The sequence below is a fragment of the Ochotona curzoniae genome, unplaced genomic scaffold (genome assembly GCF_017591425.1).
Source record: "Ochotona curzoniae isolate NIBS_2020 unplaced genomic scaffold, NIBS_Ocur_1.0 scaffold_3171, whole genome shotgun sequence".
NCBI classification, from domain to species: domain Eukaryota; kingdom Metazoa; phylum Chordata; class Mammalia; order Lagomorpha; family Ochotonidae; genus Ochotona; species Ochotona curzoniae.
In genome coordinates this window covers 4,198,034-4,308,753 of record NW_024467104.1, presented here as the reverse complement: position 1 = coordinate 4,308,753, position 110,720 = coordinate 4,198,034, and the positions used below count along the sequence as shown (strand labels likewise).

At 54.5% G+C, this 110,720-nt stretch overlaps 7 protein-coding genes across 9 annotated transcripts; 3 read left to right on the top strand and 4 right to left on the bottom strand.

The window, feature by feature from the left end:
- The first annotated feature begins 17,023 nt into the window (after window positions 1-17,023).
- SLC15A3 (solute carrier family 15 member 3) lies at window positions 17,024-28,561 on the top strand. The gene is made up of 8 exons (XM_041003971.1): window positions 17,024-18,014; window positions 21,600-21,889; window positions 23,698-23,845; window positions 24,608-24,718; window positions 25,355-25,523; window positions 26,596-26,754; window positions 27,732-27,887; window positions 28,261-28,561. The coding sequence occupies exons 1-8, from the start codon at window positions 17,472-17,474 to the stop codon at window positions 28,413-28,415; spliced, it is 1,731 nt and encodes a 576-aa protein (XP_040859905.1). The 5' UTR covers window positions 17,024-17,471; the 3' UTR covers window positions 28,416-28,561.
- Window positions 28,562-28,665: 104 nt separating this feature from the next.
- TMEM132A (transmembrane protein 132A) lies at window positions 28,666-39,485 on the bottom strand. Of its 2 annotated transcripts, none has more exons than XM_041003970.1 (11): window positions 39,386-39,485; window positions 36,808-37,022; window positions 36,390-36,608; window positions 35,479-35,810; window positions 34,357-34,506; window positions 33,190-33,388; window positions 32,935-33,078; window positions 31,402-31,604; window positions 30,756-31,035; window positions 30,176-30,367; window positions 28,666-29,756 (listed from the first exon to the last, which is right to left on the bottom strand). In XM_041003970.1, the coding sequence occupies exons 1-11, from the start codon at window positions 39,483-39,485 to the stop codon at window positions 28,698-28,700; spliced, it is 3,093 nt and encodes a 1,030-aa protein (XP_040859904.1). In that variant the 3' UTR covers window positions 28,666-28,697. The 2 variants fall into 2 exon arrangements, with proteins under 2 accessions (XP_040859904.1, XP_040859903.1); XM_041003969.1 differs by having other exon boundaries at window positions 33,190-33,385.
- A 1,115-nt stretch (window positions 39,486-40,600) lies between these two features.
- TMEM109 (transmembrane protein 109) lies at window positions 40,601-52,565 on the bottom strand. The gene is made up of 4 exons (XM_041004057.1): window positions 52,486-52,565; window positions 43,418-43,661; window positions 42,215-42,317; window positions 40,601-41,991 (listed from the first exon to the last, which is right to left on the bottom strand). The coding sequence occupies exons 2-4, from the start codon at window positions 43,652-43,654 to the stop codon at window positions 41,600-41,602; spliced, it is 732 nt and encodes a 243-aa protein (XP_040859991.1). The 5' UTR covers window positions 43,655-43,661; window positions 52,486-52,565; the 3' UTR covers window positions 40,601-41,599.
- Window positions 52,566-60,460: 7,895 nt separating this feature from the next.
- Window positions 60,461-68,883, top strand: PRPF19 (pre-mRNA processing factor 19). Of its 2 annotated transcripts, none has more exons than XM_041004170.1 (16): window positions 60,461-60,616; window positions 62,072-62,221; window positions 62,331-62,411; window positions 62,927-63,130; window positions 63,210-63,283; window positions 63,396-63,458; window positions 65,005-65,046; window positions 65,151-65,225; window positions 65,420-65,495; window positions 65,623-65,732; window positions 66,709-66,864; window positions 66,969-67,038; window positions 67,251-67,336; window positions 67,589-67,759; window positions 67,868-67,973; window positions 68,388-68,883. In XM_041004170.1, exons 1-16 carry the CDS (start codon window positions 60,598-60,600, stop codon window positions 68,483-68,485), a joined length of 1,581 nt encoding a protein of 526 aa, XP_040860104.1. In that variant the 5' UTR covers window positions 60,461-60,597; the 3' UTR covers window positions 68,486-68,883. The 2 variants fall into 2 exon arrangements, with proteins under 2 accessions (XP_040860104.1, XP_040860105.1); XM_041004171.1 differs by having other exon boundaries at window positions 60,462-60,616; window positions 62,331-62,407; window positions 62,989-63,130.
- Window positions 68,884-78,896: 10,013 nt separating this feature from the next.
- On the bottom strand, window positions 78,897-85,434 carry ZP1 (zona pellucida glycoprotein 1). The gene is made up of 12 exons (XM_041004160.1): window positions 85,254-85,434; window positions 84,042-84,163; window positions 83,560-83,854; window positions 83,315-83,458; window positions 82,722-82,909; window positions 82,537-82,634; window positions 80,982-81,109; window positions 80,710-80,899; window positions 80,479-80,623; window positions 79,449-79,530; window positions 79,278-79,367; window positions 78,897-79,024 (listed from the first exon to the last, which is right to left on the bottom strand). Exons 1-12 carry the CDS (start codon window positions 85,432-85,434, stop codon window positions 78,897-78,899), a joined length of 1,791 nt encoding a protein of 596 aa, XP_040860094.1.
- An 8,801-nt stretch (window positions 85,435-94,235) lies between these two features.
- PTGDR2 (prostaglandin D2 receptor 2) lies at window positions 94,236-97,923 on the top strand. The gene is made up of 2 exons (XM_041004049.1): window positions 94,236-94,331; window positions 96,049-97,923. The coding sequence occupies exon 2, from the start codon at window positions 96,062-96,064 to the stop codon at window positions 97,241-97,243; it is 1,182 nt and encodes a 393-aa protein (XP_040859983.1). The 5' UTR covers window positions 94,236-94,331; window positions 96,049-96,061; the 3' UTR covers window positions 97,244-97,923.
- A 1,345-nt stretch (window positions 97,924-99,268) lies between these two features.
- On the bottom strand, window positions 99,269-105,246 carry CCDC86 (coiled-coil domain containing 86). Its single transcript, XM_041004050.1, has 4 exons — window positions 104,503-105,246; window positions 100,668-100,797; window positions 99,549-99,623; window positions 99,269-99,388 (listed from the first exon to the last, which is right to left on the bottom strand). The coding sequence occupies exons 1-4, from the start codon at window positions 105,192-105,194 to the stop codon at window positions 99,269-99,271; spliced, it is 1,017 nt and encodes a 338-aa protein (XP_040859984.1). The 5' UTR covers window positions 105,195-105,246.
- Between the last annotated feature and the right edge of the window lie 5,474 nt (window positions 105,247-110,720).

The window sequence follows — 110,720 nt, the reverse complement described above, 5'->3', positions numbered from 1 at the left end:
ACTGGTCCACAGGTGGGTCTGCAAGTGGGATTCGTAGCATCTGTGTAGAAACAACAATCAACAAATGAACGACCATATATAAAATGTTAAGGAAAAGTACCTGTTTCCCTAGGCATGTGGCAGCCAGAAATGATGAAAACTCAACGCATGCCTGAAAGAATTGCCACAGAAAAAGTTCAAATATGAGCTCACATGCTAACTTTTTTTTATTACATTGCATTATGAGACAGGTTTTAGGCGCTGGGATCCCCCCTCACATGCTAACGTTAAAGTCACAAAATTCAAGTCACAAGGGACTTTAAATACAGTGGCACAAAGCAATAGGTAACACAGTCAAATGTTTAAAAAAACCTTTAGATTCAGAATAAATGTGTATACAATATAAAACAAGGACGATTCATATGCTTAAAGAAATAAAATGGGTTCATCAAAAATGAACAAAAATATTTGAAAAAGTCAAGGAATACTTAAATAAAAACAATCTTTTGATACTAGAATTTCAGTGAGCAGATTATACAATAGATAAACATGGCTGAAGGGAGAATTAGTGTCTTGGAATCAGGCTTGGACATGGCTGGGCTGAAACATCCAACAGCAAGAACCAGTTTGGGTTGGAGGCCAGTCAGGAAAAGCCACTGTTCCTGCTGGAACAGGAGGTGAACTAAGTAGGGCTGGCTCAACTGGGCACCTCCTCTGGCAGGACACTGACCCGGCGGCTAAGCGCAAGAAACATGATAGAAAACAGCCCAGAACAGGCCATGGTAAGTTTTCCACTGGCATACAATTGGCAGACTGGGCTGAATCAGTTCACTTCATCCATTGGCAAATCCAAGCACCAGAACAGAGTGTGGGTCGAGCCAAGTTCAGTCACAACAAAAAACCACTGCATAATATGGAATGACAAGGTGGGCTTGCTTATACCGGATGTGACCACAGCACCCGACCAGCATGCATGAGAACCAGGAAGGGAGGGGGCAGAGCCAGCAAGGGGAATAATGGTGGGGTCCCCTTGCTGGACGGCTAATCCCACTGGAGAGCATGGGCTGAGATGGGGGCAGACCAGACTAAGCAGGGCTAAACACCTGTGTGCCTCATATGGACTAGATCAGGGGAAAGCCAGGCTGGGCTGATTATTCCTACTGGTGCAAGCGTAAATTAGAGTGGGTAAGGGTTGTTTGGGCTTAGCTGCAGCATCAGCTGGCAGAAGCTGGCACTGGGGGCTAATTCTGTCAAGTCAAACCACAGAACCACCTGGCAAATGCATAATCCGGGAGTGAGAGAGACCTGGGAGGGAAATAGTGGGCTCTTCCCTCTTGGGTTACCACTCCCACGGAGGGCACAAAAACTAGGACGGGGCTGGGGTGGCTAGACAGAGAGGCATTCAACAACATCCATGAGGGCTGGATAGTTGAGCTGGTTAGATGGAACTAAACTTCAATACCCATTGACATGTATGAGAGCCAAATGGGATGTGTGGGACGGACTGGACTAGTCTGCTACACACACTGGCAAACCATGGTAGGGGGCTGGCCTGGTACGGGTTATTGTGGGTGGCTCCAACCAGGCTGCAGCTCCCCCTGGTTTATGTGAGGGCCGAGTATGTGCTGGGCAGAACCAGGCTTGACTGCAACACCTGTTGATTCCAGTGGAAGTCGAGACTGAAAACAGAACAAACTCAGCAATTGCAACCACCAGCTGATCAGGGCAATGGACTGTGCTGGGCCCTGTGCTTGCTAGAACACACAAGAATCTGGTCTGGGAATACCTCAAAGTTTCTTTGGGGATCTCCCCAATCAAAATGCCAGACTCAGAACCTTAACCAAGAAAAGACAGAAGACAGAACAAGTCAATCAACCACCTCAGATATGTTGGCCGCGAAATACTGGGCAAATGGAGACTCTATGATGGACTGTGTCAATCAGTGGATTCTTCAATGACCTCATTGTGCTTGGAGTGGCCAGACTGGCAGAGATTCATAACTGAAGAATTACCAAAACCACTTGAGCAAGAATCTCAGAGCATGCCCCACGTCCGGGACTTGGATGGGTGGGAAACTGGGAGGGGCTTCTCCCTAAATATCTCCCTAAATATCTCCCTTTACCTCAGATATATGAAGGAAACAATATGAAAATAATAGTCTTACCCACTTTCCTATAGCTCTTGAACCTTTTTACTCTAATTAACTATGTAAAGATTGTCAAAAAAAATACAATAAAAATGAAAAAAAAAAGAAACAGGCTTGGAAAAGTCACCCAGAGTTCAGCACACACACACAAAGAGACAGAAAGAATGAAGATATGAAGATACATATGGCCCGACACAATAGCCTAGTGGCTGAAATCCTCGCCTTGAACACGCCAGGGTCCCATATGGGCACCAGTTCTATCCCAGCAGCTCCACTTCCCATCCAGCTCCCTGCTTGTGGTCTGGGAAAGCAGTAGAGGACAGCTCAAAGACTTGGGACCTTGCACCCGCATGGGAGATACTGATGAAGCTTCAGGCTCCTGGCTTCGGATCGACGCAGATTTGGCCATTGCAGCTGCTTGGGGAGTGAATCAAAGAATGAAAGATCTTCCTCTCTGTCTCTCCTCCTCTCTGTATATCTGACTTTGCAATAAAAACAAACTTTTTTTTTTAAGGGGAGGGAGACATAGAGGATTGAACAAGAACTTGAATGTGTCAAATCAGGATCCTATATGGAAATGGAAATTTTCCAAAGTTCATGAATGGTGCAGTCCTCAGATTCTGGGCATTCTTCTAAGCCATAAAATAAGAAAAACTCTTGACCAACTATTTATGATAGCAGAACTGCTCATCAGGAAAGAGAAGGCTAGCATCCCAACATCAACAACTACAGCCAGAAGTGACTATCCGGTAACAAGGTGCTTTGGGGTGTCTTCCGGTCTCCCAGAACCCCTGCCGACACCCCCCCCACCCCGATCCAGGAGTCAGCCCCTTGGCCGAAGACATCAAGATCACAGGCAAGGACTTGAGGCTGCTCCTCCTGCCAGGCGCTTCTCCAACCAGGAACCGTGGGGAGCGCCAGGTGCTCTTCCACTGTTGAGGCAGGTAGTGACCGTGAAAGGGGATAATGGCTCTGTGTGCAAATGCTGCCAATGTGTGTCCAAGGCCCTCAGGTCGGGAGTCTCAGCATGGCCTAACCACAAGCAGAAGACAGATGCCTGGAAAGGTCTGAGCTGGCTCCCGTCTCTCCTCTGTCCTTCTCCCATGGAATGGATAGCCCCTAAATCCTGGCGACATCTGCCCCGAGATCCTAGATCATGACTCCCTATTAACAAAAATTCACTGAAAGAGTGCCAAATAAAGATGTGCTGTGAAAAAATAACCATCAACATTGAAAGGCTCTCAAGGATAAGATTGGGGCCCAGCACTGTGGCCTAGTGGCCTAGTGGCTAAATCCTCACCTTGCACTCTGTGATCCTGTATGGTGGCTGGTTAGTGTCCCAACTACTCCATATCCCATCCAGCTCCCTGCTTGTGGCCTGGAAAAGCAGTTGAGAATGGCCCAATACCTTGGGACGCTGCACCCACATGGGAGACCCAGCAGAAGCTCCTGGCTCCTGGCTTCAGATTGGCTCATATCTAGCTGTTGCAGCTACTTGGGGTGTGAACTAGCCTACCAGCCTACAGAAGATCTTTATCTCTCTCCCCTTCTTTTTGTAAATCTGTCTTTCCAATAAAAATAAATAAATAAATCTTAAAAAAAAAAAGAAGACAGGATGAGGGCCCAGTATGGTAGCCTAGTGGCTAAAGTCCTTGCCTTGCACACACTGGGATCCCATATGGGTACCGTTTCTAATCCTGACAGCCCTGCTTCCCATCCAACTCCCTGCCTGTAACCTGGGAAAGCAGTCGAGCATGGCCCAAAGCCTTGGGACCCTGTTCCCACATGGGAAACCCGGAAGAGGCTCCTGGCTCCTGGCTTCGGATTGGCTCAGCTCCAACCATTGCAGCTGCTTGGGGAGTGACTCATCACAAGTAAGATCTTCCTCTCTGTCTCTTCTCTCTGTATGTCTGACTTTCCAATAAAAAACAAATAAATCTTTTAAAGGAAAAAAAAAAAGACAGGATAAGATTGAAACGATACCACCATACCGTGAGGGGTAACCCAAAGTTCATGTGCTGGGAGCTTAATCTCCAAATTCGCCATGTTAATGCGAACACTGTCTTTGCGAGGCCATGAGGGTGGCCGGGAAGAAGAGGGCAGCCTGGTGTTGCGGCACAGTAGGTGAAGCTGTCACATACTATGCCAGCTCTCCATATTGGAGTGCCAGTTTGAGTCCTGGCTACTTCACTTGGATTCAACTCGTTGCTAACATGCCTGGAAAGCAACAGAAAGCGGTCCAAGTCCTGGGGTCTTTGCTACATGTGTGGGAGACCTGGGTGGAGATTCAGGCTCCTGGCTTCCGGGCGGTCCGTCACTGCCCAGTGCTGACATTCGGGGAGTGAACCACCAGATGGGACGATGGGTGTGTGTGTGTGTGTGTGTGTGTGTGTGTGTATGTGAGAGAGAGAGAGATTCTGGCTTTCAGATAAGTAAAGAAGGAGGAAAGTGGGACACTGAAAGCGGAAGGAAGAGGAAGGCGCTGAGCCTGCAGATCCCCGCGCTCCTCAGCCCTCAGCACGTGGTACCTCCAGCAGGCGCTAACACAGCAAGAAGGAGAGCTTCCCCCAGCACTGGGAGCCTGACACTGGACCTTCCAGCCCCAGGAACGTGAGAAATAAATGGCTTTACTAAGTAATACTCTCTACTGGCTTCTGTTGTAGCAATAAAAGCAAACTAAGGCTTCACTAGACTTAAAAAAAAAAAAAAAAAAGAGGACATTACAACATAGGGGCTCTCATTAGGGAAAAAGTTTAAAGGATGTGCTTCAAATATAAGGAAAATAATCCCAGAAAGAAAATCTAAGACTCAGATAGCAAACATACAATTTAGAAAGAATTAGCTGGGGGCCAGTGCTGTGGGGCAGTGGGTTGAGCTACTGCTTGTGATACCAGAATCCCGCAGTTGGAGTCCCAGCTGCTCTATTCCAGGGTGGACAGGGAAGGAGGGCCAGGCCGTCTTGAGCCCCTGTCATCCATGTGGGAGAACTGGATGGCGCACCAGACTCCTGGCTTTTGTTTAAGCCCCATCCCTTTCTGCTCTTTTCACTCTTTCAAATTAAATAAATAAATGTTTTTTAAAGTGTTAATCGTATAAAAACTAAAATGATGTCTGACTTATGAGCTTATTTTTAAAAACTAGATAAAGAGCAGAAAATAAAAGTAAATGCATTGAGAAATGATCAAGATTAGGAGAAGGAAAATCCTTATAAACTTAAACGTGTGTGCAGAGACCAGCATGGCAGCACATCAGGCCAGTCCTCTGCCTGCACGCGCTGGCATCCTGTCTGGGCACTGGTTTGTGTTCTGACTGCCGTACTTCTGATCCTGGGAATGCAGCAGAGGATGGCCCAAGGCCTTGGGCTCCTGCACCCTTAAGGGAGACCCAGAAGAATGTCCTGGATTCCAGCTTTGGACTGCCCACTTCTAGTCGTAGTGGCCGTTTAGGAAGTAAACCAGTGGATGAAAGATTTCTCTCGGCCACTCCTCTCTGTGTGTAATTCTGACTTTCAAGTAAAATAAATAAAATATTCAAAAAAAAAAAAAAAGGAGGGGCAGCACTGTGGCCTAGCAGCTAAAGTCTTCTCCTTGAACGCTCTGGGATCCCATACAGACACCAGTTCTAATCCCGGCATCCCCACTTCCCATCCAGCTCCCTAATTGTGGCCTGGGAAAGCAGCTGAGCACAGCCAAAAGCCTTGGGACTCTGCACCCACGTGGGACTCCTGACTCCTGGCTTCAGATCGGCACAGCATCAGCCATTGTGGTCACTTGGGAAGTGAATAATTGGATGAAAGATATTTCTGTCTCTCCTCCTCTCTCTCTATATATATATGTGTGTGTGTGTGTGTGTGTGTGTGTGTGTGTATATATATATATATCTGACTTTGCAAAGAAAATAAATAAATCTTAAAAAAAAAAGAGAGAGTACATGGCCAGCTATTAGAGAAACAAAACTGTGGCATGGGGAGGCTGGGGGGATTCTGCTGCAAATCCAAAAGAAGGCAGGAAAGGAAGAGAAAGAAATGAAGCAGGAAGAACAGGACAGCAAGAGTGTGGACAGGTTTCACCAGAACTGGTGGCTGCGGGAGGCAGGAGGGGCTCCTGGTAGGGGGCAGGGGAGAGCAGGGCAGCATGACACCTTCCTGGGACTGAACTCCCCTCATTGCCTTTTGCCACAGCTCACACAGGGACAGGAGCTGGGAGTTGCAGTCAGCCGAATGGCCAAATCAGTGAGCTCATGTTTATTTATAATTCTCGGAACCAGGACCTTACGAACTCAATTTGCAAAGGACACCAAGTGGCTCTGCGTCCATGGAGAGCACAGGCATTTTTCTTCCAGACCTTCTGTCTCCTGACCTTGACCCAGCCCTGAATGGGATCAGGAGCATCACTGAGGGAAGCCCAACTCTGTGACCAGTGGAAAGACACCCCCTCCCCCAGCAGCATCCCCATCCCCACCATGTGGCTGAGAGGAGCGTTTCATGCTTCCATCCAGTCAGCACTTCCTGTGGTGGCATTCCCCTCCTCTATCCTCAATCCTGCTAAGTCTCAGCTCTCCCCCCCCCACCCCACCCCCAGGCACAGCCTTGCAGACAAGGACCCTGAAGACAGAGGGGTAGCTTGCTCCCAATCCCACAGCTAAGAAGCAGCCCAGTGAGGCTCTGAACCGGGATCTGCCTTATCTAAGACTCTGAGCCTGCAGCTGTATACAACCCAACCCTTGTGGAAGGATGGGAATGGTTGTCTAAGCTCAGCGTTTGGGCTAAGACGCGGCTCCCCTGTAGGGAAAGGCTCTGGTGCCATGGGACTCTAAACTGGCCCTGCCCCTGGGTCCAGTCCAGTCCACTCCTCAGTTTCTTGAATTCACAACCTCCAAAAGAACGACAGCCGACCTTCATCTTTCCCAAGGCCCAGAATCTATCTACCATGGCTTAAATAGTCAATACTTAAAAGTGGCTGCCCTGCCTTAATCACTCAGTCATCTGTTCTAGGTACAAGAGACACTACCTTGACCCAACAGATCAATATCTCTGTTCTTACAGAGTTTGGCTTGTAATGCGAGGGTCATGTGGTAAGCATTCAACATAAATCAAGACTAAATCGCATGGAGAGGTGGAGAGCAGAGGGAGGGGGTATGAGCAGTCATGCAAAGGAATTGCCACTATAAAGAGGAGAGTCTAGCCTGGCCTCTCCACTACACTGAGTGCTTGCTTGCAGACAGGCTTTCTGGGAGTGGGACAATGGGGAGAGTGACGGACAGCAAGCACGATGCAAGCAAATGCAGCCCATGAAAGGATGCAGGGTGGAGCTGGCGGCACTGTGGGGAACAGATACCCAATTTAGACTAACGAAGTGGCTTCTGGGAAGGTCTACTACATTCCTGCCACCCATTGTACCTGCGCTGCGATGACCGACAGAGAGACGCTGGCTCATAGCCACAGGAAGAGGTATCCCGTTCAAGGAGTTGGTGTAGGCGTGCCTTGTAGTGCACACAACACAGAAACAGGTGCTCACTCTGTGCCTGCACACACACACACACACACACACACACACACACACCAGCCCTCCATATGCCTCTAGCCTGGGTGTCCCTGCCTGATTTCCTAGTCTTGCTCCTTCTGGGCCACTTCTCCAGAGTCCCTTGTACCTATACCTCAAGCCACTCATTCTACATAGGGCAGAAGCCCAAACATACTCTCATCTATTTATCCGTTGCAAGGATTTCCTTTCATCATTGGCCTTGGAAGTTGCCTAGAGAGGCTGTAATGCAACTTCTGTCCATTTATGGCACCAACTTACTGTGCTGCCCGTGGGTGAGCTAAACTCAAGGTCCTTTCCTCTGTTGAAAGGAGCTTCCTAGAGGTCATGGGCATGATCTGAAAGATAAATACATTTGCAGTAGCAGTGGTTGCTGGCTGCCCATGTAACCCACTTGTGCCTTCCAGTCCCGTTTGGACCTGAAGCTTCAGGATGTTGTCCATTGAACTGTTGCTGCCCGCCCCCACCCCAGATCTCTCACAGCCTGATGTGTAAGGTGCCAGCTGGTTTACAGTGAGCCGTAGGATTCTCTAGACCTAGGTAACTCATTCCCCAGGCACAGTCTATCAGAGCCCACTACACTCTGGCTGATGGTTTTCCCACGAACAGAGATACCCTACAGCAACATCCTTGTGTTAGTACTGTTCACCAGAGGCTTGTGTTGCAAATATCTTTCCTTGGAGACATCCAGAGAGGCTCTGGGCCACACAAGCTGTCTTTATCCATATGGGTGTTGCTGGCAGGCTGGATTTGTGGGTCTGCTGGCCAGAATGGTGTAGCAGCTTGTACCACTGCCTGCACCTGCTGCAGAACCTTCCATTTCTGGCTTTGGGCCCCACTCAGAGCTGGCAACTTTGCAAGGCATATGGTAAGTGGGTCAGAATCCCAAGATTGGTATCTGCTCTGAAACCCGAAGAGGCCCATCATCATGCTCTGTGGCTCACATTCATGGCAGTGCAAGGCGTACAACCTTGTTCTGTACCCGAGAGACAACGGTCCCAGGACCCCCTAGACCTTGGAACGCCAAAGATCATCCCCAATTTGGCAGCCACTGGACTCTTTGGGAGGTTTATCTCCACCTTCTAGAATTCAATGGGTGGCAGTTCTCAAACCTTTTGATCACAAGACTGCTTTATACCCTTCAAGTTATCATCAAGGACTCCAAAGAGCTTTTGTTGAAATGGATTCTGTCTACCAATGCTTGCCAGGCTAAAAATTAAAACTGAAAAATTAAAAATATTTAATTCATTGGAAAGAGCGAAATAAACATATGTCAACACAAATACTTCTTTTAATGGAAAAATTACTATATATTTCAAACCCCATGAAAACCATGAAGAATGGTGGCTTTGTTTTCAATCTTTGCCACTCTCTGGAATGTCTAGCTTTAGAGAGGACAGTTGAATCTTCATAACTGCCTCTTCATTCAATCTGTTAAGATTTGTTGTTTTGGTTGGAGAATATAGAAAAATCTGGTCTCCCATATGCACTTGGAAAAAGGAGCATTGTAATTGCCTTTCGAAGATAATTATAGATTCTCTTCTCTCATACGACAGAAAAACTTGACAAGTAAGAGCTTCTAAAGGTTAGTTACAATATGGAATCTGCAGTCATATAAATGACCTTTAATACCACAGTTAAATTGAAATACACTGGTTTGGTTTGCACTTGGAATGGACGCCCTCCCTGTGCGTGATTTTGTAATAACACACCTCAGTGATTTGGGGGCAAGCTGGTTCACAGAGGTAGGCAGACCTTTCCGATGCTAACACACTTCACTCCCAGAACCCAGACATCACAGGCACTGCCATCATCTCTGAGCCCATCAGGGGACTTCCAGCATCAGGAGCATATCAAGACCCTGGTGACCAAGACAAATTTCATAAAATCCTGATTTTTTTACTTAAAAGCTCCTGTTTCACCATTGACAATGAATACCGCTAGTGGCTTCCCTTGAAGCGACAGCTCACATCCTTCATTTTTTTAGTATATGTGCTGCCGAAGCAAACACACATCCTTCATTTTTTAAAATTTATTTATTATTGGAAAGGCAGATTTACAGAGAGGAGAGACAGCTAGTTCACTCCTCAAGTGGCCTCAACGAACGGAGCTGAGCCAATACAAAGCCAGGAGCCAGGATCCTCTTCTGGGTCTCCCACACTGGTGCAGGGTCCAGAGGCTTTGGGCCAACCTCAACTGCTTTCCCAGGCCACAAGCAGGGAGCTGAATGGGAAGTGGAGCATCCAGGACACAAACCAGCGCCCACATGGGATCCTGGCCTGTGTAAGGCAAAGATGTAGCTGCTATGCCATCACACTGGGCCCACATCCTCATTTACAAAAATTAGGTCTGGGTAGCCACAGTTTCAAGTAAAAATGGTGTTTCCTGAAAATAAAGCACAACGCAGTGAGTTCAGCCAGCAAATCAAAGGCAAGCAGGACAAGCTCTTGCCTTTTTCTCCCTTTGTCATATTTAGAAAGATGTGCAGAGGGATTGTGATTTAGTCATTGTGGAGCCAACCCAGCAGGAGCGTCCCCTAGATTTTCCTCCTAGTGCCCAAGGGTTACCAGCACAGCAGAGGTCACTGCTCCCAGTCATAGTAGGCATCTGCCATCTTGCCCTTCACTGCTTTCACATGGGGCACACCACATTGGTAAAAATGACAAATTTGCCAGGACGAGATCATGAGATTTCTGGAAGGGATTCAGGAAGCCTAGGCACCTCACTTGGAGAACCGCAGTTTCTTCTGCAGGAAGAACCACAGTGTTGACAGCCAAAACCCAGCATCTCGACACGTCTGTTCCCTGAGCATTGCCTGAGATGTGACATCTCTCAAGGGCACTCCGGTGTCTCTCCCATCGCTGGTGTGGGACTCCAAGGCCCTTCTCCCTCCTGGTTAGCTTCCACTAGTTAACAGCTGTCCGCAGTGAAGCCACAGTCACTGGGCATGTATTCCTTCCATGTGAGTGGGCTAGGCGACTCAAGAAATCCTCACAAACTCGGTGACTTCACCGGCAGATACGTGTTCTCATAGCGCTGCAGGCCAGAGGTCTGGAGTTAGTGTGTCGAAGGCCCACCCGCCCTGCAGTCTCCAGGGCACCTCCACCTTTAACCTCTGCTGCGTCTGGTGGTGGCAGGAGGCCTGGGCACTCCTTGGCTGGTGACTGGGATATCCCCAAAGTACTTTCTCTTCTGCATACATTTGTGTGACATCCCACTGCCTGTTTTCTACCAGAAAAAGGGTGCTGTCAGAGTCCCCCTTGATGAGTCAGGATTAAGCTCCTCCCCTCAAGATGCTTGATTTAAAAATGCTTTTGTTGCTATTTTGCCAAAAACAGTCAGAAGGCTTCTCAGGAGTCTTCTGCTCAGCAGGACCTGAAACCACCAAAGGGTGAAGGGACAGTGCTCTTCTGCAGCAGAGACACTGCAGACAGACCGGTGGTGAAGGGTGTCCATTTATTTGAGAGAAGTCACAAGCTTATGTAGGGTAGGAGAAGGGGGCAGGCAGAAAGGCGGTCCTGACGGTACTTTCACCCCCAAAACAACGCTGTGACTGGCTAATAGGTGTGTCTATCTCTTTGGATCCTCCAATGAAGTTAAAGGTCAGGAAGCACAGGAAGCCACGTCTTAGGACAAACTTGTTACCTGCTGGAAAGCAGGATGAATGTTAACATTTGACTTCTTAGAGCTATTTACCAAGGAAGCCCCAGCACAGCTTATTAAAAAAACAGAGAAGAGAGACTAGGGTGCAGCCCGTGGCTCTTGCTGCATGCCCAGTGAACAGGCCATGTTGGGGTCTCAGCCTAGACTCCTGTCAGAGGCTCCCCTGGCGACACAGTGTGCTGTGTGTGCCTGCGGCTTCACACATGGGTTGGGTGGGCAAGGATCCAGGGCGATCTCCTACAAGGGCCCAGGGATTAGGACAGGGACATACATAGGGGAAAGGGGCAGTTCACCATTCACCAGACACTTACTTACACCAGCAGGCCTTAGTCACGCATGATTTTGCCCCCAGGAACATCTGGAAACATCTGGGGACGTTTTCAGTTGTCATAGCCCAGGGAAAGAGGGTGTAGGTGACACCTGGTGAGTAGAGACCATGAACACTATCAGGTATCCCAGAAGCTGAAGGACAGCCCCTCACTCCAACAAAACTGATCCACTCCCAAGTACCAAGAGCATCAGGCTAACAGCCCCAGTTTATAACAACAGATAATGATGTGGCCATGGACGCTACCTAAAACGTATCCACTGTCACCCTCATCTCTTATTCCAACTTCCATTTCATGATAGCCTGATGAGATGTGACATGAAATAAGGAAGTACTTTAAACTGTTCTTGGAAATATGGAATTAAAAGATAAGTTTATTTTTGCCCCCCCCCAAAAAATTTGGTATTCGTGCTTAGTTTTTTCATGATATGTATGATTTTAAATTCTCTATACCAAAATAAACTTAGTGTTTTTTTTTTAAATATGTCTCTATTTAGGAACCAGAAAGACACAAGGAGAGAAGCAGGCTGAATTTACATCTGCCAGATTCTTCTCTGAATGTCTACAATGGCCAGCACTGTGCTGTGCCAAGTCTGGGGTTAGGAATTCAATCCAGGTCTCCCATGCAGAGCCAGAATTACGGGAGCCATCACCACTGCAGGCCAGGGTTTGGGTTAGCAGGAAGCTGGAATTAGTAATTCAGCTTGAATCCTGGAGCCTTGATTTGGGTACCTGGGTTCCTAATTGGTGGCTTAAGCATGAAGGTAAACATCAGCCTCTGAACCCAGCGTGGTAGCCTAGCAGCTAAAGTCCTCTCCTTGCTCGTGCTGGGATCCCATTTGGGCACCAATTCTAATTCCAGCTGCTCCACTTCCCATCCAGTTCCCTGCTTATGGCATGGGAAAACAGTCAAGGACAGCCCAAAGCCGTGGGACCCTGCACCCACATGGGAGACCCGGATGAACCTCCTTGCTCCTGGCTTCGGATAGGCTCAGCTCCAGTCGTTGCAGCTGCTTGGGTGGTGAATCATCAGAGGAAAGATCTTCTTCTCTGTCTCTCCTCTTCTCTGTATATCTGACTTTACAATAAAAACAAATCTTAAAAAAAAAAAATTAGTCCCCAAACTTGGCATTTAGTCCAATCTTCCTTGAATTTCCCAAAGTCCCCTGGTATATTCTGTTCTTTTCTAGTCTTCATTGATGTGCCTGTTTCGACCACCAGGGAGAGGGTAGAGATTTTTGCCTGCTTCCTTCACCGTTGTGTTCTCAGTATCCTGAATAGCATTCAGCACACAGCAAATTATCTCTAGCTATCGAATTGCTTTATTCACTCAGCAAGGCGCGGGCATGCCTTCAACTGTCACTCCGCTAGGCTAGTGCTAGGCTATCTCATTCCGATCTTTACAAAACCACCTCTGAGCTCGGATTTCTGACACTAAAAAGGTTAAGGAACTTGCTGAAAGCATACAGCTGCTAAGAGATCGCCTCAGGTGGCCAAGCCCAGAGTGGGTTCCCTTGAAGAGAGGGTGTTCGCTCTGTGCCAGGCCTGCTGCCCGCACACCAGCACAGAATGAGGAAAACGCAATCGTTCTTCAGAGGATCTCTAGTCTTACAGAGAAGCAGGAAGGTATGCAGGCTATTTCAACATCCGGCTGTGGCAGAGAAAATCAGGGCAGACTTCTCAGAAGAGGTGACACATCTATCTATCAAGTCCTGCGAGACCAATACTAATGAGACTTGGAGTATTCTAAGCCCGACGGGTGGCATGAGACAAGCTCCAGAGGAGAAGCTGGAGGCTACCTTGAGGGCAGAGTGGGAGTGGAGACAGGTGGCGAGAGCAGCAGCAGGTGACCTGTGGGCTGTGGCCCACGAGGAGGTGATCCTGAAGGACCCTGAGAGCTGGACAGAGGAGTGGGGACTGCACTCCCGACAGTTACAGGGATGCTGATTTGTGCCCCTTCCTCCCCTCCACTTCTGGGTCACCGTAGCACTGAAATTCCCTCTTTGTTACAGGGTGCAAGCGAGATCACACCAGACATGTTTAAGGTTTATTAAGGAGTCTTTTATTAACCAAGCTTGGTGACAACAGAACATACTAAAAATAGCAAATCACAAGTCCATACGGCAATCCAGCCAATCATAATCCAACCAAACATTATCCAAAAGGGGAACAAATGGTCATTACCCTTAAGTTTATGCGTTAAGGGCCCGGCGCGGTGGCGCAAGTGGTTCAGGTCCTCGCCTAGCACGCCCGGGATCCCATATGGGCACCGATTCTAATCCCGGCAGCCCCGCTTCCCTTCCAGCTCCCTGCCTGTGGCCCGGGAAAGCTGTCGAGGACAGCCCAAAGCTTTGGGACCCTGCACCCGCGTGGGAGACCCAGAAGAGGCTCCTGGCTTCGGATCGGTATAGCATCGGCCGTTGTGCTCACTTGGGGAGTGAATCATCAGACAGAAGATCTTCCTCTCTGTCTCTCCTCTCTGTATATCCGCCTTTCCAATAAAAAATAATAAAAATAAATCTTTAAAAAAAAAGTTTATCCGTTAAATTGTCTTTGTCCTAGCTTCCTCAACAATATAAGTTATCCTAAGAGACATGCAACGAATGACCTGGACACATTTACAAAGCTGCAGACACTCACCTTTCCCTGGCTTCTCCGCCCACATTCCATCACTGCTAGGCCTCACCTCTCCTGGAACTCCTGACAGTACACAAACCAGAAACAACTTGCTATATCCATTGTCCCAGCTAAGCAGTACACAGGGACCATGATTGCTCTGACCAGCAGAGCTAGTAACGTGGACGGGGAGAGGATCTGGGGATGAAGCACCCACAGGAGACAGTGATGGTAGAAGTCTCTGCCAAGTCATGCTTTATTACTCCTTCACCTCTCCTTGTATACTCTTCTCCCACGTCCTCATTTAGCCAGGATATTGGATACAGATGAGTCCAATTAGTCTAGGTGTTTTTAGCCACAAGCCCGGTTCCTGTTCCTGCCCAGCCCAACCAGCACTAATCAACTCCTTAGCCCAGTGTCAATGGGTGCTGGCTATCACTGGCTGCACCCCATAACACTCTTCAGCTCCTTGCACTGGTACTTGGTGTGGTCACACATGTGACAGTCATTTCTGTCTGCAGAACACTGCCACCCATGCCTGCAAGAAACAAATCACTCCCACCCTCTCCCCCCCACCCGCCCCAAGCTCGGCATGTCCTCAGGGCACTCCCCTGGGAGCCCACCTGGTCCCTGGCCCCTGCCTACCTGGCAGACAGAAACTGGGCAGAAAGGAAGCGTTGTGTGAGTTCGTTCTTTGCTGCTGCTTTCTCCTTGCCCCTGATCACCAAGGACAGGTCAGCTCTGTCATCCGGATGACCTGTCACTTGTATGTCATCACCACAGTCACCAGGCTGACAATCCAAGCCCCGGCCTGTCTCATCCAGAGCCACTGTCCCAGCCGTCAGGACCGAGGTGCAAGCTGTGGCTTGAGTCCCAGCTCCCACATTTCTTCTTAAAAAAAAAAAAAAAGAAGAAGAAGAAGAAAATTATTTTTGTTGGAAAGGCAGATACACAGAGAGAAGGAAAGATGAGAGAAAGATCTTCCATCCGCTGGTTCACTCCCCGGTACATAACAGACAGACTGAGCCGATCTGAAGCCAGGAGCTAGGAGCTTCTTCCAGGTCTCCCCATGTGGATGCAGATTCCAAGACTTTAGGCTGTCCTCGACTGCTTTCCCAGGCCACAAGCAGGGAGCTGGATGGGAAGCGGAGCAGCCAGGACATGAACCAGCGCTCATAAGGGATCCCGGTGTGTGCAAGGCGTCTTTAGCCATTGGGCCGTTGCACCAGGCCCCAGCTCCTGCACTTCTGATTCGGCTCCCTGCTATCACATCCTGAGAGGCAGCAAGTGAAGGTGCAGCTGGTCGGACCCCTGTCATTCACGTGGGAGACCTGGACTTCTGGTCCTTCTGGCTGGCTTCAGCCTGGCCCAGCCCTGTATGTCATGGGCCTTTGGAGACTAAACTAGTAGATGGGCTGACTCACTCTCTTTCTTTCTCTCTGCCTTTCAAGTAAAAGAAAACAAATCTTTTTTATGTTTTTTTTTTAAAGTCTTAGTGGTATTTACAGCTTTTGCAAGCCCTAGTGTATTCGCAGTTTTTATTCTTTTCTATCTGTCTTGCCTCAGGACACTCTCCCCATGCACTTAATAAAACTTAGCATCCATGGCTAATTAGCATTCCACTGGGATTAAGTTAGAGCAGTGTTCCACTGGACAGGCTAAGGGGTCTGTTCCCCAGAGGGCTGGGGGGATAAGCCAGGAAATGAAAGAGTGGGTGGGGTGTGCCCTGCTCGCCCTCACACAGGACAGTAGGAAAGACACTGACAACTGGGCAGCTAAGCAGGCTCATGGTGGGTGGGGGATGTGATGGGGGAAGGTCCCTGCAAAGAGGGGACATTTCAGCTGAAACCTAAATACAGGCAGGCAGCAACCATGTGGAGATCCGGGCAAGGGGGGGTGAGGGCAGGAAGGGTGGTTCTAGTAGAAGACCCAGCCGGAAGCAGCTCAGTGGCCAGCAGGGTCTCCGGGCTGTGATGAGGTCAGAGGAGGGTGGGGCCAGACACCACTGGGCTTATGGGCCAGGGTGGGGCCGACTTTGATTCTCAACCCATGGGAGGATTCCGAGTGCAGCCCTGCTGGCATCCCACTGTGATTTAGTCTGAGGTCCATGTCCCATGCAATCTCAACTGATTTGTGGGTTCTCTCCTGTGCCACGGTCTTCCCAAAGGTGCCCTCACTTCCTTCCTCAACACAGTCCTTGCACAATCTCAGTTGAGTTGTAAACATTCACCACGTCACTCAGGGGACTGGGACAGCCTGGCTCAGTCACCTACAATCAGCTGCCCTCACCCATGCCACTACCCTACCTGCCACTGGGTCTCAGTCTACACATCTGCCAAGGGGGCAGGTGCCACCGCCCGGCACATCTGGCCTTTCCATGCCGACAGTCTGGCGCTGTGGGTTCTGAGTGGGAGAGGATGCAGCCAAGGAGGGATCCTGGAAAGAAATGAAAGTGAAAGGAAATCGTCCGGCAGGCCCCTGGGAGGCTGGCCCCTCGGAGGCTCCCCCCCCCCACCCCGGGAGGCTGGCCCCTGGGAGGCTGGCCCCTCGGAGGCTGGCAGGGGGAGGAGGCAGCCCTGTGACCCGGGCTTTCACTTCTCCTAACCAAACACCATGTGACCCAGTGAGGGGGGCCGGGGAAAAGGGAAGCCTTGGGGAGCTCAGAGTTTCACAAGAAGCAGAGAGAGGGAGAGACTGAGAAGCAGAGGGGAGTAACAGAGAGAGAGAGGCTGGCAGGGTGGAGACAGCAGGGCCGGTGGGGTCTGGTGGCGCCTGGGTGTCACAGGGGGAGGTCAACAGTTAAGAAGGGGGGGGGGTGTTCGGAGGGAGGCAGTGGCAGAGAGGTGAAAAGAGGGAGGGTGGGCAACAGGGAAGGAGGAGGGGGGCGAAGGACAAAGGGTCTAGGACCTTGGCTCAGGAAGGGGGAGGGGGAGGTGAGAAGCAGATAGAGCAGACCCAGAAAGGAAGACTTAGACGTGAGCGGAGCGGTGAGTTGGGAACTCAGGATGAGGAGGGTCCTAGAGGCTTGGTCGTGACAGGGAGAGAGCAAGCCAGGAGCAAGCCTTAGAAGAGAAAAGAAGGAACAGGGCGCAAGGGCCAGAAAAGAGGGGCAGCCAGTTTGGGGGAGGGGCAGAGGCCTGGGCCTGGACGTTGTGGGTAGAGCAGAGTTTCAAGGGGGGCGAACACCAGGCCGCCCAGGATGCCCGGGCCCAGCGCCCCGGAGGAGGAGCGGCGGCCTCTGGTGGCGCACCGCGCGCGGGACCCCCGACCGTGGCGTCAGACCGCGGGCGGTGCTGTGCTGCTGGTACAGATGCTGGAGCGCACCGCCTTCTTCGGCGTCGCAGCCAACCTCGTGCTCTACCTCAACAGCAAGAACTTCAACTGGACCGGCCAGCAGGCGTCCCACGCCGCACTCGTCTTCCTGGGTGCTTCCTACCTGATGGCGCCCGTGGGCGGCTGGCTGGCCGACGTGTACCTGGGCCGCCACCGCGCCGTGGTGCTCAGCTTGCTAATCTACTTGTTCGCTTCGGGCCTGCTGCCTGTCACCGCCTTCCCCGACGGCCGACGCTCCTTCTGCGGCGAGATGCCCTCCCCCGAGCTGGGACCCGCCTGCTCCTCAGCCGAGTGCTCGCGCGCCTCGCCCAGTCCCTACTGCGCGCCCACCCTCTACATGGGGCTGCTGTTCCTCGCGCTGGCTGCCAGTTCCGTCAGGAGCAACCTCACGTCCTTTGGTGCCGACCAGGTGAGTGGTGTGGCCAAAGAGGGCCCCGCCTGCCCTCCGTGACAGGAGGCCCAGGGGGCTGGGACTGCAAAGCAACCGACAGAGCCTTGAGACCCCGGAGAGTCAGGAGGCTTTGGCCCCACGCATGACCTCGGACGAACCACTTCCCCTCTGTGCACCCGGCTTTCTTCTTTGAAAGAAGATGAGGTTCTAGCCTAACCAAGACCTGTGGCGACATCAGTGAAAAAACCGCAGTTGGCTGCTTTTGGTCTGTGCGCATACCCCATGCCACACTCGCTGTTAGCCCCATGCCAGGGAGCGACTGTTAGCCCCATGCCAAGCACTTCAAGTGTTTTAAATGTCCATGAAGTAGATAGTAGTGTTATGCCCATTTTACAGATAAAGACATTGAGATTTCCTGACCTCAGTCATCTTGTCCAAGGTGACCCAGAGAACAGATCAGGAAGCTAAGAACAGCAGATGCCCCATCCCAGTGTGTTATAGAGCTGGGGTGAGGCTGCCAGTTTGCCAGGTGGACCTGAGTGCCCTAGAGAGAGAGTGTACCCACCTCTGAGCTCTGCTGTATCACCTTGGCCAGAGCATGTTGCACAGGAGGAAAGCAATGAATATGTGCTAGAAGAATGAGTGAATGCCTGACAGCACGGCTGTGTGTGGCTAGTTGTACCCAGTGGGATATTAGACAGTAATTAAAACTAACATTGGAATATTAGGAAGGCAATCACAGATAGTGTTGAGGAGCAAAAACAGGAGGCGGAAGGGTGCATGAAAACACTCGGTGTCAGCCAAAGGAGCAACTGGGAAAAGAATCCTTTGTTTATTTATTTTTGAAAAAAGATAGTATCTATTTACTTAAAAAGTAGAGTGACAAAAAAAGAGAAAAGGAGGCACGGAGAGAAAAACAGAGCGCCATCCTTTAGTTCCCCAAATGGTTGTAGCAGCCAGAACTGGTCCAGGCTGAAGCAAGGAGCCAGGAATCCCATCTGGGTCTCCCACGTGGGTGGCAGGAGCCCAAGTTCTAGGCCATTCTCCACTGCTTTTCCAGGTACCTTACGAGAATGTGGCTGGGAAGCAGAACAGCTTGGACTGGAAGTGGGGCTCCAGTATGGATGTGGGTGTCACAGGTAACTACTTAACCCACTGTGCCACAAAGCTGATCCCAGGGGAAAGTTTCCAAACCACTGGGCAGGTTTTACTTTGCCCCCTGGGTGCCTCTGTTTTTCGGATATTCTTTAATTGGACATATTACACTCACAAAGGGGATTATGGTTTATTTATTGACTTATTTGGGAAACAGAGCTCCTGTTCGCTGGTTCACTCTCCCAGTGCCTGCAACGGCTCAGGTAACTGAAGCTGCAGGTTGGGAACTGGACTCTTGATCCGGGTTTCCCATGAGGCTAGCAGGAACTAGTTATCTGAGCCATCACTGCTGTTTCCCAAGATCTGCATTGACAGGAAGCTGGTGTCAGAGAGTGAAGCCGGGACTCGGACCCAGTCACTGTGGTGTAGGATGGGAGCCTGCCAACCTGCAGCTTACCTGCTAACCCAAATGCCCAGGCAGGGAATGCTTTTTAAAAGAATCATTTCATCTATCTGGCACCCAGGTCCAGCACCAAGCACAGTCCATGACCAAAAAAAAAAAAAAAAAAAGTGACTGATCTGGCCTATTTATATTCTTCTGGGTGCCCCCAGTGCAGCCCTAACTGCCTCAGTTATCAAAGACCTTCTTCTGGATTGGGTCTTCCCGAGTACCTGCCAACAGGAATCTTCTGTCTTCCCTTGATTCTGTTCTGTCATTGACTTCCCATTATACTTTCCCTGTGATGCCTCTCACCTGTGCCCTCCACCTCATTGACTGGGAAGGGCGTCAGCCACGCAGTGTCCCTCACCTCTCTCTCCTCCTGGTGGTAGAACTGGAGGCCAGGCTTCTGAGCGGCACCTCCCATGGATAAGATGGACAGAACACCCAAATTCTCCCATTGTCGGACTGCATGGACTTTAGGTGGAATAAGCCTGAGTTCAAAGGCTGCCCTGGGAGTTGGGGCACCTGACCCCACAACAGCACGGAGACTCTGATGATGCGGGCAGGGACGGGCACCACTGGGTTTGAGTTCCTTCAAAAGGGTTCAGTGGCAGCGTAGAAACAGAATTGACTGTACCAGAGCAGAGAGGAGGGTGCTGCTAATCCAGAGGGGGCAGTCAGATAGCAGGCTGGGGGATGAGAGAGGCTGGCACCATCTGGTTGACTGCTCTAGCCTGGAGTCGCGAGCTTCACACACTTGCTGGTTTCAGAAAGGGCCATCCATCATCCTGGACAAAATGTCTGCTCATGCTGGAAGCACCCATTTATATCCTGGATGGGCTGCCTGGTCCTCCCTCCTTCAGCATTGTAACTGTCACATTCATTTACTCCCAATTAATAAATGGAGGGGGCTGCCCACAATAAAACTCATTCGATTCTCTGCTTTCAAGTCTAGAGCAAGGCCTATCAGTGTGTTGGCAAGCCCTATTCCCCACCACCGAGAGGACCCCTCCAAGTCTCCAAAGCAAAGCAATTTTAAGCACCTCCATATGGATTGTAGTTTTTCCATTTGGCAAAGGGGGTAAAACATCGATCTTTTTTTTTTTTATCTGGCACAGCTGCAGAAAATAGAGCTTGGTAAGATTTCCTTGGCTAGTGGGACTATGTACCTCTGTGTGGGAGAGGGCAATGCGTTCTGATATTTGGGGAGTTATTGAAAAGCTGGTCAGTTTAATCATGTATCTGGAGAAGTGACTTCCAGTCCCCACTGCTTTGTAGAAATGCAGACACCCAGGTCATCCTCCAGCCTGCTGAGTTGGAATCTGTGACCAGAGTCAGGGGAGGGGAGCAGCCAGTGCTGTTGACCCATGCCAGCAGACCAGAAGGGGGCCTGGGGCCTGACTGTTGGAGATTGATCTAAATCCTGGGTAAAGATTTTCTGCCCATTTGCCCTTGCCAGGGGGCTTCAAAAAGTAATTTTTGTCGCCAGGGCCAGATCTGCTCTCAGGCAGTGTCTAGAGCCACGTCTGCTTCCCATGATTCTGCCATTCAGTCATGTAGCGGAGAATGGCAAGTTGCGGGGAGGGGTGGGCCCCAATGCAGAACTCTGCTTGCTTCTCCAAACGGCAGAGGAAATTCTCAATGAGACTTGTAACTATTCTTTCAGTAATATGCATACATCATATGTAATAGTGTGGAACATAACTGAGATCTTTATGGGCCTTTTTCCTGGCTATAAAAGTAATGTATACTGTAGGTTGCTCACTCAAAGACAAAGGGATAAATCAACCCAAAAATGAACAGAATGGCATAAGAGACATCTGTTGTGTGCATGTGGGCATGCAAAAACAGCTGTGCCCAAACGTGATCATTAACAAGTGACTCCCGAGGGAGAGGTTTGCTCATTCAATCAACAATTTATTGAGTGTCTATTTAGTGATCAGAGACCAAGGAAGTACCAGAATGCTCATCCAGTGACCTGAGTTGTATCTCTGTGAGAGGGAGGGGTACAGAGAGTTCCCCCTGGACGTTCGTGGCCCTCATTCTTAACCCTGTCTGGCTGGCAGGTGATGGACCTTGGCCGCGATGCCACTCGCCGCTTCTTCAACTGGTTTTATTGGAGCATCAACCTGGGCGCTGTGCTGTCACTACTGATAGTGGCCTTTGTCCAGCAGAATGTCAGCTTCCTGCTGGGCTACAGCATCCCCGTGGCCTGTGTGGGCCTGGCATTCTTCATCTTCCTCTTTGCCACTCCTGTCTTCATCACCAAGCCCCCCGTGGGGAGCCAAGTGTCCTCTATGCTTAAGCTGGCCCTCCAGAACTGCTGTCCTCGGCTGCGGCAACGACATGCTGCCAGGTACGGAGGGTGTATCTGAGGGAAGAGGCCACCAGGCCTGAGAAGCACTGTACTCCTGGGGAGGCATGGTCTGCAGGGCAGACCCTCTGGTCAGCTCTAGTGGACACCCCTTCGTGATGACTGAGGATCATGGTGGAAGTCAAGGTCTCATTGGTGACTGTGAGGACCATCACAGCCTTGACAGTGATTATGGTGATACACACAGAGATGATGGTGTTGGTGTCTAGGCTAAAGACAACACTGGTAATGGAAGTGACGATGGCAGTAGAGGCAGTGATGGTGGAGGTAATGGGATCAGCAAAGGTCACGGAGATACCGAGATACAATTCTACACTCCCTGTCATTAAGCTTAACAGTCTTAACTCATCAGCTAACTTGGCTCCCTCCCCCTCATTAGCTGACATCCAAGAGGGAGGATCTCAAAAGCCTCGCCTTGTACAGTGGCTACTTCCTGCCCCTCTCCCCCCAGTGAATTGTCTGTTTGAGCTGAGCACATCTGTCTCCAGACCTTGCGGCTGGTTAGTGTCCCTGTTCAACAGGATCTAGATGGAAAAGGTGAGAAACACACTTCTCCCACTCCGGCATATGGCTGGACGGTGATGAGAGAGTCGTCAGATATGAGTCTGATTATTGTAATTATATCTACTGTTGACTAACAAATCACACCCAAGCTGACTGGCCTAAGCAACCTCTTTACATCCTTTCATAATTCTGTATGTGGCTGGCCTCAGCTAGACCATTCTTCCACTACTCATGGCATCAGCTCACTTCCATGGCTGGCAGTTGGTGTAATTTCAATGAGGACTATCAGCTGGAGCACCTGGGCTCCCCATCGTGTGACCTTGTCTTCTAACTTGAATTTCTCATAGCAAGCAGACGGGGCATTCCCCAAAGGACTGTCCCAGATGGAGGAAGCAAAAGCTATGGGCCTTCTCAAGACCAGGGAATGACTTCAAAGTCCCAGAGATCGCTCTGCCTCCTTTCCTTGGTCAAAGCAATCTCAGGGCCAGCCGGAAACCAGTGGCAGAAGTGAACACTACTGGTTTTGTGGGGAAATGACATCACACACTGGGAGGGAGGGGACTAAAATGTGACCTCTTTTGAAGTCTCAGAGGATCCTTCAAGCCTCTTGGACAATAAGGGATCACAAACCCCCTGGGGTGAAGACCAAAGGGTTAATTGTAGCAGCAGCTGAGCCACCCTGACTCCTAAAGTACTCCCCACCCCTGTTTCTCCATGCTGACCTCCTGCTCACACAGGTGGAGGTTCTGAAGTTGACTTCCGGGGAGGCCAAAAATGAACAGAGGGGGGATTTCTGTATATGAGACTTGATTCTGTGGGAAGATGTTAACCTTACAACAAAAACAAAAACAAAAAACAACAACAACAACAACAAACTTGAGACAGCTTGCCATAGTCCCTGGTCTCACTTCCTCCAGGACTTGAAGGTGTCTGTGCTCTAGAACGGACTAGATCTCAATCTGCTTCCTTTGTGACCAAAGAGGATAGTGACTGTTGACAGTGGTAGTACCAACAGTGGAAACAAGTGATGGGGCGGGGATGAATGATGGTGATGACAGTGGCTGTCTCTGAAGGTGGTGATAATAAGGATGGTGGTGGTGGTGTTGATGGCAATGTGAGCAGTGGAGGAGATGGGGTGGGGAAGGCAGAGATGGTGGCTGAAACGAGCAGTGACATTGACAATAGGAATAAATGAGAAGAGAGTCATGGAGGTGAAAATGATGGCCCTGATGGCATGGAAATGAGGATGATGGTAGCTTTTATCTGCTGTCCCTGTGGCCTCCCAGAGATGCTCAAAGCACTCACCTGCTGCCTGACCAGAGGTATCCCCAGCCCGGTCCTTCCCCTGCAGAGGACATCGCCAACTTCCAGGTGCTGATGAAGATCTTGCCGGTCCTGGTGACCCTTGTGCCCTACTGGATGGTGTACTTCCAGGTGAGCTCCATGACCTTTTGCTCTGGATAGCGGTCAGGGTAGGGGAAGGGGCCTGGCTCTCCAGACTCCTCATTGGTCTCAGCTCTCACAGTAGCAAGGGGAGGAGCAGAGTGAGCTGCTGTGTCCCAGTAGATGTAGGGCCTGGCACATGCCATCTGACAGCAACTCCCCTGGGTGGCAGAGCAGGAGGAATGCCAGAGAGGGGCCTGAGGCCCAGCTCCTTACATGAGTCATCCCATCTGTCTGGGCCTATTGATATTGGTGTCCTTCTGTCCAGTCACTAAGTGCCCCTGAAGGAGCCCAGTGCTCTATCCCAGACCTTCTTCTCTTCTGTGTTGTTAAGGGACAATGCTTGGCATGGCAGAGGGCCTCCAAGCCCTGATCTGGAAGCCAGGTGCAGGGTCACACCACTGGCTGTGTCAACGTGTGGCACTCACCTTGGGTTCAGGGTTAGATGAGAACACCCTGCGGGTACAGCCTTATCATTACCGTCCCTCTCTCAATGAATGTGTATCCCCACCTACTCTGGGCCTTGGAGACACACAGGAGTCAGCCCAGCTGGGCCTGGGCTCTGGGTTGAGGCAGCTGAGAGTAGGGTGAGCAGCTTCCTGCCTCATGGGCTCTTGGGAGGAAGGTGGCTGGGAAGGTGGCTGTCCCCTGAGGCTCGTAAAGGGGACAGCTGCCCTGTGTTCCCGGTGCCTGCTGGGAATAGAGGCAAGACAGGCAGCTCCAACTCAGCCCCACCGCCCTCTGTCTTGGCAGATGCAGTCCACGTATGTCCTGCAAGGCCTTCACCTGCACATCCCGAACATTTTCCCAGCCAATCCCAGCAACCGCTCCTTGGTTCTGAGAGCCCTGGACAGCAGCTACAGGGTGAGAGGTCAAGTATGGGGTCAGGATGGCTGGGGGCTTCCTCTGCTTCCCATGTCCCGCCTTCAGCTTCAAGGTGACCTCAAAATTACAGAAAAAGTGCCTGGGGGTGGGACCACAGACACCCTACTTAGTGGTTCCAAAGAACTCAGGCCAGCATCACTCCCCTACAAAGTCGTTCTGAAGCAGGCCCTATCACCCAATTTGCCCCCTCCCATCTATCTTTGACTCCATCGGGTCTCTCTTCCCCTTGAGGCGCAGCTCTGCTTTTCTCCAGAACTTTCTAAAGCTAGTTCCCTGGCATCTCAGACTCATAAAGCCAGAGTTGCTCAGAGATGGCAGGTAAGTGACATAGTTACCATTAGATGCCCTTTTCTTGCGGATGGCAAATACCACTAATCATACCCTTTTGTCATGCCAAGCCAGAGAGTATCCCAAGGAGCTGACACGAGTTGAAACATCAGAGGTATCTATTTTCTCTCCCTGATCTGATCCCACCCTCTGGTTAGTACAGCTGAGGAGGGTATGTTCCAGAGCAGGGAAAGGGCTCAGGGTCAATCTGGAGTTGAGGGCTTCTGACTTCAGCCCAGAGTTCCTTTTGCTCTTCTAGCCTGCCTCTCTTACTTCCCCCTTGCCTAGATCCCGGAGGCCTGGCTCCTTCTGGCCAACGTAGTGGTGGTGCTGATTCTGGTCCCTGTGAAGGACCACCTGCTCGACCCCTTACTGCTGCGCTGCAAGCTGCTTCCCTCGTCTCTTCAGAAGATGGCGCTGGGGATGTTCTTTGGTTTTACCTCTGTCATCGTGGCAGGTACGTGCAGGGCAGGGAGGGGCCGGCTGCACTGGCCCAGCATCTGGGGGAGGGACACGCTGCTCCCGCACTGGAAGCACCTGGAAAGTAGGGACAGATGCTTTCTTTTTTATCTTCACTCCTGGGATTCATGCCCACGGGCCTCAACAAATGTGTTGGATAAATTTTCTAGAGATTACACACAGCCACTTAGCGGTACCTGGGGACCTAAAAAAAACTCTTCTTTCGTTTCAAAAGGATTTGAAATCATTTGTAGAAGGGCTAGGCTCACTAAGCCTTTGATGCAGCTGAACAAACCTGCACCCCTTCCCCTTGGTGACTTGAGGTTCCCAAGTCACTTGGCAGGCTCTGAGCCATGCCTTTCGCACAGGGAGCCAGCCTCATGGGAGGTGTGGTGAGGATTGATGAAGTGAAGCTGTCCACAGAGTGCGCCCAGAGCTGGAGAAAGTAAACCTCAAAGGACTTCACTTTCCTGGAGTGTGAAAACCCAGCGAGAGGCGTTTTAGCTGTGTTCTCATTCATGTTGTCTTGTTTTACCCTTACAAACCCCTGTGGGTTGCTTGCCCGCTGCTTGAGGGAACCAGGCCTTGGAGGCTTCAAATGATTTATGTGGCCAAGATTATATGGCTTCGCCAGGGGGAGGGTCAAGATTGGAACCCTAAACCCCTAATTCTGCAGAGGGTTCATTCCAGTCCACATAGAACCCAGCTATCTCCTAAGCAATGGATGGAAGCAGACAATGCGGTTAAGCTTGACTGTCGCACTAGCAACAGGCACCATCACCAATAGCGTATGTCACAGCAGAGCAGTCACACGAGCCATGGAAAGGAAGCCCGCTGGGAAGCCGAGCATACGTGACTCAAACCCCGCCCCGTCTGTGTATCAGTTCTGTGACTCTAGGCTGCTCGCTTAACCCAAGTTTCCCTTACTTCAGTTCCAAGAGTGTATGCTACCAAGATCAGTATTTTGCCTGGGCTGGGCTGCCACCCAAACCTTGGCTACTTAATAGTGCCCATCATGTTGCAAGCTGTGCCACAAAGCTAAGAGAAATCTCCCCCTGCTCCCCAACCAGGATGCCTGGAGAGGGAGCGCTTGTACTACATCCACCACAATGAGACTGTGTCCCAGCTCATCGGCAAGGACCTCTACTACGCGGCGCCGCTGTCCATCTGGTGGCAGATCCCCCAGTACCTGCTCATTGGGATCAGCGAGATTTTTGCCAGCATCCCAGGTACCCTGAACTGTTCTTCCCCATCCTTGCAGTCATCAGGAAGAGAGTCTGGGGCAACCCTCAAGTTGCCCAGCCGCACAGAGAAGGCAGCACGTCTGAGCAGGGCTGCCTTCTCCCAGGGGTGGCTTGTGAGGGGGAGCTTCAGGGTAGTGGCAGCTGTTGCACTGGGGACCTGGACGTGAACAAGGCACTTCTCACACTCAGTTCCCACAGCCACCCTGTTGTTCCGCTCCAGATCGGAGGTGACCTTATGTCTCCCTTGCAATTCTGCATCTAGAGAGGTTCTCCCTCCCTGCCCTTTGTTCTTCTGCCCCAGCACACAGCACTGTAGGCTCCAGTAATGCTTTTGCATGTGTTTGTCCCTGCTGGGCATCAACCCAGGGAGGTGCTGGCCACATGACTAGGGGACAAGGTGGGAGGGGCAGATGAGCTGGGCTTCAGCAGGTGGCAGGAAGAACCTAGGAGCTAGAGGGCTGGGCATATGCAAAGCCCCAGGCTTCCTGGGAAGTGTGGGGACAAAAGGAGGGAGGGTGGAGGCCATGGGGCTGGAGGGAGTGAATGGGAGGAGGTTTGCTTAAGGGGCTTGGCATGGAAAGGGCCCCTTTTGAGGTGTTTCAGGTGGACCCATCCTCTAAGGATAACAGCATTTGCTGGGGCCAGGCAGAGACCAGGGTTAGGCTCAGTGTGGGAGGCAGTACATCTAGAAGACACTGTGGAGGTGAATCAAGATGAACTAGAGGACGAGGCTGAAGGTGGGCAGAGGGCTGAGGGTGTGGCAGTGCTAGCCTGGAGGTCTTGACCGAAGCAAGGGGGGAGGGGGAGACAGCTCTGCAGCCAGGTGGGTGGCACCTGGGAAGGTGTGGGGGAGCGTGCAGGGGGCGAGGTAGGGTCACAGCCACCCAGGGCAGAGTGCAGGTTTGTGCAGGGCCCTGCGCCTGCTCTGCTCCTCCAGAGCACCCCCTCCTTGCTATCCGCAGGCCTGGAGTTTGCCTACTCGGAGGCCCCACGCTCCATGCAGGGCGCCATCATGGGCATCTTCTTCTGTCTGTCGGGAGTGGGCTCCCTGCTGGGCTCCAGCCTGGTGGCACTACTGTCCTTGCCTGGGGGCTGGATGCACTGCCCTGAGGACTTCGGTAAGTTCTGCGGGTGGAGGTCTCCCCAGGGGCATGTCGCCGTGTGGGGGAGACTTGGAAAGGTGGCAGCTCCATGTGCTTTGACCAAAGATAGGATGCAACAGTGGGCTGGCCTCTTAAAAAAGATTCCAGCCCAAACTTGGCTGGTCACCCACAGGCTGGCCTGGCCTCCTGGGCCTTAGTTTCCCCAGAGGTCATCAAAAGGAAGCACCAGAAGTCAGTGGAACCCTACCTTGCTGCTGGAGGGTTGTCCTGCACAGCCTCAAGATGAACAATTTCCTGCTAGGGGATTGTAGACACCTTGAGGGACCCTTGGGAGTCAGATGCTGGAGGGAGTGCCACCCAGTGTCCTCAGTCCCCACCCTCTCCCCAGGGAACATCAACAACTGCCGGATGGACCTCTACTTCTTCCTCCTGGCCGCCATCCAGGCTGTCACGGCCCTCGTGTTCATCTGGATCGCTGGTCGCTATGAGAGGGCAGCTCAGGGCCCGGGCTCCCAGAGCGGCTCCAGCAGGGACCGGGGCTGATCCTGCAGCCCTCCTCGTCCACCCCACACTTCTCTCATGGACACAGGTAGCAGCAGTCCCAGCTGTGGCTTCCCTCTGTTTATTCTGTACCCAACATTAGCATGACATGGTTTTCATAAATAAGGGGCATAAGCCCTTCCTCCTGATCCAGTCCATGACAAGGGGCAGGGCAGAGGGGACCAGGCAGGGGACTTGGATCAACTAGCACCATATGAGGAGCAGGAGGGGCAGGCCAGACGCATTGGGACCTCTGTCCCTGCTGCCCAGGGCCGGTGGGGAGGGTCAGGAGCTGCCCCGGATCCTCTCCATGTAGTTCCGAAGCTCCTCGGGGTCCTTCAGCCCCATGTCCTCACACACCCAGCGGATGTCCTCTTCGCCGGCCACCAGAATGGACTGTACAGTAGGGGCCCCGACAGGCTCCTCCGGCTGCTGTGCTGGGGGCTCCGGTGCAAACGTCACAAACTCCACACGCTTTCGCCGCCCCCCAGCCTCCTTGCGGGCCAGGGTGCCAGAGGAGCTAGGGGTGTCCCCAGAGCTGGGGGTGCCACTGGGAGGGCCCGGGACCAGGTTTGAAGCCTCCTCTCCTCCCCCGCTCTCACAGGGGCAGCTCCCCTCTCCCTTGGACGGGCCAGGGGGCCGCCGGTCCAGCTGGCGGCTCAGCTCCTCCTGGTCAGTGCCCAGCCAGACCCAGTTGTGGGGCTGAGGGGAGGCAGGGTCGGTGGCCTGGTCAGGGGGCTCTTTGCGCTGATAGCGCAACACAAAGACAATGCCATTGACCAGGAAGATGAGGATGGCCAGGCAGAAGATTCCCAGCAGGGCGTACATGCCCAGCTCTAGGTCGGTGACTCGCTGAGGGGCAGGAATCATTTCTTCCTCCTCCTCCTCCTCCTCCTCTTCATTCCCCTCCTCCTCCCTGACCCCCTCTTCTGCCCGTTCAAACTTGCCCCTCACACCCACACCGCCCCCTGCACTGCCTGCTGCCCGCCGCTCACCACCCGTGCTGGCCTCTGTGGCGGCCGGGTTCCGGGTGGGGCTGGTTGGGAGGGCAGGGGCCAGCGTGGGGGCAGGTGGCAGCCCTAGCCAGGCAGTGCCCGAGGCCAGAGGCACGCGGTGGCGGCCCCGCCGGCAGGGCTCGGGCGGGTGCAGAGCCACGTGCAGGGGTAACCCCTCGGCACCTGCCCCACTCACCACCACCCCGAGGTGAGCACCCTGCTCCTCGGCTGGCAGCACAGCGCTGGGTTCCTCAGCCGACATGGACAGTCCCAGGTCCCGGCGGTCGTAGAGTTCAGCGGGGGCCAGGGTGTGGTCGGAGAAGGCCAGCCAGAGGGAGAGGGCCACTTCCTGTGGGGCACACGGACACAAGCAAGAGACACGCGAGGGCAGGCACGCATGCACACAGACCACTCCCACAGAGACACGCCACACGGAGGAGGAGACCAGAGAGAAAAACAGAGACACAGGCAGGTGGACAAAACACAGGGAGAGAGGGGACGTGTGTCAATCACCTGTCTCCACTTAGCCCTGGAGCCTGAGTCATCAGGAGCCTCCTCCGTAAGAGCCATCTAAGTCAACCTCCCTCTGCCACGCTCGAGCCTTGGTCACCTCCAGCCGCGGGGAGCTCACTCCCTCTCAGAAGTGAGTCCGTCCTCATTCTAACATTAGGGGTCTCGGGCCCTGGGCCCCCTTTCCTTCCATCCCCCTCGGCTATAAGTCCCCAGCTGGAGGTGTGGCCCTCATCCCCCTGACCCTCCAGCTGTCACCTGCTTTGGAGCTGGAAAGGCTGACTGGGCCCAGCACGTGGCTGTGACCTCCCCAGGGTGGGCAGTGCCCCGACTCAGGGCCAGGGAGAGACCCATCACCGGCTGCACCCGCAGCTCCAGCACCGAGACCTTGTCATCTGTTACGGCCAGTGCCTGCTCCCCCAAGATGGAGTCAGACAGTGGGGAGTGCACCTGCGGGAGAGAAGGTGTTGGAAGTTGAGGGGTGCCTCCTGCCCCTCTGCCTCCTCCCCTAGGGTGCTCACCTCCTCCTCTACACCTGAACTCTAAGCCCTGGGCACACCTGGCTCACAACCTCACAGCCGCCGGGAAGGTCTCTTTCCAGAGGGCCCCCGCACATACTATAACCCAGCTCCTCCCACCTAGAGGACTTCCTGGATTGCACAGCCACCCCATTCCCATCCAGCTTGCAGCCCCACTATGTGCACACTCGCCTCCCCAGGGACACCCTGTCCCCCTCCCACACCTCCGGAGGCTACCAGCACTTTCTGGGGGTTGACAGGGGGCGGGGTGGGTGGAGGGGAGAGGGAGCCTGCTCTCCAGCGGCCCCCTGATGGCTCACCTCAATGGAGGTGACACCAGGTTCTCGGCCAACCAGGACACGGCCTCCCTCCAGGGAGGCGATGCGCGAGTCCTGCACACGGGCATGTGGCGCCACGAGGTGAGACACGTCCAGCAGCCAGTCGGGGCCGAGCAGGTGCGTTAGGCGGCGGCCACCGTCCAGCGGGTGGGCCACAAAGGGGGCAAGGAAGCGCACGCCAGCACGCTGATACTGCAGGCGGCAGCTGCGGGCGCGCCGCTCGGCCTCCTCAGCAGTAGCGGAGGCCTCAGGCTCTGGATCCCTGCGGAGGAGTGGCCAGGGCTGAGACGTTGAACCCTTTGAGAATTTCCTGCTCTTTCAACTCAGCTGCCCACTCGAGGCGCTCATGTGCAAGCCCCATGATCAGAGGATGGGCATATGAAAAGCCACCTGCTTCCAAGTGGACAATGCAGTAAACAGTGGACAGGAACTCCTGTCTGCACCCCAGGGGCTTCCACTCTCAAACAGGTGCACCCAGGAGATAAAGAAGTTTGGAAGGCTGTGGTGGAAAGGCAGGAGGGGGAGCCTGGAGTGCCAACAGAGTGGTCGGAGGTAAGGTGGACAAGGGCAGGATGGGTCAGACCTCAGCTGGGGCCCATGCCTGCCAGCTTCGCAGACCTGCACTCACCCTTCAGCTGGCCCAGGCACCCTCCAGCCACGGATCTGCTCCAGGGTGGTGTCGGTCAGCTCGATGCGCAGGGGCAGCAGTGGGGCCCACACCGTCAGCTGCAACGAGGCCCGGAGCCGACGCCACCAGAAGTCCACCCGCACCCCACGCGCGCCCCGGCTCTCTGTGCCAGCCACAAACACGGCATCACAGGCCTCAGATACCTGTGGGAGGGCAGAGGGCATGAGTAGGCTTTAAGACGGCCCATGGGGTGGGTGCGTGGTGGGCTAAACTGCCCTTTGGGATGCCTACATCGGGTCTGGGAGTGCCTGGTTCCGTTTCTGGCCCCTGTGCTTCTGATCCAGCAGTTGATCCAAGTACTTGGGTCCCTGCCACCCATGTTGGAGACCTGGACAGAGTTCTAGGCTCCTGGCTTTCAGCCTGGCCCAGTCCTGGCTCTTGTGGGCATTTAGGAAGTGAACCAACTGGTTGAAGATGTTTCTCTCTGTCTCTCTGTCCCAGTCTCTCTGTCTCTCTGCCTTTCAAACAGCTGAAAATAAACAAAAGGAGGGGCTGTCACTGAAATTCAGGGCTTTCCTTTGTAATGTTTGAGATGGTGGTCTTGCCAGGCATACCAACTGTCCTTGGTTTCAGACTTTTGCTATAAACCCAAGATTCACACCTCCTGGAGGAACCAGGCCATGCCCTGAATTCAACTGGGGTTCACCTGCGAAAGCTGGCTAATGGCACATAACGGAGCAGGGATTTGAACTCACAACTTTTGCTGCTCAGTATTCCAAGGATCTGACATCGATCTGGGGGGCCCCTGACAACCAGCTAAGCAGACAGAGGTGGGAGGGCAAGGCAGAGCTTCCCACACAACACACGCAGGAGAGCCACAGGCTGGGCAGACACACCTTCATTCATGCAGGCGACCAGAATCCGATTCATGAGCTCCGTGCCTTCCCCCCTTAGAACTTCAAACAGAAAAAGTTGTCCTCCTCACCTTGAACCTCACAGGTCATGAGGAGGCTCCAGTAATAACAGTAATGACTATTTTTATCACTACATAATCATGATATTACTATCCTAACAGCAGCAGCTGCTGTGGCTTCACCTCCCGCTCTCTGCTGGACCCAGGCTTGGGTGCTTGCCATTCTTGGAACAACTCAAAGACATCTTTAAATTTCAGGACCATGAGGCCCAGAGAGGTCAGGAGACTTGCCCACACCCTCACAGCTAGCTGGGTAACGAAGGTGGGCTTCAAACTAGAACTTTCAGATCCCAAGGTTGACTCCCCCAGCTCAGCTCCTTTGCCAAGGCAAACATGGGAGGTGGAGGGGCCTGAGGCTTGACTGGATGGAGAGAGGTGGTAGGGCTGCAAGAAGTTGAAGCTGTGGTCCCCCGCACCCACACCCTTTAGGTTTCTGGTCACCCAAAGAAGCTGTTTCTCTTGGGCCCTCACAGGGAAGGTCTCCTATGTGTGGGTGGCACTATGCACACACACACACACACACACACACTCACTGACCAGTGTGGACACCTGTCACTCACCTGTAAGACCTGTGTGTTGACAGACTCGCAGCCAATGTGCTCTGTCACTTCCACCAGGGCTCCCCCGCCTTCCACGGTGACAAGACGCACGGGGACACGCTGGGGCACTCCAGTCAATGGTGCCGTGTTCACCAGCTCCTCGGCCTGGAGGGGAGCAGGGAGGGCTCAGCCCCAAGCTCCCCCACCTGCCCCCAGGTCACAGAGCCCCTAGGGACTTGGCCCCCAGCCTGCCAGCCAGAGGCAGAGGCCCCTTACCTTGGCCAGTGGGACGAGGGCTCTTATGTCCCGCTCCGACACCAGGACTTCCCATACCATTTTGTCCTTCTCTGCTTCAGGGGCCTGGCCTGGGTACTCCAGCTGCCAAGTGACAGGGCGAGTGACCGCCACACCCCCACTGGTGCCATTCTCCACCACAAAGTCCACCCACAGGAACTCGGAGAGTTCAACGGCACTGCTAGCCAGAAGAGAGAGGAATTTAGTGAGTTGCAGCCACCAGATGCTTCCCTAAGCACTGCCTACATCCACAGGGTAGGCACTAGGACTAGCCCCATTTCACAGATGATAAAACTAAGGCCCAGAGGAGTGGAAACTATCCTATGGTCGCACAGTGGGAAACGACAGGGTGATTATTAAAGTCAGGCATCCTGGACCCACAGTCCTGAGCCTTGGTCTACTCCGGGCCTCTTGCAGAAACTCGCAGACACTTCACCCCCTCCCAGGATTGTAGTTGGCTCTCCTGGTCTCATCCACGCAGACCCCGATTCCCACAGCCATTGGGATGGAAAAACGTCTGATGTTCATTTCCACCAAGGAGGGAAACTCCCAGAACTGGACACTCAACCCTCTGAATAGCAACCCATGGAGCTCCTTTGAATTCAACACCTACTGTGAGCTAGTAGCTGCCCTGGGTGCCTGCTGTGCGGTGTAATATTTTATTTTCACAAATCGCAAGCAATGCCATGACTATTCCCATTTTGCAAATGAGGGAACTGAGGCTGAGCTCAAGGTTATTCATCCAAAAAAGTGCCAGAAGCAGGGTTCAAACAGGTTTCAGCTTCCATGACCTCGAGCCAGGCTCAAGGTGTGACTAAGAAGATTGCACATGTGAAGAACTGTGGCTGGGCTGTTTCAGGACACGTCAATGATGCAGGGAAACAAGTTCATTTGGTGGCAGGTGGGTAGTGGCTGTGAGACAGCAACTAGGTTGCTATGCTAGGCTGTAGAGCAAGACTCACAGGCACTTGTCCCTGGGTCTGCATAAATGATGGTTGAATGAATAAGACCTTGTTCCTGTGCCTCCCCACATGGGGATTCAGGTGCAGTATGCATAGCCATCCCCCCTCTCCTGGTTCCCCAAAACTGTCCACTACCGCTGCAGGGCCAGCCGTCCCTCCTCTGCCCCAGGGATAGGGCACTGCGCACCTGGAATCTGGCCCTGTGTCCCCGACACGACGGCACGTGATCAGCGTGGTGTGGTGTTTAGAGCCCTTGAAGCGGTCCAGCTTGGCGGTCCAGAGGGTGGGCTGGGCTGGGCGGGCAGCTGTCACATGCAGCCCCTTTTTCACCTTAATCCTGGGGAGAGGTGACAGGTCCAGTTTGTCAGGGTGGGTTCTGAACTGCGGGCTGGGTCCAAGGGGGAGGATAAGGAGCTAAAGACATCAATTGCCTTCCTGGCCATCCTGGCTCTGGTCTGATCCCCTCTGGCCATTGCCCAAACAGAAGGACCCCACCTCAATGCCAGTCACACCAGCTAGCTCTGCTGCACCCAAGGACCCCCTAGGACTCCCCAGAAGGTCAAGTCTTAGCTGGTATTCGAGGCCATCTGGGTTCTAGTCCAGGCTCATTTGGGGCTATGTTGTACCAACACTTCTGCCTGCCTCACCCACACGGAATGCAGCCAGAGTCGGGACGTTCGGCTGGGGATCACAAAGCGTCCGGGAAACAACTGCTTCATGAGTGTGTCAGTGAGCAGAGGGCACAGGAGATGGGGAGTCGCCCAGGGATGGGACCCGTACAGATCCACGCATGCGAAGGGTGAGTTCCGCTATAAATCCTGGTTGTTTAGACCAGGGAGGGAGGGGCTGCAGGAGAGGTTTCCCTCAGGGGAGGACAGGGCTCTGTCCACAGGCTAGGCTTGTGTGGCAAGAGCGGCAGGTGCATGTGCCTGGGGCCAGCATCCTTCCTGGGGGCTGGGAGAGCAAGGGCCAACCCTCTGTCCTGCCCCCTCGTTTCTAGAACTTTGCTTTTCCTGCCTCCCTTGCCTGGAGCCTTGTAGTCACTCTTGGAGGGTGGGGAATGGCAGTCCTATTGCACAAAGGACTCTCATGGAGGGGCCCAGGGTGAAGGGAGACTTCTCACTTAGGACCCAGGATTCAGCGCTGTACCATCACAGGGACTGTCCCAGCCCTCACAGACTTGCCTGGAGGGATCTGGTGGTCTCCCCTGTTGCAGAGGTCAAGGTTTCCAGCAAAGTCACCAAGAAGAGCAGGCGTGGTCCCTCAGAGGTCCCCAGTTCCTCCCCACACCCCAAGGCCTAGAGCTTACCGCAGAGTCAGGAGGCTGGCCGTGAAGTTGTGCCGGAGCAGGACACTGGCATTGAAGAGCTGGCCAGGCCTCACTGGCACATCAGGTACCCGCAAAGTGACTGCCTCATCCAAGGGTATCTCCTGGTGCTGCGGAGGGTCTGCTGCCCGCAACTCCACACTGCCCACTGGGAGGGCCTGCTCCACAGCGTCCTCCTCCCCGTCGGGGTCACAGCCCCCTGGGCCCTCGCTGGCTGGCTCCAGCGTGTAAGCCAGTTCAGCCCGCGTGGCAGAGCCCTGGGAGAACCAGTGTGAGGGAAGCTCCAGCTCCACCACGCAGGCACCCAGGGATGGCTGCAAAGACACAGAGGCCATGGATGGTACAGAGTGGACACGGAGATGTCCCCAGCACCCATGATGGAATCTCAGAGTACCAGGGGCCCAAGAAAGGCACAGAGAAACCTACAGCAGGTGATGTGTGCAACCAGGCCTAGGTCTCAGAATCCTTACCGTCTCTTTCGCACCATTGGGAATAGTCTCACTCGGAAGCACCTCATCCTACTCACCCTAGCCCTGCTGGAGAACCCAGGCCTGCTCTAGCCAGGATTCAGTCTTTCCAGCCCGAGAAACATTTCTCTCCCATGGCTTCCTGGGCCAGACTCAAGATAGCGGCAGGAGCTGCTCTTGCCTTCGTCTCATTTCCTACTCCGATACCAGGAGAGGTAGGATTCCTGTTATACCATTTTACAGATGAGGACACTGAGTCTTGGAGATGGATTTGCTTGCCCAACACCGCACACAGTGAGCTTTAATGGGACTGCAAGCAAGTGGAGCCCCATATTTCCAGGAGTGGTGCACCTGTTCGTCTCCTCTCCGGAACTACCCTCTGGGGACAGCAGCAGCAGCAGCAAGCAGCAGGGCCAGCTCACCTACCTGGAAACGGCAGGCTCGGTGGGCAGTGCCAGCATCGTGGGTGGCATGCAGCCGGGCACATGGCAGGCTGCTAGGTCCCGGTGGCCAATCCTGCCCTTTGAGGTGGAACAGGACACGTGCATGGGGCTGTGCGGGAGTCACGGAGGCTTCCACTGAAACGGCCCGCACGTCCCAGGGAACCGGCCGTTGGTGAGGTTCAGTGACCCGAGGGGGGACCACCTGCAGAGAGAACAAGGAATGATCAAGCAAGAAGGTGGGGGCGGGGGGAACAGATCTGCAAAAATACAACCCTAGGCTTCTAATCTCAGCTGGGCAGGAGAAACCTGCTACATGTGTGAGCTTCTGCCTGCTGGGAAAGGGGAGCACGGCTGGGTCTGGGAGCCCCTAGAACCCCTCTCAGCCACCCACACCACCTTACCTGCTGAGTGGCAAACGGCGGGTAGGAGGCCCGGAGAAGTGGCTGGGCCCTGGGCCAGGGCTGCAGGAGTAGGAAGGTCTCGGAACGTGAGCCCAAGGAGGAGTTGGCTGGTGGGTAGTGGCCTAGCTGCTGCACACGAAAGTGCCCAGGGGCATCAAGGAGCTCCAGGGCTGCTGGCAGGTACAAGGGGTCCGAGGGGTCCTGGTCACAGCCCGCTGTGAGGCACAAGGGATAGAGAGGATGACAGTTCCAGAACTGGCAGGGGCTGAACGGAAGCACTGGGTGGTGGGCAAGCAAGAAAAAGACTGGCGGGGGGGATCCCCCATCACAGGCAATGTAGCTAACGCTCACAGAGACTTCTACATATAACATGGGACATGGTCAGGATTTGCATCTGAGTGCAGGACCAGATGCAAGCTGCCGAACCACTCCTGCCGCCATCCACAGACCTGGCCGCTTCCCTGGCAAGCTCCCCGGCAGCGCAGCCTTCTCAGTGTCTGCTCTACACAGCCCCCTGCCATTCCGGAGGCAGGATGCTACTGGTCCCTGGTACTCTCCCACACAGGGTCTGTGTGGTCCAAGATGGTGAGGAGGTGGGTTTCGTAGGCGCTGACACCCTTTCCTGGCACCTGGATCTGACCTAACCTGGCTAGGCATCCTCTCCTCCTTTAACCCCTCCCCCCACCCCCTCCAACACACCGTGACATTGCCAAATCAAGCCTCGCCATCTTTTCAGCTGTACCTCCCTCCCTTTCCCCTGCCCTGACTGGGTACCAAGATGCACCGGTGGGACCAGAGGGGCTGCTGGAGAGGTCCTCGAAGCTACTTGTCTGTCCTGGGGTTAAGGTGGGAACTACAAGGCTGGGGAGGAAGTCAAAACAGTCCCTCCTCAGGACGAAGGAGCACCGAGCCTGTATTGGAACTCAACAATAGTAATGAGCTTCTTTGAACGGTAAGCAGATACTACGTGAAACATTTTACATGCCTCCATTGCTCTCTCCTTACTACAACTCTGAGAACCAGGTTCCACCACTGTTAGTCCTGCTGAGGCTAAGGGTGGCTGCCTGTGGTCTCAGAGCAGGGAGCCAAGCCAGGCACCACCCACCAGACTACCCTGCCTCTCCCTCCACCACCTGTCTCTCCACCCTGCCGGCTGCCCCTTACTCCCACCCCCAACTGTGCCTCGCTCCTGCAAGACCAAGAGGGAAAGCTGCTTCCTTCTCCAGAAGCCCGCTTGAATGAGGCAGACAGCTGCCTAAGACCGTGCAGGCCTCGCTGCTGCTTCCTCTGGATCAGTTCTCTGTGTATCAGCTGGGGGCTTGTCTGACTCATCCTGGAATTCCCCAAGCTGGGAGAGCACTTCCTGGGAGTGTGGAGGCCTGTCCTCGGTCTCAGCTGCTCATCCCCATGCCCGAGCCTGGCTTTCCTCACCTGTAGAACAGGCATTGGGTAACCCTGGGGCCGGAGAAGGCTTTCCACAGGCGGCCAGGAACAGGGATGCTGGCAGTCGCCTAATGGACCTGCCCAGGCGTTCCTCCTCTCTTTATGGCAACAGCTATTAGGGCTCCCCTGGGGTCCCTCCGGGTGGAGAGCAGGTGGCTGAGAGCAGCCCAGAGCGGGCCACACAGCAGGGCTGTGGGAGGCTGGGAACCGGTTTCAATCTCCTCCTTGACCTCCGCCCCCAGGAGAAAGTGTCTGAGATGCTCCCTTTGGCCCCTCCCCCCAGTGTAACAAGTGAGTGACTCTTGCCCCCTGGGGTAGCCCCTGGCCCCGGGTTCTCCTACTCCACAGCCTCTGTAATTACCAGAAGCTCAGGAGCCTGGCTCCCACGCACTCCCATCACCCAGAGCTCAGCTTCAGGGGAGGACTGGGGAGGGGGGCAGAGAAAGCCTCACTGTCCCCTCCCACCCACCCCTCATCAATCACTTCGCTCCCACCCCTAAGACCCCCAGGTCCGACCACCACCCTCAGGCACAGGAAAGTCGCTGCCCCTTCCATCAGGGGCATAACCCCCACCAGGGCTCCGGAAGAGAGGATGGGGCCAGCCCGGGAGTCTCCAAGGTCGGAGAGCTCCTCCTGGGGCAGGGAGGCGGACCAGCTCGCCAAATCCCTGCCTAAAGGGACTGCGTTCCTTTCCCGTCCGGGAACCAGCCGGGGGGGACGGGATGGGGAGCGAGGAGCCAGAGGAGTGCAGCTCTACGCTCGGCATTTCAGGATGCAGTGGAGACCCCGGCGCGCCTCGGACAGGGGACACACGGCTAGATGCCCCGGCCGGAGCGGACACACGCCAAGGGTACGTGTGCGCAGATCCGGAGGAGAGTCGCTGGGCCAGGCTAGCCTTGCTCGGGAGCTGTCGGATGGTGCGAAGTGAAGGAAGCCATAGGGGCAGGCTGCCGGGGTCAGGTTCCTCAGGTGGGGGGGGGGGGGTAATCTTTGAAGCCCTGAGGGCGCGCAACGACGTGACCCGGCTCTCAGCCCGAGATCCCGAAGACGCCAGGCTCCGGGACAGCACTCCTGCTCGGCCCGCGCCCAGGCCCTGCCGCCCCTCGCCCCGCCCCTCTCCTCCCCTCCGGCTGACCTCTCCGAAAGTCCAGGGCCAGGGCCAGCAGGAGGCAGAGCCAGGGACCGTAGGGCCCCCGGGGGGCCGCCGCCGCGCGCCCCGCCATCCCGGCGCACATCCTTCCCGCGGAAGACGGGAACCAGGCGGACGGCTCAGGTGGCCGTGGTGCAGCGCGGCATCTCCCACGCCCGCTCCCGCGCGGGCCAGCCAGCCAGCCGGGTCCCCGCCGCCGCCAACCCGTGCGCCCGCCCCGCGGCTGCAGTTCCCAGACAATGGAGAGGGAGCTGTGGGATGGGAGGGAGCAGAGCGCAGCACATGGGCTGCCCCCTCCGCCCCGCCGGGTCCTAGTGCCCCGCGGATCGCGAACCCCAGAGCGCCCCCCTCGACTTTTCCCGGGGGACCCGCCTCAGCCAGGAGGGACACACGGTGTCCAGCTCCATGGGCTCCCCCTCGGAAGCTCTCGGCCACGGAGGAAAAAAGCCACTTCTTCTGTGTCACAGGCAGCTCACCTGTAAAGGCATCTGACACCTGAATCAAAACCAGAATTCAAAGACTCAGGGGAAGGGAGCTGCTAGGGCAGAAAAAGAGAGCCAGATGACAAGCACCAGGGCCTGCCCTGGCAAAGCGCTGGGCCACCTTTAGGAGGGAAGGCTCTTGGCTTCCCAGCCCCACCCTGGGAGAGGCCCAGGAGCCCTGGAAGGGCTGGCCAAGCTCCCTGCTCCCTGGAGAAAGCCTGGAGCAGGGGCCTGCCAGCTATGCCTGCCAGGCAGCATTGAAGGAAGTCCCTAACAGATGTGCTTGCACACTGGCAACCCTGGGGGCAGCTTATGGGGGGAGGGGGGAGGCTCAAGTCTGCCTCCTCCAAAAAAAAAAAATTCCATCCCCTGGGTACAAAAAGCAATCCAGTGGGAGCAGGGAAAGCGGCAACGCTTCTCCGGGCTGCGACACCCATCAGCGACCACACATCCAGGTTCCCACGGCGCTGGCCGCTTCCAGCAAGGGCTGCGACCCAGCGGCCAGGCCCTCCATCCACATCCTCCCTCCAGGAGGGAAGGTAGTGGGTCCCAGCCTATCTTTTCAGCTCCCTCTGTATCTACCAGCTGCACACCGCCCCTATCGGCAGAAGTCGGGAAGGCAGCTACGCTACAGCACCGGGTTCCTCAGTCAGCAGAGGGAGACAGGAGAGCAATCCAGACTTTTTTGAGTAAATACTCTTTATTCAGAACAAGATAATAAAATAGCGTGCACTTTATTTAAAACCATCCAAGCGCTGGGAAAAAAAATACATATCACTGCGGCCATGATTCCACATTAAATCTTAATTGTCAGAACCGAGCATGTCTCCCTCCCAGCGTGTGCCAGGCCTGGCAGAGGAAACCCATTTCCACTTCAAGAAGGAAGTGGATTCCGACCAGCAGGTGCTAGACTCCGGTGGGGAGGGGCAGCCAGCGGGGTAGCCTTGCTGCTTTACTGAGGGTGGGCGCTGACATCCCCACAGGACAGGGGGCGGGCCACTGCGGCTTCCTGCTGGCGGACACAAGCCTTGGAAGCAGCAGTCGAGTGGAGATGCTGAGAGACTGCTTTCTTCCCAACAACAAAGCGACTCCACATGCTTTGCTCTGTCCAGCACTGAGTGGGCAAGCAGTAGAGGGCCCTGCTGGCTCGGATTAAGGCACTTGTAAGACTCCCCCATACATCTTCCCAAAGTCCCACGGGCCTCAGGGGACCCGCTCCCGCCGCCCCCCAACAGCCCCTGCCTCTGCCCTATAGCTGGGCAATGGAAAGGACAGGAGCAGGCTGTTGGGGCTGTGGGTTGGCGGGCACGCAGGGCTGAAAGGAGGAGAACAATGGGAAGGAGCTGGGCTTAGCCAAAGAGGAGCTGCAGAAGTCCAGGGATTGGGAGAGCATCAGCAGGCAGCAGCAGGGGGGGCAGGGGGAGCTGGTTTAGTCACCAGGAGACCAATGGCAGTGATGGGAGCTGAGAACAGATGCAGAGGCTGGGCGAGAGGGGAGGCCACTCCAACCTGCCCTGGCTGGGGCTGGCTGGGGCAGAGAACGGCTGAAGAGAGCCAGCCCGAGAGAGAGAGACCCTCAGAGGACAGAGCAATACTTTTCCTCTCTCATCTGGGGCCCAGACAGGCAAAATGGGCAGGGGCCGCCGGCGGGAAGGCTGCGCGAGCCTGGAACAGCTCAGCTCTTTGGTATGGCGAAGGTGGCGTTGGGGGGGTTGCCTCATTCTTCCTCCACGCTCCGAGCCCCCTTGGCCGCTCGCCTCTGCCTCCAGCGCAGCTCGTCCACCTGGCGCTCCAGCCCTCGCACCTTGGCCTCCAGCTGGGCCCCGGATGCCCGGCTGCCTGTGAGCCGGCTCAGCAAGGCATACAGGGTCAGCAAGGCCAGCAGTAGCAGGGCCCGAGTGGAAGGATCGGGCACTGACCTCACCAGGGCCACAAAGCCCACCAGGAAGATGACAAGCTTCAGACCCCCCAGGATCCGCCCCAACAAGGCCAAGACCAAGCCGAGCAGCAGGGACAACAGCCAGTAGACGATGAGGGCCCCTGCTCCCCACAGCAGGAAGGTCTGGACCTGGCTGGGACTGAGCTTCAGGCCCTGGGTCAGGTGTTCACCTGGAAGAGGAGGAGAGACATGGCGTCAGGCAATCTAGAGAAGTGTCAAAGGGGAAAGGGGAGTGGGAGGCCCAAGGAGGGAGGTGCTGAGCACAGGGGGAGCCTGTTCTCCGAGTCTCCCGGAGATGTAGGGAAAAGGGCTAAATCCTGACAAAGGTAAACTCGCACACACACAGGGAAATGCAGGGCAGCTCTGGCTGGCTAGCCAGATCTCTGCACTCACCATCGAGTCCCAGGGCATTCAGCAGCTGGGCAGCGATCCCAGACAGAGCAAAGAAGGCCACGGAGATGGCAGAGGAGATGGCCCACATCGCCTGAGACAGGGTCTGCAGAAACAGCACTAGGTGAGACGAGTCCACAAGTCACCATGCTTCCTTCCTCCAAGCCTGGCCCCCACTGTCCAGGCCAGGCTACAGGAACATGTCCGGCCTGCTCTGCTGCCAAGGTGGTGGGCCCAGAGCAGAGGTTTAGAGCTCCCGGGTCTGGCTGAAGGGGCCCTTCCACACCCACCTTCCAGGACACAGGGACAGGCAGAAGATCCTGAATTGGAACCCAGGACAACTGGGATCTAATCCAACCAATTTGCTCGGCTACTCTGGAGGTAGTAGTAGAGGCACTTGTGTCACTTATGCGAGTATGGATCAATAAATCCCTTTACCTGTCACCCTAAAAAACTGGGGTCCTGCCAGTCCCCTACATAGCAGGAAAGAACATGAGGGACATCTGTAAGGGCTAAAACATTTCAATGAAACAAGGTCTGTCAGGGGCCCCATATTTAACCATTTTGTAGTTGACCCTCTTAGCCCTTCAGCACGATCAACCAAAGGGATACGACATTAGGCTGGAGATGGCAGTGAATAGAAGAGATGACCCGGGGTGAAGCTGCAGAGCAGCCCCACACCTACAGCTGAAGGCATGGACTCGGCTTTTGATTCTGTGCCTGTTGGAGACTCGGGGCGGTGGGGGGTGGGAGGGTGGGCTGGGGTTGTGGCGCTGCAAGTTAAGCTGCTCACTGTGATGCCAGTATTCCAACATCAGAGAGCTGGACTGAATTCCAAACCAGAGGATGGAAGAGCTTTCTCTGTCTTTAAATAAATAAATAAATCCCAAAATAATAATTTTTACATTTTGCTTTATGCCAAAGTTAGACTTTGTAGTCACGCAATGGCATGGGATTATACAAATGGCTCATGTCCCAACCTTTTTGGCAAAGAAAGGGAAAAGCCAGGGTAGGATGGGGGTGGATCGGAAAGGCCCAAGGGGATGAATCAAAAAAGGAGGCGAAAGGCAGGTGGTATCCGGCTTCTTCAGGGAATCTGGGCTCTACACCAGGGAGTATACCACAGGGAAGATACGGGGCCAAGGTCACCAACAGCTTCTCTTATCTTCCTCTAATGGCCACAGTCACACAGACCATTTTCCTTACCTCTGAAATCAGGTTCATGTTTTCTGGCCCAATCCAGGTATCCAGTGTTTCCCGCATGGAGCGACCAACCTGGGTCAGGAGGTCAACTGGAGCCTCCCTCTTCTGCCGACCTGGAGGTCCAAAGTCTCGATGGGACTGGGCCAAGGCTGAGTGAAGCAGGAGGATGGCCACCAGGACCATTAGGAAGGCTTTGAACAGACACTTGCTCCATGGGGCACTGTTGCCCAAGCCTGCCATAGTGGATCTGCCAGGAGAGAGGCACAGGGTGAGAGCTGAAGGCCAGGCTCGGCAAACACACCTACTCCCCAGGTTCTGAGTTGCCCCAATACCTTCTCCCCCTGCCCCAGCAAGCACCCAAGCTAAAGTAAGAAGGAAAGGGCTGTTAGCTGAGAAAGGAGGAACTGAGACTTTCAAGGTCAGAAGTACTTAGTCATCTGATTTAGAGGGTCCTCTTTCACATTCCTCACCACACACATATAAGTAGTGAGCATTATTCAGTCCCTTCTAAAGCACAAGAAGAGCTCTCTGTGGGCCAACTACCCGAAGCCCTCTGTGTTAGGTGCTATGGGCACCTCTAAGGCTCTGCCCCAAGGAGTATATAATTTACTTAAGATAAAGCTGATACACAGGAGACCTAGGACAGGGAGTGGGCAACCCCCGCCAAGAGCTGAGACTGCAGATGGGCTGTGCCAGGCTGGATTGAAGCACCCTCTAGCATGTGCAAGATCTGGGGCTGGGAATGGGCCTGGCAGGGAAACTTTGGGGACTCCCCTGCTAGGCTGCAACTCCCACTGGCAAGTGTGAGAGTGGGGGCTGAGGACAGACCAGGATGGGCAAGGCTGTAGCACACACTGGCATGTGGGCTGAGTTTGGTGGGCTAAGCTGGGCCTGGCTGGGTTGGGTTCTAGCACCCACTGGCACTAAATGAGAGCCAGAATGAGTATGAAGCAGGGCAGGCAAGGCTGTAGCACCCACTGGTTCACATGAGAGCTGGGTCGGAAGGTAGGCTATAGTACCCATGAGAGCTGGGACTAGGGACAGGCTGGACTGAGCCAGGTTGTAGTACCTGTTGGTGAATGCTGAGACAAGGGGTGGGCCATCTCAGACTGGGCCTCAGCACCTGCTGGCATGCACAAGAATCCGGGCTGGGAGTGAGCCTGGTAGAGGAACTTTGAGAACTCCCTTAACTGGGTTGCTGTTTCCATTGGTGAGCGTGATAGTTGAGACTGGGGATGAGCCAGTCTGGGGGTGACCCAGGCTGGGCTAGGATGCTACACCTGCCAGCATGCATGATAGGCAGATTGGGAGCAGGCTAGCCAGGCTAGGCTGCGACCAGCTGGCAAGTGCTAGGACTGGGTAATAATCATGTCAGGTTGGACCACAGTAAGATCCAGGGCTGGGAACAAGCTTGGTAGGGGGAACTGTGGGCACTTCCCTGCTGGGCTGCAGCTCTTGCTGGTGGGCATGTGAGCCACAGATGGGGGTGGGTCAGGTTCAGCTAAGCACCCAGAAGTATGCACGAGAGTCAGATGAGATGTGGGATGGACCAAACTAAGCTGCAATACATGTCAGATACTGAAGCTGGGAGTGGGCCTAGTGGGGGTTACTGGAGGTTGCCCCAGTTTGGCTGTGGCACCTGCTATTGTGCAGGAAGCCTGGGTCTATGGGTGAAACTGACCAGGCAGCTAGCTGCATCCACCAGTATGTGCATTGGCTGGTGCAGGTGACACATCACACCTGACCCTGCACTGGCTGGCGCACATAAGAGTCAACTCCATTGTCACTCCAGTTGAGGTTTCTTGGAGGACTCCCCAACTAGATGGACTCAAACACCAGCCATAGGGAAAAGCACAATATATGGAGTGCAGGTATCGGGATTGGGTCTCCTCGGTTGCTGATGCCTATGCAGTGGACAGCCAGCTCCCCTAAGCCAGTAGAGGACACTGAGGGCTTTGGCAGAGGAGAGAGAATAAAACCAGTTGGACCACTCTGCTGGCCAAACTTTGCAACATATTCCTGGGTCTCTGGATGCACTAAGGTGGATTTGGTCAGCCAACAGACCTTGGAAAGATTTTCTCAGTCCTGGTACAATGAATCCATCAGTGTCTCAGAACTATCAAAACCATTGAAATAACACCCTTGGAACAGTCTTCCCTACATCAGCATCTCTAAGGTATCGTCAGATTGTACGATCTGGGTTCCAGTGTAGTTTGACAACACAGAGTGGCCCTGTCTCCGCCTCATGCAGACACAAGAGGGGAAAAAAATAAAGTGAAATGCAAAAGATAAAACTAGTATAAAAAGTCGCTTTGTGTGTGTGTGGGTGTTGGGGTCCGTGCAGTGGATGTGGGGGACACGAAGGTGTGCAGAGCATTGTTCCACTGCAGAGAGGGCCACAAGGAACTTTCCCCTTGTATGGCAGGGCCCAGCAGATATCTCTACAACCACCTGAATGCAGCTCCACCTTCCTTTGCATGGACACAGGACAGCCCTACAGAAGAATTCCAATCCATTCAGGCATTGTTTGCCACTGTGGAGTTGGCTTTTTACCCAATGTGAGCTTGGAGGTTAATGTCAATAATAATGTCTTGCAAAATGACCTTCTATTATTCATTCTGTCTTGGCTGTCCCATTGACCTTATGCTAATCAGAGGTCCTGTACTTAGGACTTCATTCTTTCCTTGATCTTTAGGTTCTCCTTTGTGATACAAAATTGAGTTGTAGAAGGAGGAACTTCTATTGTTTTTAGGTAAAACAAATGGCAGAATTATCCTTAGAAACACCCACTTGACCATGAGTCTGAGCCAGAGTTTTACTGTTTCTGTCTAAATAAAACGGACAGCTTTCCCCACATTATCCATTATGATCATGAAATTGTAGTGGTCCACTGTTTTTTCTCTTTGCGCCTCATCCACGCACCCTTCGCCCCTTCGCGAGTTCCGAACTTGGCTGGAATTGGATTCCGGCAGGTGGGGAGGGAGAGACTGGGGTGATGACTCAATTGGCTAATCCTCTACTTACAAGCACCAGCATCCCATATGGATTTGTATCCCAGCGGCTCCACTTCCCATCCAGCTCCCTGCTTGTGGCCTGGGAAAGCAGTCGAGGATGACCCAAAGCCTTGGGACTCTGCATCCACATGGGAGACCCAGAAGCTCTTGGCTCCTGGCTTCAGATTGGCTCAGCTCAGGCTGTTGCAGCCATTTAGGGAGTGAACCAGCAGACGGAAGGTCTTTCTGTAAATCTGCCTGTCCAACAATAATAAATCTTAAAAAAAAAGCCACTTGGGGCTAGCACAGACAGGGAGGATTGCCACCATAAAATGAGGGTAAGGTAAAGTGATTGGTTATATGCTCAAACAAGAGTAACTGAGCATCTGTCATTGTCCCTGAAGGACCGTCACAAGAAGTGGCTATTTTACTCCTCCTCACCCTATTGGGACAGATAAGAAGAATCAAGAGAAGTTAAAAGTCACTGGGCTGAGAAGTAGAAAGGCCAAGATTTGAACCCAAGCTTTAGCTTCCAAATCCCAAATTCACTCAAAGTCAAAGTACATAGGGCAAAGCACAGGTCCCACATTCAGCTGCTCCCGTACTTTTTTTTTTTTTTAAGATTTATTTGTTTTTATTGGAAAGGCAGATATACTGAGAGGAGGAGAGACAGAGAGGAAGATCTTCCATTCGATGATTCACTCCCCAAGAGGCCGCAACGGCCGGTGCTGTGCCCATCCAAAGCCAGGAGCCAGGAGCTCTTCCAGGTCTTCCACACGGGCGCAGGGTCCCAAGGCTTTGGGCTGTCCTCTACTGCTTTCCCAGGTCATAAGCAGGGAGCTGGATGGGAAGCGGGCCGCCGGGATTAGAATTGGCACCCATATGGGATTCAAGTGAGTGCAAAGCGAGGACCTTAACCACTATGCTATCATGCCGGGTCCTGCTCCCCTCCTCTCACTCAACAACACAGAAGACTAAATGTGCTGGAGTGGAGACGGGTTTCTGCACACACCAAACAAGCAGTTCTGCCAAGAACATGAGCTGGATGTCCACCATCCACCAGGAGACAAGGTCAGATCCCAGTGGCAAGTTAAAGATGCCAATCGGGTTTCTGACCCACTGGCTATAAATTGAGATTGCCACAGTCCCCTCCTGGGGCTGTGCTATTTAATCTGCTAGAACAGCTCACCGAACCCAAGCAAACATTTACACTTCCCGGTATAGTGTAAAGATAGCACAAAGGATGCTGGAAAAAAAAAAAGGCCAGATGAGAGCTGCATAGAGCAGATATGGGGTAAGGGATGAGGGGCTTCCAGGCCCATTCCCCAGCATCCCCCTCCAGGAATCTCCACGCATTTGGCCCTCTGGAAGCCTGAGCAGTGCTTTCTGGATTTGCATAGAAGCTGCCTTATGAAAACTGGACCAACCAAGTCACTGGCCATTGGAGAGCTACTCAACCCTTGAACCCACCTTCTCTCCCTGGAGGCTGGGAAGTGAGGTTTTAAGTTCCAATCCCTGGAGGCCAGATTGGTGCCCGGGGCTATTTAGCGACCAGTTCCAAAGACTGCCTCATTAACCCAAGTTCACAGGTATCTGAAAGAGTTTATTACAGACTTTCCCCACTGTTCTAAGTTATTGCTAGCCACAAGGACAAAAGGACAAATGTTTTAACAAAGGTACTCTTCCTGCTTCAGCCACTTAGGGAACAGGCTATGGGACTTGTGAGCCAGGAACTATGGATGAAATAAAAAAAACTCTTGTGTGTGTGTGTGTGTGTGTGTGTGTGTGTGTGTGTGTGTGTGTTAAGAGATCACAAGCAGAGACCGTCTACTCTCAATGTAGGCAAAGACTAAAACCACACTCTGAAAACTGACATTTGGCTATCTGATTTAGTCTTCACAACAGCCTTGGGGTCGGACTAGTAACGCCTATTGTTTTGAGGAAGAAACTGAGAAAGGCTAAGCAAGAAATGGTGAAACCAGGACCTGAATCCAGATACATCCACACTGGACGCTTCCTCACAGTCCCTCTGCTGTACCTTCTCTAACTTGAGTCTTGAGTCTTAGGAGTCATTTAGAAAGTCATGCAAAAGTACACTTTCATGGCTCAACAGGCTAATCTTTCGTCTTGCAGTGCCAGCTTCCCGTAAGGGCAGAGGTTCTAGTCCTGGCTGCTCCACTTCCCATCCCATCCAGCTCTTTGGTCATGGCCTGGGAAAGCAGCAGAGGATGACCCAAGTCTTTGGGCTCCTGTACCCACATGGGAGACCCAGAAGAAGCTCCTGACTCCTGGCTTTGGATTGGATCAGCTGTGGCCATTTTGGGAGTGAGCCAACAGATAGAAGATCTTTCCGTTTCTCCTCTCTGAAAATTTGCCTTTCCAATAAAAAAGTGAATACATCTTTTTTTTTTTAATAGATTAACTTGAACTAAAATACACTGAAAACTGCCAATCAGTGATCTCAGCGACTTCTGGGTACAAGGTCACCTTGCCACCACAGGCTCTGTGCTCTAGTCTTCCCTACAACATGAAGCTACACGCGAGTGAAGGGCCGACAAGTACTGACTCATCTCAGCAGGTGAGGCTTGGCCAAGAACGGTGTTTGCAGGTCGCCCTTCCATTCGCTACTGCGCTTGAGAAACGTCCCGCAACACCTGCCAAACCCCTGTGCTCGTCCTGGCTCAGGGCTGCAGCTCCACGACGTTCCCCTGGTTCCACCTGAAGCTCTAAGCCATGCCCCGAGCAATGGGCAGACAGGTATTGGAAGCTTTCGCAGTTACCAAGGCACACAGGGAATTGGGCAGAAATCCAGACGGTGGAGGAAGGAAGAGAAATAGGTTCTCACTCTTGCTTAGTGAAAAGAATTCTAAAAATAAGCTTTTGGGGGTACTTGTTGGCTCAGAAACAGCTGCCCAAGCCCCTTCTGAGGCTTGCAGGATCAAGCAGGACTATGGGACACGCAATCTGTGTGCAGGGAACTCAGGCTAGGAAAGCCTTCTCCATTTCCTGGCACACATGTAATGCCAGATGGCTCCTGCCTGCCAGTGCTGGGAGACAGGAAGGCATGGCCAGCTCCTGAGCTATCTGGGCCATAACCACATTGGGGTGCAAGGTTGCTATCTTGGGTTGGATCCTTTATCCAAGGACCTCCACCAGGAGGAATCGGATGTCATGTCTTCCAGCCCAGAAGGTCAGGGTACCACGTGCTCCTCCTCCCACAGCAGCCTGTGGCCTTCCGTGCCAGCTTTGACTCCCAAGAGGCGGGTGGGGGAGGGACCTTGAAATAAACCCTCCTCGATGAGACTGGCATGACCCTGCCTGCCGACTGGCGCTGGTGTATCAGAAAATACATGAAATACTTAGGAGTAAGGAGAAAACAAATGCCAACGACTAGGGTCTGTTTCAAGTTATTCCCCATTTCTTACAGTTTAATCCCATTCAATATGAATCTGACCCACCTCAGATGCCTCCTCACTTTAGCCAGATCAATTACTTTAAAACAGAAAGAGGCCACTACAATCAAAAGCAAAAGCAGGGGCCAACGTGATGGTTCAACTGGCTAATCTGCCACCTCAAGAGTTGACATCCCATCTGGACACCAGTTCAAATCCTGGCTATTCCACTTCCAATCCAGTTTTCTCCTTATGACCTGGTAAAGCAGTAGAGGATGGTCTAAAGTCCTTGGGACCCTGTAGATGGGCCCAGTTCTGGCCATTGTTGCCATTTGGGGGTAGTGAACCAGCAAATGGAAAATCTCTCCCTCTAATTTTCAAATAAAAATAAACATATCTTTAAAACAAATTTTTGTTTTGGTGAATTTTTTTTTTTTTTTTTTGCATAACACTGTAGAAGTGTGTGCAATGAAAACCCTTCACATGGATTTTAGGAGTCTGCACCAGAATAAACTCAAAGTATGCTTTTTTTTATTTGAAAGTTATACAAAGAGGAGAGCAACAGAGAAGATCTTCCATCTGATGATTCACTCCCCAAGAGGCTGCAACAGCCTGAGCTGAGCCAGTACGAAGCCAGGAGCCAGAAGCCTCTTCTGGGTCTCCCACACGGATGTAGGGTCTCAAGGCTTAGGGCCATCCTCGACTGCTTTCCTAAGCCACAAGCAGGGAGCTGGATGGGGAGTGGGGCCGCCGGAATTCTGGCATGTGCAAGGCGAGGACTTTAGCCACTAGGCTACCATGCTGGGCCCAATATAGTATATTTTTTAAAATTCCATTTTCAAGGAATTTTTTTGGAAGTGCCCTCACATCTCACATACATAAATTATGATTTGGGCAGAGTGCTTCATAATTCATAAAGCACTTGCTTCTTTGCCATCTCTAACTCTGGGGACAACTTTGTAGAGCATCATTATTCTGCCCATCTTACTCAGAAGAGCATGGCCGTTGAGATCAAGTGACTTCACCAGTGTCGCCCAGCACACCGACTCTTGCCTCCTAGGATAGATCTCAGCCTTGTCCTTTGGCTCATCCTGCACTGCTACATGCCCAGGTCAGTCTGGTCCCTGCCAACAAGTGCAAGTGGGAGGACACCCTTGCATTCCAGGAAGATGCCCCCCCCTGCTGGGCGGCAATATGGCTCAGGCAGGGGGCCAAGAGAACCGGCTGCTTTATGTACAATGGGGGGGGAGACTATATGTTTAGCTGTGGTTTGCCTTGTAAGGTTAGGGTGGGGCAGCCCACACAACCCCTGCTCAGCCAGCCTCCTTCCTCCTCTTCCTTTTTTTGCTCTGAATCACTCCACAGCAGGAGGGGCAGCTGCTGTAGCAGCCAGCCCTGGTGGTCCCCATCCCTGCTTCCAAAATGTCCTGGAGCAGCTGCGGTTCTCAACCCTGCTACCCGGCAGAACCGCCTCTGCAGCCCAGGAAACACGCATGTCCGCCCCACCCGGGGCTACTCCTTCAGACTCTCCCAGACCGAGTTTCTAAAGCACCTTGGGGATTTCCAACAGCTGCCGCACACGGACAAGCTTATTCTAGGCAAAGCCCCCAAGGCACAGCGGCGTAGAGGATGGGTTCAATCCTGCCACATCGTGAACCCTTAGGTTGTCTGCTAAGATAACCCAGAACTCCTCAAACGTCAAATGGGGTGCAGCCAAGAACTGCTGCACACCCTGGGTAGACTGGAAACAGTACAGAGGTGTTGCAGCACGCAACCTGCCCGAGTGCCACTTCCAGCTGCTACACCTTAGCAACACTGAGCGATGTGTCGCCCCGGAGAGCCTCAAGGCAGACCTCACCGCTCACTTCTCTAGCAATGCCCAGCGCCCAGCTCGGAACTGTGACTAAGTGCCTGTTCAATGAGCATTCCAGGTCCACCAAGCAGCTGTGACAGTAGAAACAAAGAGACAACGGAGAGGTGGGGAGAGGGAGGTTATTTTAACACTTGATCCAAATATACAGCAGTCACTGGAGAAGCACAGCTGAGTGCGAACGGGGCGAAGCCGCCGCGGAGCAGACGGTGGTCAGCGATCTGGCAGGTCGGTGGCAGCCGCTGCTAAGCCAGGTGACAGCTGCTGCCCAGCAACTGCTTGGGGGCAGCTCCCCTGGCGCGTCGCGGCCTCCTCCAGACAGGGTATCAGTCGCAAGTGCTATTTCCAACAGCGCGGCCCCAGCCAAGGGCTGCAGGCTGGCATCGCCGCTGGCCAGGGACGTGGCGCGGCCCAAGACTTTGGGGTATCCCCGGGGGGTGGAGGGGGGGACACACGGGACCTTCATGGCTGCCAGGAGGTTGGGCCGCGGGGCAGGGGCCGCAGGCGCCGAGGGGTCACCGACGGCCTCATCGTCCAGCCCGAAAGCCGCTCCGCCTCCACTGGACCTCCGGGCCGCTCGTCGAACCCTCTTCTCCCCGGAAACGCGAGCCTCCCTGGTTACTTAGTAACGACGCCCCCGGTTGCGTAGCAACGAGATCGGGTCCCCAAGTCGCAGGGCCCGCGGTGCGGACGTCCGACCCCTCCCCAGTCCGGCGCGGTCAGGCCTCGCTGCTCCACCGTGCCAGCGGCCGTCACCGCTTGCCGCCTCCCGGCCCCGCCTGCGCCCCCGCAGCCCCGATCCCGGGCGGGACTCACCGGGCTGCGGCCACCGCTTGCCTTCACGTGCGACTTGGCTGAAACGCGCCACCAAAACCGCGCCTCAAGTCCGGGGCGTTGGTTTGCAGCGTGCGCGTGCGCAAGGCGGGAGGCGCCGGGAGGTGAGCCGGCCGAGCGGGCGTGAGGGGCGCATGCGCCGAGCTCGCTGGCTCCCGGCCCGCTGCGCCGCCCGCCGGAGGTTCCCACACCGAGGGAAGAATGCGAGCGGAAGCTCCGGGCGGGAGCGGAAGGCTGTGGCAGGAAAGGGGAACGAAGCTAGTTAGGTCTGGGCTGTGGAGAGGGACACTGGGTCCTGGAACTAGGGGCGACGTCCCTCTGCCTCCTGAGCCCCGAAGCTGCCGAGCGGCGTCTGCTTCCCGCCCCCTCCGGGGGATGGAGGGAAATGTAGTTCTCATCCAGGACTTCGTCCAACTTTCCGCGCTAAAAAGGCAAAAGGAGGGAAAATTTTTCCATCTCACCCACAGAAGCGTTCTCAGTGCAAGGCTCTGTGTATGGACCGTGATGAAAACGGTTTTCCGCTGGTCACCCACTGTCAGTTTATTTCCTAGCCGTAAGGAGGACACAAAGTTATTCTGTACACCCTGAAACCTGTGCATTTTCTGAGGAGCGGGTCCGTGACACTGACGGCCTGGAAGAGGTCTTTCCTTGCTGTCCCAGCCGTAAACTGCCCAGTGGAGCTGCACCTCTGGCTCTGCTCGTGTCACCGATGCCCACAGTCTACAGCGGGTGATTAAACCTTGTCCAATAATTAATTCCTAGGCATCTTTGTTTTCTGCTTTTCTTCTAAGATTTGTTTGTTTGAAACAAAGATACAGATCTTCTGTGTCTTAGTTCACTCTCCAAATGGCCACAATGGCCAGACTGAAGGTAGATGCCAAGATCTTCCACGTGGGCACAGGGGCCCAATCAATTGGGCCATCTTCCACTGCTTTCCCATGCATATTAGAAGAGAGCTGGGTTTAAAATAGAGCATTAGGGCCCGGCGGCGTGGCCTAGCGGCTAAAGTCCTCGCCTTGAACATGCCGGGATGGCATATGGGCGCCGGTTGTAATCCCAGCAGCTCCACTTACCATCCAGCTCCCTGCTTGTGGCCTGGGAAAGCAGTCGAGGACTGGCCCAAAGCCTTGGGACCCTGCACCCGTGTGGAAGACCTGGAAGAGCTCCTGGCTCCTGGTTTTGGATCGGGATAGCATTGGCCGTTGCGCTCACTTGGGGAGTGAATCATCGGACGGAAGATCTTCCTCTCTGTCTCTCTTCCTCTCTGTATATCTGACTTTCCAATAAATAAATAAATCTTTAAAAATAAATAAATAAAATAGAGCATTAGGGTCTCAAACCAGTGCACATATGGGAAGCTGGCATTGCAGGCAGCAGCTTCAAATGCTATATACGACAGCACTGGTCCATGTTTTCTGTTCCTATGTCTGAATAGTTTAACTCATCCTCCTGAGACTTGGAAGTTAAATAGCATGGTACCAGCCTCGGGTGAGAGCTGCATCATAACATGGTAGAGGCCACATTATGGCAAGACAGAGTAAGAATGCCAGGGAAAATGAGAGCAGGATGCTTTAAACCCATGCCCAGGTCCACAAGGACAGAACCCTGGAGACACAATCACCTCTCAAACGTCTGCCCTCTTATACCACAGAACTAGGGGTTAAGTTTCCAACACACCTGGGGGCTCCTTTCTTCTATTCCATCTCATCCTAACCCATCATCTTCCAGAGGAAACTTCTAGAAATCTGGTTAGCATTTCACTCATTTCCGTGAAAGCAAACACCCTTCTGCGGACAGCCCTGTTGAGTCTAAGCACTTCAGGCGAGTCTAAGCCGATTCATCTGATTTCCTACCACACATCCAATGCCTTAAGACGCCTGCCCTTGCCAGTCTGTCAGATCAGCACTGTTAGGAAGTGCCTGCTGTGTGCCAGGCTCTGTGTGAGGGTGAGGGAGACCAGACATGCCACCCTGGAACTCAGCAGCCTGGCCAAGAACTCAGACACGCATCGGTCACTCACTCAGTGATCACTGTTTTCAAACCATCTTGAAGGAGTATTAACAGATGTCGGGTTGAGAGAAGGGCTCCTTCGGAACTGACACTCAAGGAGAGACCAAAGTTTGAATCAGAGACTTCAGCAAAGTAGGGAGAGAAGAAAGGGAGTGAAAGTGCTCCAGACAAAGATTCTGCAACTTTCCAGAGTGCGTCTGTCTGGGGACTGGACGTCCAGTGAAGCTGGAGAGGGGAGGGGAGACCCTGGAGACTTGGCATGAGCCAGGTGGGACGGGACCTGGGGGATGAGCCAGGTGGGACGGGACCTGGGGGGGTGAGCCAGGTGGGACGGGACCTGGGGGTGAGCCAGGTGGGACGGAACCTGAGGGCAGGTTTCCTCTCTAGGAACGGGACCTGGGGGCAGGTTTCCTCTCTAGGAACATACTCTCTCATTGTGTCAGGGCTGACTTCCAATATCTCATCTGGGTCTCAGCAAAAGTGTTACCTCCTAAGAAACGCACATCCCAAACTGCCTAAATCATCATCCACTACCTAGTACCTCCTAGCTAGCTTACTGTTAGTTGTATCTTTTTTTTTTTTTAAGATTTATTTTTTCTGAGGGGGTCGGCATTTCAAGTTAAGCCTCTTCCCGCAATGTTCCTGAGAGAGGAGTTAGAGTGGGTAGTAGGCAGTTAGGGTATTCTGGGTCCCCGAGTAAAAGAGAATTTCCCCACCATGTCTTGGATTCACCAGAGCACGTCTCTTCCAAGGGACAGGGGTGCTATTAGCATATCAATTCCCCACCTGAAGTATCGGCCATCTCCTCTGGCCATTGTGGGAGGGCCTCAGGCCGATCTCTTTGTCATTGAAAGGAGAGCAGGAAGAAGTAATACACATCTACCTAAGGCCTGGAATGTCCTATGTCTGGCACCTCTGTGGCCTTTTGTCCCAAGCCAGGTACCATGGAAACCAGGAATTTTCTTTGTTCATGGAGAAACATCTTTGAGGGAAACCTTTAAAAGGTGCATTCCCTACCATTGATATGGGTTATTCTTCTCCTGCCACTATGGCAGAGGACTAGGTAGGGTTCAGCTTCTTGACCTCCTGCCACTATGGCAGAGCACTAGGGTTCTTATTTTCCTCCTGCCACTATGGCAGGGGGTGAGGGTCTTTTCTATCTCAAAGCCCCCTCCCGTCGCTAGGATGGGAGTCTTTTCTTCTCAGCCTTTCTAATAAATCTTGCTTTAAAACTAAACTGTGTCCACATGAAAATTCTTCTTTCCTGCAAGAGAAGAATTTGAGGTTACTGCCATACTCAGAGTCAAAAATCCTGCAACATTCCTATCCCATTTGTCTGCCTAGTTGAGCCCTGGCTGCTCCAGTTCTGATCCAGCTCCCTGCTGATGAGTCTGAGAAAGGCAGTGGAGGATGGCTCAATTGCTTGGGCTCCTGCACCCCATGTGGGAGACTTGTGTTGTGGCGGCACTCCAGACAGGGTAGCTGGATGGATTCTGTTCCCAGGCTGGCCGGCAGGCGGGTGCGGCAAGCGAGCGAGGCTCCCCTGACAGGGGCTCAGCCAGGCAGGTGGGCCACGAGCAAGCGGAGGTGGGGCCGAGGTTTCAGCTCTTTCGGTCTGGACCAGGCTGGGCCTGGAACAGTGTTACAGCTCGGCGGCACTAGCCAACAGCTGGCCGGTCCGCATGCAGCTCTGGGCCGCTCTAACGCCAGGGACGACCTGTGGCCGTCGTGGCCTTGAGCAACTGCAAGCCCTCTTCACTGTGGTCACGGTTGTGGTCTCCGCTGCTTCTTCCCTCCGCCGTCACCGCCGCTTCTGCTGCTACCGCCTCCGCCGCACCCCCTAGGCAGGCGCCAGGGTCGCCGAGATCACGGTCTCGGTCACCACCGCTGCCGCTGCTACCGCCGCCGCCGCTCTTCCCGAAGAATCACCAGGAGTCAGGAGTCGACAGGAGCGTTTATTCGAACATGCCCGGGTCCCCGAAGACGAAGACCCCGAACCTCTAAATCTTAGGGTTTGTATACAAAAATCAGCCAATCAGGGGGTTAGTTTTAGTATCCCTCATTTGTATGAGACCCTTACACCATTGGTTAGTTCAAGGGGTAGGTGGGGGTTCTTTATTGAGGTGACGGGACAGGTGTCACGTAGGCAGGTAGGTCCCCTGCAGGGCACCTGGGCAACTGTCCCCAAGTTGCCAGCCCTGAGCATCAAGCAGGGGAAAAAGGTTAGATTGACTGACTAAGTTCTTCCAAGAAGCTCTTCACTCCTAGTTTCAGCCTGGCCTAATTCCAGCTATTGCACTATTTGGGGAGTGAACCAACAGATGGAAGATGTATCGCTTTTCTCTCTCTCTGAGAGAGAAAGAGGAAGAGAAAAGAGACAGAGAGAGGAAGTCTTCCATCTGCTGGTTCTGTTACAGAATGCCAGCAAGATCACACCAGACATGGCTAAGGTTTATTAAGGAGTCTTTGTTAACCAAGCTTGGTGATAATAGAGCACAATAGCAAATCACAAGTCCATACGGCAATCCAGCCAATCATAATCCAACCAATCATAATCCCAAAAGGAACAAATGGTCATTACCCTTAAGTCCATCCGTTAAGCTGAAGACCTACATCCCAGCTTCCCCAGCAATATGTTATCCTAAGAGACATGCAATGAATAATCTGGACACACAAAGCTGCAGACACTCACCTTTTCCTGGCTTCTCCGCCCACATTCCATCACTGCTAGGCCTCACCTCTCCTGGAACTCCTGACAGCACACAAACCAGAAACAACATTATTGCATCCATTGTCCCATCTAAGCAAGACATAGAGACCATGCTCAGGGGATTACCTGTCCTAGGTCAGCCAAGAGTCGAGGTACCAAAGTAACAGAAGCACCTGGCCAGAAAGAGAGTGAGCCCCTGCTTCACAGGCATTTTAAAAGGGCTTGTTGGGATGGGCAGGAACAGGAACTGGGCTTGTAACTAAAAACACCTAGACTAATTGGACTTTCAATATCCTGGCTAATTTAGGATGTGGGGGGGTGGTTGAGGATGGAATTAGCATTCCATTGCTGTTAGGATCCACCTTCAGGACAGAGGGTAGGGGACACAGCCACATTTCATTTGCCCACTCTTAATGGGTGCTGGCTATCACTGGCTGCACCCCATAACAGTTCACTTCCCTGAAAGGCTGTAACAGTCAAGTGTGGGCCAAGGCAAAGCCAGGAACTCCAGCCTGGTCTCTCATATGGGTGGCAAGGACCCCAACGCTTGGGCCATCTTCCACTGCCTTTCCAGGTGCAGTTAGGAGGGAGCTGGATCTCAAGTGGAGCAGCCAGGCCATGAACTGGTGTTCTGCTAGGGAATGTGGGGAGTCTCAAAAAGCAGCTTAACGTGCCTTGCCACAATGCTGCACCTTTAAGTTTGCTTTATTCACAACACTTTCTGATTGTCAGGGTGCCATCTCCTCCTGCAGATCATGCATGTGTCAACATCAGGCATCTTGTTGATCCACTCTTTGTGTATCCAGTCATCAGAACAGGGCCTGACAAAGCCAGAGGCAACTGATCAAGGAAAAGAAACCTGGAGGAGGAGGTGAACTGATTTAGAAACCCATCAGGCAGGAGGCAGGGAGGCTAATCAGGATGTTCTTTGATTTGTGTGGGGGCAGAGTTCCACTTTTGCTGCACTAACTCATTACAGACCCAGGGGCTTAAGGACAGAGAACAATGTTGCTCAAAGATTTTAATTGTCTTTGGCCATTAAAGAGGGGAACACTTTGTTTCTTCAATAGAACAAAGTCTCAAGGGACTGGGTAGAGGAAGTCAGCTTCATAGAGTTAAAAAACAAAACAAAACACCAGAAACAAAGAATAAAGAGGGATGGTCCACCCACTTTCCTTTGAGGGCGGAGACAGGGAGACTGAACAGCAAAATGACCGATTCACTAGCAGGTTGCTTTTTGTAAAGAGAAAAGCAGAAGGATTTTTGGAATTCTCATCATGCCTGTTTGGGGAACTTGCCCTGTTTAGGAACCAAACTGGTTTGTTTGGGGCCCATGTTTGTAATGTCAGTCCTGTGGTGGCCTAGAAGATCAGATCACAATTCAGTTTGGTTTTAGCAACATGAAATCTCATCATAAAGGCTTCTGCTTGTTCTGGCTTGTCGGGGCCCATGGCAGGAGCCTCTGGCGTCTTCATATTAAACATATGCCTATTTATTTATTTATTTATATTGGAAAGGCAAATTTAGAGAGAAAGAGACACACAGAAAGAGATTTTCCATCTGCTGATTCACTCCCAAGGGGCCACAACTGCCAGAACTCAGTTGATCTGAAGCCAGGAGTCAGGAACTTCTTCTGGGTCACCCATTTGGAGTAGGATCTCAAGGATTTGGGTCTTCCTCAATTGCTTTCTCAGTATCAGGGAGTTAAGTCAGAAGAGAAGCAGCTGGGTTTAAGAACTAGCACCCTTATGGGGTGGTGACACTATAGGTAGAGGATTAGCCAATTGAGCCATTGATAAAAATCTATTATTAAAAAAAAAGAGGGGGAGGAAGTAGCAGGCTAAGCCTTTGGAAGTGGCAGGTGCCAGCATCCTTTTACAGGCACCGGTTGAGTTCCACCTGCTCCACTTCCCATTCAGCTCCCTGCTTATAGCTTGTGGATCCCTGAACCCACATGGAAGAGCTGGAAGAAGCTTCGGACCAGCCCAATTCCAGCTGTTGCAACCATCTGGGGAGTGAGCCAGCAGATGAAAGATCTCGCTTTTGTCTCTGTACAACTCTGCCTTTCCAATGAAAATAAACGAGTCTTTAACAATAAGCATACCCTTGTTGTCACTCCTTCTATTAAGAGGTGAAGAAACCAAAGCCAAGAGGAGCTCATATTGTGAGCCAGCTGGGTGGAGCTGACGTTCCCTCACAGTAGAGCCACACTCTTGGTCCCTCTGCCACAGTACTTTTTGCCCGTAGCTTCATGCCTCTCCTCAAGCCTGTTTACACAGTTGCTCCTCCAAGAATACCTTTTTATCTTCATTTATTATGTTATTAGAAACGCAGGTTTACAAAGAGAAGGAGACACAGAAAGATCTTCAATCCACTGGCTCATTCACTCATCAAAGGGGCACAACAGCTGGAGCTGAGCTGATACCAAGACAGGAGCTTCTTCCGGGTCTCCCACACGGGTGCAGGGTTCCAAGGCTTTGGGCCGTCCGCCACTGCTTTCCCACGCCACAAGCAGGGAGTTGGATGAGAAGTGGAGTAGCCGGGATTAGAACTAGGATCCATATGGGATGCTGGTGGACGATTAGTCAGTTGAGGCAGTTGTAACAGTGCCCACCTGTCAAAGCTCAGCGCAGAACCCTTCACCGACCACACCTGCCATTTTGCTGTTTTGTCTGGTGTCCCGCATGATTCCTGAGAATAAGCTTGATTCCTGCGAGGAATCGTACACTCTCCGAGCTGCAAGGCACCAGGAGTACACAGGGGCAGTGAAGCCCATAACTTATCTAAGATCACAGAGCACACTGGTAGCGGGAGGAGGAGCAGAGCGATTTCTCCGCCAGTGTTACTGCAGCTATCTGCAACAACCTGTGCTGTCTTCCAGAGATTGCGGGCACGGTCTCTCTCTCTCTCTTTCTCGTTGTCTCAGGGTAGCCGAAAAACACCTGCCTCGGAATTACGTGGATCTGGATTCTAGCAAAGACTGCATTCCTATGGGTCGGGGCAGCGTGACTGTCAAATACTGATGATGCTGCCGAACGGCTAGCCCGCCACATTCCAGGTGCAGTATGGGAAGTGTAGTTTCGGCTGGCCTCCCTGCGACCCGCCCCCTCCCAGGAATGCTTCTCGGACAGAGCCGAGTGGATCCGGAAAGAGCCGATGTTTCCGGGGCGGGCTCTTTCCTGTCCCGTGGCACGCCGGGAGAGGGCAGTTTCCGTTAGGTGCTGCAGACTCGGGCGCGCGAGCGGCCACCTTCGCACGTGAAACGGCACGCGGGGCGCGGGCATCGCTCCGCGGGGTGGCTGTCTGGGGCCCGTGGGGCGTGCGGAGGCCGCCGAGGCCCGTGAAGAGCCGGCGCGGAGCGCTGCGTCGGCGCCATGTCCCTCATCTGCTCCAGTGAGTGCGCGCTCGTGCGCAGGCCGGTGTGGCGGCCTCCGCGGGGCAGTCGCCGGGGCGCCTCGGGCCGGGCAGCCGGGAGAGCTTGCGGCCGGCGTGGTGGGGGAGAGGCCTCGTGCCGCAGGCTGGCCCGGCTGGCCAAGGGTGTCCCCGCGAGTGGGCTGCCTGCCGCGCGCCGTGACCGATACGGGACAGCACGCCTGTTGGAAAGCCCTCCGTGCACGGGCTGCCGTAATCCCATGGTGGCATTCCCTCCGGGAGAAGGAAAAGATCCGGGGTTTATTACACCTGATGCTCGGCAAGGGGCACAGTTAGTAACCCGCCAGGGCTGGGTGATGGAGCTGGGTGCTCCCAGCACTTCCGGGTGTTTTATTATGGCCGGCAGGTGTCCCTCCCCCCTCTGAGCACCTAGGTCACCCGGTCTCCCTTCCTCTCTCTGTTGGCACGCTTTCCTTCTCAGCATTCACCCGCATTAACTCAAAGAGAAGGGAAGGGAGCCGACCAGGGACTCCCGCCCACTGGAGCAATTACAGCTTGCGGTGATGGCTCCTTGGCTCTCAGTCCCGCCAGGCCCCCGTGTCTGGGTCAGCATGGTCTTCTGGTAGCCGAGGGGCCAGCAATGCAGTCGGTGAGACTCGCTGGCAGCCGACAGGCGCGGGCACAGAGCCGGGTGCGGCAGGAATCCCACTGCGCACCCGCGAGGGGTGCACAGGTTGCAGAAGAACCCGCACAAGCGTGTGATGAAGGAAGGGCAGTGACAGTGCAGGCTGTCACAGAGCCGCTTTCAGGACATGGAGTGTCTCGGCCTCTAGACTCACACCGGCCCCTGGCCTGAGCCGGTCTGATGGGGATTCCGGAGGACATGTTCTGGAGCTTTCCAGTGCTTTGGGAATGTGTTTGGGTAGATGAGCTGGTGCTGTTGCTGCCTCGTTTGGGAGGGATGAGGCCAGGAGCCCTTGCCTGTCAGCCTGCTCCTGAGGCCCTGCGTGCGTGGTTCGTGCACAGTGTTTCCCCCAGACCTCCTTCCCCCCGCCTGCCTCAGTGCACTGATGTCTGTGATGGGGGGGCGGGCTGGTTGTGTGAGGGGCTTAGAACTGCCTGGCCCGCAGTGAACACTTTGCGAACTGTGTAATCCCTTTGTGTTCTGATGCAGTTAGGGCTGTAGACGGGTGGGTGGCACAGACATGAGTGACTTGGCATGGCGTGGAGGGTGACTGAGCGCAGCTCTCCGCTGGGCTTACAGGCTGAGCTACAGCAGCTGTGTGGGAGTTATTTGGTGTCCGTCAGACTTGGGAGACTGATGGGGAAGCTGGGGTGTAGCTGGAGAAGTTTCAGGGGCTCACCCCAAACTGGCTTGGTGTCACGTGCGTCCTGGTAGTTGACTGTGAGGAGCAGGGATGCTCTCGGCCCAGGATTGCCTCTCCCCCAAAGCCCCCTGCCTGCCTGTCTCCGCAGTCTCCAACGAGGTGCCGGAGCACCCGTGCGTGTCCCCCGTGTCTAATCACGTCTATGAACGGCGGCTCATAGAGAAGTACATTGCTGAGAATGGTACAGATCCTATCAACAACCAGCCTCTCTCTGAGGAGCAGCTCATCGACATCAAAGGTGCCTGCTGCTCGGCCTCGCATGGGGCCTCCTGGCTCAGGATCGGAGGGGGCGGGGCGGCGGGGACCTGAGTGGCAGATTTGCACACCTGACTGACCTATCTTGGCAGTTGCTCACCCGATCCGGCCCAAGCCTCCCTCAGCCACCAGCATCCCGGCCATCCTGAAAGCCTTGCAGGACGAGTGGGTGAGTGTCTGGGAGAAAGCTAAAGTCTTTCCTGCTCGGAGAAGAGCGTGTCCCTGCGTGGTCCCGGGGGGGGGGGGGGGGGGGGGGGGGGCGCAGGAGGAGCCTGGCTGTGACATCACACTGCTCTGGATCCCCCTGCTCATGAGCAGAGTGACCGAGTAGTGCTCCTTCTGCATGGAGTCGTCCTTGCCTCTGGGGTCCAGCCTGGTGACATCAGGGCCAGTTTTCCTCTGCAGTGTGCAGGACCTAGCAGGCTCTCAGTAAATAGGAGCGAGTGGTCCTTGTCTCGGGAGTGTGGTCCATCCATAGACGCAACATTGCCCCTTTTAGAGGGGCCGCGATGTGATATCCATGCTTTGCCAGAAGGGTGAGAACCGGCTCCCACTGCTGTGTGTGCCCGTGTTTGGTGAGGGTGGGAGCTCAGGAGAGCTGCCAGCACATTCAGGGCCACTGCCATGTTGTTCGCGTTGCAGGTGTTGGTCTGGGGAGCAGGCTAGGAGACGGCATCCTTTCACAGAGGCCGTCTCTCTGGCCGCGCTGGGTCCCCCTCCTGGCCCTCACCGTGTGCTTCCCTCTCCCAGGATGCGGTCATGCTGCACAGCTTCACCCTGCGCCAGCAGCTGCAGACCACCCGCCAGGAGCTGTCCCACGCGCTGTACCAGCACGATGCCGCCTGCCGTGTCATTGCCCGCCTCACCAAGGAAGTCACTGCTGCCCGAGAAGGTACGGTCTCTGCCAGTTCCCCTGCTCACGGCAGCCCTGCTTTGTTACAGCCCTTTGCTAACGTGACCTTTTCCCTCAGCTCTGGCTACCCTGAAGCCGCAGGCTGGTCTCATCGTACCCCAGGCTGTGCCGAGCTCGCAGCCAAGTGTGGTGGTGAGTGTCCCTGCTGCTTGCCAGCCATCCCTGTGTGCAGTGGCTGCCTGCCCAGCTCTCCAGCTAGATGTTGCTGCCATTCTCTGCTCTTACACCGCCTTTTTCTTTCCAGGGTGCAGGCGAGCCCATGGATTTGGGTGAGCTGGTGGGCATGACCCCGGAGATTATCCAGAAGGTAAGATGTTGGCGGGAATGCTACTGGCTGTCACCTCTCACACCTTGAATCCAGTGTGGATGAAATTCCCTTTGTCTGGGACTCTGGAGTTGTACATGGCATAAATTCTGGAACTGCCAGGGCCTGTGTTTCAGTTTTGCTGTTGTTATTTTTTAAATGTATAAAATGTTTATTTGAAAGGCAGAAATACAGAGAGAAGAAAGGAAAGAAAGAAAATCCTTCGTCTGCTGTTTCTGTAAAGATTTTTTTAATCCGAAAGGACTAGTAAGACTAGGAGAGAAAGAGAAAGATCTGAGCTGATCTGTAGGCAAGAGCCAGGAATTTCTTCCAAGTCTCTCATGTGGGCACAGGGTCCCAAGGCTTTAGGCCGACCTCTACTGCTTTCCCAGGCCACAAGCCGGGAGCTGGATGGGAGTGGCGCAACCGGGACACAAACCAGTGCTCATGAGGCATCTTGGAACGGGCAAGGCGAGGTTTAGCTATAGGGCCGTCATGCCTGGCTCTCATCTGCTGTTTTACTCCCCAGATTGCCGCTATAATCGGGCCTGGGCCAGGCCACAGCTGGGAACCATGTCTTGCCAGTCTCCCATGTAGGTGCAGGGGCCCAGGCATCTGCCATATCCCACTCTTTTCCAGGCACATGAACAGGGAGCTGGATCAGGGAGTAAAGCAGCCAGGACTCGAATTTACCCATGGGAGTGTCAGCATCACAGGCGGAGGCTTGAAACGCTATGCCACAATGCCCCCTTGCCTTTATATTTATTTATTTATTTTCTTAAATTGTAAAGTCAGATACACAGAGAGGAGGAGACACAGAGAGCAAGATCTTTCGTCTGCTGATTCACTCCCTAAGAGGTCACAACCGCTGGCTCTGCGCTGACCCTAAGCCAGGAGCCAGGAGCTCTTCTGGGTCTCCCACATGGATGCAGAGTCCCAAGGCTTGGGGCATCCTCTGTTACTTTCCCAGGCCACAGACAGGGAGCTGGATGGGAGTGGGGCTACCAGCATTAGAACTGGCGCCCATATGGGATCCTGGGGCCTTCAAGGCGAGGGCTTTATCCACTAGGATACCACGTCACGCCCTCCTTTAAAATGAGAGTCAAAGCACCTTCCCAGACCTAACGGGGATTTAAGGAATGTGTTTATTGAAATGTACAACTTTGAGCTCTTGTTATAAATTCATTGTTTTGTTTTTTCCTGTGAGCGAGACAGGATAGGAGTTACATTTGTTTGACAGATGAAGAATCGGAGAGTTGGGTTCAAAAGATCTGGCTCCTGTGAAGCAGAGTGAGGCTCGTGGCGCGTGTCCAGGGCCCTGTTTACTTAGGGAATTCTCCTTTGTGAGGCTTGCTGGTGTATTCCTGAGTGGCTCAGCTTACCACCGTGCCTCTGAGCAGCCGGAGCTTGAACCGGCACCCTAATGAGGTGCAGGAGCAGGAGTCTCCTGGGGCACCAGTTCCCCGTGATGCTTGTGAAAGCTCCCACAGGCATGCCAGCATCCTGGCAAGCTGATTTGCCTCACACTGAGTTCTCCTTTCTCCCCCAGCTTCAAGACAAGGCCACTGTGCTGACCACGGAGCGTAAGAAGGTGAGTCCTGTCCTAGAGCCAGCAGGGGTTGTTTCCTGGGGTGAGGCTTCTGACACCTCAGGCGCACTGGGTGACTGAATCTTGGCTTATGTTCATTTGCTCAGAGAGGGAAGACTGTGCCTGAGGAGCTGGTGAAGCCAGAAGAGCTCAGCAAATACCGGCAGGTGGCATCCCATGTGGTAAGTGGCTGGGGCCCCCTTCCTTCCAGGGCAGTCCCGTGGGGGTGCCCCGGGCCTGGGCTGTGCAGTTGGCAGACCTGCTCTCCCTGCCCACCTCTGGGTTTCCCGGTAGCGACAGTGAGGCAGAAAGCAAGCAGTCACTTGTGGGCAGTGAGGGGAGGGCAGCTGGATTTGGTGTGGCTCTCTCTGCACAGGGCTTGCACAGTGCTAGCATTCCTGGGATCCTCGCCTTGGATCTCTGCCCCTCAGACACCAACAAGATCCTCACTGGTAAGAGTCGGAGCCTGCGCAGTGGGGCTCGGCTTGGGGAGCAGAGGGAAGGTGCGTGGGGAACCCTGGGGACCTGACACTGTACCTTTTTTTTTTTCCTTTTGGATCTTGTTTGGGTTTTCCTCAGGTGGAGCGGATAAAAATGTCGTCGTCTTTGACAAGAGCTCTGAGCAAATCCTGGCCACCCTCAAAGGCCACACCAAGAAGGTCACCAGTGTGGTATTCCACCCTTCCCAGGTATGGAGGTTCCTCCTGGTCACCCGTGACCCTCTCTCTGCCCTATTTCAGTGGTTTGGGGTCCTGGAACAAATCTTTCCCCATCACCTTGTAAGGTGGGGCTGAGAACGCCGACTGGAGAGGGATGTCCTGGGCACTGCCCTTCACTTGGGTCCTCCTAGAGCTATGTTGTGGAACCTAGAGGAAGAAAGGAAGGGTAGTTGGAGAGTCAGCCTTTTCCTTGGACCTCAGGAGTAATACTGGATTTTCCATGGCATGCATGTAGATTTTCAGAGCACTCCAAAGCACTGTTTTTCTCTTTCCTTGGTGTTAGGAGGAAGGGCAGTTGTCTTCAGCTGCCGGCTTTTAAGGCCTGGGTAAGGCTGCTGTGTGAGTGCTTTCCCATCCTGGGTCTTTGGGAGACTCACTTGCCCCTGAAGCCCCTCAGGGAGAGACCTCCGGGCGTGAGTTACACCTCAGCAGTGTTGGGTCTGCTTCATGCAGTTCAGTGGCAAGCAGCTAGCTGCCGCTGGCTCCTTCAATTCAAGGTAGATTTTGAAAAGTCTAGTCCCTCATTTACGCCAGTCACTGACAGGGTGGGCCAGGCTGGAGCCAGTAGCTTCATCCAATCTCCCATGTGGGTGTAGGGTCCCAAGCCCTTAGGCCACTGCTTGCTCAGGTGCGTTAGGAAGCTAGATTGGGAGGTGCAGCAGGCAGAAATCAAACCAGCATCCATATCGGATGGTGGAATGGTGGATGGTGGTTTGTGCGTTGCAAGCAGAAGCTTAACCTACCACACCCCAACACCGGCCCCTCCTTTGGCCATTTTAACAGTGTTTGTGGTTGGTTCTCTCAGGTATCATTGGGTGGGTAAATGGTTCCAGGCTAGACGGGATTGACAAGCAGGTATCCATGGTCGCTCTGTCTCCTTTTGTGAGATTGTCATCTCGCCTTTGTCCTCGTTGCTGATCTTTGGTCTCTTTGCTTTTCCTTTTAGGATCTGGTGTTTTCCGCCTCTCCAGATGCCACTATCAGGATTTGGTCAGTTCCGAATGCCTCTTGCGTCCAGGTTGTACGGGCGCATGAGAGCGCTGTGACAGGCCTCAGCCTCCATGCCACCGGGGACTACCTCTTGAGCTCTTCAGACGACCAGGTGTGAGCCCGGCCATGGGGAAGGAGGAGGAGGATGGCCGCTCTGCCTGGGAGCTGGTCTTGCTGGGGCCCCACTTTCTCACTGGGCCTGTTGTCCTGTTTCAGTACTGGGCCTTCTCTGACATCCAGACGGGCCGTGTGCTCACCAAGGTCACGGACGAGACCTCCGGCTGCTGTAAGTTGCCTCGGGGCCGCCGAGCCTGTGTTCGCTCTTTATCATTTCTTCTTACGTTGTATGGAGGCTTGTGCTCCTTAGTCCATTTGAAAAATTTCAGCACCATTACCACTTGGGGTCTGGCTCTGCCGGGCCCAGAGATGAAGATGAGGCGTGGGGCAGTTCCCCCTAGTGCTGTGCGCCAGCCTGAGCTGCCTCTCCCTCCTCCCCAGCTCTCACCTGCGCTCAGTTCCACCCTGATGGCCTCATTTTCGGAACAGGAACCATGGACTCTCAGATCAAGATCTGGGACTTGAAGGTAGGCCACACGCGGGCTCTGGCTGAGGCCCAGGGCTGGGGAGCATCCCTGTGGCTCAAAGGCTGCTTCACTTGCTGACCCCGAGTTCTGGGGCGTCCAGGGCCGGCGAGAGGCTGGCTACATGTGTGTGCTCTGCTGGCTGGCCTTCCCTGGAGGACAGAGGAGGCTTGTCGGGTGGAAGCTGGGCGAGCCCTCTTTTCTTCCTGTCGGGTCCACTGTGTGATGCGTTTTGCTGCCACCTCCCACTTGCAGGAGCGCACCAATGTGGCCAATTTCCCTGGTCACTCAGGCCCCATCACCAGCATTGCCTTCTCCGAGAACGGCTACTACCTGGCCACGGCAGCTGATGACTCTTCGGTCAAACTCTGGGATCTGCGCAAGCTGAAGAACTTCAAGACGCTGCAGCTCGACAACAACTTTGAGGTGCGTCCCTCCCTCAGCTCTCGGCTGCTGCTCCTCCCCACTTGAAACACTCCCCTCTGGCCCCGCAGTTTGTGCCCTGTGTGACCACTGTCCTTCCGGCTCTGGCAGGTGAAGTCCCTTATCTTTGACCAGAGTGGTACCTACCTGGCCCTGGGGGGCACAGACGTCCAGATCTACATCTGCAAACAGTGGACGGAGATTCTTCACTTCACAGGTAGCGGCTGGCCCTGCTCCTGGGGTCTTGAGGCTTTCGGGCCGAGGGGAATGGGGAAGCCCTGGCTTAGGAACCTCCAGGGCTGGCCGGGGATTTGTTGAGTCAGCTGTCAGTCACTGGCTGAGGTTAGAGTACATGTGGCTGAGGAAATGGACTCAGGACTTGGACTGTGTGGTTGTAAATGCTGGTGAATACCAGCCTCACCGCTGTCTAGGCTGGACCATCCAGACCAGCAGGTGGAGCCCAAGTGCATCTGCCCAGAAACTTGAGATGAGGAGGCTGACATCCCTGTCTTTGCTCCTCCTGCCCTGAGTGATGGTGTGCCTGCTGTGTGCCAGTGTGGTGGGAAGCCGGGCGCAGTGTTGTACATTGAGGAGGAGAAACCTCACAGCTGCCTCTCCTTTCTCTCTTCAGAGCACAGCGGCCTGACCACGGGGGTGGCCTTCGGACACCACGCCAAGTTCATTGCTTCTACAGGCATGGACAGGAGCCTCAAGTTCTACAGCCTGTAGGCCATGTCCTTTCTGACGGAAGTGGCCTCATCTCATAGTGGGGTAGAGTGAGGGTGGGGGTGGGGGTAGCTGCTTTGGGAGGGGGCATCCCTGGGGTGGGACTTTCACATCATTTCACTCTGGTCGGGGTGGTGGCCTGAGAGCCATCGCGGCAGGGACCACCCCCATCCGTGCATCCTCCAAGCTCTACTGGACCGGCCCTGGGAGCAGGAACTATCCCCTTGCGAAGGCTCGGGGTCGGAGCCCAAGGCCTCTGAGGGGTGGCTGTTCCACTCATGCACTGTTCCAGTCCTGTGAGCAGGAGAGGCTGACCCAGGGGAACTGTGGAGGGGGTGGGCGTGAGGGCCCGTGAAGGTTTTTGTAAGCAGTGATCTAGTTTCATTAAAAAAAGACAATAAGCCTGATGACCTTCCTGTGTGTGTGAGGGCTGGGAGCCGCAGGCTCCGGGCACGTTGACGCAGGAGTTGGCACTGCTCATACTTTTAAACTGCATTGCAGACATAAAACACAAACCTATCATCCATTTATCAAAAGACCAGCCCTGGACGTGTGATCCAGGACTTGGGCCAGCTGTGTTGCTGCCTGTCTCGTGGACTTGGCTTCCCCTCGCCTGGCCCGAGAGGGAAGGCGTGGGGGGTGGGGCGGGAGGAGCAAGGAGGATGAGCTGCTTCCGTTGCTGGTGTAGGCCTGTCCGTGGGCTTCTTCCGCTGTAGGTGCTAGGAAACCGTCCCCCGCTGACTGGACTAAAATGACGTCATTTCCTGGCTGCCAAGGACAGTGGACAGATAACAAATGGGGAGGTTCTGAGGCTGGGGTGGACAGTGCAGAGAGGAACTGGGAGTCCCAGGTAGCTGAAGTTCTGCCCAGGGTGGGAGTGACTCCTGGGTGCTGACCAAGGAGCTGTAAGTACACCTGGAAAGGACTGTCCCTGGGGGATGTGGAGCTGGTGTGGGCTAAGAGTATGACGAAGTGGGAGTCGGGGATTCTAGATTAGAGACAGTAAGACAGTTTTGGGAGAGGGACCTGGAAGGGGCCGTGGGGTGAGGCATAGTGAGGCGTACTGTGGGGTGGTGCTGGGCTTTGCTGGTCAGTGCTCCATGGTCAGGGGCTCGGGCCGGGCTTCCTTTGGGTCAGGATGTTGAACAGCCAAAGTGCTGGAAAACCTTGAAGGAAAGAAACTTTATGGAGCCAGCATGATGGTTTAACACGGTAATTTGCCAGTGCTGGCATTCCATGTGGGTGCTGGTTCTAGTCCTGGCTGTTCTTCCTCCAATCCAGCTCCTGCTTATAGCCTTGGAGAACAGTAGAGGGTAACCCCAAGTCCTCGGGGCCCTGTACACACGTGGGAGGCCTGGAAGAAGCTCCTGGCGTCAGATCAGTTCAGCTGCAGTCATTGCGGCCATGGGGAGTGAACCAGCACGTGAAAGAGCTGTGTCTCTCTAATTTGCCTTTTCAATAATTACTTTAAAAAAAAAAAAAGCTAAAGAAGCCATTTAACTTTGTAGCCCAGTTTTCTGCACTGTGTAAGCAGGGAGGGCTTTCCCTGCGTGTGCACGTGAGCTGGGATGCACCCTTCCGAGTCATGGTTTTAGCCATTTGTGAACAGCTTCACCGAATGGCGTGTGTGTGTAACTTCTGGGGTCCCCTGGGTAACGCCCCAAATGGGCTTATGAGGGGATGGCCAGATTTCCAGCCAGCCTGCCTTGGACCAGTTTGGATGTAGGAGCTTTTTTTCTCTTTAAGATTTTTTTTTTATTTGAAAGAGTGATGGAAATCGTCCACTGGTTTGCGCTCAGCGGGGCTGCACTAGCCGTGGCTGGGCCATGCTGAAGGCATGAGCCGGGAACCCACTAGGGCCCCCACGAGGGTGGAGGGCTCTGCTTTTCCCCCACTCACTGGGAGCAGGCCGGATCACAAGTGGGGTGATTGGGGCAGGAGCTGGCACTCAGAACTGGAGGCAGTGTTGGCGGCACTGGCTTCAGACGTTTTGCCACAACACCAATTCTTGCCCCTCCCCCACCTTTTTTATGGCTATACCAGTTTAATATATAGTCTTGCCAGTTTTTTTAAAAGATTTAAATATTTTTATTGGAAAGATATACAGAGAGAAGGAGAGACAGAGTAGAGGAGGAAGATCTACCACTGCCTGATTCACGCCCCAAGAGTCTGCAGCAGCCAGAGCTAAGCTGATCTGAAGCCAGGAGCGTGGAGCTTTTTCCAGGTCTCCCTCATGGGTGCAGGGTCCCAAGGCTTTGGACCATCCGTCACTGCTTTCCCAGGCCACAAGCAGGGAGCTGGATGAGTCATGGGTTAGTGGGGACACAAACTGGCGCCCTGTTGGGATCCCAGTGTGTGCATGGAGAGAACTTTAGCCACTAGGCTACTGTGTTGGGCCCATAGTCTTACCTGTTTTATGTATTTTAGAGGCCATTTCTAAAGTAACTTTATTAAAATTAATAGATTTATTTATTTTTATTGGAAAGGGTATATTCTGAGAGGAGGAAAGACCGAAAGATCTTTCGTCCAGTGGTTCACTCCCCTAGTGGCTGCAACGGCTAGAGCTGAGCCAATCCAAAGCCAGGAGCCAGGCGCTCTTCTGGATTTCCCACGTGGGTGCAGGGTCCCAAGGCTTTGGGCCGTCCTCCACTGCTTTCCCAGGCCACAAGCAGGGAGCTGGATGGGAAGCAGAGACAGCGGGATTAGAACCAGCGCCGATATGGGATCTGGTGCATTCAAGGCAAGGACTTTACTCACTACACTATTGCGCCGGGCCCTAAAGTAACTTGGAAGATGCTTATTTTTATTGGAAAGGCAGATTTACAAAGATAACAAGATGCAGAAGGATCTTCCATTCACTGATTCATTCACTCCTCTTGTGGCCACAGCGGCCAGAGCTGAGCCCATCCAAAGCCAGGAGCTAGAGCTGCCTCGGTCTCCCCTGAGAGTACAGGGTCCCATGGCTTTGGGCCATCTTCCACTGCCCTCTCAGGTCACAGCACGGAGTTGGAAGGGAAATGGGCCAGCTTGGATACGAATTGGCGCCCCTGTGGGATTCTGATGCATACAAGGGAGGATTTTGTCAAGGCTATTGCACAAGGGCCCTCTGAAATACTCTAAAAATTAGGGAGTTAGGGAGAGGGTGAGACGAGAGCTCATCCTGTGGGTTACTCTTCAGATGACCACAGTCATGGCATCTGGGTCAGTCTGAAGCCAGGAGCTTCCTCCACATCTCCCACATGGGTGCAGAGACCCAAGATCTTGGGCCACCTGCTGCTCGTCAGCAGGGAGCAGACAGGGATGCCAGCACCACAGCCAGTGGCTTTACCCACTGTGTCACAGTGCCAGCCCCTCTGAGGTACTATGATTTTTTGTTTTTGTTTTTTTTTTTTTAAGACCCAGTATTCTGTTCCACTGAAGCAGTAGGCAAAGCTGTGACAATAGAGGCTGGCTAAGGGCGCTGTGGTGGCGGGGAGGCCCCAGTGCCAGCATACTCCTGACGCCCTCCGAGGCCCCAGAGCTAGGTGCCTTCCAATGCCCGTTCTTAAGATCTCCCGTTTCAGGGCAACCGCCGAGGGAGGCGCTCAAGAACTGTACCTGTGTGTGTTATGCAGTGATGTCACGACTGTTCCTCTGCCAGCGCTGAGCACCGCTTTGTGGTGCTCTGAATGCCCTGAATGCCATGCACAGTGCCCGACCAGCACGGCCACCCCACTGTATGGCTGCGTTAGAGTGTTGGTCCCACGAAGCCTGTCTGTGCTTGGCTCGCCTCACTTGGCGTAGCGACCTCCAGGTCCAGCCATGTTTTTGCAAATGGCAACATTTTAACCTTTTCGTGCCTGAGTAGTATTCCATCATAAACAAGTGCCATGTTTTCTGCGTAATTTATTGGACAGATACCATTTCTTGATTGAACTGTTAGTTTTGTTTTTACAGATTTTTTTTTTTTGAAAGAGGTGGAGGGGAGGAGACAGTTTTTTTCCACCTATTCATTCCTCCCCAAATGACCACAATAGTCAGGATTGGGCCAAGCAGAAACCAGCAGATGACCACAAGTAGAAGCCAGTGTCCATATGAGATGCCAGCATCACAGGCAGTAGCTTAGGCCACTGTGCCACAATATCAGAACTCTGGGATTGGTAGATGTTAAAGGGCTCATCTTGTTAGGCTCATTGTTGAGCTAATGAGCTTTGCGGTAGTCCCGAGGGTCCGAAGGGAAAGTATCTGTGGTTATTGGCATCTTACTTCCCCTGTCCCTCTTGAAGGTATTGTTCTTGACTTTGGGGCACTAACCAGAGAGGTCCCCTGGGGGGCAGTGTAGCTACACTCGTCTCCCTAATAGCCTGAGTGGTGGAGCTCCTCTGGGGACGCAGGGTGCTGTTGCTGCTGCCAGAAGGCGTTATTATCCACCCTCTCTGGGTGAGGAAATGGGCTTAAGACCACCCAGGAACTCACAGAGCTGGGACTTGAAGCCGTTTGGTTATCCCGTCATCAGCTAAGAGGTGTGGGCAGCTGCTAGCCGCGCCGTAGCTTCTTGGGAGAGTCAGGGCTCTGCGTGGAGTCTGCAAGCCTTGTGCAGCTCGCCGGAGTGTGCGTCTGGCTGTTTCTGCATCTGAAGATGCGCTCAGGGCTGCTGAGGCCTGCGTGAACTGACGTGTGCGGTGCACGCTGGCGACCGCTCTGCCTGCTTCTGGCTGCACTGGAAGCCCTGGGCCTGCGAGGGGTTACGGCGGCCTTCAGTACTTCCCATCCATGACATAAAGGTTTGGACTGGCTCTGTCTTCCGTCATTATGCCTGGATGACAAAGTGGCTGCGGCCTAATCTAGATGGGGAAGCAGAAGTCTGCAGACAGACAGCGTGGGGCTGGAGTTGTGACGTGAGGGCGCTCCTGCAGCTGGTTAGAAAACGAGATCGGGGTAGCAGAGAGGAGGCGGCCGCGTTTAGAAACAGTACAAGTTCCCTGGGTGGGCACAGGGCAGACTCACGGAGTGGGGTGAGTGACGCCAGGAAGAGGTGCCGGCAGCCACACATCCTGTGTGGGACGAGGGCAGGTTCCCGGGACCCTGGGCTGGGCGGGCAGCAGGGCAGCGAGGTGGTGGGAGGAGCTTCCCGGAGTGCGCGTGGCAGGTGGGAGCAGGAAGTCAAAGATCTTTAACCTGCATTGTAAAGGTTTTATTGCAAAGTCAGATACACAGGGGAGGAGAGACAGAGAGGAAGATCTTCCTTCTGCTGACTTACTTCGCAAGTGGCCACAATAGCTGGAGCTAAGCCAATCCGAAGCCAGGAGCCAGGAACTTCTTTCCGGGTCTCCCATGTGGGTACAGGGTCCCAAAGCTTTGGGCCGTCCTCCACTGCTTTCCCAGACTACAAGCAGGGAGTTGGGTGGGAAGCACAGCCGCCGGGATTAGAACCTGCACCCTTATGGGATCCCGGCACATTCAAGGTGAGGACTTTAGCTGCTAGGCTACTGTGCTGGGTCCAAAAGTTTTTTTTTTTTTTAAATTGTGTGAACCTAGCAAATACCTAGCATTTGAAGAATAAGAACCAGCCTAGGCACTGGGTAGCTGAAGGGACAATTCGAGTCCTCGCTCTACTTGCCCACAAGTAGCCCTCTCCCAGGCAGAGAAAACCCTACTCAGAAATCGGCTTTGGTGTCCCTCTGTTTTTCCGTGTAATTTTACAGTTGCATTGGAGCTGTTTGTTTTTTATGATGAAATAATCTGGTCTACTTTGTTTGGCTTGTTCAATATTAGGCTTGCTTGCTTGCTTTTAATGAAAAAAAAATTTTTTTTTTTTCTAATTATTTGAGGACTGGTTTGGTGACATGGTAGGTCAAGTTTCTCAGAGAACTCCATCTGAGGTGATCCCAGACCTGGTTCTTGGGTGTGCATGCCAGTACAGCGTCCGGCACAGTCTGTCCCCCAGATTGGCCTTGACGCACACTGGTCAGTTGTCTGCAGCCTTGTCTTCCACACGAAGCACTGGGTGTTGCAGTCCATCCTAATCCTGCCCACCACACACTCGGCCCTTATGCAAACCAGTGGGAACTGCAGCCTAGTCGGAGTGATCCGTGACCCATAATAACCCTCGCTTTCCCATCCCCTCCCTGGTTCCTGTGCTTGCCAGTATGTACAGCAGACTGGTCCAGTCTGTTCCACATCCCATTAAGCTCTCATATGTGTCAATAGGCACTGAAGCTAGTTCAACCCAACCAGCCCTACTATCCAGGTCACACTCGTGCCGGTGGGTGCCACTGTATCTAGTCATGCCTGCCCCAATCCTGGTTCTCATGCTCACCAGTCAAAATGGCAACCCAAGAGGGAGGTACCCACTGTTTTCCTACTGGACCCACTCCCACTCCTGGATCTTGCACTCTCCAGGTGGCACTGCAGTTGAGCTCGACAGAGTTTGCCCCCTGTGCCAGCATCTGCCAGCTGATGCTGTAGCAAAGCCCAATCAACCCACACCCACTCTGGCTTATGCATGTACCAGTAGGTACAGTCCGCCTAGCCTGGCTTGTTCCTGACCCAGCTTACATGCAAGCCAACAGGTGGTGTAGCCCTGCCCAGCCTGGTCTGCCCCCATCCCAGCTCTCATCCTCACCAGTGGGAGTGGGGGCCCAGCAGGGGAGCTCCCTGCAGCCCCCCTACTGGGTTGTAATTTTGTGAGAATTGTGAGAAGCCTAAGCTAACATCACATCCTCTGACAGGGTTTGCACCTGGTCCTGCTTCAAGCTGGGGGCTGCTTTCAGTTGGATTCCTCCCTTGAGGGGTTTTCTCATACATGAAACTCTTGAGGGTCCTGCTTCTGAAGAAGTTGGACCCCGTAAGCAAAGGGACTGTTCAGGAGTCACCTACGTCCACCCAGCACATGCATCAAGCTAGGCAGAATTCATTGGTGCCTGTGTCGCACAGTGGGTTGGATTCTTCAGCCTTGCATTGAGCCCTCAGGGACCCGGGCTTGTTTGGAGACCCGTGTCTGCGTCTAGCCGATGTGTCACCTGCAGGTCCTGGGTTTGCTGTGTGCCTCCCTGGCCTCTCCCTGGCCTAGAGACGCAGGAGCTTGCTGTCCCCAGGATGCCACACACGTTCCTGAAATAGGAGCTGCTTTTCTTCCCAGAGTTTTGCTCTATCGTTTTTGGCTTATCCACCTGCCTCTCCCGCCTTCTCTCATGTTCAGCAGCTATTTAAATATATTTTCAGGATTTCTAACCTGGCATTTGTATTTGCTTCCTTCAGAAGATTGACCCAAGAATCTAGTCTTCCTACTGGGGGACTAGAAGTGGCACTTTTACAATGAAATGCCCTTGTAAAAATGTCTGGATGTAGAACTGCGCTTTAAGGAGCTGCAGGGACAGGCTGACAGGTATGTAGGGCACAGTACTGGGAATTTATTTGGTTTGGGTGCACAGGGTGTGCGTGTGGGAGAAGGGGGCAGAGAGCGGAAGGTGGGGGTCTGTAGCCCACGGCGCAGGAAGAGATAAAACCTGCGGGGCCTCGAGCAGGAAGGAGCAGCACTGCTTCCTGCCGCAGGTCAGCAAACCTGACTTGTTATCATCCCCAGCACATCTGACCCAAGTGCTCTGGGGGCCCAGGTGCCCCCGGATCGCACCTGGAGGTGAAGGGGAGAGAAGGCATTCTAATGGGACCACATTCGTGCTAGATTTTGATACCCAGGAAAGTACCATCTTAGCCTGCTTCCCTGTGGAGGAAGCGCGGGGAGCCTGGCAGCCCAGTGCTCGTCGCTGTTCTTCTGCGAACAGAATCCTTGAGCCTGGACCTGTTGACAGAAATGTGTACACAGTTTGAATGTTGATCATGGTTACTTATGAAAAGCTCCATCCCTCTGTGTGCTGGAAAGCCAGAGGGAGACGGTGGAGTCACTTGCAGGAGCATCGCAGAAGAGCACCTAGTAAGTGTGTGCTCACACAAGCAACAAAAAGACTAGGTAAGCACCAGATTTGGGGCAGGAAGAGAAACTCTAGTCAATAATTACATTCAGTAAACGTTGATTAACTGACATGCAACTCTGAATATTATCAGTTAACACATTTTGTCCCATAGATGGATAAGGATAACTGAGAACCAGGTAAGTTTACCAGCACACTGAATGTTGCACAGCTAGTAAGAAGCAAAGATCATACCAGGCACTACCTTCTTGGCAGCAGGAGGGGTCTAGGGAAGTTCAACCTTAGGGCTGGTGGCTTCTGGGGATGCCCAAGCCAGGTCGAACTCAATGCTTGGGGCCCTGGCCACAGCCACTGCTGCCACGCCGGGGCAGGGCAGGGGGCAGGACTGGTGAGGGTTGCTGTGGGTCACTCCGACTAGGCTGGTTTGCGGGAGGGCCGAGTGTGGTGGACAGGATTGGGCTGGACTGAAACACCATTGCTTCGTGTGGAAGACAAGGCTGGAAACAGAACTGACCCAGCAATTGCAACCACCAGCATGTGCATAAGCTGATTAGGGCAACGCACTGTGCCAGACCCTATACTGGCATGCACACACAAGAATCAGGTCTGGGATCCCTCCAACTGAACTACTGGATTCAGAACCCCAACCATGAAGAGAAGTGCAGGTTCCACGGTCTGACTGTGGAGTGCATGTGTCCGAGCTGGGCCCCTTAGTGGCTCAGACAGAGCAGTGGACAGCATATCTAGAAGCACACAGGGGATATGGCAGTACACTAGAGCCTGCAGAGGACACCTGGTACCACAACGAGGACAGAGGACAGAACAGATTGATCAACTACCCCAGCCACATGTTGGCAGTGAATATCCGGGCAAATGGAGACTCTAAGGTGGACAAGGTCAGCCAGTGGATTCTGGAAGACTTCGTTGTGATTGGTGTGGCAAGATCAGCAGCAATTCAGAGCTACTGAACTATGAAAACCACTTGAACAGTGCCCTTTAAGCAAACCCCATGTTGGGGATCCTGGGATCGTTGGGAGGGTGGGTGTAGTTTCTCCCTTTATCTCCCCGCTTACCCCAGATACAGAAAAAAACAAAACCAAAAAAATGTGGAAACAGTGGTCTTATCCACTTTCCTATAGCCCTTGACCCTTTGCACCCTTAACTATAAGATTATCAAAATAGTTATAATAAAGAAGCAGAGATTGTAATGTAGGTTGCTTGGCTTGGGAACATGAAGACAGAAAACAGTGTAGGCCAGAGGGGCGTATATGTGTGTGTTTGTCAGAAGATATTTTGTGCAGCACGAGGGTCCATGGCGGACTTGAGCACCTTCATTGCTTTTGTACTCTTCCAAAGCCAAGCTCAGGCTTCCCTGTGAGCATCTTCCCAGTCCTCCAAGGCTGAGCCCTGCTTGGTCGTCCCATCTGCTCCTGAACCCATCACGGGAGATCCATATGTTAGACTGGAAGGGTCCCTGCTGCCATGTCAAAGAAGGCCGGTGCCAACATGGACAGGCAGATCAGCAGCACAGCATGTGCCGGTGCTGACCTGCCCGGTGGCCCTGTCCTGGGAGCTGCGGGAGGAGCAAGTGCTACCCAGCTTCCTAGTGTACCTGGCAGGCTCCAAGGAGGCACTGGGGGAGCTCCCTCCACTCAGGCTTAGCTCCTTGGTCCCTAGGAACTCCGGCAGCCACAGCAGGTGCTGTGAGGATGCCCCACCAGCTGATGTGCCCTCTTGGGGTGCTAGTTCTTGCCAGACACCTACCACTAAGCCATGGCTGTTCTTTGACTCAGCAATGCCTTTAGCCTTCCGCTGCTCTATGCCTGGACCGCCACCTCCCCTTGCCGAGAAGGTCATCTCCGAATGCAGCCTCAGAGGACACGAGTCCCTCCCCAGGGTGTGGTGTATATTAAGTACAGTCACGTGTTTTAGCCAACAGTGCAACTGGCAGGATGATTGTCCCATAAGAGGGTGAAGCAGAAAAAGAAAAACCATCACTTAGTTTTGTCACAGCTGTCGCTGTGTCCTAGCACAGCGTCTTCTTCCTAGTATGGGGCTGGTGGTAGAGACCAGCCTGGCACACTGACGGTTATGCAAGTGGACAGCACCTAAGGAGCCACATATGCCACTGTAAGTGTGCAACTTGGTGACCTTAGTGTTGGTATTTATTCTTTATTCTTAACGCGACCTGCAAAGCTTTACCGTCAAGCACTAGGTCATGTTGGGCCAGCACAGCCTTGCCCATCTTGTGTTTACCCAGTTCTCTGACCTCATCAAGAGGCTTCCTCCAGCGACTGACCTGCTGCCTCTGGGTTTGTATAAGTGCATGCTGATGTTTGCACAAAGGTAAAATTGCCCAATGTTTCTCAGAAGGTGGCTATCCCCGTGGTGAGGCGACACGCTGTGTTCCTGCTGTAAGGAACCGAGTTCTCAGAAGAAAACGTTTTCTGTTCAGTTTGTCACAAACAGCTTCTCACATTTGTCTTTGGTAGGTTGAAACTGCTTTATTGAGTTTCTGATCTTACTGGAGCTTTCAGGCCCACAAAGACACCGACCCCCAGGACGAGGGCAGCAGCCAGTGGCACCAGGGCAGCCCAGAGCAGAGGCTTCAGGCTGGAGACGCTGCCGGAGCCTGCCAGAGAGAAGGGTTGTGACAGATGGCAGTGTTGGGTGCAGCCCCCTTGGCCACTCCCCTGCACACCAGACCCCAGGCCGACCTGCAGCGGCCCCACCCTCTGCAGATAAGGTAACCTCAGCTATCTTGGCTTAGTTTCCCTTTGAAAACAATTGCATCACCTTTTGACCTGACCATGGCTGGACCTTCCTCGTTTTGTCAACAGTCCTGGAGGGCCAAGGTCTTGTGGGCAGTCCATAAGACCTCCTACCTGTGGGCTCTTGCTTGGCAGAGTCCTGGAAGCCCACCGGCCCTGGAGAGCTTACAATGTCCAAGGGTCTCACGGAGGATCGTCGGCGCCCTGTACCAGGGAATAGTGGGAGTCTGGGCTGCCCTGTCCAGCCCCTGTGGCCCAGAGCCCAGGCCATGTCCCCAGACTCACGTGCAGTCCCCAAACGACACGCAGCCGAGCAGGTCTCCAGCCCCGAGGGGTGGCAGGCCGAGGCACTGCAGAAGAAGTAGACCTGGTGTATGGAGGAGAATGCCAAGGTGTGGGACTCGCTCAGTGCCCCTGGGCCAGAGGCCTTGGGGCAAACACGTGGGAGCCAGGAGGCTGCTGCCTGTGCCAACGGGGTACAGAACCACATGCCATCGCTTCCCTCCTCCCAGGATCCGAGTCTACCTACAGGGCCTCACAGGCAGGAACTGGGGCACCTGGTGGAGCCCCTAGCCCTCAGCCTGCTCCACCCATGCTGCCTCCTGCCCCACCATGAGGCTCTGGAGATCGCCTTCTGCCCAGACAGCCGATTTCAGGGAGACAGACAGGGCTTGGCCAGAGTACAAAGGTTTGTGGCCTTTCTCCCTCTGGGCCTCAGAGACCAGGAGCAGAGGGAAGACAGAGGACAGCAGGCTTCCAGAAACATGAAGGCAGGGTAAGCTGGGTGCAGAGGGGTAGCAGCAGGAGGATTTGACCTGACCATACACCCAGTGGGCCCCACCCACAGGTGCCCCCATCCTACAGGGCTGGCTCAAGAGGCAGCCACAGCCAAGATAAGTAGGGAGCCGTGCATGTGTGAGAGATAAACCACACGTGTGACATTTGTGGGGCCAATGGCGTTGTCCCATGGATCGCCCACATGTACCCTCAGTCCACCTACTTCTGCCTCCTGGAAAGTCCACCATGTTACAAATACTCCAAAGCACAGACACGTTAAACACATTTCTAGAATCAGAAATGAGACCACCACCCTGGAATGCTCACTGGCATCCGGGTTCCTGGTCAGTTGTAACCACCGTTGGCAGCTGCCTTCCGCCTGACCTGAAGCCGAGAGGACCCTGTGTCTGCTACCTTGCTGAGTCAAGTCAACCCCTATCCTGAGACCTCTGTCAGCTCGCAGAATGCTGGGAAAACCTGGCAGCTCCTTATCCCCACTCAGCATGAGCCAGACACAGGGAGCGCAGGCTTTTCCTACCTGTCCCCTGAGGGCTCTCTGAGCAACAGAATCCAGGAGGGTGAAGGTGGCCACCGTGAAACGTTGGTAGTGAGACCAGAAGGGCAGCGCTGCCCTGTCTAAGGCCACCACTTGCGTTCTGTAGCTGTCGCCTTTGAACGGACACCTGGGAAGGACAGCAGTCAGGGTGGCTGCCTCTGGGAGGCAAGGCACGTGGGCAGGAACCTTCGGGACATCTGGGCCACCACTCACCCATCTTTCAGGAGGGGCCACTGGGGCTGCTGGAAGGGGTTGGCACCAGGAGTGGCCCAGCACTGGTGTAGAAGCAGCACCAGCCTGGGGTCTGTCCTCTGCAACAGTCGCACCTCCACGTGCACCGGCTCCCGGAGCAGCCTCACCAGGGGATAGTCCCCCTCCTCGTAGAAGGAGCTAAATGTCTCATCTACAGGAGAGAGACCTGTGAGCCTGGGGCTGGCTGAGCACTGGGGGAGTAGCAGCCAGGAAAGAAAGTGGGGCCACCATACCCTTGGCAATCCGTAGCTCCAGCCGCAAGGGGCCAGACTGAGTCACAGGGGCAGGCGATGGGGGCGAGAAGACATCTGCCTGGATGGGCAGGAAGTCACTGGCATTGAAGATACAGCGGATGTGAAGCCTGAAGAATGGGGGTGAAGACACAGAATGAATCTGCTGATTCCTTAGTTGATGAGGTACCAACTGCCCAGACATAACAGCCAGTGATGTCCTGGCTGGCAGGGTGGGGATGTTCCCTAAGCCATCACAGGGCAGTAGACAGCTCACCCTGCTCCATCCACTGCCCATCTGACCTGCTCAGGATATCTTCAGCTTGTTAGTGGAGACCTTGGCTCCAGGTTTGTGTAGGATTAAGAGGACGAGGAGTCCCAGGAGGATTGGGGGATGCCTCCTTGGCTTGACCGTGCTGCCTGCAGCTGCCCGTTTTGTTGGGATACCTGGTTCCCTTGGGCAGCCGCACAGCTGGCCCAGGAGCTCTGTTGTCTGAATCACCCCTCCACCTCCACTTGCAGGCTAAATTGTTAGAGCTCAGCCTCCATTCCCTTGCTTGTGAGATGGTGACCACGACCTCCCTCCAAGGGCTCAGTGAGAGCTGAGTGAGGAAGGAGGTCACCTTCCAGGGTCTCATTGTGCTTTGTTTGTGGTCAGCCTGCCCCTGCATCCTGGGTCTGCGTCACAGGCCTCGGCGCCACACTCCTGGGTAGGTATGCAGAAGTGGCCTCTGCTCCAGAGGTCCCGGACCGCACCTGCTTGGTCCTAGCGGCCCCGGACCGCACCTGCTTGGTCCTAGCGGGCCCCAGCTGTGCTCCCTTCCTTCTGCCCCACCAGGCCACTCCCACAGCCAAGGACCTAGAGCACCAGGTAAACTTGTCCATCTCCCTCCCAGCCCAAAGCTACTTAATGTTTTCATGCCAAAGACACTTAAACCCTGACCCTAGTCCCCCCGCATGCAGCAGCGAGGGGACACTTGGGCCTCCATGTAGCGGCAAGCCCAGAACTCCCACACACCAACGGCTCATGCCTTAGCTCTGTCTGTTGCAGGAAGCAAGCTGAGCCTGGCGCCTTGTTCCTACTCACAGGGGCAGCGTGACAAGGACAGTCCATTGGGGTCAGCCCCACTAACTTCTGGGCTCGTGGGATGAGGGACTCTACCCCACCTCCACCGTGTCAGCCTCAGATGGCTACAGCCCGAGGTAGCCTCTGCCTTGTCAGGCTTCCCAAGCCAAGAGCAGGAGGCAGCAACAGCCTGAGCTGGTGGAGGCGGGCTGAAGGCAGCCCTTTCAGGGACTCCAGTCCTCTGGGGCCTGCTGTGGGTTTCTAGCCAAGCCCTGGTTGCCAGTCCTGGACAGACTTACTGCCGACATCAGCCCATCAGGGAGCTTCTTCCCCTGCCCGCTAGGACCGTCGGGAATTGCGCAGCCTGCAGGGCCAGCTGCTAGCAGAGCCTGGATTTGAACCCAGCTGGCTCCAGAGCCAGTGCTAGGCTCTCCTGCACATCCCTCATACCCAAGCCCACCGCCAGGTCTGTCAAGAGGAGGGTCTGCTCACTGGAAGGAGCTGTCCCGTGTGACGGAGCCCTGTGGTCCCTTCTGGATGTCGATGTCGGACTCCAGCTGATTCTCATAGATGAGCTGCCTCCCAGTCACCTGTGGGAGGAGACAGCTGGCTGAGGGCTTCCCAGGGGCATGACCAACAGCGCCCACAGCTCCCCTCCCCCGGGTCCCCGCTCCTACCTGGACTGTGGTACCACAGTGGGTGAGGGGGGCATGGAAGACCACGAAAGTATTGGTCTTCTGGGCTGGGGGGCAGCGGCTGGGGGCATAGGCCAGGTGGATGTTGGCCAGGGTGATTCTGTGTGCCAGGGCCATTTCTCGGGACACGACCAAGGTGAAGGAACCATTTCGGAAACACTGAAGAGTAGCTGGGACAGAGGCAGGCAGGGGACTTGGGTTAGCGTGCGTGCATGAAGCAACAGACGTGGCGCAGGCTGCATGGCAGTCATTCTTTTGACCTCAGCCTGGGGGTTAGCGACCTGAACTCTCTTCCCCTCCACTAAGGCCAGATTTGAGAAACCAACTTCCTCACCATGGACCACCACCCACAAGCAGGTTTACAGGGTCTTTTGTCATTCCCCTCCCCAACTGAAAGTTTCAGATGAGAAAGTCAACAGATCTATTCTCAGGACCCCTGGATGGCTAGCAGAAGGTGCAGCCAGCCTGTCTAAAGAGCCCTCTGCCATCCACTTGGGGGATGTGAGGAGGGCATTGCACAGGAAGCTGAGCTTCAGCTAGGGGACCAGGGCTGGGCTCCATGTGCCAGTTGATACCTGTGTTGCCATAGTAGCAGGGCACCTCCTTGGTACGGTCATAACAGCAGCCAACCTGCTCGCAGGCCTCCTTGGCGCTTCTGTCCACTATGCAGGGGATATGTCCAGAGGCCACTTGGCACTGTGCCTGGGGCAGATGGCTACCTAGGGTTAGGCACAGGCTGGTGAGAGGTGGCCCCTCAAGACCAGCCAAAGGCACTGTGTTCCAGCCAGAGGGCCCCCACATACACAGATGCTGTGTGTACCTATGGCATCTGGCTGGTCCACTTGCCAGTGTTCCACTGGAACCAGGGTAGTAAAGGTGGGTCTCGGTCCCAGGGAGGGCTCAGCAGCTGCTGGAAGCCAGAAGCTGTGCTCCAGGTGCAGTGAGCTGGGGAAGCTGTGGTCCAAGGAGGGGCGGGAAGGAGTAGAAAATGGGGACATGGTGGGGGTCCAGGTGTGGTCCGGCTTGGGACAGATCAAAACAACTTCCCATGCGACCTCCACTCGGCCGTCGGGCAGCACAGCTTCTACGAACACCCTCAGGTGGGCACGTCCGTCCTGCAGGTGGGAGAGTGATCAGAGCAGCAGGGTGAGGCCACCCCAGCATCCCAGATAGAGCTGGGCTGGGTTTATGGTGGGCCCCGGGGAGGACCTGTGCCCAGGACTTAGTGTCCTCATCCTCCAGCTCCCTGGGTGACTGGGGCTCCAGCCCTGGAGGGTGCTTGCTCCAACGGCCCCTCCCTACCTTCTCCAGCACGTGGCAGCCTTTGTAATCAGCTGAGAAGACCGCAGGTTCCTGGGGCTCAGAACTGACCCAGTGGTAGCAGATGGAGCAGTTGTCTACCTCAAACCGGTTCCCAAATTCATCTGTGGGTAGAAGAAGTGGGAGCAGGGCTGCTGAAGGGGGAAGTGAGGGCTGCAGCAGGTGGGCTGGAAGATGCAGAGGAGAAAGGGAACACCCTGATGGGCACCGAGCATCCTTTCCTGTAATCGTGGTTTTCCATGATCTGCGGGTGGGTGTTTGAGGATCAGAGGGAAGACAGGGGGAGGTGGGTGCACACACAAGGACACACAGGACCAAGATGGCAGACACCCTGGCGTTTGTAGAAGGATCAGAGCCTAGCAGCCAGTGCTGTGGTGTAGCACACTGAGGCTTTGCCTGTGACACCAGCATCTCATATGGGTGCCGGTTCAAGTCCTGGCTGCTCCACTTCCAATCCGGCTCCCTGCTAATACACCTGGGAAAGCAGTACTTGGGCCCCTGGGTTTGGTTTAGTCCAGCGCAATCCTGATGGAAGGAAGGAAGAAGGGAAGGCAGACAGACAAAAAGAGAGAACTGAGCCTGTTCTTCAGTTTAACTGGTTGCTGCAGTCACCTGGGGCCACCTGTTAGGCATTCCCTCCCCGCCCCCCATTCTGCTGCCGTGGTTAACCCAGAGCAGCCAAGACACCCTCTAGGTGAGCAAGTGCTCCACACCCCTCCCTGCTCAGAGCATGTGGGGAGCTTGGGGTGGTCCCTCTCACAGTATAGATGAGAAGATGAGTGAAGCCAGGTTGATTGCCTAAGATCTCGAAGCCTGGAAAGTACAGATTTAAACCCCTGATTCCAAACCCACACGCTCTGCTCGACACCAGGCCACAGCAACTTCCTGCTACTCAGGGAGTGGGCTGTGGGCCAGCACCGCAGCATCCACTGGTGCAGTTCAAATGCAGAGCCTGCCCTGCCCTGCCCTGGTCCTGCTGATTCGGCACCTGCACCTCAGAAGGTGGCCAGGTGCAGCCTGAGCACATGCATGGGGTAGAATTTTCAGGGCAAAATCAGGGAAATTAAGGCAGCAACTCCCTTTCTCCATCATGTGGTGAGGGAGGGATTGGGGCCTGGACCCACAGGCAGGAGGGAAGCCCCTGCACTTCTTGCTGGCACCTGCTCCAGGGGCAGGCTCCTGGGCTGTACTCACCCATCACCTTGAAACGGATAGTCTGGCCTGGCCTGGGGGGTACCAGCAGTTGCATGCCCCGGCTCCCACAGTCATAGCTGTGCTGGAGGGCTGGGGGGCTGGGCTCAGGGGGTGGCCGCTGACTCAGCCCCAGGGAGGTGACCACCAACAGTAGCAGGGCCACCTGGAGACCTGCGACCATGGCGAAGGCTCCTGCTGGCTGATTCCACACAGTCATCTTCCACACAACCTCGCTTGCTCCAGCATCCAGCCCAGCCAGGCCTTAAATGAGGGAGGCAGTAAGTGGGAGCCGCTTAGGAGAAAGGGGAGCCAGCTGGGGGCACACCCACCTGGCCGTCAGGGGCTGTGGTGAAACTCCTAGCTCAAAGGCAAGGGAAGGCACCCTTCCAGCAGGACTCTGTGGGGCTGGTCAGCCGCCCTGGGCATGTACCCTGGCCTTTCCCCTTGCAGCTGAGATGAGCAAGACTCCCAAGAAGAATGAGGCTGCAGGTGGATGTGACCCAGGAGGCCTTTCAGCCTGTTGGGCTGCTCCCTCTTTGCCCATGCAGCTTCTTCAGGCCTCCAGCCTGCCTTGGGCCTCGGGGCCACTTCAAGCCGCAGGCTGGTGAGTTTATTCCTTCATCTTTCAGGCCAGGAAAGCTGAACCTATGCGACAGGGGTGGGGACGGGGTGACAGCTCACGGGGTTTGGGGTGATAGGTTAGGAAATGGTCTAGCGGCACCTTGCAGAACTGTCAGGGCCAAGCAATTAATCAATGGTGATTACAGCTAGAGCATCCCCAGGCAGGAAATCCAAAATACTCCAGAATACAAAGCCTTTGGAGCACTGACATAACACCCCCACCCCCAACCCATGGAAAATCCCAAACCTGGTCGTAGTCAAAATGCCAGGTGTACTGAAAATATCACGTAAACTACCTTTAGGTAAGGTGGTTAAGAAGCTTAAAGGCATTTTGTATTTCGATCCTGGCATAGCTCATACTGTATACACAGGTATTCAGCGCTCCAGACTCCTGAGGATGTAAGCCTTTCCTAAACAGGATGTTCAACTTGTACTAAACAGGGTTTCCTGGATGGGGTGGCAGAGCAGAAGGACAGCAGGTGAAATCAAAGGAAATGGATTTTAGATAAGATTAACATGTTTGCCTTGGCTGGTGGATTGTAATAAACGTGTGATGCTGAGGTGAGATGCTGGTTAGGGAGGGGACAGGTGTAAGGTCACTGGGACCTCAGTGTACCGCGTTGTGGCTTTTCTGCTCAGTAAGGCTGTCCCACTGTGCTATGATCATTGCAGCATGTCAGCCCCTCGCTCCACTCAACAAGCCTGCATCAATGCACTAACGGAGGCCAGTGACTGGCCCAGACCCCAGGAGACGCTCCCGCTAGCCAAGGTCGGCAGCATAGGTTATTAGAATTGCAGCATCCAGGAGACCTTGGGGTGAAATAGCTCCTGCAGAGATACTAAGCTGTGACCGGGGACCTGTCCTTCAGGAGCTCTGATAGAGTTTTGTAAATTACAGCTGATGACACATGCCTCCTGGGGGTGAATAGGAAGACTGAAAGAGGCTGGGCAGAGTAGCAGGGCTGGGAGGGTGCTGGAGCTGGGGGTGGAGAGCGCTGACTTGCCTGTGGTTGGTTCTATGCTTGGCTAGCATGAATTTTGTCCCAGCTCAGCTGGGAGGGTTGTGAGTGGCTCTTGGAGCACTGGCAGGGCTGCAGGTGGGGCTGTGGGCTGGCCACAGGGGTGACGCATGGAAGCTGAGGGCAGAGGGAACTGGTGGGGAGGGAGGGAGAGAACAGTCTCCGGGGTCCGGAGCAATGGACTTGATCAGAGCTGGGAGGGGATGAGCAGGGGAAGGGCAGGACTCCAGGCTGGAAGGGGCAGTGGTAGGGAGGGACTTTTATTTTGAAATAATCTCAGGCTTTCAGAGCGTCCACAAAGCCTCCTCCCAGATTCCCCAGCGATTAGTTCTTTCCACTTGTTGTAGTTCGTTCTCTTCCTGTGTGCACATGCAGACATGCGCTTCCATTCCACGAGAAGTTGCAGGCATGACAGTTCCCTTTAACCTAAGCACTTTCGTATATGTACATTTCCTAAGAAGAGAGAGAGAGGGAGTAACCAACGGAACAATGATCAACATCAGGAAATCAACCTCAGGTTGACATTCTTTCAAAATTTTGTTTGCTTATTTGAAATGCAGTTACACAGAGAGGAGGGGAGACAGACAAAGAGGACAGATTTTCCATTCACTCATTCACTCCCCAAATGGCCGCAACAGCCAGGGTTGGGCCAGGCAGAAGCAAGGAGCCAGGACCTTCTAGCAGGATCAGAAGTGGAACAGTCAGGGCTTAACCCAGTGCCCACGTGGGATGCCGGCACTGCAGCCTATTGCTTTACCCTCTATGCCACGGTGATGGCCGCACCCCTGACATTTTTGAGGATAGACTGGTTACTTTGCAAGATGACCTCTGTTTGGATCTGCCAGGTGCTTCTTTCAGATGAGATTCAGCTAATTTTTTACCCCTCTATTTAATTTGAGAGAAAGAGAGGGGGTGGTGGGGAGAGAGCTGCCATCCACTGGTTTCTTCCCCACATCCCACAAAAGTCCTACACTGGGCTGGGGGCTGAAGCCATGGCCTGAAAACCAAACCAGGTTTCTTTATTATTATTATTATTATTATTATTTTTTTTTTTTATTGCATTGCATCATGCGACACAGTTTTACAGGCACTGGGATTCCCCCCTCCCCTCCCCAAAACCCGTTCTCCCCCCTCCCCATAGTGGATTCTTCCATTTTGTTGCATTTCCACAGGTCAAATTCAGTTGATATATTTTTCCTTGCAAACATCTACAAAGCATAGAGTCCAGCATCTTATTGTGTCCCCTCTTCATGGGGAGACAGTCTCTGGTCTGAAGGTACAGCCGAAAGAGTATCATCCCAATCAATTGAAAGCCCCGACATTACATCAGTAACAATTTATAACGTACCAGAATTAGTTGATATGATATTGTGTAACCAGCATGTTCAAAGAGAGAGTGAAAACAACAACAACAAAAAAAAGAGTGCAAGTTCTGAACCACATCCTACGACTTCTACATTGACATTACAATGATTAGTTTATATACAATTGGGTTCTATACACCTTAAAATGGCTATAGATTGCTATTCAGCTGTCTCATGTCTATTTTAATTTTAGTATTTAGCAGTTCATAGCGTTGAAGCCTGATTTTGCAGAACCTGGCTGTTTTTTGGGTAATCTAACTCTATAACTGTAACAAGACATATGTCAACAGTTTAGGTGAATGGTTTTAGGAGGGGTGTGCAGAGAAATCTTCAATAGTGAGGAGTAACTAATCTTCGTGTCCCACCCAGTGAGTTATAAGTGCATCCCCACTGCCCATTTCCTGTTTCTAAGCTTTCCTTGCTATTCTCCGTCTATTCTAGGTTTTTTATTTGTTAGCCAAACCAGGTTTCTTAAGTGGATGAGCGGTACCTCGCCACGACTTCCCAAGTGTGCGCTGGCAGGAAGCTGGAGTCAAGCCGGGAGTTAGACCTTGGCATTCTGACGTGCCCTAAGCAGCATCCAAACCGCTAGGCAAACATTCACCCCAAGCTAAAGGCTCTGTCAGTGCAGTAGTGTCAGCTGCTTTCATCAAGGATCCCACAGACTGGGTGATTCAACAACACCTACTGATTTTCCCACAGTTCTTGGGGTTGGACATTGGAAGTTCCGTGGCTGCCAGGTGGTGCTCCGCCTGCACGAAGGCTTCCCCTGTGCACACACACCCCTGGCATTTTTCGGTGAGCTTGGAGTTCCTGTTTCTGTACAGTCAGATTGAGTGCCCCTCCCATCCCATAGTAGCTTCATTTTAACGGAAAGGCTCCTGAAAGGGCCTGTTGCCAGTTATGCAATGTCTTCAAAGAATCCGTGGAGGCCAACTGGGCACTGATACAGAGTCACCTTTCACTTCCACTTTGAATTTCTGGAAGTCCCCTTGTATGTTCCCATTCTGGAGGTCTGGGGGTCAAGACTTGAACAGATGACTTTGGTGGCAGGAGATGGGGACAAACGGCCCATTCCACGTGGGCTGGCTCCAGAAGTGGGGCGGAATCCCAAGGGTATCCTGGTGGGAACCACCTGCTGCTCACTCCTGTTAAGGCTGCCATGACCTTGACAGTCCAGCCCGGTCAGGTGCTGTCTGGCAGTTTTCTCCACCATGGTTACTGTGTCTCTCCTTGTTATCCGAGCATCTTACAGACGGCTCTCTAGCTAACTCTGCTTATCAGCCCTCACCTCTTAGGGCCGTGGTCACCATTCCTCCTGCAAGGTCTGTGCTCCACTGTCAGCAGCAGAACAAGGGCTGTGGGAAGTCACTCCTGGGCATCTCGCCTCTGTCTGGAGGTAGGAGGACAATGGTAAGGGGGGCCATAAGTCGGGTGCACAGAGCAGAGCTAGCTTGCGGCCAAGGACAGGAGGGTGCTTCTGAGAAAACGGTGCCCAACTGTGCTGGGGAAACAGCCCTGAGCCCCCAGAACTGGCTCCAAAGCTTCTCTAAACAACTAATCTTATTTCTAACTTAAAATATATATAATTTTTGTTTGAAAGGCAGAGTTACAGAGAAATCAGAGACACAGAGAGAGGTTTTCCATCTGCTGGTTCATCCCCCAAATGGCCGCAATGGCCAGCGCTGAGTTGATTCAAGCCTGGGAGTCAGGAGCTTCTTCCTTATCTCCCACGTTGGTGCAGGGTCCCAAGGACTTGAGCCATCTTCTGCTGCTTTCCCAAGCCACGAACAAGGAGCTGGATTGGAAGTGGAGCAGCTGGGGCTTGAACCAGCACTCCTGCGAGACCCACAGAGCCACAGGGCTGGCCTCAATTCCATATTCTTACATACTCATGATGTCCAAGCTCATCGGTCTGGGAGGGATCCCAGTCCCTCTGCTATCTGGCTATGAGGCTCATTGTCCTTATCTGTGAAATGGGGTTTGACAGCACCTCTCAGGAGGGACTGAGACAATGACTTGAAGCTCCTGGAGCAGGGGCTGCACATGGGAACCATTGGATATGAAAGCTATTAAACCCGAGAGAGTTGGACTGAGGGGATGGTGACAGGTACTGACGAATGAATCAACACGACAAGGCAGCAGCAGAAATGAAGATGGGCGCATAGGGACTCCAGGTCCCGCGGGGGCTGATTGGCCTGTGAGGAGTCAGGGCCCCCCAGGGATGGCAGCACCAGGGACCTCTACCTGGGCCACTGCAAGACGCTGGGTAGGATCCTTCGGGCAGCTGCAGGGCCTCTCCCTGTGAGGAGCTGGGGGATTCCAAGGTAGCCCTCATCACTTCCTGCTGTGGGTCCCACTTCCTCTTTGGCTGACTGCTTTAACATGGCCAGAAAAGGAGCACACACACAACCCGCCTCCCAAGATTTGTCCAGGGCGAGAATGCCCTTCTGGCTGGCCCATACTTACAAGATCTCTTGGTATCTTCTCCTGACTCCAGAGCCAGAGACACTGATGGTCTTGGAAAGGGGCCCTGCAGAGGTGCAGGGGGAAAGGCCTCCCAGGGAGTGATGCCAGCAGGTGCAGGCAAGGAGGTGGGGACAGAGGGATAGGGTAGCTGTGGACACAAGGATTAGGTCACCAGGGCTGGGAGAGCTGGACTGGGAAGGCCTGGAATGCCCTGGTCAGGAAACTGTCGGCTCCTGCAAGCAGCAATGATGCAGCCCAGGTTGTTGTGCCAGACGTTGATGGGCGCAGGCTTGGCTGCCCTGCAGCTGGCCTAGGCGGTGCTGCTGGGAGAAGGACCCGACCTGCGCCCTTGCATTCTGAGAATGCTGAGCTACAGGGGTAGGGGCCTGCAACCCAGGGCTGGCTGCCTTCTTCTCCAAGCCCAGAGGGACAGACAACAGGCAGGCCACAGCAGGGCAGGACTGGGAGTTTTTAACCCTCGTGGTGGAGGTAAGGAGACAGGCTCAGAGCAGGGAGGCTCTCCAGCAGCCCTCATTATGACTGCCCCAGGCCTAGGGATCCCAGAGTCCTCCCTCCTGGGGCTCCAGTTTCAGTGTAGTCTGGGAACCAACCAATGTGGGCCTCCCTAGGGCTCTGGATAGGAATGCAAATTCCCAGGCCACCTGGATCACTCCAGGGGTGGGACCAGCAATGTGCTTGCTTTATTTTAGGGGTCTGTGTGTCCACATGTTGTTTATTTTCTTTTTTTTAAAAAAAAGATTATTTATTTAAAAGGCAGAGTTACAGGGAAACTCTGTGTGTGTGTGTGACAAAGACCGCTGTCTGCTGGGTCATTCCTCAAATGCCTGCTGTGCAGATCTCTCATGTGGGTAGCAGGAATCCAGGGACTTGGACCAACCTCTGCTTTCTGCCAGAAATGCATTAGCAGGAAGCTGGATCAGAAACAGAGGTGGGAGACTCCATCCTGACATTCCAACATCCTGCATTCCCAGGGATGCTGGGATGCAGGTGCCCCAAGCCGTGACCTGATCTGCCACACCCCAGCATCCATTCCAAGCAGCCAGGGTTTCCGAGCCCTCTGAATGATTCAGATTGACATTCAAGGTCAAGATTGCTGCCTGACATTCCTGCCTGATACCCCTTTAGGCCCCTGCCCTTCCCTGGACTCTGAGCTCTGGGAAGGTGTACCCCTGCCTCCTCCCTCTCCCCATGCCCCACCCCAGTCTGACTCCACATAGGAGGCTGCTGTCTGATACTCCCAGCCAGGGAGTGCCCACCCAGGCCAGTGCATGAAGCTCTTCCTCTGGAACTGGCGGGCATTGGCCTTGGTTCCTGGTACCCCTAGGCACAGCAGCCTCTCTCCACAGTCCTGCCCAGCTCGGCAGCCTGTGCCATGAGGTTCCCCAAATATGTGCAGGGGGACCTGTTCCCACCATGGGGTCCCTGGGGACACGGGACGGCAGACACGGGTCCTTCTTGAGAAAATGCCTCAGGGAGCCGCTGATGTGGAATGTTCTCTGGCTTGTTTTAGTTACTGTGGTAAAGTCACATTCCTTCTGTGACTGCTCCGTTTAGTAATATCCTTGGGGAGGGCTGGGACGTGAGCTATGATTCAGGGACTGAAAGCAAAGACTGAGAAGGGCCAGAGCGGTGAGAGCTTGCACTGGGAAAGCAGTACCTCAGCAGGGCTGCGGGGGCGCCGTCGGGCAGGCTGCCGACTGCACAAGTGCCCAGAGCAGAGGCCAGTCGAAGGCCTTGGTGGGGGAGGGGTGTGTTCATGGTGTGGAGGAGGATGGTTCTTCCTCCATTCTGCTCATTAACCTTGTTCCGGGTGGTACAGCACTTAAAGTACATTTTGGCTCCACCATTGTGCACAGTGAAAAAAAAAAAAAAAGATCCCCAAAATACAAACAAAAAAGCTTCAACGTGAGCTGAATTGCCTAGGGGAGAGAGCTGGATGGAGTTTTAGGTAGCTGGCTTTGGCCTGGCCCAGCCCTCTGGCCACTGTGGCCAAATTTTGGGGGAGTGAATAAGGAGACAAAAGAGGCTCTCTCTCCCCTTCCCTCTATCACTCTGCTTTTCTAAGAAACAATAAATCCCTTTAAAAATGTTGGAATCTCAAAAAAAAAAAAAAAGTCACATTTTACTACTGGGAAGATACCTTGTCCAAGGTCACGTCCCCAGGAGGAGGCAGGGCTGGTGTTGACCACTGCACTACACTACCACACTGCTACAAAGACCTTGGCACTGGCTCAGCCGCCTGGTCGGGGCTGTGGGTCCTTTCTCCCCCTTTTCCTTGTCTTTGGAAGAACAAGCCCAGAGGTAATTTCCTGCTGTTAAGGGCCTGCGTGCTTCTGGTGGGTTTATCCAGCCAGGTCATACATTTTATTTATTCACAACAGCCCCCCCCCAGCAAGAGCTGATTCAGTGCTGCACTCTGCATTCAGCCTTTGAATAAAGGACTTCTATAATGAATCTCGAAGGATGCCGATGCCGGGCTGTAGGGGTGGCCCCCTGGTGCCACCATGCTTGACAGCTTGGTCAGCAATGGGCAGGAAAGAATCAGAGGACAGTGGAATGTCAACTCACATGATTCAGTTTCCCCCCACCTCTTAGGAAATTTTTTTAAAGTGTTCACCTTTTTGAAAGGTAGAGATCTGAGGCGGAGATAGGTCAGCAGAGACTTGCTCCATCTGCTGATTCATTCCTTGAATGGTTAACAGCCCGGTCTGAGCCAGGAGCCTGGAACTCCATCTGGGTCTCCCATGTGGCTCCAAGGGTCCAAGCACTCGAGCCATCTTCCACTGCTTTTCTAGGTGCAGTAGCAGGGAGCTAGATGGAAAGTAAGGCAACCAGGACTGAAACAAATGCTCTGATGTGGGATCTGACACAGCAGCAGGAGGCTTAAGCTACAAGACCACAATGCCAGCCCCTCTCCTAGGGTTTTGAGCCCATTCTAAAAGCAGTGCAGCCCTTGCCTGCAGCCTGCACCCAATTCTTCCCACAGGGAGGGAGAGAAGTGCCAGGCATCCCTTGCCTTCACCTGAGAGATGGGCATTGTAGCTGGAGTTCACCTTTGGTGCCCAAGGCAGCACAGAGAAGGGGTGAGGGAGGGAGGGGCGGGAAGCATGGGCAGCTTGGGGCCGTGGAGAAGCTGGATGGACTTCCTCCCTTGAGGATTACAGTGTTGGGGAGAGTATCCCAGGGACCGAGAGTGGCTAGGCACACATCTTCTTGTTCACACACTTGTGTTACAGCCACTGTCCACAGCACACAGAGGCTCACCCTGGCGTGCACACAGCCACGACCCCTGTCGTGCAGTGCCCTACAGTCTCCTCCATGGAAGGGATGGGGAAGCAGGGTCCACCAGCGTGGATGGAGAGGAATGAGATTTGAGCACCAGTGTGACACGTGCCAGCTGTCCCCGCCCTCACCACCCCACCCCACCCCTGACACGCAAGCATAGCCACAATCTGGGGTTGAAAACAATTTCCTCCCTCAACCTCACTCCCTGCCTCTGCTTGGCTGCCGCTGCTCTCTCTTCCACCTGCTACCAGGAGCTCACTGCTCGGGGATCCGGCATCCTGCACCCGCTCTGTGCTCAGGTAAGGAGATGGGGGCCCAAAGGGAAGGGCTGCCCAGTACTCCCCTCTCTCCTCTTCAGGCCCAGCCTGGAAAGCACAGTTTTACCAGCAGAGAGGGTTCTTCACAGTGACAATGGCAGAGGCCAGAGGACACTGGATGCTCAGAAGAGGGGACTCCATTTTCCCAGGCACAACGGTGAACCATTGTCTTTTTTCAATATGCACAAGTTGTGGGAGTGGCAAGGTTTCTTTCACCAGCTGGCTTAAGGCAACTGACCCAAGTTCATCCCACCAGGAAGTGAGGAGCTGGGTTCAAGCCCAGGTCCTGGACTGCTGAAGTTTGTATTCTCTTCTCCCAGCCACTGCTCTCCTGGGGGTCACGGGACTGCCTCCTCGTAGCCCAAGGGCCAGGTCTGGATGGCTCGCGGAGTGCTGCAGGATGGTACTGTCTGGGCAGTCCTGGAGGGGTCGGTAGGGAGCAGCTGGACAGAAGGGACTGCTTCTGGGCACAGGGGCAGCAGTCCCAGCCCCATGGCTGCAGCGGAGAAACTCTGGGCATGTTGTTGTGCTTCTCAGAACCTCAGTTTTCCCTTCTGAAACATGGTGTCTCATGAGAATTAATCAGGGGGGTATTTGCTCTGCAAACCCTAAAACTTGGAAGTTCTAGCCTAACCATTCCCCTCCTGCCCTGCCTACAGGTCCTTGGGTCCAGGGACTTGTCTGCCAGGGTGATGCCAGCTTGGTATCAGTTGACTACCCCAAAAGGACAGTGGTTGCTGGAAGGGAATGCACTTTCTCACCCTGATTGAGATTTTTTTTTTCTTCTCTTCCTCCTCCTCTTCCTCCCCATTATCTCTGAGCAAGGACAGAGCCCCAGCAGAATGTTTCCTTTACATGGTTCGGTTGTTTGGGGGACTCTGGGCCAGTTACGCACACATCCGAGGCTCAGTCTGCACCTCTGTAAAATGTGTTGGAGGAGTGAGTGGTAGCACCTCTCTTTCAGACCCATGAACATGAGTGTGCCTATTGGGAGGAGCTGCTGCGATGTGGGGGTGTACCACCTAAGGGAGCCCTGATTCCCGTAGCCCTCACTGACCCTGGGGTGCTTGAGAAGGCTGTGAGCACACACATCTGGGGTTGCACATACCTGCAGTTGCTGGACATCCCCTGGGGAGCGAGCGTGGGGCCGAGGGCGTCGATGAAAGAGCAGGCAGGAGAGACAGTTCTCGGCCCAGGGACTCCCAGAGCCCTCCCAGCTCCTTCTTCCTGCCCTGTTAGTGCCTTCTCCTTATCTCAGTTCCTCTCCTTGCCAGCAGAGGAGGGGCTGGTTTCACTCTCAGCAGTCAACACACCCAACTAGCCATCACCATGGATGCGCCACAGGGCCTGGAAGGGTCTGCAGAGAGGCAGGGTCTAGGGGTGCTGTGAGAAGGGGGTGTCCAGGCCAGCTGGACACTACTCCCCCACTGGGGGTGGGGCCAGGGGAAAGGAGGTCTCCCTGGCCAACCTCAGCATCTCAGGTCACTGAATGAAGCCAGACTAACACAGGCTTGCTCCCCACCTTCTGAACGCTTAATGTATTAACTCATTTAACTCTCCCCAAAAGCTGCCCTAGGTACCATGACAACTGACACCCAGGTCACCGGATAGGAAACGTGTCATGGAATGGGGCGAAGGGTGATGGTTTAGTGCCCCCACCCTCAGTGCTCCCCAGCCGCTGCCTTCCTCTCCCCAACAGGCCCCTTTGCGCCATGTTGCCCAACGCCACGCTGAGTCCGCTCTGCCCCATCCTGGAGCAGATGACCCACCTGAAGAGCCACAGCAACTCCAGCATGCGCTACATAGACCACGTGTCCGTGCTGCTGCACGGGCTGGCGGGGGTGCTGGGCCTGGTGGAGAACAGCCTCATCCTCTTCCTGGTGGGCTTCCGCATGCGCCAGACCGTGGTCACCACCTGGGTGCTACATCTGGCGCTGTCCGATCTGTTGGCCTCCGCCTCCCTGCCCTTCTTCACTTACTTCCTGGCCGTGGGCCACTCGTGGGAGTTGGGCACCACCTTCTGCAAGCTGCACTCCTCCGTCTTCTTCCTCAACATGTTCGCCAGCGGCTTCCTGCTCAGCGCCATCAGCCTGGACCGCTGTCTGCAGGTGGTGCGGCCAGTGTGGGCGCAGAACCACCGCACGGTGGCCGGGGCACACCGACTCTGCCTGGTGCTGTGGGCCCTGGCAGTGCTCAACACTGTGCCCTATTTTGTTTTTCGCGACACCATCCCGAGGCGTGACGGGCGCATCATGTGCTACTACAATGTACTGCTCCTGAGCCCTGGGACGGATCGCGATGCTACATGCAACAGGCGTCAGACGGCCCTGGCAGTCAGCAAGTTCCTGCTGGCCTTTCTGGTGCCGCTGGTCATCATCGCCTCCAGCCACGTGGCCGTGAGTATGCAACTGCGCCACCGTGGCCGCCGGCGGCCTGGCCGCTTCGTGCGCCTGGTGGCGGCCGTCGTGGTGGCCTTTGCGCTCTGCTGGGGGCCCTACCACGTCTTCAGCCTGTTGGAGGCGCGGGCGCATACGGTGCCAGCGCTGCGGCCGCTCGCCTGGCGCGGGCTGCCCTTCGTCACCAGCCTGGCCTTTTTCAACAGCGTGGTCAATCCGTTGCTGTACGTGCTCACCTGCCCCGACGTGCTGCGCAAGCTGCGGCAGTCGCTGCGCACCGTGCTAGAGAGCGTATTGCAGGACGACACCGACCTGGACTCGGACTCCCGCCGCCGCCGTCGCCGCGCCTCCTCCACAGCCATCTCGGCTTACTCCTCTTCCTCCTCTTCGCTGCGCAGCCGCCTACCGTCCCCACTCTGCCCCACCTGCTCCTCTGGCTTGTGGAGGGGCGGCTGCGCAGCGACCTCGGAAAAGGACCAGGAACACTTCAGCAACTAGACGGGCCCTCTGAACTTGGCGCTGAACACCTCTGCTTAGAACCCCTGGGGCATCGTCTTTGAAATGTATGACCTCCATCCAGCAGCCTGGAATCTGCATTTTGATGTCACTCAGCTGGTTGGAGACAACCTTAAAGCAGCTGTTCCTCCAACTATGCCAGGGAGCCTTAGATTTTGTTAGGCTTGGCAGAGCAGGCTGCAGGCCTGAGGCCAAGTGAGTCCTCCTCTGCCCAGGAATGTTTGGGGTGCCCTGCAGGAACCATGGGGCCTGGCCCCAGCTCACTTGCTACACACCAACAGTGGTGGACAAAGGGCTGCTGCCTCCTCCCCCCTTGTGCCTCGGATGTGGAAAGGCCTAGTGCTATAAATACCTTGGGCAACCATTTCCCTCGTGTGGTCACTCCACCGTGTGTGTCTCCCACCAGGGAGCAGTCTGTCAGACTCTCTCCCCAGATTAATAACCTAGGATTCACCTGTGTTAAGGTGCAGTGTGGCTCAGCACGTATTGGAGAGATGGGGTTGGTTCCCCCTGTGTGTTGCTGGTCTGTGACTGCACTTATGAGCAACAAGTTGCAATCATGAGCTCCTCAGACTGGGGCAGCAGAGTACCCAGGGCCTTATCTCCCTGGAGTTCAATGTTACCAGATGATGGGGGCTGCAGTTACATGCAACCAGGGGTGCGAACTGAGTTTTCGACTGCACTGTTCATACAGCTTCCCGACTTTAGCCAACATTTTTACAGACCTTTGGATGTTTTATTCCGGCTAGGGGGCTGCTCCACGCACCAGCGTTCACGAGTGAGCCAGCGCAGGTGGAGTACGGTTAGGTGATTTGCCCAATTTGGGCATGAATGAGGACAGGGTCTGCCCGCTAACCTGAAGGGGGTCAATCTACACAGCCACATGGCAGCTCACCCGACTGTGGCACCTGAACCCCGGGCAGGCTTGGTATTCTGCAGGATGCCTCCTGGGCACTGGCAGTCCCAGGCCCTTTGTAGCACAGGCTGGGTGGCTCTCCTTCCAATGAGGAAATGGAGAAGCAACCTGTGTCCCTGTCATGCATGGCACTGTGCTTACTTCCTCTCCTGCCCGGGTAGGCATGAGTTACTCAGATTTCTCTGGTACCGCAGGCATCCTGGCTCTCTTCCCTGTGTGGTCTCGGTGGTGAGCCGTGGAGGGCAGAGGCCGCCATGGCCTAAGCTCTCCTGTCCAGGGACCAAGCTCGGGGGTGGAAGGACTGAGATGACACACTCGTGAGGACCTCAGTCCGGTACTCCTTCAGGGACTGTCTGCAGGGCACGGCAGGGGCAGGCCCACAGCAGCTTCCCTGCGGCTTTCCACAGAGCACGTTCCCACCCAACACCTCACGTGGTTCACGCTCTTCCCGTTTCCTCCACCAGAATCAACGCTCTGGCTGCACTGTGCTGGTTTATTATAGTCTCCATCAGAATGAGGGCGGGCACTTTGCTGTCTGCACTACCGGTGCCTGGAATCAGGCCTGGGCACAGCAGCCTGGTCACAGACTGGACCAGAGCTTAGATTTCCGGTGGCGGGGGGGCAGGACGTGCTGGCTGGCATGGGAAATCTGGCTTTTTGCAACCTCCCCTTTTTAATCTTTCAGGGTTGAAAAGTGGGGAGGAGCTGGGTCATTCTGACAGATCCGGGGTCAGCGGGGTGTGGAGGTGGTCACAGCAACTTTGGGAAAGCAGGAAAATGGGGGCTGGGAGTCCTGACTGCTGGCCTCCACTCCTGGACCTGGGACATCGGGGCAGTGCAGACACGGTATACCGAGGAACCAGGACAGCTTCCTGCTCTTGAGCTGAAGTCACTTGCAAAAAGAGAGAAGGGAGCGGGGAGCCAACGCTCTCCCTCCCACCACTGGCCAGGGCCAGGTCTCCCCGGGTGGAGCCTCAGAGGCCCAGGAGCCCTGTCTGGGTGGTCCCTGGTTTGGGGCCCCAGAGCTGAACTGCCGGCTCCTGCAGTCTGTCACAGTGGCTTGGCTGGCTTGCTCGTTGGCTGTGCTGAGCTCAGACCTGGGCTGCTGGCCGCTGCGGCGGCTGCTTCTGCAGCAGGGCCAGGGTATCCCGCTTCTCAATGGAGCGCAGCTGCTTCTTCTTCGCCCGCTTGATCTTAGCGGGGTTCCGGATCTGGAATGGTGGGAGGGGAGGGTGTTAATGTGGTGGAATCTGGCTTGTTCCCCAGAAGGCAGGCTGTGGGGTCAGAGAGCGGGACGTGGAGCAGGGCGAGGCACTCGGAGGCTGCATGTGCCCGCATGCCCGCGGAGGCCAGGGCAGGTGGGACACTCACCACTTGGACGACCTCCGCCTTGCGCTCGTTCTCCAGGCGCCGCTTCAGGTTCTCAGCCCGGCGCCGTTTCTTCTCCTGTAACAGCGGGGGGAGGAGACTTGAATCTGGGGGCCAAGGAGGCCCTGGCCCTCAGTGGAGAGAGCTGCAGGTTTCCTGGCATGGATGGGAATGGCTCTTGTGTCTGGGCTCCAGGGAGTTCCTGTGGGGAGCCATCCTGTACATGGGTTCTGTGGTGGCATGGTAGGGAGTCACTGACCTGGTGTAAGATGCTGGGACCTATAAAGGCCATGGAAGACAGGGCCTTCCCCTAGAGGGCTGGTGCTCTCCACCTGGAAACCTCCCGTAGGCAGACAGTGCCATCTAGCCCAGCTGACAAAGGAGAACGGGGGGCCCTCGGGGCCCTCCCTGTCTCCTGTGAAGGCCCACGCACACCAGGGGAAGGTAAGTGTTCCCGAGTGCCCCTAGAAGGGGCAGAGCGGCTGAGCTGCATGGAGGGAGGCACCCTGGAGCCATCTGGCCTGGGTTCTGGTCCTGCCTTGGCTATCTCCTACACAGGAGAATGGCTAAGTCCTTATGCATCACTTTCCCTTTCAAGTGCAAGGGAGCTATTCCTGCCCCTGGGAGCCCAGGTCATTTCTCACTTTTCTCCCTGGGCCTTTGCCACTCTGGATCACCAAAGCTAAGAGAGGCCCCTGACTGTACAGAGGCCTTGGAAACAACACCCTAGTAGACCCTGCCAGGATATGGAGTGAGCACGGTCAGAAACCCTGGGCCTCCAGTCCACAAGACAGTCCATCGGGGTTCCGAGTGTTGCCGGTGACCTGGGGGCTGTTCCGAGTCCTGCACGTGCATTCCCTCACATGGCTCTCGGGTCATCTTACAGAGCAGCTACCGGGTTGTTCTCACCTCCCTGAATGCTCCCACAGGTCTTCAGGCTATCTTGATCTTGTAGAAGCCCAGGCTATGGGGTCAGGATGCACTTGGGTCCTAGCCAGCTCCCTTCACCCTGGGGCCCTCAGGCTGCAGAAGGCCTCCACCCGAGGTCACCTCCTCCAGGCCCTGGTTACACAGACACCACGCCGGCCCAGGGTTTCAGTCTCCAGCCGTCCAACTCCTCACCTGCCGGCGCCTCTCCTTCTCCTCCTCCAAGTGTCGGGCGAAGTCCTTGGTCAGCTTCCTCTCCTGTCGCTCCTTCATCTTGCGCTGCCAGGAAGTGCGCAAGGGCTTGTCCTGGACCATCTGGGAGAACCTGGGTGGAGACAGCAGACATTTGTGGGGTCTATGGGGCACCCACCATGTACTCAGCCTCCGGGGGTGCCCACACCCAGGCCAGGCCAGGCCCTGGTCACGTGATTCCTCTCTGCCTTTGTGGAGGGCTCGGGACTTGAAGTCCGCTGTGCTGCTGTCTTGGGTGTCAATGTCTCTGTGGACGAGGCACTCACCCCTGTAGAAGTGGCCTGCTCCATTACTGCACATACAGCCCCCTGTAAGGGCCCCTATGCTCGCACCCGTCAGTGACAGGCTGTCAAGGCTGTCTGGATTTTCCTGAGGGAGAGGACTTCTGAGTCACAGTGTCTGAGTGCTCTCCCGTGCCAGCTCAAGCTTGCTTAGTCAGCGCCTACTCCTGTCCATGGGGAAGGGCCAGCTTGCCCCTTCCTGCTGCAGGTCTGGCACACAGGGCAGCACCTGATCCCAGGTAGGTCCCGTGTCAGCTTGGCTCCGTGTCCTACATCTCTGCTCCGACAATCCACTCCTGGCAGGCACCTGTCCCTTCAAGGGCCAAGGGTGGGGCTACACATGGCCTTGCCTGCACGGGTGCAACAGCCCTGCAGACAGCAGCACTGTGGGTGGTGTTGACAGAAACTGAGTCTTAATTTTATATGAGCAATTAAGTTTAATCAGTCACAGGTGGCAGTGGCTGAGGTAGCAGGCAGTAAAGTTCCAAACTGTGGGCTCTGAGGACTGACGGGAGGTGGCCTGGCCTCTGGTCCCCGGCCCACCATCTGCTAGCCATGTCTGTGCGCTCTTGTTTCACAGGGCGGTGGGAGGTCTAGTCAACAGACACACACAGGTAACAGGTGCTCCAAAGGCACTGGCATGGGCCAGCAGGCGGGGCTGCAGCGGGTCCTCCTCCGCAGGTGCAGGCACCAGGAGACGCCAGACCTCAGCTCAGCCCTGCTGCACCCTTCTCCAACACCTGTGGCAGCTGCTGGGGCTGTCGGAACCCTCACAGCTGCTTCACTGCTCTCCCCGCTTTCCCCCTGCCCCGCTGAAGCCAGCACAGGGCAGCCCGTGGATCAGCACTCCTGTCCACCATCCCCACGGCTCCCAGAGGAAAGCCAGATGGCCCGCTGCCCTGCCCTCACTGTCCCTGCCTGGGAATGGAGCCCTGGGGCTGCTGCGCTGTCCAGCATGTCTGGCCACCGCTTCCCCAGCTCTCGGCTTGGTTCCCTCTCTTCACCGGGCCTCCGCTCCACGTCCTTCATCCGCGAGGCCACCTCAGCTCACTGTGGCTCTGCACCACCCTTCCCCCCGTACTCTGTTCCCTGTCTTGGTTTACATCCCTGTAAAACCCTTAATACTACTGACATGTTCTACGTGCACAAATGCATTTCAAAATCCTTTTGCACCAAAATAAGCTTACCTTTTAATTTGATTTTCCATAAACTTTAAAAAAAATTAAATTTTTATTTGAAAGGCAGATTTTAGAAAGACAAGGAGAGACAGAAAGAGAGATCTTTCAACACTGGTTCACTCCCCAAATCGCTGCAATAGCCAGGGCTGAGCTGCTCCAAAGCCAAGAAGCCAGCAGTCAGGAGCTTCCTCCAGGTCTCCATTGTGGGTGCAGGGCCCCAGGCCTTGGGCCAACCTATGCTGCTTCTCAGGCCACAAGCAGGGAGCTGGATGGGAAGTGGAGCAGCCAGGACTCATATGGGATGCCAGCACAGTGGGTATCGCTCTGGTGTACTATGCCACTGTGCCAACCCCTCCAAGAACTTCTGAAAGCCTCTTGTAAATGTTCTCCACAGCCAGTATGCTGGCTCTAGGAAAGCAGGGAGTCTGCTTTGCAGCCATGGTTACCCCAAGATGATACTAATTGGGTGAATGAAAGAACTAACTCTGGCTCCTCACTCTTTTAACTGGAGCTGTGCTCCAGGGGATGGAGGCATGGCCCAGGAGTGACCACTCTATGGAGCCTCGCTATAGACTGAAAGATGGGCAGCTAGCCACAAGAATCCCACAAGCAGATGGGCATTGGTACAAGCGGGCTGCCACAGTGGAAAAGCACAGGCCCAGTGACAACACACACACAGCAGTGAAGCCCCCTGGGGAGACAGGACAGCGGACCTCTCCCAAGGGGTGGCACTAAACTGTGGCACAGCCTTGCCAGGGGAAGAGCCTTTCCAACAGGCTGCGTCTGTGTAGGAAGCACCGCAGGTTGGAGCAACAAGGATGCAGGCTGGGGAGTGAGGAAGCCTCTGGCGAGTGAGAGATGCTGCTGCAGGTCCCCTGAGCCTGGGGTGCCCGTTCTGAGCAAGGAAGCCAGGAAGGGTCTGAAGTGGAGACAGGTTCAAGGCTGAGGCCTCCCACCTTGCTCCAGCAGCTGCCTGCTTGCTTCCCCCCACCTGGGCAAGGGCCCTACTCCTCTTTGCTCAGCACTGCCCTCCCCTATAGCCCAAGTACCAGCACCCCAGGCTCTATGCACTCAACCCCTTATCACCCTCTTCCCTCTAAAACCAATCTCCTCCTCTGCCATCCTCCTCCATGGTCATCATCCTCCCTGCTGGGACCGAGAGGGGAGCAATGTCACCCTCCACTTCTCCACGTCACCGCTGCTCCTGTCCGGCTGGTGAACTGCAGCAAACAGCTAAGTCTCCGAGGCCAGCACTGGGGTGCGGAGAGCCGAGCTGCCGTCTGCAACACTCACACTGTGAATCAGAGAGCATCTTTGAGTCCCGGCTGCTCCACTTCTGAGCTCCCTGCTAACACGCCTGGGCCAGCCTGGCCACTGCAGCTATTTGGAGAGTGAACCAGCAGATGAAAGATCTCTCGCTCTCTCTGCCTTGGAATCAAGAAATCTTAAGAAAAAAAAAAATCGCTAAATGTCGGTTTGCCCTCTGTTTAATGGTAACAGTCAAGGCAGGGAAACCACACTGTTTAGTTTTAAGGGTCCAACTAAATGTAAAGGGCCCAGCAGAAAGCAGGGCACACAGTCCACCCTCAGTCAAGGTCAGCTTCTTCCTTAAGGCACGCTCCTTCCTCCATGCCTACCTCTCTGCCCGCTGCTCCCGGCTCCTCCCTGGCACCCGACACTTCCTTCTTCAGGGGAGTCCCTTCATTCCATCATCCCAGCAAACATTCATCCAGTACTGATCACACGGATCCCATGGCTGCCTAGGAAACTCACGGAGCCACTTCAGAGCAGCCAGAGGGCAGTTAAAGGTGTGCTGGCACCTGGGCTTTGGTGGGAGATGGGCGCTTTGTCAGGGCCTAGGCCCACGCCCACTTAGCTTTCCCTGCACCTGCCTCACAGGCTGCTGGGCAGATTCAAAGCAGGTGTGTGGATGGCCCTTCTGCGAGCAGTCATCATCAGAGGGCGTAGCCCTGAACCCTACCATCACTGCTCCACCCTGCCGTGTGGTCCTTAACCACAAATCAGTCATCTACAACAGCAAGCCAAGATCTCACTGAGCTTGAGGAACATCGCTGCTTTACCTGCTTCTGAATGAACACAGGACCGAGGAGCAGTGAGGTTCCAGGGTTCCTGGGGAAATGAGCGCGAGGGCCTGGGCTCAGTAGCCCTGCCGTCCCGGGCACACACCGCCACATTCTGGCTATTGGCTGACATCTCTCCCTGACCTGTCCACCTTCTTCAAGTCATTCCAGGGTTGAGAAAACAGAACCCCAAGCTCACAGGGAGCCTCCCTCCCGCCCGGGCTGTTCCCCACGTCACCTCTTCTTGGAGCGGTCCTTCCACACCCGTCCAGATTTGGGCCTCCCCTTCGGGATCACAGGGACCTCCTCCTCCTTCTTTAGCTTCTTGCACGCGGGGGTCTGGGCACAAGAGTCGTGTGGCTCCTTTGCCCGGGGGCGGCTTGTCACCGTCTGCCCAGCCGGGAGTGGCGTGCGCGGCTCAGAGGGGGACAGTGGTGGTCGTGAGGGCTCCGGACCTGGAGCCGGCTGACCCAGATGCGGCTCTGGGGACCCCGGGGTCGCCTCCTCTGTACTTTGAGCGAACACGTCCAGTTCTCCTTGACCCCGGGACACCTCTGGTGGCTTCGCACATGGCTCTGGTTGTCGCTGGGGGGACTCGGGAGTTATCTCCGGCTGTCTCTGAGGAGATTCCACGCCTGCGTCTCGTTCACGCGGGGGTGACTGTTTTCCAGGCTCTGGCTGTCTCTGAGGGGACCCCAAGCCCGTCTTCTCCCGCAGACTGGCTGATCCCGTGTTCGTCTCCTGTTGATGCCCGGGGGACGCTGGGCCAAGCTGCCACACACCCTCGACAGACCCGGGCGGCCTCGTGTCTTCTCCGTTCGCCTCTAGCTCCACAAGCGCCCGCCTCACCTGCGAAACAGAGGTTCGCTTCTCGGTGGACTCAGGCTTTAGGCCCCCAAGTCGCCGGCTGCGCCTTAGTGGGGTGTCCATGGCCTAACTTGAAAGTTTTCAACTTGAGGTCCACGTGCACTCCCCGCCGCCGCCTCCGGATCTGTTGGCGCCTTCCTATGACGTCAGTGGCCTCCATGTCTGTGCCGGGCAGGCGGGGCTGTTGCCCACTGAGGCCATTTTTGTGAAGGGCGAAGAGGCGGAGTCGTTGGCCTGACGGGGGCCGGACTTAGTAGGCGCAAGCGCACTCCTTCCGGCGGGAATCATGGTCGTTCTTCCTGCAAACGCTTTTTGGGGGGGGTGGGGAGAGGGGAAGAAGAACGTTCGGGGGAAGAAAGGCGCGGGTGGAGGTGGGAATGGGGAGAAGGCACATTTCTGGGCTTAACCGAGTGAGTGAATGAGGACTTGGTGGCGCCTTCAGCCCCTGCCTGCCCTTAAACTGCTTCTGGGCACACTCATGGCCGCCCCGTTCTCAGGTTTCAATGAGGCTTTGGTTCCCAGCACTTAAGGGCCCCTTTGCGTGAGGCCCAGAAGGAGCTATGATTTACTCCCGACACCTCTTTTTCTTTGGAAGAATATTTCGGAAGTGCTTCAACCGCATCTCCATTCTTTGCGGTGTTTTTCTGGGGCGGGCCTTCAGGGTTCCCAGGCTGGGGTTGGGAGAGGGCCTGGGAAGTTGTCCAAGGGTGCTGAGCGCAGGGTCTCATCACTGAGCCCAGCCTGACCTGCTGAGTACTGCGTGCCACGCAGAGAGGCCGGCGGAGCCCGGGGAGTCCTGGCGGCTGACACAGGAGACCAAGGTCCCTGGAGAATGGAAAAGTGGACTGAGAATCCTTTACCCTTCCACCCTCAGCTGGGCTCACAGCCTGTAAGACGCCTGGTGATGGATCCAGCCCGATCCTCCCTAAGACAAAGGCCTCTGCCCATCCGCCCACATGGACAGAGCAGCTGTGTGCTTGTAGAGTGGGTCTGTGGCTAAGTGTGGCTAAGTGCCTTTGTCTCCTTGTACCACAGGAGCAGTTCAAACACCTCCTTGCCCCACTGCCAGCTCCCAATTCTCAGAAAATTGGGCTGCATCCCGAATCGTCATTTCCTGGAATCCTGTGTGATCCCTGCTTGCCTAGTTTGTAGCTTGAAGAGGCAACAATTGAGTCACTTCCAGCCTGGCTTACAAGGTGTCAGAGGGTTGTGAACGAGGAGGCTGTCCAGACAGAGGCCTCGGGTGTGTCTCAGGTGTGTGGGAAGGTGTTTAAGTCAGGTAAACTCTGGCCCTGCTCCCACCTGAGGTGGATTTGCCATCCTCATTTTGCAGGGTGTGCTGGCGCCTCTAGTTCTCAGGGCAGTCTGAGTCCTCGTGCTTCCTGCTGCAACATCCCAGTTTCCTCGCCTCAGCAAGGACATGGATGGCGTACCTGAAGAAACCCCCTCAGAGTTGCTCTCTGGTTGCCCACAAAGAAACCTGGTCTCTCAATTTCCTCCTTGTCTCACTTTTCTGCTCCCTTAAGGTACTTGCTGGCTCATTTTTTTCTTTCCCTCTCTCCCTCCCTCCATTCCTTCCTTCCCTCCATTTATTCTTTCCTTCATCCCTTCATTCCTTCCTTCCTCCTTTCCTCCCTCCCTCCCTTCCCATCTTATAATGATTTTATTTATTTGAAAGGTACAGTTAGAATGAGTGAGGGAGGGAGAGAGAGAGAATTTTCCATCTGTTGGCTCATTCTCCAGATGAACACAACAGGCAAGGCTGGGCCAGGCTGAAACAAGGAGCTTCTTCTGGTCTTCGGTGTGGGTGGCAGGGGCCCAAGGACTTAAACCACCTTCTGCTGCTTTCTCAGCTGCATTAGCTGGGAACTGCATCAGAAGTGGAGCAGCCTGGACTTGAACCAGCACCCGTGTGGGATACTGGCTTCACAGACTTGATGCGCTATAGCACAATGTGGGTATTTATCTTCTGAACAGACTGTTTCGGGGTCAGCATCTGGAGTAACCCGGCCTTGAACTCTGGGACAAGCAAAATGGACTCGCTCTCTGCCACGACTCTGAGGCGCAGGCTGATGTGATTACTCCGTTTTACCGACAGCAGCACGTGGTTCCAGAGGCAGCACACCTCGCTGCCTGGCCTTCCCTCAGGTGGACCTTGCTTGCTCATTCCTGACACTGGCGCTGGTGTCTTGGCTGGTGCTGGGTAGCGTGTCCCATGTGTGGTGCAGGATGTGCTGTGCTGGCAATGCCTAGCTTATTGCATCGTGAGATCTGCTGATTGAAGGAAGCCAAGAACCACAGGTAGATAGAAGATATGTGTCGGATGTCCTTCTCAAAGTCAGTCATCCTCCACCCAGCCAAGGGGGCTACCTTTGGAGGGTTGGAAAGTACCCAGATGTCACAGGTCCACAGCCCTGTGAGTCTACGCTTGACTCCAAGATCAGAGATGGGGAGGACAGAGCCCTTGCAGGCAGAAGCAGCACTCACTGGTGTCTGCTAGGCGTCAGGCCTCTCCTCGGCGCTCAGTGAATCCCCTGGAACCTTGGTCTCGGAGGTTGAGAAAGTGTTGTTGAATGAAGATCCAGTGGTCACCTGTAGTGGGCTGACCAGGCTTGGAGAAGTAGTGATTTGGTGCCAGATGACACAGCAGAGGTATAAGCCAAATCCAAGTCCTTGGCTTCCATTTCCATTGGGTCCAGGACTGGAAGGCAAGGGCTGGGACTATGTAGGGACTTCCTCTATCTGGGAAGTCTCTGGCACCTGGGATGATGGAAGAACAGGACCAGGTGAGACATAGCGTTCCTGAGCCTTGACTGCCCTTCCCCAGGCCAGGAGGATCTGGGTCACTCTCTGTGCCACCCAGAGAATGATTGTCTTTGCCTGAAGTATCACTTACCCAAGCTGAAAATCTCTGGCTCTTTCAGTATTCTTAGCATGAGCACTGATTTTCATTGCGTGTTCCCTGGTGATGAGTTTCAGATCCTTTGAGTGGGAGGGGTGGCAAGATCTCAGCAGAGGAGCTCTGGGCAGGGTAGGGGTGGTCCTGTGGGGACTGCAGGCCTGAAACCTGTCAGCTGTGTTGGAGTACATTGCCCTGCTCCAGAGAAGCTGTCCGGACTGGGCTGGGCTCTTTCTGCAAAGCTGTGGGGCATCTGCCATTGGTCAGAGATAGGGGAGCCACGCACAATTGTTGCCCCTCAATCCTGGCACCTGCAGGGTCTGTTGAAATAGTTAGGGGGAAGAACCCCTCCTGGATAGCGGTGGAAGACGGAACTTCCTTTCCTTGGGTAGGTGTTTGATTCCCTGGTGTCTCATCCCCTCTCACCCTGCCCCAATGCACCCAATAGCAACACTTCCAAAGTCTGGCAGGAGGGGATTAAAGCCTGGACCCTTACCCAGAATTGGGTGGGGACCTGAATTTGCATTGGGAACCAGCTCCCGGGTGCTGCTGCTGGTCAGGGACCAAACTCTGAGGAACAGTGTTCTGAGAAGTGAGGAGCCATGTGTGAAGAGCTTCCTGCTTTGTACTCTCTCATCCCTTGCAGGGCAGGTGCTGAGTCTCTGTGGTACCAGAATGCATCCAGCAGGATAAGCTGGGGTGACAGATGCAAGGCTGGGAACCTGTTAAGAAGAGGCCCCAGGAAGAGAAGTGAAGGGCCTCTTGCCCAGCATGCATGCTGCCCCCAGTGCGTCCTTGGAGGTATTTTTGTACTTGCCTTGACAAAGGGTAGGCTTCTGTGCTCTGTCTAGTCAGCTAACCAAGGGCAGACAGTATTCTATTCCCCATTCCAGTAGTGCTTTGACCAAAGCACCTTGCTAACTTTCCTTGAACTCCTTGCGTACAGACATGATCTAAGTCTGAATTGTGTTTGAACTCATGTTTGCTAAGTGTAAGTTGAACCCTTGAAATAAACCTTGTCAGTAGCCCACGAGAACACTGTCCACTCCACCCCCCGTTTCTTTTTGTTCGCTCTCCTCCCCAGGGACCTGCAAGGTAGACTTGCACTGTGGATTGTTTATTCATTCGTCACTTGTGTTTTTGAGAGTTTGGTTTATGACAGGTACTAACGGTACAACAAGACAAGCCAATCTTGGTCACTGCCTTGAGGGAACTTCTTCCACTGTCTTGGGGGCCATGAGTATTACACAGTCAATTGAAAACTGGAGGAAGGCTGAGCAACATCTCTTTTCCCTGCTTACAACAATCCATATGAAAAAAAAAAAAAAGAAAGAAAGGTCTACTCGGAAGGCAGAGAGACAGATGCAGATCTTCTACCTGCTAGGTCACCCATTGCCCCAGTAGCCAGGACTGGACCAAAACCAGGAGCTTAGGGCTTTATGAAGGTGGCAGGGACCCACCTATGTGAGCCTTCTGCTGCCTTGGGGGGTGTGCATTAGCAGGAAGCTAGAGTGACATGTGGATGTCCCCGGCAATACTGGGTGCCTGCCACCATTTTTTCTCATTTTTTACATGTGAGGAAATAGCAGCTCAGAGTGGATCCGTGATTTGCTGAAAGTTGTCAGATGTTTGGTGGCAGTACTTGAACTTGGCTCTCCCTAACTTAATATTTTGGCTCCCAAACTCTACGAGCTCCTTCAGCTTTGTGGGGTTGGATTTAGAGTTATAGATGCCACACATGTGGCCAGCAGGTGACACCTGAGAGCTTCGTCCTTGTGCACAGAGGAAGAGTAGGAAAAACAGATGAACAGATAAACCTACATACTCACACACACAAGGACTTTCAGTTCTTTAGATCTGAATAATCATGGGGTTTCACAGTGAATCACTTCCCCTGCCTTCTCTGTTTCTACTTGTCCCTGTCTATTCAGGTTTGATGTATCTGTAGCTTTTCTCTTCTACCATGATACCTGCGTTGGCAGTGGGTCCCCTTGCCCCCCCCCCCCATCCATATGGTGGCTTCATCTCCATGACAACCCTTCGATACTTCACGATGGTGACCAAGATGGAGTGAGTCCAGGAACCAATTATGAGGCTCCTTCCCTGAGGCACAGACCAACTTGGTCCCCTTTTTAAATGGTGGGAATTCTAATCATATAGTAGTGATGGTCAGGGTGGGGCTGGGGTGGGGAGGGAGTCTTGGATTTCTCTGCCCACCCCAACTAGCCCCAAGTCCAACTCAGCAGCTGGTGCAGTGCCAGCTTTATGAGATGAGCCTTTCCCTAAATCAGCAGTCTCTTCTCATGGAAACCAGAACCCAGAACATCAAACCTCTCCAATTCAGGGCATAGTGTCTCCCTCTGGAGTTTGCTGGGTTAGTCAGCTCACCCTTCAGGACCTCAGACACCATGGCTGGTTCTGCCGAAGGGTTTTTGTAGAAACACTGAGTGTGTCCCTTCAGACTGGGCTGAGCCAGGCTGCAATACCCTCTGGTGAATGCCAAGATGAGGTGAGCCATGCCAGACTGGGCCACAACATTTACCAGTGTATGTAAGACATTGGTGAGGGGTGAGGCCGGGGGGGTGGCTGCAGGGGTCACTGCTCTCACTGGTGAGTGTGAGAGCTGGGACTGGGAGTAGGCCAAACTGGGCAGGACTACAAACCCATTTGCCTGCATGCAAACCGTGTTA

Excerpts from the sequence above, each read along its gene's own strand:
- PTGDR2 (XM_041004049.1), top strand. The coding sequence starts at position 96,062 with ATGTTGCCCAACGCCACGCTGAGTCCGCTCTGCCCCATCCTGGAGCAG.
- SLC15A3 (XM_041003971.1), top strand. The coding sequence starts at position 17,472 with ATGCCCGGGCCCAGCGCCCCGGAGGAGGAGCGGCGGCCTCTGGTGGCG. Across the intron at positions 21,890-23,697 it reads CGGCAACGACATGCTGCCAG|AGATGCTCAAAGCACTCACC; the intron begins GTACGGAGGGTG and ends GTGGCCTCCCAG. Across the intron at positions 25,524-26,595 it reads TACCTCTGTCATCGTGGCAG|GATGCCTGGAGAGGGAGCGC; the intron begins GTACGTGCAGGG and ends CTCCCCAACCAG.
- TMEM132A (XM_041003970.1), bottom strand. The coding sequence starts at position 39,485 with ATGTGCGCCGGGATGGCGGGGCGCGCGGCGGCGGCCCCCCGGGGGCCC. Across the intron at positions 34,507-35,478 it reads GCCAGCCTCCTGACTCTGCG|GATTAAGGTGAAAAAGGGGC; the intron begins GTAAGCTCTAGG and ends ACCTCTCCCCAG. Across the intron at positions 29,757-30,175 it reads CCTTTCCAGCTCCAAAGCAG|GAAGTGGCCCTCTCCCTCTG; the intron begins GTGACAGCTGGA and ends TGTGCCCCACAG.
- ZP1 (XM_041004160.1), bottom strand. The coding sequence starts at position 85,434 with ATGGTCGCAGGTCTCCAGGTGGCCCTGCTACTGTTGGTGGTCACCTCC. Across the intron at positions 82,910-83,314 it reads CTGCTACTATGGCAACACAG|CTACTCTTCAGTGTTTCCGA; the intron begins GTATCAACTGGC and ends CCTCTGTCCCAG. Across the intron at positions 79,025-79,277 it reads TGCCAAGCAAGAGCCCACAG|GCTCCGGCAGCGTCTCCAGC; the intron begins GTAGGAGGTCTT and ends TCTCTCTGGCAG.
- PRPF19 (XM_041004170.1), top strand. Across the intron at positions 65,496-65,622 it reads CACCAACAAGATCCTCACTG|GTGGAGCGGATAAAAATGTC; the intron begins GTAAGAGTCGGA and ends GGTTTTCCTCAG. Across the intron at positions 66,865-66,968 it reads TGAGCTCTTCAGACGACCAG|TACTGGGCCTTCTCTGACAT; the intron begins GTGTGAGCCCGG and ends GTCCTGTTTCAG.
- TMEM109 (XM_041004057.1), bottom strand. The coding sequence starts at position 43,654 with ATGGCAGGCTTGGGCAACAGTGCCCCATGGAGCAAGTGTCTGTTCAAA. Across the intron at positions 42,318-43,417 it reads ACATGAACCTGATTTCAGAG|ACCCTGTCTCAGGCGATGTG; the intron begins GTAAGGAAAATG and ends CTGTTTCTGCAG. Across the intron at positions 41,992-42,214 it reads GAATGCCCTGGGACTCGATG|GTGAACACCTGACCCAGGGC; the intron begins GTGAGTGCAGAG and ends CTCCTCTTCCAG.
- CCDC86 (XM_041004050.1), bottom strand. The coding sequence starts at position 105,194 with ATGGACACCCCACTAAGGCGCAGCCGGCGACTTGGGGGCCTAAAGCCT. Across the intron at positions 100,798-104,502 it reads AAGGACCGCTCCAAGAAGAG|GTTCTCCCAGATGGTCCAGG; the intron begins GTGACGTGGGGA and ends GTCTCCACCCAG. Across the intron at positions 99,389-99,548 it reads AGGCGGAGGTCGTCCAAGTG|ATCCGGAACCCCGCTAAGAT; the intron begins GTGAGTGTCCCA and ends CCACCATTCCAG.